The following is a 144,179-nucleotide window of genomic DNA, read 5'->3' on the forward strand; positions in this document are numbered from 1 at the left end:
GACTGTCAATATTAAGTCAGCTTAAACCCAACCCGTTCCCCAAGGACCGGGCAGAAAAGCATCCCTCAGCTTCTGCTGGACCGAGAAACACAAATACAGGGTAACTACTTCAGGGACACCCCCACCCCACTCTCACAGGGACAGGTGACATTGCCAACGCTGGATCATTTCCGTTTCCTCTGAGTGCTGCCGAGGGGAGTCAGCTGGGCTGCAGGAAGCCAGTGAGCTTACTTTTTACCCGGTTCCTCCCCACACTTTGCACAACTCACCCAGAAACCCGAAGAGGAGAAACATCTAAACATTGTCCTCGGGCCCCTTTGTTTGTTTGTAAGGCAATCTGACAATTTCTTGGCCTGTCATCTTTTCAGAGCAGGAATGCATCCTTTTGTGTCTGGAGGAAGCCGACTGTGGGCACAGATCCTCCCCCAAGATCTCCGGGCAGAGCTGTAGTGTGCTTTGAAATGTTTTGAACGGGGTTACATGTTAAGGAAGCAGTGTCAACACTTCTGCCCCTGCCTCCATCCTCTGCTGGCCCTGAAAAGAAAGGCAGAAGGACAGAGCAACCCCACAAATGACACCTAATGGGGAAGGGCCACCATGGATGGGAGGGAAGTGTCAGTCCAGCCTTGGTTTTCTGCCTGCCAGGGAGAAGATGAAGGCTGTGGTCTTCTGAGATGGACCTGCCGTAGGAGAGCCGCACCTGAGCTTTGTCCCCGGGCCAGGCACTTTGTCCCTTCATCCCTGGGATAAAGGACAAGTCACAAATATAGTGCCAGGCCTGGGAAAGAGAGGGCAGCCGTAGGCAGGGGAATGGGTCTGCGTTATGATTTGTTTTGTCGAACACAAGCAACGGTCTTTATCACACCAGCCAAGAAGTTGTGCAAGTCTCCCAATAACCCCACTCTGATTCCTCTTCCGTTCCCGGCTGCGAGGCACCGGCTGTGTCAGGGTTCGGTGTGAGGCGGCAGAGGGACGTGCCCTGGCCGGTGGAGCCCGGGTGTCCCTCTCCAGGCTGCGCCCAGAGGGAGCAGCTGCTGAACGAACCCATGCATGTGGCCAGGCGCTTCCTCTCCGGCACCGGGGGAAACGTGTGGCTCAGTACACGGACATCTTCCTGAGCTGCTCATTTTCCACAGAAACCCTTGACAAGGCACGTGAGGCAAAAGCGAGGGACGAAGCGTAAAACCAGCTCCTAAATAGCCTAAAATGTCAAGTGTCAAGCACAGGCAGCTTCCAGTGAGAAAGTTTAACGTTTATGACAAGCCTTAACCAAAAATCCTGACAGTTAATTTTGGAGTAATACAAGGGGGGGCTTTTTTCTCCCATTTCTGAAACGAAGGAGCTGTCACTTGGGGAGACTCAGATACACAGGGCTGGGAGGGAGCAGCCGGCGGCTGTCAGAGCCCAGCACAGTCTCTGCACGCTGGTTTAGCCGGGCTCCAACGTGCAGCCGCAGGTAGATGTCATCTCCTCCCCTCGCTTTCACGTGCATGACACTGCAGATACTACTCCTGCCACTACTCCATTTCACTGGTAACTTCAAAATGCAAATTAGTCCACGAGAATAATTTTCATGATGACCCAAACACAAAAGCAGTAATAGAGTGAGTTCCATTTCAGTATTTCCACAAGTTATGAGTACCACAACGTGATATTGCATCCCTAACTCGTTCATCTGCAATGATACTGCATTCCCTCAGTTTACAGTCAGTGTGGAAGGCACCCACCCCCCACCCCAAGAAGAGAAGGAAGACCAAATTCTTCCTGGTCTTAAGAGGTATCATGGAAGACACTCAACAGTACCTTCAACTGAGTGGGTAGTCAGACTGTTCATAACACATTAACCTCCCCCCAGAAGTAAAGGTCAAAATATCAAAGCTTACTCCAATCCTGGTTTTTGACTGAGGAAAATTTTTATCTTTTTCAGTGACACCTACACCAACAGATGTCTTTTCTACACGGGGAAATGCAGGCAATTTGTTCTCAAGCTGCAGGTGTTTTTATAGCCTACAGGTCCAAATATTAACTTAATCTTAACCTAACTTTATAAGTGAAGTTGAACAAGACATCGTTGTGTTTCCATAACAGAATACCATGTGTACATCCGTTTGAAAGGTTTATTTCTATCTTCATAAATACATAATTTTCTAGACACTGTGCAAGGCACCAAAAAATTAAGTAAAATCTTTTCTTTTAGAGTATTTTAATCTCTTTTGACTCAATGAAGTAAATAAGAATCTGAAACCACCTATTTGCCAATTACAAGCCAGCAGTTAAGGCAGGTACCATTGATACAGTGCATGAATTTTCTATTGCAGTTATTTAAACAAGCAGCGTTTTACTATAGAAGTGCATATACAAACCGAATTCCAAACACCAGCAACCCAAGATAGGCACCTAGTTATGAAATTTCCTCGTATGTGTAGTAGAATGCCAAAAGTACTGCCATAAAGTGCAAAGACTATGGACAATAACACTTTCTTTTGAGCATTTTGATACCAGTAACATAATACAACGGCTAAACATTTATAAATGTGGTTTCCATTACAAAAACATGTTCCACATAAAAGCTTCATAATACAATCCAGAAACAGAACTTGTGCGTGTACATATTTAAAAAGTTGAAGCTGTACTGGCATACTTAGGTACCGGGTATATATTTGCTGACCTCTGCGGACACGCACTAAGTTTATAACCAATTTACATGTACAGTCAAGATCATTCCGCTTTGAGCACCGTGATATCCACTGAGTTTTTCCATTTGAGTGACGATGTGCGACATCCGCCCTGGTAATCTGCAACCGAGCATTGCCTGTAAGATGATCTGGTCCACAGCTCTCACCCAGCTCCCCCCCTCCCTCCCCGCCCCCCAATAAACGGAACCTAAAATTAGTGTCTTCCCAACACAAGCACATGTCAGATGTGGACAAATACATTCATGGTCCCAAACTTAAAACAACTGGTAAGAATTTCACAGTGATCTGGTTAAGGAAGCACAAAGACAAATGATTACATTTAAGATGAAAACTGCCTTAAAACTCAAATGAAGCTAAACTGTTATATGATGAGAAGCTAAAGGAACAAAGTATTAACCAATTAGAAAAGTGGCTCTTTCCCAACTAATAACAAAAAACCTACAGCAATAAACTTAGGGTCCTACTGCTGCAGCAGCCTTTGAGGTAGGTGGCGATGGCTTAAACCGAGGTAGGTAAAGTCCAAACTTGTTTTCAATCCCTGCAAAAGTGGCAACTGCCAATTTATAACCGCCAACATGGTCAGGGTTAGGAGCAGGGAGCGTGATCCTAGATTTAGGAACTGGCTCTGATCCAGCTGGTTTTCTGCAAAATAATAAAAATAATACATTAATTTCCATAGAATAAAACCAGTATCATAAAAATCTCCTCCATAAAGCATGCTGAATGAGACATCTGAGAGTACCTCCCAGTAACTAACTAAATTAAATGCTACAATGTAATGAGAAATACCCTGTTTTAAAACCTTCCAGAACAGTTAGGAGCCTGCGTGTGGATTGAGTACGGTTAAATCCAGATAAAATTTGTAGTGCATGAATCAAAACTGCAGTGTGGGGGAGAAGAGGTTCGTAAGTCTCTGCTACAGTGCACAACCAACCCAGGAACCTAGCAGAGTTTAAGTAATTTTTGTCGTGGCTTTCAAGCTACTGTCCCCAAAGCTTCATAACTGGTCTGCAGCTAGCTGCTCCTGGGACCACGTTAAACAGCCATATGCACATCCATCTGTATTGTCAAGAGGCAGAGCTGAAGCTCCAACAAATAGTTTTTGGACTTGGTGACACATATAGACTTTTTTGGATGTCAAATGCCCTGCCTAATCAGGGGCACAGCTCCTCCACCAAACTAATGAGGACTAATGCAGAGCGTATCCTGACCTGGCAGGCGTCACATTTCCCCTGCAGTTATATCCCCACTCCATTATTTAGCCTCTCGCTGTCTCTGTTTACACTAACACAGGTCCCCAGCTTGAAACGGTGATATAAAATGGGGTAATGTCTTGCCGTGAAACAGCTACTGGAATATCATCCTAACCTCCACCAGTGTAGTGTGGCTTAAGTAGTATTCACAAAGCCTTTGCAACGCGCCCTGTGTAAGAGGAAGACCCTGACCCGGATGTACTGAGGAACACAAAGACCCACACAGTGCAGCTTCTGGGTCCCAGGTGGATTCAGACACCACATACTTACACTCCTCCGAAGTCCACGTAAAACCATCGCTGCAGTAGCTCGTAAGTCACCAGAGTTACACCAAACTGAGGAGAAGATCGAAATACACGAGCTTGAAAGAAAAGAGAAGAGTTCCTAAGTGACAAAAACCACTTTTAGAAATCACTTAGCAATCAAAGCTCTTCTACACACCTCCTGCTCCTTTCCACAGAGCCTTCGGACCTTCCTCTCGAAGGATCTTCGCAAAGCAGTCTACAACGCCACTGTAGGTGGTCTGTCCTGCCCGGGCTGCCACCTGTAGCCTTGTTTTGATCACATCTGCAGGGGTCACCAGAGAGGCTGCAGGCATACCTACAAGTAACACAAAAACCATCAGGTGGGTACCACCGACTGACTGTCACATAAGCTACACACCTCATTTACCACGGGGTAGCCGTGTCTTTTGTCCTTACATGAGAAGAATCCAGCTACATTTGATTTAAGCAGAAGCTGAAAAGAAGAACAAGCAACAAGAGGCAGCCGTTGTGGACGTGGCTTCACCCAGAGAGAGCTTCTCCTAGACGAATAACCATATCACATGCTTCCTGCTGAGCTGGGAGGCACGGGCTGGATTTTTCAGCGCTAACCAGAAACTTGCATATTTAATAAGCACAAAGTTTTTGGAGGTGAGGTCGATCTTTCCCTTTCCTTTTCACGCCTCTCTGTGGTTCCTGGCATTGTGGTCGCACACTGTGCTAGAATAGCCTGTACATGCACGCGCACACCCCCCTGACACAGAAATGTCCCCGAGAACCAGATAATGCTGTGCACGCTCAGCAAGGCATGAGAGCTGAGGTTTAAAAAAAGGGTCATTCTTCTCATTAGGAATGGCAGAGTGCTCAGCTGCAAAGCCACAGCTGACATCCTCAGCAGAACACTTGGAGGAAGATTTAAATTTACCCTGGCAGATAATCAACTGAAAGCAAAAAATACCAAATTACCAAGGGGTGGTATTTCTAAAATCATTCCTATCCAAACCGGGGCTGCCCATGTTTAGAATGGAAAAAAAAAAAAAAAAAAAAGCGCCAAAAAAAGCGCACTGAGACTGTACCCAGAAGACACTGTCTCTTATGGTTTTATTACTTTTCCATTCTGCATCTGTTCCAAACCGACTTGGTCAGATGTAGATGCATAAATCTCCTTTGCTTTTTTTTTTTTTAGGCTTAATAATTCTGTAACAACTTTTGTCCAAACCAGCGTGGTCTGGCTTCAAGCACCAGAGCACCCTTCCTGCAGACCGCTCTGAGAGATGTAAGGGTGTGCGTATCACCAAAATAAGAAGTCCCCGTCCTCTCCCACCCACCCCCCCGCCCACCCCCAAAATAACGCACAAGCTGAACTTGCACAGCAGTCAGTCTGGCAGGTAAATACTAAAACACGGTAAAGATTTCTGAACTCCAGAAATGCTGAAATTCCTCTTTGATTAGCCTTATCCACACCAGGATATCGGTTGAGTCTTCAATTTAAAGCCGGACTTTTGTCCTCCAAAAGCCAACCAGTGTTTTCAAGGAAAACCAAAAGACATACTTAGGAACAATTCTGCTTGCTACCCATTGCCTTCCATCTCCTTATTCCTCATTCTTTATTACTGAGGATATTTTGCAGTTAAAGATGTTTCTAATACTGTTTTTAGGAGCTACGTGTCCAGGACAAAAGACTTTACAGACAGATAAAAATTTACAGGTCGCTGCCATGAGGAGCTTACAATCAAAATGAGACAAATGGCACAGCGGGAGCTGACGATAAAAAAGAGGAGTGAGGGGAGGAGAAGGAAGTTCATGGAGGCAATAAGCAGATGGAGCAAATTAAGTAGAAATCCTGTAGCTGATATTAGATCATCTCCTCAGAAAATGCCATGGCCCAACAGGTTGAGACATCTGGTGAACAGTGAAAGCCAGAAGCAGATCAAGCTAGATGACACGCATGTTGCATGTGACCCTAGTAACAACAATGAAAAGGAACAAAATATACCCAGCACAAGCAAAGGACACAGGTGCGCATCTGAGCACGGCCAGCTGAACATCCCAGCACCGCCGGCTGTGGAAAGGTGGAGTTTCTCACACCCAGAAGGAGCTCACGCACATGTCTGAAGTCCGATGATCAGGTGAGATCCCTGGCCAGAGCAGAGACATCAGCCCAGAGATCAAGCCAGCATTTCAGAGGTGGGGGGGGCTTTGTTGACTTTCTCATGGCAAACCAGAGCAGACACGTATGCCCCCACAACGCTTTACTTGTACCCAATAAAAGAAATTCCTCGTTTTTGTAAACAGTATGATGAGTGTTTTATCTTTAACACTGTAATTTGCTCATGAGAGTTAACCTAGGATGGGATTCACAGGAAGCACTGGATAAAATTCACATTATAGCTAGTTTGGTAAGCCCTATCAGCAACAATAAAGACTGCTTCTGTGCCTGAACTTCAAAGGGACGGTTATCTTAGTCTGCAATCACCTGACAATGGCTAGAAAGAGAAAAATAGGAAAATCTAAGAAATGGCTTGGCTTAAAAATGCCAGCTTATATTTCAAGTCTGTAAATATGATCTAAAGTTCAAAAATTGTTTTGTTCCATTAAAATGGGTGAGAAATAAGCTGGCTGTAAGCTCCTGTTGGGGGGCTTGGAGGCTGGTTGGGGGAGGGGAGAGGACAAGGGGGTTTTAAGCACCAGTCATTTGAACACTGCTGGTTTTCCTAGTGCCAGGTCGATTTCTTTGGACTAGGAGCTACTGAATACAGAGCTATATGCTTCAACAAGACAAACTGACTGATCTTAGCTATATCCTAAGCCCAGGTACTGGCTATAAACGGTCCCTGCTCCTCAAGAGACACAGCCCCATGTGTAATCCTGACCGAGAAGAGTTTCCCCAGGGAGAAGAAAACTTAAAATCAAACAACAAAACATGGCTAAACCACCTATCTGTACTGGCTTCAAGCCACCACCATTTTTCTCATCTGTCAGGTCACAGCAGCCTGTCCGGGGCCATGCTGGAGGAAGAAGACAGCTGCAGCCTGGGGAGACCAAGTAGCCCCGTCAATAAACACAATGGAAATACCTGCTGATGTGAGCCCTCCTGCTTGCTACACACTCCACAAAAGGTCCTGTTGCACAAATTTTCAAGCCTGTTTGTTTCCTGAAGGGAAAAGCACGGACATAGCAGGAGGAGGACTCTCAAGCTGCCATCTCCAGGAGGCAGCTACCAAATGGTGGTCCCCTTTGGGTGTAGAAGCTGGGTGCCGTGCCAGGGACCAGCTATGCAGCAGACGCAAAGGCAAGCTGAGTCTACAAAGTGCGTCTCTGTCTTTTCCCTTAGGCTCCACCATACTCAAGTTAAACGCATCTGTGACAAGTTAAGCATGATTTGGCTCTCCTATCCACTATGTAGCAGACTACAACAAACACGTGCTCAAGAACACATTCAGCACCTCTGTCATACGTGGGTACGCTAGGAATCAGCAACCTGCAGCACAGCAGAAATGTTTTCAAGCTTTTCTGTTTTGTTTAATATATATACATATATAACAAAAGGTAAGGGTAAAACCCTCACGAAACCAAGTAATTGCATGGGATACTGTGGGTACCAAGTAACTGTCATCCTTTTGTCACATCTTATGTCATTTTGTTTGGAGAGCTGTACTGCTAGCATGGCTTTTAGACTCTGTCCTGGTTTCAGCTGGGATAGAGTCCTTTCTAGTAGGTGCTGTATTTTGGATTTAGTATGAGAATAATGTTGATAACACATACTGTTTTAGTTGATGCTAACTAATGTTTACATTAGTCAAGGATGTTTTCAGCTTCACACAGAAGCTGAGAGGGAGCATAGACAGGGCAAGCTGGCCAAAGGAATATTCCATACCATAGATATCACGCTCAGTATATAAATGGGGGTTGGCCAGGGGGCAGGGATGTGCGATTGCTGCTCAGGATGGGCTGGGCAACCAATCATCATGTGGTGAGAATGATTTGTGTGTGTTGCATCACTTTCTTTTGTATATCGTTATTATTATTTTCCTCCTCCATTACTGCTCTATTAAAGTGTCTTTATCGCAACACATGAGTGGGTTTTTTGGTCATCCCCCCCCCCCCCCCCCCTTTTTTTTTTCTTCCTCTTCTACCTACCCCACTTGGGGATGGCAGTGAGCAAGCGGCTGCGTGGTCCCAGTTGCTGGCTGGGGTTAAATCACGACAGACTCCGTGTAACAAAATTCAAGATTCCTTTAACTGTGAAGAATTTCACGAATGCCATGATTTTATTTATAAACCATTTCAACAAAACTTCACCAGTCAGTCAGACACAGCCAAAACCAGCACACTAACATCACAAGGAATGATGATATATGATAGCAAAACATCAGCACTTAAATCTTTCCCTTTCTTTTGCCTTTTGAACATTATGATTATACCAGGAACTTATAGTATCTTTATTTTTAACATCAACTCACTCTACAGCATAGTAGCTTTCTGTTATTTGGGCATAAGGTTGCAGAATACAGTGTAGTTGCATATAGTTTTTCTGAGCTTTTCAAAGTTCTCACTGCCATAACTATTGTGCTGCAGATGCAATATAGTGCCATGCAAAAAGAAATTTGGGACTTACCAGCTATTGATCCAGCCAAGAGCAGATTTCCAGGGCTAACCCTCCCATCTTCATTTGCAAATGAAGCTTTCAAATGAGCATAACAGGGGAAGTAAATGGCAGAGAAGGGGATGTCACGCAAAAAACACGCCTTAGCACCCTGTGTTGAAAAGGAGAACAAGTTTTGAGAATGAGCAAGTTTAACATGATGAACTACAAACAACAGAGAACAGAGCAACATTGTGGTTTTTTGTTTTGTTTCAAAGGACTTATAGAAAAAGCAATTTTTCCCCTCAAAATTTTGAGATCCATGTATTTCACCCTGCTGAGGAACGTCTATTTATTGTTTCTTGGTTCAGTAATTTCTGTCACTGTATTTATCTTGCCTACTTTTTCTCCCTCACCCACTGGTACTCTAGTTATTTGCTGGTAATAGAGAAAACGTTATGTGTTGGACTAAACTCTGATAACACTTTCGCAGAATTTTAAATAGTTGACATTATAGCTGTGCACATGTAGCGGGAGTTTAGGATGTGTCTGAAGAAGATTGAGCCACAGCACATCTGTCCCCTCTCATTCCCACTTACAATAAATACTCCAGGGAAAATACTGCCCAGGCCATACATCTCTGCAGACATTGCAATTGATAATGCAACATAAATCGAGGGAAAGAGGGAAAGAAAGAGAGTAGGGCCATAACACTGCAGAACAGTAACAGGATTATTTACTTGCAATTTTTGAAGTACAGGTGATCTGGGATATGGTTTATTTCAAATAAGTTTCAGCTCTTATTGTTAAATTTGCCTTGCTATCAATTTTGTAAGTGGTACAGACAGCCAACGAAGTTACCAGCAATATCGCCGGCTTCAAACCTAAGAAGGTGGCAAACAGGTAATGAAAGTTTTGGGGTAGCAGCAAGCAATCAACTGTTTTTCAAGCAAGGGGAAAAGCAAAAAAGCCACTAGGCAAGGTCAACCAAAGTAAAATACCAGATAACATCCATGTTCCAACAGCAAAAGGGACTTGCAGCCTTCCTTTCCTCAATATAGAGATCCAGAGGACACCAGAGCCTGAACACACCAAGACTGAGACCAGCAGGAAGGCACAAACAGGAGGTGGCTTTGGAAAATGAGTAAAATCTTTCAAGCTTGAGAAAGAAATGGTTCATGGGTGAGCCTAAACTTCTCTTTGAAGCAAGGGTGAAGTTGTGGTGAACCTGCTTGAGGTTCATCCACGAGCCCTCCCCGGGTGCCCTTGTTACTGTACTTGTGTACAGGTCTACCAGAGCATGGCTCAGTGCCAGACGTTTCACAGAGGACCTGCTAATATCCACAGAATTGAATTAAATCTAATGATATGCTTGGACATATCTGTAAGCTTAGCTTGTACTATAATAGCAGTTAAAATACAGTGCTTATCCAAGTTGGATGCTGGTTATAAAGCAAAGACACGAGAGCTGCAAGGTGTCAGAAAAACGGAAGAGTTGCCTTTCAGCGAGGCAAGGCAGGGGCGGGCGAGCAGGATGCGTGACGGGAAAACCAGGTCCCGCGAGCCAGTTCACAGGAGATGCTAACAAGTGCAGTTTGTAGTCAGAGAATGCCTCTGAGAAAACGAAGATTTCTCTAAAACCAGCCATTAGATCTTCTAGTCAGACCTTCTGTGTGTCACAGACTCAGTTACGCGGTGAGCACAATGCGCTCTGCTCCAACCCCAGCTGCTTTCCACCACACATTCTCTGCTTATTTCTTGACGTTTTCAGGCTGAAAACTGACCGCTTCCCCTGACAGTCCGTTTGGAGGTTAATGACTCCTGCTGTTAAGACCCTTTGCCATGTTGCTCAGCTGGATTTGTCTGATTTATGCTGCCAGTCGCTGGCTCTCGTTATGCCTTTCTAGATACATTAAGGAAAATGCCATAAAGGACCTCAAAGCGCTGCCGTTGCAGCCACTCCGCTGTTCCCCCATGCTGAATGGGGTTATCAGCCAGCAAACAAAGTGATGCTGGGCTGGATTCTCCTCTCAAAATCACCTGGAAAGCCCATACACTTTACTTTCAGGGCACGGAGGTGGTGAATCTTTTCTATTCACCGGAGACACGAGAATTCTGTCCTCTCCCGCACAACAGAAGCCCATTTTACAATTTACCTATAATCTTCACATAAAAAAAAAAAAAAAAAGAAGAGTAGGGCTTTACCAAGTTCTGTATGAAAACCCAATTTTTTAATGGTCTGATGTCTGCACCGTATTTACCTCAGAGAAAAATTACGAAACTCACTAACGAAACATTCACAGACCGACATGGTTTCTTCAAAGATTTATTTTTAGAGCATGCTTTTCCTCAGAGCAAATCTCCTGCTGCCTTTGCCCTCAGGGCACATTACTTTTATTTTCTTTGCCATGTTGTCATTAAACACTGCGCACATTTTTTCCTCCGCATTTTTTTCATACTCTGAAATATCTCGACATAGTTAAAATAACTTACGGAAATCAATAAACTCCAAATGCCAGCAACTCTTAACTCAGCCCGAGCTGCTAATGTTCCTCGTCCTTCATTAAAAGGCCCTTTTTCATGAGGCAGAAACGGCATATTGTTAATATCACTAATAATATACGCTCAGGTATGCAGAGAGGGAGAGATGTCCATCAACTTAGTTGGCTCAGTGTAAACAAAACCTGGATTAAAACTTGGATCCACTTTAATAATAACCCGGCTTGGCTCCGGTCCAGTATCGCAACAGTCTAAAGTTTCCCCCCATCGTTCCGTTTAAAGTCTGGGAAAGCATGTTTAAAAGCAGGCCTCATTTAACTTCAAGTTAATCATCCGCAACCAGCCTAGGCCAATTAGGAAGGCTTAGGGAGATTGGCCACAGTATCTTGAAAAGCAAAAGAAACATTTATTTTACTTCTCGCACCTTTTTGATGTGGACAACGTGCTGAAAGCCAAAAGGAGTTTTAATCAATCCCCAGCAAGCTGTAAGGATCATCCGCCCGAGTTTATTCTGGCAGCCAAGGTGCAGACCTGCCAGGCATGAAATTGTTGGGAGATCCTACACACCATGACATGCGCCTCCCTCACACAACAGCCAGTTGGCTCCCATCTTCAATCTCTTTAATAACCTTAAAGCTCTTAATCTCGGATAGTATCTGACTGAATAAACGAGTGGAGGGGAAAAAAAAACCCACCACCCTGATTGTCAAGGATTCTGATAAATAAGCGCAAGTCAGTGCTGGGGCAGGTTCTTTAGCATGCTAATTCCTGCTTATACCAGCTCTACCTGCAAATAAGGCTCTAAACAAACTATTTCTACTACAAGGGGAGGGTAATTATACTGACAAAGGCACCTCTGTGTCGGGTTGGGCAGAAGGAGCCGGCAGGTCTGGGAGACGCAGGCTTAACCTAGTCTCCTGCAGTGAATGCACATTGTCTAGTGCAGGGGGAAAAATGCCAGACTGGGGGGACCCAGCAGCATTCAAGACAACAGTGGTGCACCTTGTCTGAGAGGGTTATTTAATGCTTCTGGCACCTGTACTTACAGCCACCCCCTCTTTTTCTCCTTTATAGGTTTAGAATTTATTTGGCATGTATAATTGTTATTTTGATCCTATAGCTACAAACAATAGGCAGCATGTCATTTCTTGATCATTTTGCATTCTTCTTGGGTTTTACTACAGACTTAACCCTTTGGAATCGGAGCCCTAGCAGCACCTAACAGGTTTTGTAGCAGTCCGTCAAATATTGCTGGCATTTGCTTTCAAGGGCTGCAATTTCCTCTACTGTAAAACAACATTGCCTTAAAAGCTGCTATAGGTTTTTATTCACATATATCGATACCAACCCATTAAATGAAACCGATTTAGCACATCAAGTTAGAGGAATAATACGCTGATTTCAAATGCAGTGCCAGCAATTCAGATTCAGTTTACAGACAAAAATTATAGCCCTTGTTAGGAGGAAGGGCTTTGGTTTTTTGCTTATTTTCAACGAAAATATCTGAAGAGCAGGCTCTCACATAGGAGAACATGGTCATAAACAGGCATGGTGCATGCAAACTAATGTAACTCAAAACTTTTACTGCTCTCTTTTCTATGTTTATCATCCTGCTGTAAACCCACAACTTCAGGAGGTGAAATACCTCAGCTGTTATCAAAGCTACCAGGCGGGAGCTTAATACACATCCTGTCAACTGAGATTACACTTTCCAGGTCAACACATCAGAAGCCCGTTTCTGAAGTTTCCAAAAAAATACCCCTGAAGAAGAGACTTCTGGAAGCTTTTCTGACTAGTTTTGGAAACGCAAACTGTGTTGGCGGTATCAGCCAAAGCATAAATCTGAGCTAAATACCTTCTAGTAATTGTAATCATAAACATTACCACAACCAACGTATCCTATCCTTGAAGAATCATTTACTACCATATTATTTACCGTCCTCTTGGGATCACAGAATAACTTCGCTGTGCAGAATTATGGAGTGGCACTGTCTGTTATGCTGTAAAGCACTATTCAGAATGATAATTTATAAAAGAGTAATATTTTATTAAACATTTCATGGCAGATATTATATGGATATGAGCTTCTATGATGTACAAAATAGGTAGGTGTACTTACAATGTGTATTTACATGAACACTTTAAAGATGTCTTTTGAAACCAATAGAATATAAATTCAACTGACTTTAACGGGACTTTATGCATATTACTGTGTAAGACAGGCAGAAGACAGAAAATGTATTAGCTAATCTTGTACGATCACTACAATATTCTACCATGACCAGAAATTAAATAAAATCTATTAAAAATACTGAAAAGCAGAAATGTCTCCTTTCCCATTTCTGCCCACACAAATGACATTTCGCATTACCGGTTAAAGGGTATTTTCCCTGACTGGGATATGTTGTCTCTATATTTTTAAGAATAGCTGTCATCTACAGAACATCCGTAGCTACAGAAGAATTTACTAGTTGTAAGCTTCCATGGCCTGGTGCTTTCACAGCAACAATTACTGGCAGAAAGAGGACAAACAGAGGAAGCAAATTCCTTCTGCAAAAGTGCTGCTACGTGTCTCCCCAAAGGAGCAGTTGGGTTTTGAGAAGCACAATGTTTTAAAATACTTATTTACACATGTAGTTCAGAATTTTAGACACAGGCAGAAAAAAATATTTGCTTTCCAACTTTAAAGAACTACGGGGGTTCAACCCAGCAGTTAGCCTAACAAGCTGTGCGTCAAATCGTTCTATTGCTGGAATTAACATGCATTTTATTTCTAAGCTGCATATCAATAAAGAATTGCTAGTATCTGAACACGTAGTAAAGGTACAGCGAGTCTGGGAGGAAGCTTTGACTTCAAATCGTTGTACTTATCATGATGGACAATTAGTTGAAGTGAAAAAAAGCCCTCTGTTTTTCCAGACCTTTAGTGGGGAAGGAAAAGGAGAGGAGATCTAAATTATCTGACCTGGACCTCTCTGCACCATGATAGCAATTTTACCCCAAATAAAAACTTTAGAGTTACAAAGGTACACCAAGATAATACTGATCTTCAAGGGCAGTCTCCTCAAAGCACTCGGATGGTTCATTCCACTGTGCAGAAGGCTGAGCAACCATGTGAGAAGATCAGTGTGCATGAAGAGGGAACTCATGATTAAGCTTACATGCAGAAAGTAAAAAGGAAGCAGAGGTGAATATGGGCTACCCAGGAGAAATACAGAACCACTGTTGGGGATGCAGAAATGGAGTCAGAAAAGCCAAGGGCCAGCTGGCGTTGGACCTAGTAAGGGACGTGAAGGGGGAGTAAGAAAGGGCACATCAGCAGTGAAAGGACAACTAAACAAATTGTGAGGCTGTTGCTCAACAGGGGCAGGAAAACTAGTGATAAAGTACATGGAAAAGGCAGAGAAATTACTTTTGCCTTGCTTTTTACTAGTAAAATCTGCACTCAGGCCTCTCAGCTCCATAAGCCTACCAGAAAAGTCTGCAGGAGCACATTATTTCCTACAGACAGAGCACTTAAGCCATCTGCACATACACAATGCACAAGACCAGAAGATACCTCCACTGGTGCCAAGACAGCTGGCTGATGTAGCTGTGAGGCTGTTATTACCTTCAAAAGGTCAAGTCAGTCAAGGGGGTCCTGATGACTGGAAAAAGACAATCATCACGCCCATCTTGAAGAAGAGCAAGAAGGAAGATCTGGGAAACTACAAACTGTTTGGGCATACCTCTGTCCCTGGGAGGTTTACGGAACAAATGCTCCTGAAAGCTATTTCCAACCATATGAAGGGCAAGAGAGAGACTGGGAACAACCGATAAGGATTTACCAAATCATGGCTGACCAACCTGTTTCCCAGATCTGTGGATGAGGGGACAGCAATGGATGTGGTACACGTTGACTATGAGCAAGCCTTTTGAGATGGGCTACCATAGTATCTTCATAGCTAAATTGGAGGAACATGAGCTGCACTCTCAGCAGATTAGTGGATGATACTGAACTGCAGGAGTAGCTAGTGTGTTACAGGGCAAGGCTGCTACTCAGGGACATCTTCACAAGATGGAGAAATAGGCTGGCAAGAACATAACGAAGTTCAAATCAGCAAATGCAAAATCCTGCATCTGGACTGGAACAGCCCTATGCAGCAATACAAGCTGAAGGGCCGGAAAGCAGCTTTGGAGAAAAAGTCTGGACAGTACTGGTGGTCAAGTTAAGCGTGGGTCAGCAACGCCTCTTTGCAGAGAAGACAGACAGCCACACCTTGGGCTGTAGCAGCAAGGGTGCAAGTGAAGTGCACCTCTGGAATTCCCCTCCATTCAGAACTGGTAAGACCACCTCTGGAGTCCTGTGTCCAATTTTGGGCTCTCCAGTACAAGACTGATGTTTCCACACTGGAGTGAGTTCAGTGCAAGGCCATCAAGCCAGCTGGGTAGCCCATAGTATATGAGGAGAGGCCAAAGGAATGCAGCGTGCTTAACTCTTAGAAAAGCAAGTTAGAGGGAGACCTTACTGCTCTCTTCAACTACTTAGAGGGAGGGTACAGAGAAGACAACTCTTCTTGAAGGTGCACAGTGGAACTATTAGAGGCAAGGGACAGAAGCTGGAACATGGCCAATTCCACTTAGGCATTAGGAAAAGGGTGATGGGGTTTTGGATTTATTTTTTGATTTGTTTGTTATAAACCATGAAGGTGGTCAAATACTGGGTTGGGTTGCCGAGATGACCTCCAGACTGGCTTTCAACACAAATTATTCTGATTCTAATATTGAGTCTCCAAATAGAGCCGAGCACAGAGCAGAGATCTCAGCTGAGTACTACTGTGAATTGTTTTGTGTCCCTAGCATAGTAAAGCACCACATTAACATGCCAATGAATGACCCAAAAGAACATCAATCTCACTAATATAGAGGGGCAACAAAACTAGCAACTCAGCTTCTCTGTGATCCTCAAATGGCTATTCATTTGGACTAGAATGTTGGGATAATTATGATCATAATCAATACAAGATTCACTCAGCTGGAAGCAAAAAGGGTTTACATAGCATTTCCTTTGTTAATTTGTTGACACGAGACATAAGATTTATTTGTCTGTGCCTTGATTTTCTCTGTTAATGCAAGACAGGAACACTGAAATTACCCATATCAGGGGTGTGTCGGCATTTTATTTTAAAATCAACATAAAGTGCTTCATAGGTAGAAATTAATACAAAATATAAGAATTCAAACAACAAGCAGTAGATCTTGTTAAAACATGCAAGAATTTGCCTCATGAAACTAAGACTGACATACATAATTCTTCGCATCTTCTGGCTGCAGTTAAAATTAATGGAAGTACATTCTTCCTTGCTGACTACTATATGGGACTCTTTACAGATTTTCACCTGAATTTCAGCATAAAAGATTCACAGGAACTAAGCAGAGCATGCCGGCTTGATCTATGGTGGTAAGAACAGCTTTCAAGATGATTATTTCCGAACTGGGAAAAGAGAATTTTCACTGCAGTCCTTGAAAAGCGGTCAATGAACCAGCACCAAAGCAGAGCAAGACAAACAGAAAAGCCAGCATGCAGCAGACTGGACGACCAGTCCTGATTTAAGAGGTTTGTAACTTACCAACACAGAAGTAAACTCACATTGACAAGCAATGGAAACACCTCAGCTCTACTATGAGCTTGCAGACTGACTGGCAACGTTCTTATTCATCACAAAAAACTAACTGCTTTAAAATATCTGTGCTTCTATTTTGAAAAATTATCATTATGGTTATATTAGTTTCAAGTGAACATCACGTCTTCTGGGCTTCATGTTCCTGTTACATATGTGATATCCCTCCATTTATTCTATCCTTCTTGTTATTCTGCCTCTATAAAAAGCCTATTTTCTCCACTACCGGCAGTACAGACAAATCACTGATCTTTGCTCTTGGTGGATTTCACCAGCCAACCGTTAGATTCTTCCCATCTCAAAGCAAGACCTTCAAGGAAATTCTGTAGGCAACAGAGGATCCTGTCCCTCTGTACAGCTTCTCGTACTATCCTGACCTACTTGGCCTCATGTAGGCAGTGGCCTTCTTCACCTTTTCCACGGACACAGCACTACAGGCACTAGATATCCATTAATACAGACATCAGAAGTGAATTATTTGGGTGGTTAGTGGTGGAAACTGCTGTAGAAAACTGCAGTCAACCCTTCTTAGAGCAGTTTTACAATAATTTATAACAAGTCAAGTGGAAAAGGAGAAAAGGAGGAACATTTGGGTCTTGAACTAAAACTGATGGAGTGGTTAATTTTTGCTAGTTTTGCTTTCTTTTCGCCACAAAAGAAAAAAAATTCAGGCCATACCAAACGGAAAAAAAATGAAAACAAAAAATTTTGTTATCAACTATGAAATAAAATATTACATTTAAATTTTGGATTGTTAAAGAGTTTTTTTAAAGAAAAAAATAAGGGGAAAAAAAAAAAAAAGACATCCATTTATTTCAAATGAAAATTCCTGAAATGAAAATTCTAGAATTTTGCTTTCAACACTTGCAAAAGAAAGTTAATCAGTTGGTCCTAAATCATGGCTAAGGTGTCTAAGTGTTCAAACAGTTGGAATACTTACATGAAGGTCCACTAAGCCTATAAACAAATTCCAAGATTCACAAATAAAACTGTTTTCTAAAACAAGTATCTATTTTTGTTCTGCAGCAGTACGTATGGAGTCTTACTTAGATCTACTAAAATAAGTACATTCAGGGCTTGAGATAAGTCTTGTGTCTTGAGACACAAAAGACAAAGGTAAAGCAAAGACTTAAGATGCACATCAAAGAGTTGTTCATGTTAGACTGAATAGCATGAAAAGTACTGAGATAGACACAAAATCCTCATTCCTGTTTTACAGTTTCAAAGCTAATTTGACTCATTAAGAGTACAAGCATTCCAAATGGACCAAGATATTTCAGTTCTCATTAGTAAAACATTAATTATTATTTGATGTTCACTTGGTCGTTATACTCAACTAAATTAATTTACTAGAAGCACCACCAGAGAAGGTAGCACCTACCAAATCTAGTCTCGTCTGAAATTCATTTTAGACCACTGATGTCTCTGGGCAGCATTTTCTGGGGCTGGTGGCTTTGATGCAATGAGTTATTATTAATCCCTGCCTGGCCTCACCAGCACGGCCAGCTTCAGCACAAGCATTCGTAAGAGGACCGCTTTTGCCTCTAACTCTGCTGTTCCACAAGCACCTCAAGGCATTATAAAACTCCTCTGATACAGACTGAGGGGTTCCCCATGGCACGAAGCCATTCCTCCCTTCACCTGAGTACAACCATCCTGAGGAGCTACGAAGTGAGCTGGTCTGAGTTCGAAATAAACTAAGCTGTAAAGGAGGAGGAGGCTTTAGCTTTAAGGCGTTTCCTGTTCCAGATCATTATATGGCTGCACCAACACTCTCGCTGGCATACGGGAAAGGGGGAAGACAGGATTGCCATTTCTTTTTTGGCTACAGTGCCAAAGTGTTGGGTGGAGAACCACAGGAACCTGCCCAATGACAGAGCTAGCCGTGAGTAAGGGTGCGCTTGGAGACAAGCCTTCTGACGTAGCCTGTGCTCTGTTGGGTGGATGACTGTGATCGCCAGCTTAAAATTCTCTAGTTTTGTCAAATCAGTCAAGTTTTTGTAGGCAATGAATCCAAATTAGACATTCAAAAGGACATGAACGCAAGGAGCAGGCTGGAGGGCTGGAGACAGACAGAAACAGAGACAACAGAAGAGTAAGAACAAAACAAAATCCTTCTGTGGCTTTTTTTTTGTGGAGGTAAATGGACTTAAATGAATGAACCAACAAAACCGTGTAGCTCGTGATTAAATAACTGCCTGTTTCAATGCAACATAGTGCTGTAACCAGCCCCTGTTCAGGTGTATTCCTTACAAATATTTACAAAGTATCTAGAAAAGATAAATAATTCATAATACGACCCGAGACATTAATGCCAATTAACAAAGGAAAAATGTAGCGAACTCTGCTCAGCCACCAAGACGAAGTATTGAGGAAAAAAGAAAATCTAAAAAATGCTAACTTTAGTAAACTCTTTCTCATTTCATGTTTTATTTTTACTAGTCCAAGTAAAAGTCAGTAGCTGCCCTCCATTCCTGCACAGCCTCAGGGATGCAGACTGTTTACCATGTCCATGTTTTCAGTTGTAAATGTTGACCTGATCAACACCATAATGCTATTTACTAGGAGTTTACATAACAGCATCAGCTTCAGTAAAACACCTAAAAAATTAGCAAGTCAATTTAAAGGGAAAACCAACTCCCCATTAAATCCTATTCAGACCTGCAACTTCTCTCCAGGCCAAAACATACATACATCTACTCGCAGGCAGGCTTCCTCTTTGTAATGTTAACAGAACAATTTAAAAGGACTGGGTGCTTAAAAATGGGGATGGAATTTAAATATTGTGGAGGAGGGGGATGGGGATCATTCCGTGGTTTTTGAAGCATCTTCAATTTATAGTTGCACTGCTGTAAATAAGAAACAGAGGAATACTGCCTGCTGGACTAGAAATACTGGGACAAATGGTTAGTGTGAAAGTTTTCTCCCGAGAAGTAGGCTGCAGAATCTGAAGAAACACCACATGGTACTCTGCAGTATATGGCACTCTTTGCAGCTTTTGTTTCAATATTGTGGGCAATGGCTATCTCAAAGTGCCCCAAGACCTTTCGTACTCCTCCACATCTAGTCCCCTTCATCTAAAAGCAGAAGGCAGTATGTTAATCCCTTAAATTATTTGCAGCATACATCCTATTAGATTCAACAGAAGATATTTCTAATCCTGCTGCAGTCTAACATTAAACCTAACTTTATTTCTATATATTTACATATCTATGTGAGGACAGTAATGTAGAAAGCAGAATTGTAGAATCTGTAGTATACAACCATAAAAGCAGCTTTTCCTGGTATTGTTTGTGGCAATGTTCTTCTAAACTAGCAAGGGGAAGGTCGCTTTAGTAGTTTATTTTTATGCTGGGCTCCCACTGTCTGTATTTCTTCACTATTATTGTGCTGCAATTAATTCCCATCACCAGATTAACAATGACATCTGGGAAAGTTGCTGAATCAAACACAGCAGAGCAAAAGCACAGCTCCAAAACTTTAAGCTCTGTATCATGAAGTAGATGAAAATAAGTTTATTTTTACACCAGGCAGAACATCAAGAATCACAAACTAATCCTCAATGAACAATACTTATACCTGCTGAAGTGAAAAAAGAAATCTTAGTAAGATCCACGTGCCTAAAAACACAAGACAGTTTCTTTCCTTAATTAGAAATGAAAAATGAACATATAGTATCACATAATAATGATTTTTTTTTTTAAAGTAGAACTATGTCCACATATGAAAGTCTGGGAGAACAACGAAAAAAACGTACCTTGTAGAGACCAAAGAAGCCTAAGTCCCGTAATACAGTGAGGGCACTAACTCGTGGACCAGTAGTAATTTCTCCAGCCACCTGTAATCGAATCTTGACAATTTCCAGTGGATTGGTAAAGATCACTTGAGAACCTCCAGCCTGAAATCAAAAGTGGAAGGCAGTACATTAACCTGTTACATTATTTGCAGTGTACATTCCTGTTACATTCAAGAGAAGACATTTTTAATCCTGCTGCTGTTGGTTAAGCTATTAGCAGAAAAGAGTTTTAGTATTAGTTAATAAACTGCAGCTCACAAGGTAAGAAACCTGCCCCCCCCCCCCCCCCCGCCGATGAGTGGTTGGGAAAACCAGTGAGGCAGCAGGTCAGCCACTGCAGGACACTGCAGTACATCAGACAGACACTAGCTCAATTCTTGCTGCACAAATACATTCACCAACACCAATTTATACAATGCTGATGAGCCAATAACATCGTAAAGCAAGTAATGAAGTGAAAGGAAGAATTAGTAACTAAGTAAAGAAACTGAGATGTGCATGCCAGTACTTAGAAAGTGAAAACATACTATTGAAGAGTAAAAGTCTGGCAGAAGCGTTTTCAATGTTGGCATGAGTTCATAAAACAAAGAACACATGGATTCCAAAGACCAGAACTGCAGATATCTTTTGTGTTTTTAAAACCCTACTGAACTACCAGTTTCAGTGCCATGAAATGGATCGGGCCTAGTCAGCATGGGTTTATGGAAGGCAGGTTCTGCCAGACGAACCTGATCTCCTTCTATGACAAGATTACCAGAATATTGGATGAGGGAAAGGCTGTTGATATTGTATACCTGGACTTTCAAAAAGCATTTGATACTGTTCCCCATAAAATTGTCGTGGAAAAACTGGCTTCGCACGGCCTGAATGAGCATACGACCTGCTGGATCAAGCACTGGCTGACTGGAAGGTCCCAAAGAGTGGTGCTCAATGGATTTAAATCCAGCTGGCGGCCGGTCACAAGTGGTGTGCCTCAGGGCTCAAGTGTTGGGACCATTTCTGTTCAACATCTTTACTGATGATCTTGATAAGGACATAGGGTGTATCATCAGCAAGTTTGCAGATGACACCAAGTTAAGCAGGAGTGTTGATTCCCAGGAGGATAGGGAAGCTCTACAGAGGGACTTGGATAGATTGGATCACTGGGCCAACATCAATGGTATGAGTTTCAACAAGGGCAAGTGCCAGGTCCTGCGCTTGGGCCACAATAACCCCATGCAGCGCTACAGGCTTGGGGAGGTGTGGCTGGAAAGCTGCCTGGCAGAAAGAGACCTGGGGGTTCTAATTGACAAGCGGCTGAATATGAGCCGGCAGTGTGCCCAGGTGGCCAAGAAAGCCAACGGCATCCTGGCTTCTATTAGAAATAGCGTGGCCAGCAGAAGTAGGGAGGTGATTGTGCCCCTGTACTCAGCACTGGTGAGGCCACACCTTGAGTATTATGTCCAGTTTTGGGCACCTCAATACAAGAGAGATATTGAGGTGCTGGAGCGAGTGCAGAGGAGGGCAACGAAACTGGTGAAGAGCCTAGCAGACAAATGATATGAAGAGCAGTTGAAGGAGCTGGGACTGTTTAGTTTGAGGAGGAGGAGGAGGCTGAGAGGGGACCTCATCACTCTCTACAACTACTTGAAAGGACACTATAGAGAGGTTGGTGCTGGTCTCTTCTCACAGGTAATTAATGACAGAACAAGAGGGAACGGCTTCAAGCTCCAACAGGGTAGACTTAGACTGAACATTAGGAAAGAATTTTTCACAGAAAGGGTGGTCGGGCATTGGAATAGACTGCTCAGGGAGGTGGTTGAGTCACCATTCCTGGATGTGTTTAAGAGACGTTTAGATGTGGTGTTGGGGGATATGGTGTAGGGGAGAACTTTGTAGAGTAGGGTAGATGGTTGGACTCGATGATCCCAAGGGTCTCTTCCAACCTAGACAATTCTATGATTCTATGAAATGCTGTTTGATGCCAGAGTCTGAGCTCCACATCATTATTTGTGCACCAGGTAATAAAGAAGGTCTATAGACTGAAGGATTCCATTAATCAAGAGCTGCTAAATGTTTTCAATGTGCCAGTCTCCATTTGGTGGGAAGATATCACTCAACCAATTATGAAAATTAGACTTAAAACACAATGGTGGCAAGCGGTTTAGACTCCCTGCTAGTTCTAGTAAAGTTCATCTCATTCACAATACGTACTGTAGGGCATAACCTTTCTGCTACACTGACAGATCCTGAGTTAAAAATATGAAACAAGAAAAAAAGGTAACATGACTGTTACCTAAGTGTATTCAAAAAATACTCATTCAAACTCCATCTGGCCCAAATTCAACAGAGTGTCGTTCTAACTTCTGCTAATTTCTTAATGATGTGGCCCAACAGCTATGCCCTTCTCTAGGTTCTGAAATCACACAAACTATGCAAAGGGCAACCCTCATCCTTCCCACAACAGAAGGAGAACTACTTTTTTCTAGAAGGTAACGAGTAAAATGAAATAAGCTTCATTTAAAAGCACTTGCATCTAGCCATGTCTAGTATGTAAACACTATGCGCACATCTTTTTTAAGTTATCCAAATGTTAAAAGAATTAATCATGGCTCAGATTAACTATCATTCAAAATAAAAAATATGCACAGTAATATGGTTTAAATAATGTGCTGAAGAAACGGCAAATCGCACGAACAACTATTCTTGTCTACCACTTAGACTGAGCATACATAGTGTGGTTACAAATTAAAGTCTTTACATAACCCCCCAAATATCCCAAATGTTTCCTATTTTGACCAGAAAAAGCATGCTCTTGTGTAACTCAACTGGTTTTGACTTCCAAATTGGCATAATTTAATTTAACTGCTTCTACCAAACCAGAATCCTGGTACATATAAAACTGCTATTCTTGTTGCCATCAGAAATTAGACTGATAAATTATTTGGCACATATGCTGACTTCAGTTTTGCACTTAAACTGAAACATATTCAGTAAGCAAGCATTCAAAACAAAAAATTGAGACACTTTCTTTTACTTGTCTACTCATCTTGCAAAGTCTGAAAATAAAAGAAAAATCCTGGAAAGGTCCTTATGGTGAGTTACAAGTTCCTCTATAATAAACATTTTGGTTTAAGTATTACAAATATTAAGTGTTCCCACGTGACATCACACATATTTTCTTCTTAAAAGCATAAAATCCCAATTGCAGGTGATAACGTTCATTTGCAAGTTTGCTATACCACAGCCCTCCTCTAGAACACACTACTTAAAAACTCATACCAAGTGATCTGTTAGTGCAAACAAAGTACTTTCTCTCAGTATGATATTCCTGCAGTTCATTGTGCCATGACTCCATGGGAAGCGTTCTTTTAATTTTCACTACAGGAAAACCCTATCAAAATTTAACAGATGACAACAAAATTAAGTTTAATTTAGGATTATTAATGCACTAAAACACTGAGTAATTTAAAAATCTAGAAGAATGTTTATAAGTGAATGCCATATTTAGAGAACGGAAATAGAAACATACATTTGCTTTCAAAGGAGAATAAAGGCAAATAATTTCTGAATTCACACAAGTGGAAGTACTTCAGGTTCTAGCACATATAAATGTTTATGTTTGTGTGTCCAACCTGGCTGTGTTGACACTTGCAGCATTGCATGTTTGTGGCTCTGGGTAAATCCCATAAGACTACCTCTGCTATTTGAAAAATGGGGACTCAATTATTTACCCACCTCATACAATCAAGCTTGCTGCATTCAAATTTTTAAAACACTGGGACCTGCGTGCACGAGGCATTACTAAAAAGACTATCTGTTTGGTTGCCCGGAAAGGAGGTCTGAAGAACGACACTGGAAATTTCCGATGAAGTCTATCCACAAAACTGTCTCGGTACTACCCCAGAACTCCCTGAACCACCTTTGTCATCCTCTGAACTTGATCAAAGATATAATCCAAAAATCAAATGGTGAATAACTGAAAGCGATGAGCCCTACAATACCTGACAGAGGGTCTCGGTAGGAGGGTTTCTGCCACCTGCCTGCTTTGTGATGGAGAGCAAGGCTGGTTTATCAGCCCGTGCAAAGGCAGTTCTAGTGGTAACGAGTACAGTCACCTGGCGGGGAGCTTTTATCACCCTGTTATTTAACCATCTATGCTGGTAACTGCAGCTCCTTACTCTCAAGATGAGGGGGAAGCAAGCTGGAGATGGCTACTATACTCTCTAATGAAATGATTTCTTGCTTGCCTAGTACTGGTAACTCCTATTGTGTTATTCATCGTCATAGTATGCAAGCGTCTCATAAATATTAATGGCTATTTCCTCCCAGTGCTCCTGTGAGGAAAGTACAATGGCTCTAGTTTTACAAGAAGGGGATTTGAGGTAAAGAGGTTAATTGTATGCCCAGTGTGTGTGTCCCCCTAGCTCAAACACACTCAACTTCTAAGAGTCTCCAGACATCCCGATCTCCAAATCAGTAGCTTGAATCAATAGCATGGCTTCTGTCTTCTTTCTGAGTTTCGGCATTGTGAATGCAATAAAAGAAATCTCCTTAATCTATTTTTTTTCCAGTCTCTTCACGGTGCTGGTATAAACTGTTAGGGAAGAAACTGACAAAACATCATCGGTGCATCGTTACCACACTGCTCGTTCATTCTGTTCGGCCAAAAGTTGAAGAACGTTACCTTCTTGTTTGCTAACTTTTGCAGTTGAAAGTGTATCTCATTTTAAAATTTTAAAATATGCTCCCAAAGGTCAGAACTTGGAAACTACTTTTTTGGCCAGAATAAGCACGATTTAAGATCAGGTTGCTCAAGCTTAATGACTTCTCCACTAAGTGTCACAAAAATCATTCTGGGATAAACTATCAACTGTAGTTCTCAATAACACCATTTTTCTATACTGAAGTTACACACTTGAATACTCTCAACTCTGATTTGCTTATCACTTCTTTCAATCAGTTTTTAAAGAAACAAATCATCTGGCTGTAAAAGCAAACCTATTACTTTTCAGTTATAATCATGAGATTAAAATAAAAACTGTAATTGTGACTTATTTATAGGAGTAGATACCTAGAGGTACTGCATAGATAATTATCTGTAAGGGCCCACAAAGGGCCTAGATGATTCTGAAAGAATTTAACATTTGACCTAATCACAAGTACTTATGGTCTTGTTTGATGTAAAGCAAGAAAATGAAAGGGAATACCTCTGTCATCCAAGAACTCCTCATATACACATAGCTAGAAATCTGCATACCTATAAAATGTTCGAAGTACTTTAAGAAGCGGACAGCTGGCTACGCATCCACACACATGTGAATTTTTAAGAACAAGCTGGGTTTTTTTAATTTTTGTAGTTCTTCAACTCTGCATTTGGTATGATATCACCCAACACCTCTCGATGGCAGTATAGTCTTGTACAGTAGTACAATACTGTCTATCACGTCTCCTACTTTGCTACTTTACTGAACAGAAGGGAGAAGTAGAAACAGTTAAGGTATCTTTTTTATTTTTGTCCATGGGGAAATAAAATCCACTCTGTAGTGAAAAAATAAAACAGTTTAATAACAAGTGCTTAACAACACTCCAGTTTAAGAAGTTAGAATGTTTTCTACTTCTTCACATGTTCACATCACCTTGCAATAAACTTATTGGAAAATAAACAGATTTTCATCCCCCTCATTACACTAAGACAAGAAATTCCTGTTCTTTTTAATGTAACTGTATTTTGTGTCTTTATGAGATTAGATAAGAAATGAGCACACCAGACCCAACTCTCCTAGGGCTTTCACATCTCCACTTGAAAGCTTCTGCGAAGGTTCTAGAGAGAATACAGCTTGCAACTCAGGAAGAAAATTCTGTGTTTTCCATCCCAGAAGAAAGTACTAGATTCTTTTCCTTTCATTGCTACTGACCATCAACTGTTCTTGTGCCTCTAATTAACCATATTACCTACTTCAAATTATAGCCTTTTTCCTGTTCTCAGCTAAGAGCATTTAGGGTCAGCCTAGATGTTTCTCCTGCATCCCATCTAACTTGTCACATATCACCTTTTAAGGTTTCACGGATAAAGAAAGGATTACGACTACTATTAGAGTGTTAATATTTCCCAACAACATCACCCAGGGATAGCAATTATGGCAATTAATGGCAACCACTAAAATACATAAGCAACATATTCTATAAATTATCCAAAATCGACTTCTGTAAAAGAAATAGTCTACAATGTCTTGGCTACTCATTCAATTTACAAAAAGACAAGCAGGTGCAAGTTCCAAAATTTTTAGTCACCTGTTTATCACATTCAGTCATACTGAATATCGTACACTGTCCCAGGCCCTTACTCTTTGCCAGTCGCCAGATGCAGCTTGTTTTCCTGTGCATTTGCTAGCACCCATTAATCCTAATTAAAGTCAAGGTTCCTAAAGTGCTGAGCATTGTACAGACATAAAATAAAGATTGTTCCCTGTCATAAAAAAAAAAAGCTAAATTAAAAACGCACTCAAGGGATGCAAGAATGGAAGAATTACCATCCTCATTTTATAATAAAGGGCAACTAAGGCATAGAACTATTCAGTGATTTACCACAAAATCACATACTAACTCTACAATAGAACAAGGCTTAGAAGCCAGATTTACGGAGTGCCACGGCAGTGCTTCAAACTACCTCTAAAAGTCTTGATGTCTGTACGGCAAAAGATCCCAGGAGCATCAGATGAATTATGCTGAGCTGCTGCAGAGGTGATTTCACTACGGACTTGCCTGTTACCAGAAGAGCTACTGAGTAACAGACATCTGTCCAAAGGGACTGTTTTTCTTAGAGATTTCAAAGGTGACAACCTTAATTACGTGGTGCTGTATGTCAAGGGCAAAGGATACTGGGTTCTCAAAAGCTTGGTTCTATGTTACCTTTCTTCCGATAAAGCCAGGCTTCAAAAATCCAGACAAGCTATCTCATGCTATTTTGTGTCCTCTCATCTGTGGTCCCATCTATACAGGATCCTGATAATGCTCTTTAGCAATAGGAATTCATATAGTAAATAGCTTTTCTTCAGACCATGAGGCGATTTCCTGAGCCCTCAATCATCTGCTTTTCGCTACCCCGACGAGGCTAGCGCAGAAACAGCTTTCATGCTGCTCAGGCACAACTGTGTTTTTCTCCAGCTAATCTTTCTTGTCTTCCGCGGACAGCCTTCTCTTGGTCTGGCAAAGGTTTTACTTTGGGCAGCTCAAACAGTGAACGCTGCTAGAACTGCAGAGTCTTGTTAACATCCCAGTGTACATAAAACGTAAAGCAAGCTCCTTCAAACGCTCACGTAAAAATGCTCATAAATGGAATCGCAATTAGTCTGAAGAGAAGTGCATTCCTGCTACTGCTTCAGACAGATTTCCAAGACTCGGATACAAGTTGTGATGATCGCCCTACAATAGTACATTAATGACCTGGCTAAAGGGAAACAAACAGGAGTGTGGTTTGTTTATAAGCACTGACCAAGTCCGCACTGGGAAAAAAAATAAAATTGTGCATTTGATATTTTCCACGTTATAGGTAATTCAGTTCTCAGAAGCCTAGCCAAAAAATCAAAGTGGAGCCTACTTGATTGGCATTATAAAAGCAATTAAGTTACAGACCTGTCAAATATGTTAACATTTGGCTCTGTCTGCTCTACTTGTCTATTTTGACTAGTTGTAGAATCATTTAATGATTTACAGACCTTTCAAGTCTTAAGGCATGGTAGCTGTATTAAAACTACGACCCATTATTTCTTGGTCACGTCATAAATTAGTGTGACATCATAAATATCTTCCTTTTTCTCATAGAAAGCTAGATTTTAATTCCTGATTTTGAGTTTGAGGCTTTGCTTTTCAGGTTTTATTTTGAACCTGCACTGGTAAACACTAAAATATTTTACCACCAGTAAAAGACGGAATAATAGGAGAAAGGGAGGTGTATTAAAAAACAATTGTCTAAACAAATACATGTTTTAAACTGTAATATATATTCATATAAAATTCTGCAGTCATTATTTCTAATATAATAAGAAAAAAGAATACATTTCAAATGGAAAGAATATTAAGTAAGTTTTTTAATAAAAAATGGGCTTTTTAAGAGTTCAGAATTGTTTGGTTATGCAATCAGAAAAACATCAACCAAAATCTATGCAACCATCTTTGGTTTACAGTTTGAAAAATTTCCTCTCTCTTTTTTTTTTTTTTTAATGGGAGAAGGGAAATGAAAAGGAAGAGGAGAGGGGAAGCAAAAGGAGAAAGCAGCTCTAATTTGTTATAGGAAAATACCTTTGCAAAAAAAATAAAATTAACTAATCCAAAAGGAAAATTCAAAATAGAGTGAAATCACGTTTTGCTTAACTGCTTACTGCTTTCAGGAATGGCCAGTTTAAACAGGTATGACTGCGTGAAAATTTCAGCAAACTATTTTTTAAAACATCCAAACCTGCAAGGAAGCGCGGGATGAGGTCAAAGAAAAGCAGGAATTCTACACCAGGAACTTCCCCACCCTTTGGTACAACCTCTTGTGAGGGCTATCATGTTACTGTATGTTGCTTTCCCAAACTTCTCTATAAGGCTTAAATCTAAGATGAGCTGAAAATTAATCAGAGAGAATTAAAACAGCTGTGTTGAAATACCACGGGTTTGCAATTGTGAAGTTAAATTTAAGTCCAGATCTAGCTGGGAGTTTTTATACCAGAAGTTTACAATTAGTTTAAATTATTTTCAGTATGCTGAAAATAATTACAATTACAGCGGTTCAGAGGAGAAAACTATGCTTTAAAAATACCTAATTAATTATAATACATTCTGTCACATTATATTAATTATATTAAATAGACTTTAAAATCTAATTAATTTAACAACATAAAATTTATGAAAAAAGAAAATAGCTTTAAATTTAATAAAGACCAAAAAAAAAAAACGTATTAGGAGCTTCTGAACTTTTACTTAAACAAGAAATGTGAATGTTGTGCTTTTACACATGCAGGTAGAACTCCCCTTGAAAGTAATGGAAGTTAGATTCCCTGACTATAGGAAGAATAGACCTCTCAGAATAAAACTGTTAAGAGTTCAAGAGATGTATGCCATTTGATTTCAAAGCTAATATGAGCAATCATCAAGATGACCATCGTTACTTAACTATCTCAATAAACTATACCAAAACTTTTCTGTGTTGTTGCAGTTGTTCTTTTTGTTTTCAGATACGCATGCAGAGATTTTTTTTCCCCCTGGCATACATACTGCTTAGTTTCATTTTACCCATAGCTCAGTCTTCCTTGCCAAATAAAATAGAATTTTATCAGATTTATTAGATATAGGCTTCTGAATAATGAAAGCAAGAATGACACCTTCAGTCTCCTTTAGCCTACAACTTAGAAATGTCTGAATTTTTACAAGTAAGAGATCTAAGTGTGGGAATTGCAGTCCATACACCCTCCACCTCCACTGCAATGCCACAGTGAAAATGTAGCTCAGATGTGCACTTACCTTTATTACTCTCTGAAACGTAAAATAAATGTTGTAAGTAGCTTAATAAAACTATTTGCACTGGATTGGTTATTTGGCACAATTCATCTGGAAGTTCACATCACATTCCTTTATAAAAGTTAATTCTGGACAGGATTTTGCACTTTCTAGATAAACTCCATCTTAACCATATCTAATTTTTATGTTCCATAGCAGAGTTGAGGTTGTCCAAGCAGGTCCAATATGTTTTAACTTTATTACAATTACTATAAAGTCTCTAGAAATATGCCTAAAATTGTCTTGACAACTTAAATAAAAGCAGATCTGTACGGGGTCTGTAATTGTACTGTGCTACATGATTTAAACTGGCTAATAGTGAGCACACACCGAGCAGCTGGGAAGGAAAAGACTGTGTGTGCTTGGAAAGAGGTGGGAGAGCAGAAGGAAAGGTTAATAAAGCCAAATGTTTTTCTCTTTTCTTGCTGAAAATTAAGCTTCCGATTTACCTATATAACTGTATTACTAAATGCAGCCAAGGCAACATATATTGTATAGCTATTTCTTTTTAGTCATGCTATAATACTACTTCTGTTTTTCTTGACATTTTGTACGTGTTTCACAATCACTCTTTTTTTTGCATCTTTGCGTCTCTTTCCCAGTTACTTCCAGACACACAATGTAAATTTTTCAGTTAAATGTGGAACTGCTTTATTTAGGGGACTAGTCAAAATGACTGTCTCAGCAAAAAGCTTAGTGTCAAAGGCAATACCTCAAGATCCTCAAAATAATATTTACGCCACTTCTACAAACAGAGCTTTCAACTGGTTAATATAACTCAAAAAATAAGAATAATGACCAGTGCTATATCAAAAAAATCAGGTTACCTTTACCATAAGCTTTTAAGAGAATTAGGTTTAAAAGAAGCAAGCAGATAAACTCGGTATGACTAGTGATTATTTTTTATTTAAAATATGAAATAAATTGGAATACCATGAAAAAAAGCTTACAAAACCTTCAAGATTATTGCTACTGTAAAAAAAAGATTCCAAGTCGTACTTACAGCTTACCCAAGATCATCCTTTTATTAAATAATCCCTGAAGGTAACTTACAGCATTAGCAGAAATCAAACCTAGCATATTTGTGCAGTTTTTCATTCAAGGAGGTAAAGTCCGATTGGTGGTTGAGATGCTCAGCAGATCCTAGCTCTGTAGTATCATTGCACTATGTCTTAGAACTGGAGGTTTTTACTAGTCTAATAATGATAAGGGCTATATAGGATTCGCATGAGTGATGAGAGTCCTAAATGCACAGCAGAGACTAGAGTTCCAGGTGGCTGTTAGGCATTGTGCAAATCTGGAAGTTACATATATTTTTATAGGTAACAAATACCACAGTCGCTAGGAAAATTTCTTCCAAACAAAGGAGATGGAAATTTTGACTTAGTAATTTACATAACAACCCTCCTTAAGACTCTGTATAAAAATATAAAGATTATACTTCTAATTATATTCTTGGGGGTCTAAAAAAAAATAATCTCAACCAACCTATCACTTTCATCTTCACATAATAAAAAGCTATGAAACAGGCTGTTAACTGAACTAAGTGCCACGAGGTCATGAAGTAAAAGATCTTTCTATTTTTTCTTCTTTTCTTTTCTTTTTTCTTTTCAGGAGAGAAAACAGTTTACAAAACAGAAAACGACTTGTTCAATGAAACAATCAGCTTTAGTTACAAGTGCAAAAGTCAGCCATGTGTACTAATTCTCAGTAATTATGATGCAAAGCGAACTCCTTGGGGACTTAAAAGTCAACGCCTGGCAATGGTTGGGCAAACAGCCGAGTGGAGCTGCTCAGGTGATACTGACCCCTTCAAAGCCCTTTGTGTTACTGAACTAAACCAAACCATCCAAGTGTCCTCTCGGTCCTCCCGTTCTTAGGTATTAATGCTATGCTGTACTCCCAGGGCTGGTATTTAAAACACTAAAGTCTAGCACACATCCCAGCACACAGCCCTCGCTGTGACTACAATGACTAGACTCCAAGGAAACAGAAGCACGGAAGAAGGAAAATTTAACATCTGTGTTTGTAACACAATCACAGCTGAGAATTAGATGTGGAGAGTGGAAAGGTGATAGGGCAGCTGTGTTTTATAAAATTCATCTTAGTTGACTGCCCCTTTTTAGACGCTAACACATCATGCACTCCTGTCTTCCTGCCTGCCACATAAGCGATGACTACATTGTGGAATGAGGCGAAAATCCAGGACTGAAAATTTTCAAAAGCATTCAAGTGTCCTAACTGCTTCCACAGTGAAATCGCAGGTTTCACGTTGGCTTAAACAGGGACAATAAATTAGGCAGATACAACGCTGAAAGCTACAGGAAAAATCCTGTCTTTGGCATCTCATATTTTACGCATATATTTACACCATGAGAGAAAAAATCACCCCAAAAAACTAGGCACCACTTGTAATGAGAGTCTCTGTTGCTAATCTGAATTGGGTTTAAAATTACAAAAAACCCCAAAGACCACCTGCAGAAAAGACAAGTTGCAACCTATCTACCTGGCACTAGACTATGCCCTTAAGTGGAGCACTCCAGTTAAAAGAAAACTCAGGGCATTCTGCCACCACACGTCTACTGCTACAACTTTATGCAGCATCTCATTGTTAATATTTATTTCAAATACCAAATAGACAAGCCAACATTTACAGCACATTTAAAATATGTCTCAAGCCACCTCTCTCTTATAGTAGATCCCTAGTTTACCATGAACTACTGGCAAAAAGCTCGCTGCAGCATTCTCATGAATGACAGGTCTCTGTAAAGAGTGCTTTTTGTACTGCGTTAAAAAATTCACATCAGTCTGTAAAAATAAAAACTCTAGATCAAATGACATTTTAAATGAAAAGTTTACTGAATTCTCTATGGCTGCTATGTTCATAAGATGTTTTATTAGTGTAAGGGGCAAATACTTTTTACTCTGCAAGCACTTTATTGCATTTTTCCTTCATTTACAGCATGCTTTTTATTTAGGGCTTTAGAGACCCACATTCTTCTCTTCCCCCCCCCCCCCCCGCTTCTTTTTTTCCTCCCCTGAATGCTCCTAAAGTTACAGAACAAGGGGATCCTACCTGGCAGTCTACAACAGGTCAGTGATCAAACAGAAGGAGCAGTGAGACAGCAGCCAAATCCTGCCCCATCTCCTGAGAATTACAGAAAGCCAGGGCTTCTCAGCCTGCAACGCAACCGAGCCTCTGCACCCTGAGGCTCAGATAATCGTAGTACACTCTCTGCAAGCACATACAGCACAAATCTCTGCACCTACTGAGGTTAAGACACAAGCATTTGCTTTTAAGTTGCTGCTCGCTGTAGTTTTCGACACAGGTAGAAGCTGCCTGAAAATCTGACCTCATCTGTCTTATGACAGCAGAAACAAAGATAGATTGAAAATACACCAACATTGCTCTGCCCCAGTGATCAAAGCCAGTTTAAATAAACAGTGTTCTTTATCTGTAAAGTGCACTGGTCTTTGAACAACTATTCATTTTACCTAAAGTATTTACATTTGCTTGAACAAAATCAATACACCAGATAAAGTAAGCTGTAATATGAACAGAGAGAGCTAGACGAAACTGTGAAGTATTACCATTTACCCAGTAATAGGCCAGTTGTTCATTAAGATACTACTTTGTGCAAGCAAAACACTGTTAAAAATTTAGTGGGCTTTAAATACAGCCTACATTCAGAAATGCATTATGTACTGAGTTAACATTACACAGCCTACGTCTGCTATGAACTCAAAGAAGCATGAGTAGTTTTTGCCATTTCAAAAAGCCAGTATCACTGCAAAAAGTGAAAATTAGTGGGCGCAATAACACATCAGGAAAGAAGTGACGTGGCAGAGTGGGTGCCACAAAGTAGTAACTAATTATTAACTTCTGGAAAGGTTAGCATGAATCCTCTTTAGGCCATAAGCTACAGCCAACACGAATAAAGGCACATTCTTTATTAAGGAAACAAACTCTAAGCTGTGAGAATTATACAGCGCAGTTAAAAGGCACGATGCACAGAAACATTTACCCTTTCATCAAGAACGGCTGGCCTATCTAGGAAAGAACTGAGGTGCTCTAGTAGAGTCTGCTCTTGAACCGGATCTGTGGTTAAACAGAAGCCTTAGTCCACATAGTTAATCTCACACGCTGCACTTTCACGTATCTCATACGAAGGAAATTAAAGATACTTACACAGCCACCAGCAAGAATTTCAGCAGCCAGTGGGACGGAGCCATCTTTAGTCATAAACTTATCTCTCACAAAATCATTAACCTTAAAAAACAAACATTTATGAAAGCTGATACATTAAAAGGTTGGAGAAAAACACTTATCAGCTGCAAATTCTGTGCAACTGAAAATGCAAATACATCCGTGAAGCTACCAAACTAACAGATATCAAACAAATCTTAGATTTTATATGAAATACTGTAAAGCTATGTTTTTCTTTCTAGCAAAGATTTGCAGTTTAATTCAAATATTTATTATTGAAAAAAGATAACAACCACTAATAAAATAAGAAAATCATTATCTGAACATTAACGATGAGATCTTTTAAGATTTTAGAAACGGTAACTATATTTGCAAATGTAGATATAATTTCAAACTCATATCCATATCAGAATGCTCAAGAATAAATTTTAACACAATAGCAATTCAATCAATAGCATTAAGTATCTTTCTTTTCTTAAAATGCATACTACTAGCTTTGGTGAATACTATCTTATCAGTGAATAACCAATACCTTATGATTGGGTTATAATAAGAAATACTTCAGTGCCTTAAAACCATTCAAGAAATAACAAAATTACAGAAGTAAAACATTTAGGAAAAAAAATGCATGCAAACAAGTTCCTTTTTACCAACACTTCACTACATGCTCATATTATCTCCTGTTGTGCTAGAATTAAACACGCAGGAACCACGTGGAGTTACAAAAACAAAAGCCCTCCGAGTCCAATAAATAATTATTCATTTTTGCTAAGAAGTGAAACCAAAGCTCTGTGCTACTTACAAACAAACAGATGAGCTGAACAAGTTAAATAAGCTTGTTATATTTTGGAGTGAGTCCAAAAATCAGTTTTCCATAAGATTCTTAAGATTTACACATATATATATGCATGTGACTTGTATGCCACTCGTAATGTTCACAAGTGAAATATAAACAGTTGCTTTGTGCTTTTGTAATTAAGTTTGTTTCATGCAAAAATGATGGACTACAGTCTACCATGTTGCTAACACATTAAGGATAAAAATCGCTAATTGTAATTAGATGGACTTTACAATATGGAGAAATGTGAAAACTATCCATTTGCAGACTTACAGTAAGTTTTATGGCCTTCTCTGGTGCTACTCCTAATAGCTGCGGTAACAGACCTGTAACATGGAAATAGAGAATTCAATGCATCAAGTAACTTGGTATTAACTAAACAAATCAACAAATATATGTAGAGATCACCACCTAGAAACGGGCAATTTTTACAGCAATTTTCTGTTATTACACTTAATGAGAGTACTTAAACATTCCATTTTGAGAACAAACTTTGTGCTACCACTTCAAGTCAGAGTAACTGCCTCTACATATTTGTTACTTTAGCTTTTTTAAATCTCTGATATTAGCTCACTTTGCACTTAAACACTAATACAGATTTGCCAACTATGTTTCAGCATTCTGTCCTACACTAACATTTATTTTCTTCATCTTCAGACAAAAAATAACACTTCCCAATTAATTTTGTGAGCCATATGATGTGTGCATTTGAAAAATCACAAGCACAGTACCTTTTTCTGGCAAAACCAATGGCATTAGATGGCAGGACCCAAGGGGATAGGAATCAAAATAATGCAAAACATTCGAACATGTATGGCTGCAATCTTGAGCACTTTGGCCAGCTAACTCACCTTTGGGTACTTTCTACAAAGTCTGACGTTTGCACCTTTCCATGGTTTTATTTTTGGGGAAAGAGACAACAACTAAGGTTCCACCTCTAAGAGCTAACTTGCGAAAAAGCATTTCCCAACAGTTAAACGTCTGAATAACAAATAGAAAAATGTACGTGCACTGGATTAGTGTATTCTTCCAGTCTGCTACCATCCATCAGCTTTACTGCTTACTACTGATGCTCTCAATAAGTAAAACACATCAGGGAATAGCACCATTTGGCTTGTGGTAGCTGAAGGGCCAGCTGTATTTATATACTAATGCCTTTAAAATTTTGCACTTGTATTAGCATTTTTGTTTTTTAAGTGTCAAAAATAGTAATTAATTGTGTATACTCACTTAACATCTACCCAAGACAACTATGTTGAATTACAATCATATGGCTGAATAATCAAAACAAAGAATACAGTAATGCTAAATTCATATTCAGTTGCTCAAAAAATGGTATTCTGCAGAATAATGGTTGGACTCGATGATCTTAAAGATCCCTTCCAACCTAGATTATTCTATGAATATGTTAAATTTCCAAATTTGAATTTTTGAATGAGGTTTAGTTGCACAGCTGACTTGAATCCAAATTTCACTGAAAAACCATTAAGACAGTCAGAATTATGTAATTAAATATTACATTTTCTGTAGCACTATGAATAAAACACTAGTATATAGAGTGAAGAAGATTTTTACAGCTTTAGCCTTATACAGACCAAACTATCTTTGTAAGTGCTTTATTAATTTTAATGTACATCCTTCTATAGGATATGTGTGATTTTGTATAGACATTATGGCTAATGAATTTATATCTTCAGAGATTAAAAAGATGTTCCATTTACTTTACAAACACAGTACCTGATCCCAAGTCTAATCCAGTAGAACTAGAGCAAGTCTGTGAACAGATACATAATTCCCATAGAATCCGGAGATCATTAATTTTAACATCATATATACGTATATTATTACACCTAAGCTATATGTAGCATGACTTTCAAGTTACACCATATCAAATAAATTACAGAAAAAGATATTCTAAAATATTAAGATATAACATTCTAAAAATACTCCAATTTAACATCTGTACGAACCTCCAGTTTTGGAAGCTACATAAGCGGGACAAATCAAATTCACTTTCACTAGACTGATCTGAAGATGGCCATTTTTTATTTTTTGAGCTCCTAAGACTTTGCATTTGTAAAAGGAACTTGTAAAATCCCAGGAAAAACATGTTTATCTTGGCACGAGTTATTTTTTTTCCCATCTAGTCCATTCCTTTTGGACTCAAATCTGAATAGGACTGTTATGATGCAAAACTTTCCATAAAACTTCAATGTAGAAGAGAAAGATTAAGTAGAATAGGTAGAAGTTACCAGAAAAAAAACCAAACACTAAAAAACCCCAAAAAACAATTGAACAAATGAAAACCAAGAGCATTTTTCTCTTTCTCTCTCTACTTCACATATGATTTTATAGTATGAAAGTGCTTTGTAAGTTTAATTACAGATAACACTCTGTACGTCTACTACAAGATAGTATACAGTATTCTAAAAAAGGTTGCATTAATTTCAATACAACATTTTATACCTTTGACAGATACCAGCTAGGTCTACTGTCTCCAGCAGCTTAGGAAGGTAGAGGGACTCTTCGTCAGCACTCATACCTATATAATAAAGCTATCTGTAAGTGGTACCTGTGCACTCTATACATGATGACTATGAAAAATAAATTATCTTTACCTTATGCTTTTGTTCAGAGGCCTGAAACATTGTTGAAAGATTTCTGAACGTGATAAAGATGGTAAGTTTTGGAAGAAAGAAAGCACATCAAGGAATACATATGAAAACGTCATTTTTTTGTTGGGGTTATCCTGACACACTGGGAATTTTCCGGTGTTGCTATGCATTGCCAGATCAGCCATATGACACATGCACAGATGCAGGTCAGGCTTATAAATGTCTGTCTTAAACATGTATGCCTCTCATAACATCAGAGAATAACATTTTGCACATAGGCACCCTGCTAGTATAGTATACAGCAAACTTTATTCAACCCAATTTTATATATTCAAGGCTCTTTAGTAGCAATTACTTCATATTTGACACACTATCATAGTAGGACTCTATGAGAAGGTGAAAGTAAATGCAAGAGAGAGCACCGAGAGCTGCATTCAGAGTTTCCAACATCATACAAGGTACTTTCTGAAAGCAGTCTAAATACATTGTGAATATATACACAATAGCTCATCCAGTTGAGCTGCAGTGACGGCACGGAGTAAAAAAATCTTATTTGGCCAAAGTATTTTTTCAGACATCTAACAGTGAAACTTGGGTTTCACACTGTGTAATGAACATGCTTTAGAAAAACCCACTGACTGAAGGAGTTGTTGCTCAGTCTAGGCAAAATATTTGAAACCATTTGGACATCTGATAGAAAGGCAGTAACAGAATACTGCCAAATTTTTCTACTGCACGATTCACACAGTAAATTGGACAATTAATCACCAGCTGCCATTCAAGCATAGCTCCCTCAGACTGGAAATGGGGCATTTCTTGAAGATTTTATGCTTTGACAGAACTCTGGGGTAGGAATAGACTTTTACTTCCATTCTACAAAAATGGTACTTCATTGCATGCTTCTGGAGGAAAGCTTCTTTCATGGACTTGTTGTAATCATTAGCATGGGAGTCCACCACTAATAATGAATTTGGATTATTGAAATCCAAGATTAGAAGACATCTGGAGTCACTGCAACGCTAGAAGCACCATTGGACGAAATAAAACTAACAAGTTCCTTAACAGTCAATGATAACAGGTAACACTCTTCCACAGCATTTTCTGTCTTTTTCATCCCCTCAGAGAAGTGGCATTAACAGCATGGCTACTGAACATTTTCATGAGCCACATTTTATCTCTGGTACTTAAATTTCCCATAGGATTTCTATCAAGTATAGGTGAAATAATCTCTATTGCATTCACTGCTTAAGACTGTGAAGCATTCTGTGACTCATTAGGTGGACTTCCAATTAAAATGATATCAAGAAATGTAGGTGACCTCGTTGGAAGAGGTGTTGACAAATCACAGCTTCCAAAATTTTCTTGTATTTGCATATTTATAAATACCTGTAAGTTTCTAAATATGTAGTTGAGGTATAATTGTAGACACAACAGTAAATTATAGGTATACGAGATGAGTATTCTTTTCAGCCATGCTGAGAAAGAGACAGATAAAAAATTTATCTCAGATCTACAGTCTTAAAAAAAAAAAATGAATCTAACAACACAGCACTCAAATAATGCATACTATAAAGATTCTACAGAGGTTTATGTCATGTTTGTTTTGTTTTTTTTTAAAAATCAAAGTATCTTCTCAGTGGAAACACTGATTATCCTTAGAACCAAAATCACATTAAACAAAATTTAGTGCTCTCTTTATATCCACAAGATGGTGTAATTTATCCTTATCTGAGATAGTGGTTTGGAACATGGTGGGTTTGCCCTTTTCAAGTTTGGAATAAAATAATGATACAAAAAAGAAAATTCAGTTCAGTTCACCAGTTGGAAATATGTGCTTTGCATTAAAAATATCATCAGAAATGCCTGAGTTCAGAGTAGGGTTTATAATTCCTGCTTGCTTTCTTGCAACGTGGCGTGACAAAGAGACCACTGCTCCAAATGTTTCTACTATTGTTTTTTAAAAAGGTTTTGCATCACTATTCAGCTAAGCAGGAGAACTCTACCAATTACTACTCCCTCCCCCAGTGGGAAAAAAAAACACGTTTACTTAACCCACCACAGTATAAGAAAGAATACCAGTTACGAATGAGCAGCAAAAAGTAATATACTCTGTAGTCTGTCTTACCTAGTGTAGTATTTAAGACTAGAATGAGTGAATTCTTGCTACAACTTTACTACATTAAATTGGGTGAATGTACTAATCGATAAAATGTTCCTTCCAAATTTCCTTGTCCTCTCAAACTTACCCAGAAACCTTGATGCTGCACTCAGTTGCTCAACTTTCTCCTTAGAAATCAAGCAACAATCCAAATTTACAGAACTGCACAGAGGAAGCTCCACATTTTTAAGGAGTTTTCCCTATTTGACTCTTTAAAAAGAGAAGTTAAATCAGGGTGCTCTTTAAGTAAAGAATCTGTAGAAACGCAGGTCTCAATTTGCCTCTGAAATTATGGTGTTCTTTGCCATCACACAATTTCTACTATATAATCCAGAAATGAGATTATTGCCCTGGGTTTAGAAGTTCAGCTCCACCAAACTGTCTGAGATTTCACTATTCGGTACACCTTGGAAGACTGAAAAGCAGTAAAGGGGATAGGGAATGGAAAGACAAGCTAAACTGATGAAGGTTCCTTAAGTTCCTCAAATTTAGCAATGAAAAAAATCACTCCAAAACCACAGCAAGCAAATGGAGTTAAGAATACGCATTTATGACATTTCTGAGGTTTGTTTTTCCAGGTGAAAAGATCATGCTTCAGAGTTTCAATGTGACAGAAGCAGATAATAGTGGAATTCTGCATAGTTATTCTTTCAGGATCCTGGAAGAAGCAGACAGACATTTGCAGGGAATACATTTTGTTCTTTAGCCAGTAACTGGGACTTTTTATGATTCTGATTGCAATAAAACCTTACAAAATAGAAACCATGTCAATACTCTTTATTAAATTACTAGGCCTACTCAAAAAAATTGCCTCAAATTCAGTCAATAATAACAGAGCCTTCCTATCTCCAATTGTGCTGAAATAACTAAAAAGTCTGTATTTTGTGGAGGAGCTACTTAGCCAACCTCCAGTAATTTAGGTCATGTTAAAGAGTGCACAAGTATCACACCACTTACTTTTAATGTTGTTTCACATGTTGTCTTATAAACTGTTTTTTTCAAGCACGTATAGCTTTGCCAAATCATAACAATATTTTACTGAAATCCTCCGTTTTTCATTCCCGACTCAACTGCTTTTAGCAATTAATTTCTGTCATTACAATATTCTTTATCAATATTTTCAAAAATTATAAAAAAAGTTTCTAAGCATGCTGGCTAAAACGGAATTAAGTAACGCAAGTTTCAAATCTTCCCCAATGAATATGGCAGAGGAGCATAAGAGATCTCAATAACTGGGATACCAGAAATATCATTTGCTTTATCTCGGCGACACAGAAGAACTGCAGTCTCATGAAGTAGTTCACGATTCTTTATGACTACTTCTGCATTACCTGAACTTACAGCATTGATGCCGTAACTGGGACAAGGGAATAATAAAAAAAAAGCCCCCGTCTAACTGCAGGCACTTACCTGTGATACCCAAAGTGAGATTGATTTACATTCTGAACAGAGTAAATGAGCTTTTGGAGCTTTCTCCATTGACTACAAAGGGAGCGTGGAACAGCTAACTTTGTAACTTGGGTGTATTGGTTATGTATATAAAACTAAGTGGGTTGAAACCCAGCTAATCTCTCTGGCTGAGTCAACAGTGACAAACTAAGAACAGGTATACATAAAACTTGATAAAGATGACTATTCCCAGTGATTAGTGAAGCACATGCAACTGGTTCAGAGAGACCTTTTTGTCACAAAAGATATCACAAGAAAGATATCTGGTTAATAACAAGGTACTATATTTTCTCTATGTTTTTATGTTTTTAAACAGAAAGAAAACAGATAAGAAAAACAATGAAACAAAAAACCAAAAATGGATGATCTAACTTCTTACCAAACAAGACAAAATATTCTTGGTACTAGGGACTGCTGAGAAAATGAAAACTTGACCAAGACCATTTTTGCTGTAGGAAATTGCTATTGTTGCCCTATTGCAGATGAGGAAGGAAAGGACAGAGAAGTCCTACAGAAACGGTCTCATCACAATGAGGTTTTAATTATCAATAAGTTTACAAACCCTTCACCTATAACAGAACAGAAGCAAAAGCACAACCCAGGCAAAACTGAAGTCTTAACAAAATAGGCTTAAAAACCCAGAGTTCCACCAAACTCTTATTAGCATCATCATTAGTATACGTTACCTTTTAAACTTACCTCTATAAAGCCCAAAGAAACCTTCATAACGTAGCACTTTCTTGAAGCAATCGAAGCTGTTTTTATACATAAGTTCTCCCACAAAAGAGCCTGTAGAGCGCTGGTTTTGCATTCGAGTTTTTACCAAATCAATTGGGTAGACTGCAGTAGCTCCAACAGCTGCAAATAAAAATCAAACTATAAGAAAACATGATTTTGCATTTGCAGTGTTTGACTGCAACTGTTGTCTTCCACATTTACATCTCAAATACCAGTCATATCTTTGTTTCTCCATGAGATATTCTGGATACATTGAACTACCTCTCTCAGGTTTGACGAAAAGCACTTCCTGGCTCTACCTCATTATTAATCTGATTCTTCTGAAACTGGTTTGGTGACAAATCAGATAGCAACACCACCTGCAAACTCCAATGGCTCGTAAATTCCAAAACTCTTGTAGACCAGATGACCGCTTCCTCTTCAATCTTAGAGTCATACCATCCCTTAGACATGGCTCCAAGGGAAAGACTGAGAAGCCTTCTACACTTAAATGAAAGGCAGAAGGGGAAGAAGGGCAGAATAAAAGAAGAAAAAAACCCAAACAGTGAAGATGAATATTCTTTTGCTCAGCCATGACTAACCTCCAGCAACTGAACCAAGGGCAAACCTGTATGCCGATTCTGCAATCTGGATGAGAATAGGTCGAGACACATCGCCTGGAGCTTTCTGTCAAGGCAAGATTTAAAACAACAGGAAAGACAAGAAAAATAATCAGAACATTGTATTTCACAAGAGAACATCTCGTGATATCAGTATAAAGATACCTGGAGAAAATCCCACAATACACTGAGGATTTTGTTTTAAATTATTATTTCTTTTCCACCGATTTCTAAGTGCCTCCTCAGACTGGCATAGCAAAGAAAAGAAATACTGAAACTACAACAAAATTATACAACTCCAGAATCACTGCTCCAAATGTGCATACGAGAGCACACATATTGCATCATAAGTCATTAATTTTCCACAGCTAAAAGCAACTCCAGTTTGGAATTTCTTTCTACTGTCGCCAAGACCAAGTATACCTACTACTTCTCAAGCTATCAAAACAAGTATGCAAGCATTGTTCATACATATTAACTAAAGGAAAATAAGGTTTCATAAAGCACCCCCACAATTTCATTTTGCTCCGTCTATGAGTGCTAGATTCAACATAATGAAAAATAAATTTCAGAAGTGCTCCAGATTTAAAATTGTTATTTAATGAAAGAAAAGAATTAGGAAAACAGAAGTTTGGGAGGGGTGTTAAGTCTTCCATACTCACTAACACTTGTTGTAATACTTTTTTTTTAAAGATACTACAAGTAAAAGGACAAAATAAAAATATGGATATATTTTTTCCTGAAAATGTTTTTAGGTTTTAGCTAATACTCCAATGGAGCTGGAGTTGGCCAGAAAATAAATTGAAGGTATCAATATAGCTGAAAATCTTTTCAGTCTCAGCATCATGCAGCTGACATTAAAAAGGAACTGGATAGAAAAAAGAAAACATAGGACACATATGCAGAAGAAATGTTAAGATTTAAGAGGCTCATAGGTCCTAGCCTCTTAAAATGGCATAAATCATACAAGCAAAGCCAGTGGCCCCAAAGATACGACTTTCACCACTGCATTTTCGGCTACATTTTACTGCCACCTATTGTAACTTAAGTTACTCGATATTCAGTTCAATCCAAATGCTTTTAACTCCTTTAGGAGTATTCTAGGAATAGATGGTGAGCTTTTGGGAGCCAACTTGTTTGAATTCATCCCAGCATAGTCAACATTTAGTCACTGCTCAAACAAACAGAAAACCACCACCCCAGATACTGTCTTGGAGTGGTGGTGGGGGTGTTCACATGTAGGGGAGGGAGGAGAAGAAGAAAGAGAAGCAAAAGAGACGCATGTGTACACACATACACACAGGCCTGGCTTACGGCCTGGTAGTCCTAAAAATGTAGCCTGCATCAACTCATTGTGGTCAAACTGGCGTCTCCGCACAGACTCAGAGCAGGAAAAAAAAACCCAACAAAAAACCCCTTAGTCTCACAAGACACAAAGTTAAGACTGCCTTAAAATAGAGACAGAGAGAAACAGAAACAGAGGGTTAGTTTTAAATCTATCTGTACAGAAACTTGTGTCAATGAAAATATAAGATATGCTAAAATAATATCAAAACTAAAAGATCAACAGGTTTGACATTTAAAGAACACCCTATTTCTTTTTGCCTCAAATACAACAAAAGTTCCTTTGCTGTTCTACCATCGAAAGTCAATATCCTTTAGTTTTTGGAAATGCAAAGAATACTAATGCTTTTACTGAAACTGTGATGGTAGACTAAACAGAATCTCTCCTATTTTCATATTCAGCAGAGCATAAGGCAAAGCAGAGAATACTCTGAAGCCAGGAACACGCATGTGTGTTCCGAACATTTAATAGGCTAGATGCTGAATTGACCGTCCATATTGGAAGCAGGAAGTCTTCTTTCCTCATTAAAAAGAACAGAGAGCAACAGAATCACAAAACATAAACACTTTAATTAGGTATACACCTAATATTTACTGAAGGGCTGGGTGACACTCACATACGTTTTATCTTTCCAAAGTAAATTAGGTTTAACCTGTCAAAATGCAGCCCAAGAGAAAGGGGAACAGAGAAGAGATGGAGCGGACACGACACAGGTTAAAAATAAATTCTAAGGAGAAGGTATTCCTCACAGATATTACAGAACACAAGAGAAAAGCAACTTAGATGACAACACAGAAGGAGGCTGGCTATCTATTTACCTGGCACTGGAAACAGATAATAGCATCATATTGACTTCTGTTCTTACCTGCCTCTGAGCCTCAGCCAGGTTGTAGGGCAATGTCCCCTCTTCCAGAGGAGCAATTCTTTCAATATCAGCTAATGTCATGCGCCTGAGGAAATTAATTCAGCTTAGTATTTGGTTTGAGATGGGTTTTCAGATCACAAGAAGTTACCTGCACATGACCACCACACTATACTCTCCTGTTCCCCAACACCACCTCCCACTCCTTCAGAGAAGGAAAGAGGAGGAAAGGAAAGAGAGGAGGATAGATAATTCTCCACTTACCCCCGTGGCTCATATAGATCTGCTAACTGAAACAAGATGTCAACTTCCATGGGTGTAACCTGACCAAATTTCTGAGCTGCCAGAACAAACTCCTCTGCAACAGAATAAGAAAATAAAAAATACAGAAAAGAAAAACTAATCAAACCAGAATAAGCAATACAGAGCACCCCAGAGTTGCTTTATATTTTAGTATTAAGTAGAAGATGCTGGTGGGGGCAGGAAAAGGGGAATAAAAGTGACCCACCACAGAAATGTTCCCGCCATTACATAAATGTATGTTTTAAATGGTATATCCTTCATGCAAATAAGTACAACTCTCTGGTCTTAAAGCTTAGTACTATCAGCAGGATTTAGGATATTTGACATACGGTATCAATCAGTTGTGGGTCAGAGGGAAAAAAAATAAAATAAAAGGCAGCAGAAAAAAAACCCAGGAGTCGAGATGTGGAGCTTTTCATGCATAGTCCCAGTAGGCCACATTAATGAAACTTTGGCGTTGCACAGGGAATTCTCTATAAAAGTGGTTAGATATAGCAGATAACATCTTGTTCCAAGCTTGTAGATCAGCTTACTGTGCCGCCAATACAAGTTTATGGAATTCTTCAAGTACCCTTGAAGGTCACTTTAATAGGCTGCCAATTTGGCAGGAGTCCTAGGAAGTTTTTTAAACTTTTAAATATCTTTACATACTTTCCTTACCCTGCCCCCACTGCCAGTTTACTAGGACCTTTTTCTGATTGAAACAAAATGAAAAACCTGGAGGGTGGACTCCAACAGAAGCGTACAAAACTCAGTGGCGTACCAAGGAATGCTAACGAGGCAGGCTTTCTCCCCCTCCCATTGATTTAAAAGCATACAGATGAGGTCTTCCCCTCCACCCACCCCAGCCAAATGCCCAAGGAAACTTCCAGACTGCAAACATTTCTACCAACCCTTAGTGACTTCCACATCTTTTCTATTTCCAGCCAGAGTACTGTAGATCTTTCTAATGAGCTCCATGTTGTTAAGGAGAGAATTAAATCCATTAAAATAGGAAAAGCTGACCTGATGGGAAGTGGTACCTCCAGCAGCCTAGAGTAGAGACAGTAAAAGAAGAAAAGAGAAAGGAGACTGTTACAAGACTAAGAAAAATCTGGAAATAAAGGTTTTCAAACAATGTTATTTTACAAGAGCGACAGTAGCACAGGGTTGCTTTTTCAAAAAAACCTCTGCAAAATAAAGAAAACTATGAAAGATTCTTATGTTACTGAAACTAATCATGACCAGAATGTAAAACTCTCCCCACCCTACAAACCTAAACAAATACATATGCAGGATTATAACAACATAACCAGTAGTAATTTACAAAGTTCAAGTTTCAGTACTGCTTCAGTTGGAAATGTTTCATAAGTTGGCTTATTTCTAGTAATGAGGAAATCTACTTCTACACATAAAGTATATTACTATACAGAAAATTTCAACAAAATCAAAACATATTCTGAAAAAGGTCAACTGAAACATTTAAATTCACAGGCATTTCAAGTAATGGAAAACCAGCAGTAAGCTCTCAGGCTTGTATCAGGCAGTCAAACAAAATGGGAACAACAAGGTTCGAACAGTTATTCATTCTCAAATAAGAACTGAGCCTAAACCTTTATTTTAAAGTGGTATTGGGTCTGCACACAGGAAAATTATTGGATCAATTCCCTATTTAAAGTATAAGATCGGTGATCAAGCAAATTTCTGAAGACAATGCATAAGCTTGCCAAAATTTAATTGACCTTGAAGAAGAATCAAAAATCTTATGTTTTATAAGAGAGTATATGGCCCAGGAAAGCTGAAAACAAGACTGGGGAGAGAGAATCAAGAAAGAAAGTATCAGATCTCATTGTCAGTCCCTAAGTCTTCTGGCTATGCTTTTTGCTGTATTCTTCTTCCAATATTCATAGAATAGAATGATTTAGGTTGGAAGGAACCTTAAAGTTCCAACCCCTCTGCCACGGCCAGGAACACCTTCCACTAGAAGGAAGAACTGTCCAGAGTTTGCAATTCTCATCACTGCACACACGTCCCTGGGATTCTCCCTTGCAAGTCAAAGCAAAAGAGATTTCTTTAAACCTGGATATGGCCAGACTTTGGATTACTTGGAAAGTGCTGCTATGAGTTCGCAAGATTAGAAACTGTGGTCAAAACCAAATGTACCTTTTTTTCCCTTTAGTGACATTGCAGAATTGTAATATTTAATTTGGTTTATACACCGCAAGCTGAAAAAAGTGTACGCTCAAGTGTAACAACTGTCACTTAATATACAGTGAATGTCTTTGGATGATGTTCATACACTGTCCCAGGTGCTTGGAAATTACACTCTGGAGCTTAGAACTGACATTAGAATCACAGAATGGTTAGAGTTGGAAGGGACCTAAAGATCATCTATTTCCAATCCCCTTGCCATGGGAGGGGACACCTTCCACTAGACCAGGTTGCTCAATATCCCATCCAACCTGGCCTTGAACACCTCCAGGGTGTTCACACTTCCCTGGGCAACTTATGCCAGTGTCTCAACACCCTCAGAGTAGAGAATTTCTTCCTAATATCTACATCTACTCTTTCAGTTTAAAACTGTTAATCCTCATCCTATCGCTATACTTCCTTTTAAAGAGTCCTTCCCCATCTTTCCTGTAGGCCCTCTTTAGGTACTGGAAGGTCTTCCTGAAGCCTTCTCTTCTCCAGGCTGAACCACCCCAACTCTCTCAGCCTGTCCTCATAGGAGGTGCTCCAGCCCTCTGCTCATCTTCATGGCCCTCCTCTGCATGCTCCAGCAGGTCCATGTCCTTCTTATGTTGTGGGCCCCAGAGCTGGACATGGTACTCCAGGTAGGGTCTCACCAGAGTGGAGTAGAGGGGCAGAATCGTCTCCCTTGACCAGCTGGCCATGCTTCTTTTGATGCAGCCCAGCTTATGGTTGGCCTGGGCTTCAAGCACACATTGCTGGCTTATGTTGAGCTTCTCATTAACCAACAGCCCCAAGTCCTTTTCCTCAGGGCTGTTCTCAATCCATTCTCCACCCAGCCCGTATTTGTGCTTTGGATTGCCCTGACCCATGTGCAGGACCTTGCTCTTTGCCTTGTGCGAGGCCAAGTCCTTACTTACAAATCAAGTCCTTTGGGGATGACTTCCTAAGTGGGATGCGAGGGCATTCTGACATATTTGACACAGCCTATACTATGATGGAATGACTGGAAATAGCCAGGCAAACTTTACCTCTGTAAGCCATTACTAAGGCCCATCTACCTGTTTTGTCTTTTGTCTTTGGAGACCAGGAACATTGAGGATACATACTCTGCAATAAGGGTTAACTTTCACATGTGTAGAAAATAACTGCTAAACTTAAAAACATGCATCCATAAGCTGGACTACGTGCCACATATAGTGGTCAAGGTACACAAAAAAAGAATCCCACGTCTGTATCCCAGGTCTTTCCTGGTTGGGATGCCAGAACTACTCACAGCTACTAGACATTCTTCTACAAATGGTGTCAGCATGTGTGGCCGGATAGTGACCATAATGTCCCTGAAGTCCATAGCTGTGACTCTTCCAGCCTGAGCATTGTCTCTCTGCACAAAAGCTTGTTTCGCATGTTCTAATTGTATCTCCTGAAAACATATGGGAAAAAAAAAAAAAGTTAGGTTCAAAATCATCACCTTAATAGTTAGATTTCATATAATGCAATCCTACAAGATATCTCATACTTAACAAAACACAATTACACATCATCTAATTTTAATTCAATATTGTATGTGTAACAAGGCCTTTTTTTACTGGTGGCATATATGGTGTCTATCATTAAGCTCCATATTTAGGACAACCATCATGATTTCTCTGCTGTCTGGACATTAGGTCGTGCAATTCATTTAACTGAGAAATGGAGGACTTGTATCAACACACCAGGGCAGGTAATCTCCCACTCATGAACATAAAAGTGTCCCATGATGTGCATTATCCAGTTTATTGCATGTGTCACAGCAGGTCCAAATATTTTCTGTAAAAGCGTTTGCTACTCCTTGAACGAGGACAATGCAATCATCACAGATTTCCACGTAGATACCCATTAATCTTGAAAGCATTCCCCCCAAAATCATCCTTATTTAAAACATAAAGTTATTTGTCTACAAAAGACACCAGCGGTTTAATTTAGAATTCCTTGTATCACGACCGATTAAAGATCAGTTCTCAATATTTCAGCAGTAGTAACAGGCAGAGATCAACCACAAGCATTATCAGATGCTACCACCTGATAATCTCATTTTGTGATTCTCTCCCCTGAGAGAAGAGGGGAGAAAAAAGTCATTTAATCTCTCAAAACCGTATCTTTTCCTACTGTAACCTTCACCCCTTCTTCATAAATTGCTGTTAAGACTACTTTCTTATTTTTTTTATTTTTCTTTTAAAAGGAACAAACCCGCACAGAAAGTAACTTGATAATACATATGAACTTTTTGTTCAGTTCAACAGGTTTGCCAAAACCACAAATACATTTTGGTGCTGTAGTTAGACTTCCCAATCTATATTTCTTTGCTGAATGGAGGAAAACAAATCATTGCCATGTCCTCCCTTTAAACTTCAAGGCTTATAAAAACAACTTCACTGGAAATGAAGTGCTTAGTCAGAATATGTATTCATAATCAGGTAAGTGAATATTCATAATCAGAAAAGTGAATCAGAGCAAAAGTATGTCACAGCAATACTAAGCAAGTCTTGCAGTGGACCAGGACACTATTTATTATTTCCATATACTTGCAAATATATGCCTTAAAAGTCATATTAAGCCAAGACTCAGGCTAGTCAAAAATCACCAGCACGATGTGTTCATGGAGAATACGATCTCCTGTAAGTTGATATTTATCTCACAGCAGCATTCAACGGAATACAGTGAAGGGCGAAAGGCAAATTCAGCTGGCGTAGGATCAGACCTGCTGGAGGCCTGTAGCTGCCATCCCTCCTCCCGCTCGTTCAGCTCACACCGTGGCCACCAATGCACGCTGCCATTCAAACCATTCTTGTTTTTTTCATTTCAGCCTCCTGACCTCTCCAGTTTTAGTCCTAATTTCTAATTAAAACACCTAACCTGAAAGGTATGATGAAAACCTCCTAATATATTAGGCAGAAGATGGAAAAAAGGGAGGAGGGGGAAGGACTGATCAGTGTTTCAATATTGCACTTCACTTACAGAATTATTCAGAAATTTCTGCTTTTAATGAGAAAGGCTTGTGGGGGTTACAATTTGAAGTGTTACAATTTCAGTGCTGTCACGTTTCCTTTACATTACAGCCCCCTACGTGGAGGTGTTACAATTCAGCAATAATATTCAGCCTGGCTGGATGCAGCCATGTAAGCTTTTGCTTCACTCCAATTGTGACTATAATTTCAACAGACATTTGGAAGCAAGCAATTCTGGGAGGTTTACGGTGGGAGGAGCAGAAGAACACGAATAAACCTCATCAGTTGAGGCAGGCAGCTACTCAGGAGGCAGAGAGCTCTGAAGAGGAGTTAGATATAATAACTCCTGTATTCCTAAATAGTCACCCAGGCAGGTGGAAACATATGAATAAATGAACAAAAATGTTTGTCATTAAGTGGCAGCATCACCAAAGAAAAAATAAATTTAATTTAGCAGAAGGATTACACGGGAAACTGTGAACGTGGCTTTCTTCTCCTCTCATTCAATTTGTTTTAACCACTGAAACTGCTGGCAGTGTTGTGCTCGCAGAATCCAGCACCAAATTACAGTAAAAAACCTGGACACCACTCGCAGAAGTCCAATCTGTTACCATCTGTGTACACCCATCAGTGAGTGTGGAGGCATGTATACCATTGGTGGGACCTTGGCTGACAGTGATGTCTCAGCCACGGAAGCAAAGCAGGGCTCACGTTCCAGAGAGACAGGTTGAGTGCACGTTTCTTGTCATCACCCCGCTAATTGCAAAAAGGCTGTTAGTACTACAGTTGAGTACAAGCCAAAACACCCCATCCTCTCCTTGCTAATGTGATTCCTTTCAATCTTCTTGGTACATGTGGAACCCACTAGAGAGAAGAATTATCCCACTTGGTTAAAGACGTGGCCAAGGACTCAGTGTTGCCATTTGCCCATACTCTCGTCAGCTAGGGAAGAGCCGCTTAGCTGTAGACAGACAGCAAGACAAAACTCTGAATAGGATAATGTCAGTCTTCCAGAGCTCCCTATTCACACCTCCTCTTTAGTTCAGAAATGAAATGGTTTAAGCATACTGCAAATAGGTAGAAAAGACTCATCCCACCTTCTCGGAAAGGAGGGTCTTTTTAGGCTACGGTTATTTCGAGCTGTGCTACGCATTTTCCAGCTGCACCAAGCAGATAAAAGCACAGGGACCTTCAGCCACATGACATTCCCAAACCATGACCAAGGCAGTGACACAGCACACAAGAACATGCAAACCATTACATGGTAATATATTTAGTCTCAAAAATAAATTTCACCTGTCAAAAAAACCCCAGACAGATGTCACTTTTCTAATCACTGTACATTGCATAACAACGTAATAAACTCCTTCAAGCATTTAACTCAAAAGAAAGGCTATCTGTTCCCTCAGTCTCCAAGCCTGAAAGTTGAGACATCTCACAGCCTCACATTTCAAAATGAGGCTCAGTAGCTACTAGCAATTTATTAGGGAAATCTTTACGAGATGTTCATAACATCGCCTATGCTGTGTATATGCAGCTGATATAAAATAGACCACCTTAAAACTAAACAGAAAAACAATAAAGCAAAGTTGTAGCATTTAGAGATGCTATCCGACTTGCAATAATTTTTATTGTTCCACCTATTTCAGTCCAATATTGTTTACCTAGACAGATTAAGGTTTAAAGAAATGCAGTCCTCACTGCTTTGCAATACAAATTACACATCCTAAAGAACCTTCTCTGACTAGACTTTCTATAAACTTAGATATACTTAGAAAACAAGCTTCTCCCTTGATGCTGGAAGTCCAGAATTCCCCCAGGTAGCATAAGACTTTGTGAAGAATTAATTTGCACATCACGGCAGGCATGCTGGCAGCAGAATTTTCATGAACTTATTTCCTATCTAGAGATTTTACCCCAGCTTTCACTTACAGCTCATTAGAAGTGTCTTTACTTTCCACTTAGATAGAAATTTATGTTTGGGTTCCATCCCAATGGATCTGCAAGTCATCAGATACAGCACCGTCCTTTCCACTGGAGTAGATCCTGGGGTTCAATTATAAAGAGTACTGCTTCATCAACTAATATGCTGGACACAAATAAATTCCCAGACAATGTGGAAATGGATTTACCAGGCCCACATATAAGCATCTGTTAAAACTCATCCTGCAGAATAGATTTTACATGCTGAGAAAGAGGCCAATGTTGCTCTGTGTGAAGCAGACTTGCCACCTAAGTGATGATAGAACATGACCATATCCAACAGATATAGATGTGACAGATCTATAGTGGTGATATATGAGCTAATTTTAAGCTAGCAAAATACGAAGCAGGGTAAAACAACAAACCCTGAGCTCTGGGTTGATGCAAATAGATTGTTAACCGTATTAGAGCCAGTTTGGAGGCTATACTTTTGGCCACCTCCATTACTGTAGACAAAAAAAAAGTGCTGGCAGGATATAAATATTCAGAATCCCATATAAATTCTTCTTATTTAAAGACAGAAGAGATCCATCTTGTCCATGGGTGAAATATACTAAGGTTATTTTCCACGTACCTTCAGCTTTACCAGAAGCGATGATTAGCCCAAATGCTGTGACAGATAATGAATATGTAACAACTTTATGTGGCATAATAGGGCCCAACGTGAATGAATTTGAATCTAGCTGGATTATTTCATTTAAAGTTGCAAATTGCATTGTACTTACAAAGCAGTACCTGAAGCTCCTTACAGAACCGTCTGGTCCGTGTTAAGTGCAATGTAAAGAGCATTCACACATCAGGAATGCAGAAAGGTAATTTGGTATCCACTGTGGTCTCCTGCTGTCTAAGGTCCAAGGTCTAGACATCAGACCAAGGAGACTGAGTCATGCACAGGCAGACTGTCAGAAGGAAAGGCTGAGTACCAAAGGTTACAGACCTTAAAGGAAGATTTCGGTGTCTGTGAACACTGAGTCTCCAATTTGTGCTGAGAGTCATTTCTGTGCCCAAACTTCAGTATCTATAACACAATGCTGCAAGGCATGAATCAGCAAGGAAACTTAAGTGTTTCAAGGATGTACAGTTCTAGAAAGTGGGTAAATAGATATACCCAGTTACTGTGACTGACTGAGCATCCTAACAGACTGTACTGACAGCAGACAACTTCAGCAGAGTCTTAGAACAATTAATTTATTTGAAAGTCCTTGCTGCCCGCACCAATGCTGAGAGCACCTTTATTAGCAGCCTTAGAACTTTCCCTGTATGCATCTCACCTCCCTAGAGGACACCCAGAATCGTCATCCTTGTTCTCCACGTTTACACTCTTGCTCCCTCTCTCTTTCCTATATATGGATCATCACCAAAAGGGCTGTCTGGTTCGTGAGGACCACTGACGTGTTCCAACACAGCCCTTCACTCTGCACTGCAGCTAGCCAAGATTCACTTTTGCAGCAGAGCCAGTTTAAAAAAAAAAAAACACACAACAAATGAGGCAGGGGCATGACACACCAAACCCAAATACAGTTCTCCCCAGAATATGATCACATCCAATTGAAGTGCTTTTAGACAAGGAAAGAGGAACACCCCTCCACAGGATGAGAAAGCCTAGTAGTTAGAATTCACCTCCAAAGTTAGAAAACGCGTGCCTCAGCTCTTCCTTTTCCTAATTCAAAGAAAAAATATGAAAGAACCCAAAGACGCAACTAAAGAACTCAAATCTACGGAATATCCAGCCATGAGGTTAGGGGCTCTTTTAGGCCTGTGGCTCTAACCTACCTCACTGATTCCCCCCACCCCTCCTTTTTTTTGGCAATAAAGTGTCCTTTTTTCATTCTGGGTTTTAATTCAGGTTTTCCTCAGATCTCTAAACAAACAGATGCATGAGGCAAACAGGACTGGTAATCCGTTAAGACTGTGATTTTAATCCACCACAATCAGGATACATGAACACCAGAACATGTGGCCAGAGACATTTTTTTCTAATCAAGTAAAACATTTGCTCTTTTATCCAAAAGAGGTTCTAGTTCACTATTCTGCCACAAAACTGGTCTATGTCTTAGCTATTTAGGAGTTACAATAGTCAATACAAAACCTAAGGGAATACGACTTAATCATGTGATACCTGACGTCCTCTTCATACAAAGTTAATTAGGCTCTATTCTACAAAGTCAATTTGAAACATTTGTCTCAATAGCATTATCTTAATTATTCCTCATCAAAATGATACCACCTCCTACTGTGAACTAACATACTTGTGTAAACAAGAAAAAAAGAAACCTTGCAGTCTTGAAGCAGGTTCCCATTTTAAAACTCTCTAGTGTAAATACAGGCATTAAGTATTCATAAGGAATACAAATACGAAACTCACGTGTTTTGCCACTTCAAGGATCACTTTTCCTACTGTAGACTATTTTTAACAGATACAGATAATCTGTTTATTTTTTTATTAGCACAATATTTTGTTTTCTGTAACAAAATACCCTAAAGTGTGAATAGCCAAGAATTCCTTGCAAAAGAAAGATTTCATTTTATTCTCTATATACCACGTTTCCCTGAAATACTCTTAATTCAAAAAAGGTCAAAAGTAAAGAAGCATGTGGAAAGGGCTTGCAGGAAAACAACACCTTTACTGGATATCAGCACTGAATTAAATACAAATTTGGTAAACATGCTATTTACTACTTCTTAATACCAGTCTGGCAACTGGGTCCAAAATGTTTACTACTGTTATTTAGCATTCTTTGACTCATGTGATTTAAATATCCAGCAGATTTTCAGACTTTGAGGTCAAGGTTTTTGATTTCACGTCTCTGTCTACACAACAGTGTTGAAAAGATCACCTTCTACACACAGGCATCAAAAACGAGAAAAAAAAAAAAAAAAAAAAAAAGAAAAACCCAGCTAGCCTGAATCAGCAATTTTACCACAAGCATATCCTATTTATCAACACACTATTAAAGTCCAGCACTCTGACTGTAAAGGCCTACACTCAATCTATCTTGCAACTTCCCTACCAGCGTGGTATTTGGCAAGTTTGCAAATACTTTGATTCTTGCATCCTTCTTATTACTCTTGTCAAACTGTATTGTATTAGACCCACCAGTAAAAACTGTGTGAACTCCGCATATGTTAGATGTCTTTTTCTATCCTTTCCAAAATGCAGCTGTACGAACTCTGAATTCCAGTTAAACGGAATGTGCTGATGAATTGTGGTCTGGCCAAAAACTTGCTTAGCATCCTCTGGGAAGAAAAGAAAAATGTTCATTTAATAATAAAATAAAATAACAATAGATACAAGCATATATTCATACAAGTAAAACGGATATTATATTTTCTAACAGGAAAGCAATACTGTTCATACAAATTAGTAATATATTGTAAAGCAAACCTGATTTTTTTGTTTACCAAAATCATAACTAATGAAAAGTTGTGAACACCCTCACAAATACAATCTCTGAATAATCTCTTTATTTGTGAGGTTTCATACTCACAGCATTTGATTAGAAGAGACTCAGCTAGATATTTCAAGTTTCAAAGTCAAGCAAGAAAAGATTAAAATTAAAAGACAATTTATAAAAAGATGACTAAAGCTAACCAATTTTCAGCATAATCTTTTCAAGCTGCTAACAATGAAAGTTTTGTGTCACTAAAACTCAGGCTTTTGTAATATTCCCAGAGTTCTCCACATTCCAACAAATCAACTACAGAAATACCAGTATTTCAAGATCCACTTTTCTGTAGGTACCTTACAGGGGCAGTGATACGCAGAGCAGAGTATGGGGGGACATAGCTGGCAGAAACACAAACTTAGCACCACTTCCAGCACTGAGCAGACTTCAACCCTAGACCTCTGCTATAAGGAGGGGGGCAGCATGACAAGTTTGTTGGATCACACCTAAATGCAAGCTTTCATAGTCTAATTCAGTTTAGCAGTTGTAACTGGGCAATGGTTTATTACAGGCTTGGTAGACTTTTTGGTAATACATGGCATTTTTGGTGAAGAAACAACTGTCTGAAACAGACAAAGTTGTACAATCAGCCATAAGGACCACACATTGCTAGAACTGGACTGTACATATTTTAATTAATGGCAACAACAACAAGGTCTGAGGAAGTAGTCGTCTCACACGACAGCGCCCACTTCAATGTGACAGTCTGTCTCAGCCAAAAATATAGGGCAAAGATATCTTCCAAAGACAAGCTCAAGGCCAGAGGTTCCCAACTGCTGTATACCTTCCTAATTGCCATCTGACTCCTCCAGCAACGCCAGCCAAGTTCTTGTCTCCTACTAGTTCCTGCAGGCACAGAGAGCTGGTTCCCAGGAGACACTCCCTTCCCACAGGTCTCCTACTCCCTTCACGCTTTGTGGAAGAAAGACCAGGAGCCCAAACCCTGAGCTCCTGTCTGTCTCCACAAGCAGCAGAGCTGGAAGCCAGTTCCCAAGCATGGCTGGTACCTGGGGTTGAGGAAATCAGCACAGCTTTGTGCCTGCTTGTGTGCAGAACAAGCTGGGAGCCACCTCACTGGAGCCAGCCTCTGCCTACCAGCTCACCCCAGCACCTCAAGCAAAGGTGGGAGCCGACTCCTTGGGGCCGTGAGGTCCTGTCTGCTGCGCAAGTTGAATTCTGGCTTCTGGTTCAGCCCATGCCAATCAGGCACAGTGGCTCTGCTGACCTGGGGAAAGCCAGCCAGGGTGGAATTCCCACTTTTAGGCAAGGGAGTAGGAAAAACTGAGAGCCGGATGGCATGGCCAAGAGCCAGGAAGATGTCAGGAAGTGCCCAATGAGTGAAGGATAAAGACAGGAAAAAATGGTCCCAAGCAGGTGAATGGGGCACGTGTCCTGCTGCACAGACCCAAAAGTGCTGCAACTGGTGTTACCCACAAGGACAGCATGTTCTAAAGCAAGGGGGCTTCAATGAGAAAGCAGAAATGATACTTCAGACTCCTTCCCATTTCTCAACACAGTCAGTAGTTCATCTTTAAAAACAACACACACCCCCCGCCACTGATTCCAGGGAATCAGTGGTGAAAGAGCAAGTTGGATTTAAGTTACAAACAGAAAGACTGACCCCAGTTAACCTCAAATTCTTAATATTCAGAACTTCAAGTCCTAATGTCCTATGAGAATTTTCTCCAAGCAACGTCAGTGCCCCTGGGATAGCATTGTTCATTCGTGTCTTCAAGCCCTATCACAGCCAGCTTGGATTTTGTCCGCCAGCATTCTCCAGGAGCAAAATTCTGCTCTCACGGCAACAGGAGGGAAAGCTAATTGGTTCAGGGTGAGGTCCTATCCCTCAATCAAACGTATTTTATTTAGGATGCTTCCTACTGACACAGCCTGAGGCACTTTGCCACATGTCATTGGAGATCACCTTTATAAAGTTCCTGCTTTCTGCCAGACTTCCTTCAAAGAAGGGAACCAGCATGAAGAAGACAGACTGTCTTGCCCACAAATAAGAGGAAATGAAGGCTGTCTCTTCCTGGTAGCAACCACTCTGCTTTTCCAAAGGAACAAAGTTATTCCCAGAACCGCTCCTGTCTCTTGCACAGAAATCAGATGCTCATCTGCTTCCTCTTTCCCTCTCCTCCCACCTCCTGAATTTCCCCAGAGCAAGACACCAATATTGTTTGGATAAGATTAGGAACATGTCATCGTTTACCAAAAGCTATGTTTGGTTGGACTCCACATTTCTCTTTGCAGAGAAAAATGGTGCTTTCTTACTTGACGCAAGGTAAGGGATAGGAAAAGCTTAGCTAGTATAAAAGCAGTCTCAAATCCCTTTTTATAGGGTCGGGTTCCTCACAATCTTTACTTCAACTTAGCATATGAAAGTTACAGAGTGTCCTCTGATTATGCCACTGTAATTTTACCTTAATTCATTATCATACATTAGCTATCTTGAAGGAACAATGCATCTTGCTCCCCCAACACTGTACCTTGTAAACCCTCCTTAACTGGGGCCCAAAAGAAAAATTCCAGCTCAAGAAAACAGAACATCAAGAAGTGAAAAGATTAGTAATTTCAGACTAAATACAATGTTTCATTATTGGCATTATAAATGGCAAAGGAACCCATAGCAATGGAACTCAAAACCTCATCAAGCCAGCTAGGAATATAGTAAGGTCTATATCCAGGGCATTTGCATTCCCTTGTCTATGTTAGAGATGAAAGCCTGCAGGCATGCCTCAGAAGTTCATATAAGTACAAATATACCTCCGAACAGTCCAAGCAGGAGATGTACACTTAATTTTTGCTATGACTTGGAAAACAAAGACTACCGTATTAGCGTTGATATTCAGTACAATAGTACGAGAACTGCCTACACTACTTGAGCTTTTCAAAATCATACTGTATATTGATGTCAATATGACTTGGCAACTAATATCAGATGCTTTTCTGACAGAGTGCATGTTGGATTATACAGTGCAGGCACCTGACTGGAAGATTGCCTAGCTTCTACTGATTCTTTGATGGCATGAGACGTGGTATCCTGTTTGCCACTGCCTTTTTACATATACCCTGTACTTCCTTTCCGCAACTATTTATGGTTCACAAACTCCTATATATGCTCAGTGGACAGTATTTCTCCTCTTTCCTCACTTCATCACCCATTCATCCACAACAATGTCACTGATTCAAGTCTCATCTGTAGTCAGATTGTCTATTCAGACATTAAAGAGTGTTCAAACTCCATGAACAAATATTAAGTGTTTAGTCTACGATTTAACCACCAAAATGTATCCAGTTATGTACTAGAACTCCTTCCAAGTTATTGCTCAGTTCTAACAGTATCATCTCCTAATCATCTAAGTCCAGTATTAAAATAAAAAATGGACAATTTTGAAATGTAGTTTTGCCTTAAAGCTGCAGCTGAAGTTCCACGGCTACCCACAAGCCACTGAACTAAATACAGTAAAATACAAAGAAGCAGCAATGTCCTTCAGTAGCCAGGAGTTATTTTGTTTGTTTAGACCATTTTTAAAGGAACCTGTTTCACAGAGTTACAGTATAATTTGTGATGGAAAGGACATCTAGATGTCATCTGGATGAACCTCCTGCCAAAGAAGTTCCAACCAGGTCAGGTTGCTCAGGGCCATGGCCAGCTGAGGTTTGAGTATCTCCAACGATGGAGATTCCACAACCTCTCTGGGCAACTGTGGTTTGATCCTAAACCAATATTTAATCAAAATATGTGATAAATGGAAGCTTTTAAATCCATATTCAAACACTGTTTAATTGTTATAGTTTTAGTTTTAAAAATGCCAAATGTTAATGTTCCAGTGTCTGGAGCCAGAGGAGCACAAGATCTAAAGCTAGCAAAAGATACAACTATTTCTGTGTTTGCATTGTTTGAACCAGAGCTGTTGGAAAGCAAAATGAACAACAGGGTGAAGATGATTTTAAATATTCATTTTTACAAATCCACGCTGTCATTTGTGTCAATCTCAAAATTTTATGTCAATTTTAAAATAGATTGCAGAGTTTTAAAACAATTAATTGTTTTGTCCCTGCGCTGCCTCTAATTAAAAAATAGGTACCTTGTAATTGGTTTCTAGTCACTGTACAAAAAAGTTGTTTTATTTTCCTACCAGGTGAATTGCCTGCTGGTTTACAGTGGGGGGTTTTTGGTCCTTTGAGTCCTGGGGACTTTCTTCTCTCCAGTGTACTGATGTCTACGCTTACATGCTTACTGTACAAACAAGTATACTGCATTCACATTTCCATATTGTCATTAAGACTTATGGTAGAAATAAAGCATACTTTGGAATACTACAAGCACTCGACACAACAAAGACCACCAATATTCCCCGTGTGAAAATTATCTATTCAGAAATTTGAAGTTTTAAAAGGAAAAAAAAAAATTATTCTCCCACTATGTGTTACATTTAAGAAAAGTCACTTGACAGAACAAGCTACTGAAATCTTTACAGGATACACTCCATAAATATTTGATATTTAAAATCTGAAATTCTTTCAAACTATTTATTTGCGCAAGTACATAAATTTTTCATGCAGTGTCATAATTAAGTCCAATAAAGTTAATACTATCTCAATGTATAGCTAGAACAAATTTCATGATCATCTACAAAAATCGCACTGCCCTTACAAAATAGCTGCAACATTTTTGCAGAGAAGCTGTCATCATGGGCTCTATTTCATATAAATTATATGTTCTATACATTTTATACATGTTATAGCTTTACACAATTAAGCGATTTGTGCACGGTATAGGAAACCTGTACCAAAACCCTGGGCCTTGAGAAAAAATGAGATTACCCTGACGATACTGGTAACAGCAACTTCCGTAAAGAACACAGGCTATCTTCTGCAAAGAGGAAAATAAAAGACAAATTTGAAAAGACATGAATTATTGCAATTTAACAAGAGTTCCATGCACCAATAACCTTTTCAAACCCTTTTGGCAGTAACTGATTCTATATTCATCGCACTTAAGGCCCTGAGAGGAACATAAGAGCATTACAGCTACAACTTGGACTGAACAAAGCAAAATTAATGCAAAGAGTGTGGAATAGATATTTTAGTATAAAGAGATAAGGTTTTTTAAACCTGAATATGCAAATCCCCCTCATTCTGCTCAGACAAAAGGTGATACCTTTATAAAATCATGTTTTGTTAATGGTTAAGCACTTCTGTTCATGCATTTGGAAACAGTTTCCTTTAAATGGCTGTAATAAAAAGTGCATTTTTTTTTCAATGGCATTTAAAAGAAATCCTACACAGAAGAAAAGGCAAAGAAGGAAGTCCAGCTGGTCAAATTCAACTGCTGATGAGAGTAGCTGTGTCACCCTCATGACCAGGAACCCCAGCACCTTGCCAACTGCCACACAAGACCTGACCTAAAGCTCAGTGGAGACAAGAACAGAATGATTTCCACAGACTTTGGTCCTTATCGACCATTTGAAGCAACTCACATTTTCCTCAAGCTTCACGACCCTGACTGCACCACCAGGTTGCACAATCTCTTCCCCGTAACCCAGCCACAAACACGAGGGATCAGGGTGCAGGCAAAGAGCTGCAGAAGAAACAGCCGGGAGAAGCTTCATGTCAGGTCCTTGATCCTCCTTGCCTGAACCATGCTGTAGGGACGCCTGCACCTCAGTGACCACAACCGCCTGACTTGACTTGCCAGCCTTTTCCTGGACAGGCCACATCCCTGTGGGCTTGTCTGGCTGACCCTGGTCACCGTCACCAGACATGCTCTTCTGTCCTTGCTCAGGTAGTGTGGGACCTCACCCCTCGTCAGTGGGATCTGTGCCCATGCCCCAGCCTCTTGGCACCCTTGTTCAGCTGCAGGCTCACCTGCCTGGCCGAGTAACCAGTCATTGCTGCTCCTGGCCACAGAAAAAGTACAATAAATTTGTGCAAAAGCACATGTGTACAGAGACATGTGCATATACACATGTCAAAGCCACTCAAGTAATAATATTTCATATTAACTTGTTCTACTGGAATTGCTGGGGTTTATCCAAGGTTTGGGTTGGCTATTTTTGTTTGGGGGTTTTGTTTTGGTTGTTTTCTAATTTACTGTTGTGAACTTCAAATACACAGCTAGTTAGAGTTTATTTCCATGCTTCTACTGTCTGGCACTTAAGTCTTCTATAACGATGACTTTTTATTTTGGAAAACCTATGTTGACATGAGATCTGCTCAGCTAAGATATAGAATGATGGGCAGTCCAAGTACTTGGCTGGGTTGTTCATTTATCTCTATTCACCCAGAAGTGGTACAACACTCTGGAAGTACAAGTGCTACAAGCGCTTTCTTCATCTCCCTGCTGCTTTGTCAAGGAAATGGGTTGAAATAGTTTTATAGTGGCCATGCTGTAAATTAAAAAACACTTTGGAATAGCTTGATTACTACGGATTGCAAAGGAAAGGTACTCATCCCTCCAACTTCCCTCAACAAAGCAGTAATGGCAGGAAGGGCTGTACCAGTCACCTTTTTCCACAGGTTAGAAGCCCTGAAATAATACACTAATGCTGTATTTTCACTGCCTATTAATTCCTTGCAAAACATGGACCACAACCTATCCTGCAATTCTGAATTTAAAAAAAAAAAAAAGCAAACCAAAAAACAACCTGGGCTCTTTCCTTCTTAAAATATTACCAGTAAAGTATCTGGTAGAACACTCAAACTGAAGCCAGCAGAGTAGAAACAGAGCACATAATTTGAAGATAATGGGATAGTATTACACATCTCAAGAAGGGGTGTGGGGGGGTGTGATTTGAAAAAAGATAGCAGCTCAGGTCAGTGCAATTTATCTGCACTCTGTCATGTGGTACCGCTACTGTTTTAAAACAGATTCATTCAAAAGAGTGCAAAAGCCTCCATTAGTACACCTGATCCGTTTAGACTAAGATCAGTTTCACCTGCACCTGAAAAATGCAGCTGCACACATACACTTGCATAGGAACACCTAAAAAAACCCCAGAATTAACTTCTTTTGATAATTTTGAGTGTGCGCATGCATGTGTAAGTGGTAAGTTATTTTTTTATAGGACTAGTTACTCCAAATTCAGAGAAAATCCCCAAAGACAAAATTAAACTCAAATAATAAAAATGTTAACACATTTAACTATGTTGCGGTAGTCCAGCTGTGGATTAGTGCTGAATTGTAAAGGACAAGCGGGGGTTTCTGCTGCTTAACATAAGCCAGCATTGCTTCTGTGTAACCAAAGCGGTCATATCAAATTCAATGCCCCCGTTTCCATGTGGGTAAGTGAAATCATCATCTGGACTCATTTCTGTTATCCCTATCATGGAGATTTTAGAAACACAGGACTTTCAGACTGACTCAACACCTTTTTTTACACTGGCAGAGGCTGATTTCGCTGTAGCTGTCCATGACTACAAATTTACTTCAGAATTCACATGATAGTTTCCTACAGCAGTTTAATATACCAACCAAAGTGATAAAAGCAAATTCCGGGCTTGATGAAATTATACTAAACTTTACACTTTACTCTCCAGTACAGACTTGAGAGCTCTATTTCTTTAACAGCTATTTTGCTTAGATAGATGGTATTAAAAAAAAAAAAAATCACTTTCTTGCAAAGCATTAACATACATTTTCCCCCACTTAAATACTTCAATTTCAAATGCACCACAAAATGTACTCCCACAACAGTACTGTATTAGTATAAAACTATTTTAGTTCAATTAAAATGTCTAACTATCTACCCCCAAACCTACCTAAACTGTAATTTTCACTTTGAGCATTTCCAACATGTTCTCAGTTTTGTTTTCTTTTATCAGCTTATCAAATCAGGTCCTGCATTTCAAATGTTGGAAAAAATAGTCATTAACTGCTAGGTAACAGCAGATTTTCCAATTTAGAAAACTAAATTACACACACTGCAAAAGTATGTGTATTTTGCTATCCGAAATTTCACATTAAAATTTGTAATAACAAAACATTTCCCTAGCTTTTAGGGCCTGCTGAAGTTTTTACCTCCTAATCTGTAATTCCAGGACAATTTGAAAAGGGGATGGGGAAAAAATGAAAATAAAAATCAAGCTTAATGTGGTACACTGCTGCTGCCACAGTTTAAATATATTCTGATGTGGAAGCTTATGGTTCCTCCCCAGATGCTGCCTAGTATTCATGTTGGGCTTTTTTTTTTTCCAACAGGATATATACAGCTTTATGAATGGTGGCTAACCCTCAGCTTACTGTTAACCAAAGAGTGACCTCATATAGTTGAAATTTACTCTCAAATTAGCTCTTTCACACCTTTTCCCCACCTATTTTTTCTTTTTAAGTAGCACGAAGTAGCATCAGAAAGCACAATGTTTTAACCATCTGAGCATGTAGTATTCTTGAATTATCCTACCAACTGGTAGTGCTCTCCGTTACCTCTGTCTTTTAAAATTGGAGCGATTATAGTAAATCGTGCAAGTCTACAGTTAGCATTTCATAAAAAGTGGATTTTTGACCCATTGAACCGGAACAGCTTCTGAGCAGTTCTTCTAATCTCTGAAAAGACTCCATACCATACCATACCATGCATGCCAATCTGGTATTGGTGTGCATCTGCATTCAGATGTTCAGAAAACACTGCTCACAAGTCATTAAAAAAGTTCCAAAAATCAGGGTGGTACTTTTTGTAGTACAAACCGATCATTTAAAGAAGTGCAATAAAGCTCCACATATATCAAAAAATGGATGCCTTCACAATGTTTTTCTCACCTCCAGGTAACATACGAACATCTGGAGCACACCAATGGAGAGCAAAAGCTTATGATATTTGTTGGGCTGCCCTCATAAAATGAATTGGTTGACCCAGCAGCTCTCCAGGCAGAAAAGAGACTGTACTGCAACAGCCCCAGCGGCGTGCCAGCACCCTTAGAAGCAGTCACAGCAGGGCGGAGAAGCAGGAGGCTGGACTCTCTCCCTACAAGTGGCTGCTCCCATTCAGATGTGAACCACATCCCTATTGTGGCTGGAAGAAGCGACAAAGGCTGTATAGCACCTGTTGTACACAGAGGTGAGATTAAGACCAGTATTGCTAAACATATGTTTTTCAGCCATCGTAAGTAGACTTTAAAGATGACAACAAAGCCTGCAGCAAACCATAAAGTCCTATATGAATCCTAACAAAACCCTAACAAAAAGCTCAGCATGCATTCCCTTTTAGGAGAGAGGCACTGGCTACTGAACAAAATTCATCTGGTTATAACTTCATTGCCCTATCCAAACTTTTCAACAAGGACAGAGGAGTCTTACAGGTTAATTTTACCTTAATGAAAAAATCACAGAGATCATGTTTGTGCCTTCATGATATTTCCCAATCAAAAGATCCATGAGAGGCTTCAAGTTTCAGCCCTCTGCTGAAAATATTCTCACTTTTTTATCTTCTTACCTTCTCCTTGTTCTGGTTGGTTGTGCTCTTGTCACTTCTAAAAACTATGAATTCACTTCCTCCTGATATATCCATACCCTGTCCTATTCAGCTTGGCCCTGATTTTTGACTGATATACCTAAGCAGTTCTGGTACCTCCACAAACCATTGCAAATACCCCAAAACCACAGGCTCTTTCCAAGAGTACCATCACCAGTACCGTCAGCACTTAAAACTCTGGATCTTCTGTCCTCCTTCAATATAAGGGCAAATAACATGAATTTATACATGGAATATTACATAATTGGCTTACAGAAAAGGTTTTCAACATTTTTCCAAGATGCAATCCCTTAAAAATATTTCTACTTGAGCTGTGGATATCCATAATTTCAGTTTACTGGCAACAGCCTTAGATTTCTTTATTACCTTTCCTGGCCTCCTTAGAAATGAGCAACAAACTGCCAGAGCCCAAAGACCACAGGCTTGGAAAGCACTAGGCCCCTTGAGGGCTTAAAAACTAAATGTACCCCTTTTGCACTGAATAATAATAATAAAAAAACCCAAATCACTTCCACCAAGCTAAACAGCATGACCTGGCTAAAATAAAATACCATTTCTATTTTCTCCATATAAGATAGTTGGGGGTTGATGCATATGACATACATGGAGAGGCTGATGGCATGTGGTCTTCTCAGCCTGGAGAAAAGGTGTGCTAAAGGAAGACTTCATTGCTGTCTACAATTGCCCAATGGGAGGGTGAAGGGAAGACAGAGATGCACAGTGGAAGGACAAGAGGCAATGGATGCAAGCTGGAACACGGGCAATCCCAACTAGGTATCAGGAAAATATTTTTCACTGTAACAGTGGTTAAACACTGGAAGATGCTTGCTCATAGAGGCTGCAAAGCCTCCATCCATGGAGATATTTAAAACCTTGATTGGATGTTGCCCCCTGGTCCAATCAAGGAGTAACCTGGTCTTGATGGCCTTGCAAGAGTTTGAGCCAGATGGCTGCCACAGTCCCTTCCAACTTAAACTGATCATTATTTGGGTTTTGGTAATGAACAAGAGATACATTCAGCCTTCAGCCTGATGTTTGTCAGTAGGTAACTTTGATTTAAAAGAAAAAAAAAAAAGCCAACACAAAATCAACAATACAAAACAAACCAAAACACCAAATTTCAGTTCTGGATGATTTAGAAAATTCAACTGTATTTTCTAGACTAAATGAAACACAACTGTGCAAAAGGATGGAGCTTCTCCCAATATTTAAAACGACAGATTCATTTTGTGACTAATCAGGCTTTGTTTTACTTCAGATGCCTTCATGAAAGTCTGCCTGGTTACATAACATTTTAGTTAAAAGAAAAAACAAAACAAGAAAAACTTGCCAAGTTGACATATGTCTAGAAATGAAATTCTCCAAAACTAGTATCAAGAAGATTTCAAAAATTGTTTTGAAGAAAATAAACATACTAACTAGTCTACCTTACATCCTCCTTTAATTAAACTAGCCACTATTTGTGCAAAATCCAGTACAAACAACAAAAAAAATATCAGAGACTAAACAAATTTTGCATTTGTAATGTTGTCGTTGGGATCATCATATCTAGGCAACTGTCATTTATAAACCAACAAATGTTTCACTGTGTAGGTGTAAGCTAACACATCACTAGCTACAAATGGTTTCTAACCAATTTGAGCCAGCAATGGAAATTTCACTGAGAAATACTGAATATTGCAATTTTTCAAGTGATCAAAGCTTATAGCCTCAGGAATTTATTTTGGTACTTCAGATTTAGCTTTTCCTTGCTTTACATGGTACCAGGCTGGGCATCACAAAGCTAGGTGTTGTGCAAGAAAAAGATTTACAGATCCCATAAGAAGAGCCAAGTTGTACCAACCAATTACAGGGCAAAGCATAAAATAAATAATCCTCTGTAACAAAAGCAAGAGCTAGCTCACACAGTTTGAACCTAATCCATTGGTCAGGAAAGCAACTGTGAGACTCCTGCAATAATTTTTTGCATATTGAAAATGTATTAGAGCATTATCATAGAGGAAAAACTCTAAAGCTCATCACAGTAGCTGCATGGCTATTTAAACCTCTGTTAAGAGCTTTTAGAAAGTCTACAAACAAGTATTCAGGCAATTCAAGTATCGGATAAGCAAACAGGAGTGCTTAGTAAGATGTATCCTTAATGTGCTTATCCAAGAACTGTACTGATATAATTAATAACAGAAGCAGAGATCCACAATAGCTACTGCCTACATGTAAATAAAGTCCTGTTTTGAGACAAAAGCAGAATACATTGCTCGATTCTGCAGCTGTTATGCTAAACAAGCAACAATTTTGGGTTTGGGTTCCCCATTCCCTTCGTGTTATTGCTGTGTTTGGGGGTTGTGTTTTGCTTTGCTTTTTCTTTTTTTTTTTTTTTAAATTAAAGGTCTGACTTGTTTTACAGCATACTCGTGTTTCTCAAAGCAGCAAAGCACAGCATCCATTTTCAAACAACTTCAGGTTGAATTCGAGGACCTTTAAAAAAAAAAAAAAACACCAAACCCAAACAACCCCCCCCAAACACTATACCACAGCTACATTTCATTAAGTACAAGAGCAACAATTTCTCTCTGGTGGGAAATTCTACTTTAAAACACATCAGAATGAAAATCTTTGAAGCCAGGTTCAACACTGGTTGGCAGCAGAGACTCGGGCAATCACATCCCGTTTTGTGCCTTTCCTTTCTCTGCGAGCAAAACCAACATGGACAACACTTATTTTGCCCTTCACTAGGGCTCTGAGAACTGGTATAAGAAAAGAAAAGTTCCAGTCCCTGAATATCACCACTGCATTATTCACAGCTCAGAACTGTTACCTCCCATCATTTCATTTATCCATCCAAAATTAGAGATGGAGGTTAAGACGACTTAGTTTTTAAACACTGATATTTTTACCCAACCATCTCGCCTTTTCTTAAACACCATCTAGTAAAGAATTTCAAAGGGCTCTGCTTCTTTAATGAGGCATTAAAATACAGTCATACGACAAAAAAGCAACTCTACTAAGTCTCTTAAACCCCTGGACTTACATTATCAGCTTTTATGTGCCTGTCAACACTCAACAGTAAGAAGCAATGGTTTGCTCTTTGCCTCAAATTTAAAAGCCAGCTAAACTTCCTCCCACTTTCCTGCTGAGAGCTTTAACTCCTTGCAAACTGTCAAAGCTTTGACACTTCAGCAGCAGATAAATCTACGACATGATGCAACAGCCAGGTGTAGTCTCAATCAGCCACCAGCCACTAATTTACTAGTGGCCATTTCACTCACCTCGAAAAGCAATAAACTAGAAATACTTCCCACCCTCCACCCCCTGCCACGTACCCACACTGCTTGTGGATCAGCCCTTTGAAGTAGATGCTAGCTCTGTCAGAGAACCAGGTACAGTTAACCTACAACTTCAAAGAAATGAAATATTTAAAATTGTAGAGATGTCAATAGATGGCTAAAACACAAAGGCATTTCCAACCCAGAAGCTAAAGTAAGAGTGCAGCATTTTTCAAGAAAACTAAGTGGAAAGTATTAAATACTGTAACTTCTTTACCCAGAACGTTTCTCTAAATACCCACAGCCTGGATGTGGCATTCAGTGTAAAAGCTCATTGACACAAAGCCCATTATTAATTTGCTTTATAAAGGTGCCAAGCTAAGTGCACTGGTGGAAGAATTAAGATTTGGATTATTTGCTTAGTAGAAAATGCAAAGTTCACAGCTGTGAAGTCCTATATTCCATTCGGTATAAGCTAAAAATATTTATACCATTATCTCACTATACAGAAAAACAATGACTGCACAGAAAAGCCATGCTGTTTCTTTACAACAATAAAATGAGATACAGACTTATAATGGGATCCTTGAGATACTACACTTAACAGCAGCATAGTGAAAAATGATCCTTTTCCTTTTCTTCTGTTCCTTTCACACTGTAATTCCACAGTATACAAAACCCCTATTTAAGTCTCCTAACCTTGATAAGGATTTGATCCCACTCTCATTCAAGTCAATGGAAAAAGATCTCATAATTAACCTCAAAGACGCATGACTGAGGCAGTGAGTGGCAAAGTTACAAGACAGTATTGTAGTAATTTATTCGTGAAAATATTAGGGTTATTTTCATAAGAGGGAAAAAAAGGGTTTTTTATGATGATAGAAAATAGACACTAGCTTTCTTTAAAGGTCAACCGTTTCTGCTGAAAATGCGCAACACTGATACAGCTCTCACATCCTCCTCACTCCAGGCATTTGCTGGGGTGGTAGCCACAAGTTACAAATGCATTTATGCTTTCAAAGGGGGAGAGGAAGGAATTAAAAAAAGCTATCTGAGGTTCTGCCAATGTTGGCATGTCTCCTCTTTCAAATACCTTAAACACAGCCTGGCATAGGAGTTTCTCTCATCACTAGGACTTCAATGGACTTCAAATGCCAAACAAATCCCTTGACTCACTGTGTCAAACCCCAAGGGAAGCAGTTGCCAGGCGGAAAAATACGAACAAGAATGCCAAGAGTTAAAAAGTTAAGTCGGACTGATTCAGCATTCAGATCAAACGACTACAGTTCTTCCTAGATTATTAACGAGCGCTCCAAGCAACCGGGGGCTCTGACGCAGACAAGAACCTGCACATCACAGGCATTCCAGGAACCCTGGTTTGTCTGTGCTGGAACAAAACCTCTGCAAAATATGCATGCCCTCCTGTTTTAAAAGCATGCTGTCTCTCGTTGCCTCTCTGTCCATACGCAAGCACAAGACTGTTAGGCTCAAAATACTTCCTTCATCAAGGTTATGATCAGCAGAACTTTTTCCTGAAACTCTTTCAAATCTTATAGCATCCATAGTAATTTTTAAAAAGCTGTTCTAACAAGTAGTATTGCACACAACAGGCACATCTTTCACAACCTCAACAGACAGCCAAAATAATGAAAAACCAAAACAGACACAAGAAGAGACAGCAAGCCTTTTCACCAGCCGCAACTTCAAATACAGATTTTTGGAGATGGTAGAAGGAATACAATGATGCTTCAAGCAATGGTAACTGGATCTTGTCAGTTCAAATGGAAAGGGAAGGGCTTTTTTAAATGAGCATAAAACGTGTGGGGAATACTAGCAAAAGACAAAGGACATTTGGAAATACATTTTGGAAAGACAGAGTCAATGTCATCCAACTTTCCTTTTACTTAAAACTGTTTAACAACCAATTAATAAAACTTGAGACATACAGCTAACTGCGTCTAAATGTAGCATATTAGAAATAGCAATTTTATCCAGTGTAGGTACGTAGGCCGAAAAAATCCCTCACACTTTCTGTAGTGCAAGCTCTATGTCTGAACTTATTCAAAACTGCTCATTTCTGAATCCTTCCAGACAGAATGACCCGTATAATTAGGCAGGTGGCAGATAGTCCTGCAGATATCAAAAGCTGTATCTGTGTTATCTAGAAATAAACAGTCCCCATAATCAAGTTTTAAACTGGCCTGAGTATTTCCCATGTTGTCAGTGCAAACACCACACCTCCAATCCACAGCTGAATTTTCAGGGGGGAGGGGGCTGGGGGGCGGGTAATAATGGATTTATTACTGTAAAATCTCACAGAATAAAGTTTTAAGCCTTAAAAGGAAGCCAGCTTGAAATATAGCCAATTTAAACAAAAAATAACTCAGGGTAATTTCAGACTCCACATTCACCCAAGTCTTCTGGCAACTTTCTTGCGGTTTTACAATAATTTCCTATAGTCACCTTTCACTGCTATTCGGAAGACCTGCACAAGCACGTTGGGGAAGAGAAAAAGAGAAGTGACCAGTTCTCCAGAGAAAACCATGAAGATGACCATGACCTTGACTTCATATTGTGCACATGTAAATGACTGAAAAACTCAGCCAGAAAGTTGCTTGGCACTATGTAGTTCCACTACCAGTCACTGTGTTTCCTACAGTAACAGAAGGTGAAATAGAGTTTGGCATAAGTAGGGATTTTTAAATTAAGAGTGTACATTTAAGAACAGTCTTACCAAAAGTAACTTCTCCTTTGCCAGTCTTGTCAAACAGCTGAAAGGCTACTATGAACAATGCATCTGGAGCACACAGGACTGATTCAAATGCCACAAACTCTTGAAAGGATATCAACCTAAGGGATGAAGCAAAAATCAAGAGCTATGAAACAACCTGCTTGCAGAAAACTGAAATACAATGAAACATAGATTATACAAAAGAAATAACATCACAAACAGAATGTGTACCAGGTGCTATCAACAGGGATTAAAATTTATCCTAAAATGCCCTATCACCAATGCTGTCAGGAGGCCTTTATGTTGCTCGATGGAAATGACTTTGTTGAACAAGGAACTATTCCTCTCAGCAAGTCACAACAGAACATAAAACAAGCAAAGCACTCAGCGTGGCTACTCACCTTAGCTTTAATGTCTAACTGAACTGCCCTCTGGGGGAGCCTACCTCCCTCCACTGGCAAGACAGAGAGCCAATAAAGATATGAGTAACTTCCCTCAAGACTCAGTACTTAAGGCTTTTGGAAAGCAACTCCATTCAAGACCTACATGCTGCCACTCACTTCAGAAGGAACCCATCAGAATGTGTTATCTGTTTGCTAGCAACTTATTAGTCATCCATCGCAACCCTCCAGTCCTGCGTGTTGAATCACAAATTTCAAGCAGCAGTTTGCACGTTCTTCCTCAGCCCAAGAGCAGTTTATTCAAATTCATCATTACAGCCAGGTTACCAATATGTGAGCACCATAGCAGAGCACAGACAAAAGCAGAGGTGCCCTTCCTTAAGCTAGTTAATAAGCAGAAATACATAATTAGACAACTTGGCATTGTTTCCAGCAGTAGATTTGATACAGCAAAGACCCTAAGCAGTTCTAATTTCTCTGGATCACACCCAAGAGTTCAAATGGAGAACGAGCTCCTATTCTTAGAGGCAAAGGCCTAAGAAATTCTTCTGATTTGCTACTTCTTTAATGTCTATGTTGCAGAGTTTAAAATCATCTTCAAACGTGTGGCTGCAGGGCCTGCTGGCAGCCTGGGAGGTTTAAGATTGCCCCCTCTCAAGGCTGCTTTATGTCAGTGTAGCAAGCGCGTAGCTTCAATGGGGAACAAAGATTTATTTCTGAGAAGCACAAAATTCAGTATAACAAATGTCAAGACACACATGCAAAGAATAATTGTTTGGGTTTGTTTATTTTTAATTAGAAACTAACTGTATCCTCAGAACTTTGACTCAAAATGACACTGCAGCCAGTTCAATGAAAAATTCCACTCCGAACAAAGTGTTTGAATAGGTTGGAAAAGACATTCAGTCCATCGAGTTACGACGACCCATGACTATACAGCAATTTCCAGTCACCCTGTCTTAAAGAAATTAATTTGAAGTCACACAGAAGCGTGCTTGCTGCGCATCAGCAGTGAAACATCTACAGGGTAACAGAAGTTGATTTCCATGAATAACGTGAAAACGTGAGAAGATGAACAAAAGAGGACATTTGAAAAAACATGGCACAGAGGTCAAAAAGCGGTTCTGCTTTACCTCCCTCAATATATGTGCACTAAATAAAAGTAAAGAAAAGCATACGTAGAGTTAGAAATAGTTTAACAAATAATTAGCTCTGGGAACTTGCCACCATAGGTTATTATGTACTGTGAGAAATAAAGAGAAAGAAACCTCCTCAGGTATTCTTAGTATTAAAATCACAATTGGTAATGCCGGTAAACATATAAGCATGCCTTAAGCTTTACTGGCAAAGAAGCCAACGACTTGCTACATATGCATACATTAGTACATGGGCAGGCCATCAAGTCATTTATTTCAAACTCCTTGGGAGCTCTCAGTGCTCCCCACTGTTAGACACGGAATACACAGATACTCATTCTTTAAATGGAAGAAAACTTCCATCTCTCCTAAGCCAAAAGAAATTTTAAAAAATGCATCATTTCCTTCAATTTTAAACCAATATATCACAACCTACTTAGTTTTGCATTTATGCATATTTATTGTTACTATGTGACTTACGGGTTATAAAAACTCATTACTATCCATTACGATTGGTTACATACCTGACAACTTCCACAACAGCAAACAGATACAAAGCACTGAATTCTTCTGTCCCAAAGATTATAAAGCCCAGACAAAGAAAGAACAAAACAGACAGCAGGCGACAAGACTGTAGAATAGGATTGTTTAGAATTAAAAATGTAAAATATCTGCCAACACCATTTTGATAAAGCCGCTTTTTCTGTGAAACAACAACCAGCACATGTCCTTACCAACAGATCCCAACACAGTGATGAGAGCACATAAAAGAAATACAGCACCTGTGCCAGGAGAATCCTAGCACCACGCTAAGAACATATTCTATGTCATTAGGCCTGGATTTGATTAAAACTCCATGTATTAACACTGCTACAAGATTTTATACTGGTAGAAGCATCCTTTGTCAGTACTTGCAAGTAATAAAGCCCCTTAATAAGTCAGAGATAGGTGCTTAAAATAACCCCATATCCATTTTAAAAAACAATTATTCATATTACTAGGAAGATTAAAAGTGTACAAATTGTGTGGTTCTAGCCAGAATGTTAAAGAAGAGACATTAATATCTGCTGTGCCAGCTGAATTCAAATTAACCCAATTTTTACATGTTAATTAAACCAGCTATTTTCTTCTTATTGTATTTTTGCTCCCTAAGTAGACTAGCCTGCTAGTGATTCCCAACAGATCTATTCTAACAACAATGACGTATTCATTTACTTCTATTATGACCATACAATACAGTAACTGAGCAGTAATTTTTCACAGTCAATTACATGTGTGATTCTTAATGCTTAAAGATGCTGAAATAATGTGTACTACATAGCCATATGCTCAATTCTCTGTACTGCACAAGGGTAGTTGCCTGGGTAACACATTTTCTCTCCAGTTTAGCATCACCCTTTTGGGTTTAGCATAACCCTTCACTGAATATCATTAGGTGTCATTAAACAGCACATATTAACATGGACTTCAATATACTACTTAAGAGTTAATTTATCTACCTAAACAAGTGCTCATTTATGTTACAAAGGCAGAGAAAAGCCTAGTGATTTTAACAGCGCAAAGAGAGGAAGCTGAAATGTTTACAGAATTTTACTTCAACCTTGAAGATATCATACCATCTGGCCAAAGTCTTCCTTCACCTTCACATCCTCATTATCAGTGCCAATATTGCACGACTTATTCAGAAAGACTGAAATCTTGATATTTTAAAAACATACACACAAAGGCTACAGTCCAAACACAACAACTGGGTATGGTGTAGCAAACCCTCTATTTCCTACTCTCTCCTTTCTTATGTGCTGCTTCTTTTGGTGCTCACATCCATGGTTATCTGGGCACCACACAGACATGATGCATTCCCACCAGAGAAAGTTCACATGTAGCCAAGCAAAGAAAAAAAGCCATTACCACTGTAATCATACATACAAATGCAATGATGAAGAGGTTTCTTCAGAAATCAATGCATATGTTTTTACTGTATCAGCAATTTAAACATGATAACATAATGGGACACAAATTGAAGCTACATCTATTATTTTACGCTGCAACCCAGGTAAACTAAGTATAGTGTAAATTGGTGCATTAGAGGATAAATTTATATCCAATAATAATGGAAATGCTGGCATTTCCAAGTGTTATTTTTGAATAGTTTGTCCTTTCTAAAAATAAAGCATACAGTATTTCTCAGTAAAGTGTTAGTTACTACAGTCCAAACAAAGATGTGCAGTAAATACTTATTTTGTTAGACAGATGTTTAAAAGGACAACAAAAGACTGAAAAACAATATGTTACAGTAGGCAGGAAAATGCCTGGCCTGTTGCTGACAGGCCTTGAGAAAGCCACAGTATTTTCAGGGAGTTTCTGATCCACCTGAAGCCAAATGAAGCATTTTTTGAACTAAAATTAGGAATGAGAAGCTTAAGGCCAGGAACCAGTCAAGGCTCTTAAGCCTGTTTCATACAGACTATAGCCACACCATATAACACTTTTTAAAAATCTGTGTTATTACCGACTGACTACTTTGAAAGGCTTCTCTGGCCACTGGCAAGAAAAGCATTTCCTTTTCTTAAAGTAAACCTTAAAAAGATGCCTCCGTAAGAGGGCAGAAGAAAAGCCTACCTCCAAATAATCCTATGCCCTGACTTAAGATGGAGGCAAAACTTGCTCCCATGGCAACAGATATTCATTCAATGACAGAGTCTGCCTTAAGAGGCCTCGTACCTTTGTCAAACCAACAGCAGCTCCTGTAGATACCCTTGAATCCTGAACATCTGGCAATGCAGGAATTGTGCTAGAGCTACACGAGAGATTTTGTCCACAGCAACCACAGTGAAATTATACGCAAGAGCTACTGTTCTTTACACTTTGCATTCAGGACTTCTTCAGCTCTGGGGTAAGCAACTCTGCCCATTCCTTTGCTCTGCTCATGAATCAGAAGCTCTTGTGCTGTCTCTGCCTTTCTCCCGTGTGACTTACCCATTTTAGTATTTCTCACTGATTACACGTGGTACCTACACCTAACTTCTCACCAAAATCAGAAGGAATTAAAAAGCATTTTAAAAAGTGCTAGGAACAACCCTGGTGATTCTGGGCTCAGACCTTTATAGTGAAGAGCGGTCACGCTCACCAGTCATGAAGAACAGATGCTTCTTCAGAGCAAGAGAGTGGATAAATGCTTCTAGAAATATCGTAGCAGTATTTTCAGAACCACACTACTTTAAGCCACTAACACTATAACAAAATTAACTTGTCATTGCTCTTGCAAGCTGCCTTCTATTTTATACTAGAAACAAAGCTAAATTATTGAACAGACTCTCATGACCTTAAACACGTGTAAGTCTCTAAACACTGACCAGCCAAAAATGAACACTAACAAAAGCAGTTTTGTACTTCCCTTTAAAACTAGGAGGTCTGGACTGCCAAGTTGGAAAAAATTCAATAGAAGAAAACCAGTAGGTCCTATTGATATCCCTAGCAGATTTCATTCCAGGAACCAAAAAGCAATTGACCCTTCAGACAATCACACTGAGAATTACTTTATACACCACTAGAACAAGGTACAAGTGCCTGAACACATGGCAAAAAATGCTACAATGCCAGGTTAGAGAGATAGATGCTAATCACGTTCTGAACTTTCTCCATTCTCTCACACATAGTGTAGCAGCTAAACAAGAAGACAGCCTGAATACCAGAAGAGACTCTCCAAAGAAATGTTAGGAACATGTAGTCCCCTGTCACTGCAGTCTGGATTGCAGAAACAGTCCTTAACCATGGCAGAAAGCAGCAATTAGAAGCCTCAATACTACACCGCAAAAATCCTACAAGATCGCGCCAAGTTATGAAATCCCAACTTGTCAACAAGTTCACATAGGCTACTGTTTTACATTTTGCTCTTCCTGACACCAGCTTCTGCTTGTGAGGGAGTTCCAAATCACAAGGTATGGATTATACTCTCAGTCTTCTTATTACAAAATGGATTTGAAGCCATGCAATTTGGAAAATGCCATTTTTGCAGGCACCAAACCAAGGGAAGAAATCTGAGAAATGTTTAACGTTTTCAGTCAAACACTATCTGAAGCCATCACTTTCTTGCTGCCATCATGCCAGTGTTACCAATATAGCCTTTTACACAGTCTTTTTACCAGGAGCAACAATCATCACATTAACTCATCTGCAAGGTTTAAGGTCCCTAGCCACCAGATGCATGAGGCTGGCTGAGCAGAAAAAAGAGCACACAAACTATAGCAAACCTTCTCAGCTATGCATGCATCTGTTCCCTAGGAAGCCTGCATTCTCTAGTCATGCTTTATTCATCTCACATTTTACTCTCTGTAACCACTGATATGAGTCATGCCTGAAGTTTTCTGGTTTCTAAAAATGCCACAACTACAGACTTTAAGTCCATAGCTAATTATTCTAAAGTTTCTCTAAAGATACTTTAAAGGCAGGGTTCAAAAAATGCATTCATATGGGTGAAGAGACAGCTTGCCTGGGCAAGTACCAAAAGCAAAAGCTAAGATTTCATTAAAGAAGGGGGGAGGAAGATGTAGGGGTAGCTAATCTTGCCTATTGGCAAAGTCAGCCTTTCAAATGCAAACCATGTGCACCAACTTCACTGCTGTCTTCCCAAGATTGCAAAGTGGCTCCCTAAATACCTTAGTTGCTCCTCCTCCCTCTTAAGGGAAAAAACAGTGGCAAAAAACTTTAACAGGGCTATGTCAAAACAAAGCAGAGGCACTTTTTTGCTATGATCTCTTCCTACACCATTTAAACTTATTTTGGATTGCTATTTGAATGTGTTTGTGACAGATTCATAAAGTAAACGGAGACAGAGAGACTCACGGAAGGAAAGAAAAGCAGGAGTTCGGGGAGCCAGCCAACAAACATGAAAGGTTCAATGAATTAAAAATACACAGTAGACACAAAATGGTTTGCTCAGCTAAATGGTACATGGAGCCCAAAACATTGTTTCTACTCTGTCCACTTAAAAGATACTGTATTCCTTTATGCACCTGCAGGCAAAAAAAAAGCAAAAAACAAACCAAAACAACCCCCCCACACCCCTTCAGGGACCAGGATGTTTTGAAGAATGGTTCTGTATTTTTTAAATGAACAACGGAAAACAAACAAAAAAACCCAAACAAAACCACAAAAAAAACCACTTACCCATCTTTTGTCTGATCCACCACACCTGCAAGGAGCTGTACAGTGCTTGCATTAGGCAAACCATCTCCAATTATCTTCAGGTACCGTGTGACAAAGTCATTAGGAGACATGAAGAATTCGCCATTCTTCTCCACACTTGCATACTGTTAAATGAATACAATATTTAGTGCCTAAAATACATCCTTCTCCAGGCATTTACTACCACTACGCATAGGTTCTAACCAGGAGCAGGCTTATGTTACAGCAGATGACAGTTCTGCTCTGAAGAACCTACAGCCTACACCCAAACAAGAAAGAGTAAGTGGGGAGTACTCAAGCAGCTGAAGGCTTGGCTTTTCAGCCAGAAAAATGGCAGATACATCATTTTTTTGTTTATCATGTCAATTTCTCCATGGTAGCCTAGAAATGCTCCAGTACCAAATGGGTTTTTTTGAAGTAGAACAAGAAGCACGTGCGCATTTGTAAACATGTACGTGGCATCTCAGGCCCACTGAAACCCTGAGAGAAACAGGATACTCCAGTATATCTTATTTATCTGAAATTACTTCTTTGTGTAGCCATTCTCCTTCAGGATGAGAAGCCTGATTTACACCTGCGAAATGACACTGCAGTGCTACTGGAGTAAATGATCCCACAAAAGTGTCCACCTGGGGGTGCTGTTTTGGAGGAACTCCACAGCATCACCTTCAGCCACAGCTGGTCCCTAAGTAAAGGAGAACCTACAGATACTCCTCCTTGGTTGAACTGCTGAAAGGAGGCCAGAGAATAGCATTTGCAGAAAAATATAAGAGAAAACAAGAAAACTTCAACAGTCCAGCACACTGCAGAAACAAGAAAAGAGGTCCGACACCTTACCAAATATGTTACTCCCTCTTTATACCATAGTTATTGGCATGTTACTCCAGAAAACAGCTGTTGACAGACCCAAGCATATTTGCTCCCAAGGTAAGCCTCCAGTAACATGTTACGTATCAAGGAAAAGGAATATGAAAATATTTTGAATATGAAAATATTTTGAAGATAATACATAAATAAATTAAATTGCCTTTGTTACTACCCTTGCCCTGATTCCTCAGTAATCCTTCAAAATTTAAAGCCCTATTTTCAGTAGAAGGGTAAATTTGAAATCAACCCTAAAAATGTTTTTAAGGAAAGAAAAAGGATAAAGACATAATTAAGAGGAAAAGGAATCCCAGGCAGCATTTGCAGAACCATGTACTAGCTTTAAGAGAAACAGGTCTGTCTTGGGATAACAAATGTGCACTGAGAATAGGAAAGCAACTTATTAAATTCTTTTTTCTTTTTGAAGGCAAGGTAGGATGATAAACCATTGTTGCAGCTCCCCACAGTGCATTATCCACACTAAAGTAATAAATAAATTAGATGCCTATTGCTATTTTGTAGCGTACTTCAAAGACACATGTTTTGTTTTACATTGCTACGTCTCCACGATGGGAAGGAAACTCCCAATCTTCATTTCACAGAGCCACACTGGTGCCTGCAGAGTACCGTTATACCTGCTGTAGGCATATAACTCTCAGAGGGATGCCAAAGTGTAACAGTAAGTAGATTATTTTCTTCTAGTGCTATATAAATACAGACTTCAAGTACAGCAGTATCTTCAAGAAACAAGGCTTCAGAGAAGCAAGCCCAAACAAAACGTAACTTGCTTTGGCATCTATATATTGGTGAGCATTTAAGGATTCCTGTTTCAATAGATGCTGTTCGTAATGCAAGCTTTCTAGCTGATACACTGCATGGAATTTTGAATTGTATACTTCTATAAGAACTAGCAGATCAATTGATTTCAATGTAATCATTTGCAGGGAGACAAAATCTTTCAGATTCCCAGCCTCAGAAACTTTTAACACAGCTGCTATTGAGAAACAAATCAAATAAGTCAGGCAGCCTATGCTTCTATATTTCATTTTTTTTCATCCAGGCTAACCCCCTGCTAGGGCACTCAATAACAGAAAACAGCACAAGGTTTCAGTGTCCCCCTGTTTCTTGTCATTGTGATTTACTCAAGTGTATTTGAAATCCAATCACGTACTCTATACTACATATAGAAAATGACCTTGGAAAATGTCAGCTTGATCACTTTGACTAAAATCTAATCTCTTAGGGGTTATGGTAGAAGACTTAGAAAAAGTAGAGTTACTCTTGGAAATTATCATAACAAAAAGAGAAAAACATCAATTCTATTGGTTTTGGAGAAGAGACATTTAAAAAAATGGTTCTTTACAATTGTATTTTTCCCCACTTTGGCAATTATACCCACAGAGAATTTGATATTATACAATAGTACTTAATGGCTTTTTGGTAACTTATTTACATACATTTTAGATAGTCAAGTATTAACCAGTTCAACCCCATTTTAAATAAGATTTGCAAACATTTTATTGGGGGTTTGATGTGCTAACTATGTTAGAAGTTGAGTGTAATCAACTGTATTTAAACTGATAGCTTCCTATTTATTTCTACACAGTGGGTACTACTCCTACCTCGCAATCATATTTTTTAATTCTTAATTGAAGTAGGAAGAATGGCTGTCAAATTATTTATAAGTGAAGGTCCCACAGTCTGCAGAAGCAACTGCACTGGCCTCATCACTTACAGTCATCTGAAACAGCTTAATTAACACTCTGCCCATTGCTTATCTGTAGAGCACAAAACAACATACCTTATTCACTCATCCTTTTTCCTTCTCAATACTAAGTAGCATGACAATTTCTGTATTACACTGAACAAAATGTTTAGCAGATATTTCATTACTCCACTTTACTGACACCCCTTCTTTTCAGTGGAAGGGGAAGCAGAGAAGGAAGAAAAAGGAGATGGAGGTGGTATTTAGTGAGCTCGACCATGACCCATTCAATCCACTAAAACTGAAAGATGAGGGAGCTAAAAATCTTCGGAAATGCAAGGGAAGTGAATACCCACAGGCAGGTAGGAAACAATTTTCACACTATTCTCAGCAAATCAACCAACCAAACGCCCTCCCCCACAACTGGGTGCCGCCTCATATTGCAGAGGGTACCAGGCTTCTCTCTACTGTGCTTATATCCTTCCTTAATGCTACCATCTTCTTGGGTCAGCAGTCAACTCCCTGACTGACTTTTCTGCTGCCTTGCTCCTGTTCTTCAAGCATTTACCTCTGAAAATCACACTATCCAATTCTTTTTCAAGAGCTTTTTCGCTCCCCTGACAGATCTAAGTTCCAGGACTTATTAAGTTAAATCCTGGCTTTCTCAACTGAAAATGTGATTTCAGAGCTATAAATACTGGCAGTATATGATAAAACTATAAATACTGGCAATATACATAGTGACACCTACACATATGGTTAATAATAGCTCACAAGGGACAATGGAAAACATGCAAAGAAGTGCACAGAGAGTGGGGCATGATGCTGGAGAGAGGGAAGGTGGAAGGAGGAACTTGGAAACGTATGAGCTCTCTTAGGCACTCAACACCTTCATAGAAATAATTCAGATACAACAGCTCCCTGCAGCGCTGTGGCACCTACCTCATATTCTCCAGACCCACCAATTTCTGAACTCTTTTTTCATACCAGACTACCAAACTAATACAGTCACTGTAGTAATAAATCTTAGGAAGGTTAGGAATAGTTATTTAAATTTAGGAAATGGGTCAAAGAAAGCCAATTTCCAGCAAAACACTAAAGCACACATCTCTCAAGTATACAAGCAAGGGCACGAGTCATTTCATTACTTGCATACTTCTACAGCAGGCCAACACAGAAGGAATTTTAGTTAAATAACAAATATGGCCACCATTTCACAAGGTGATCTTCCCAACACTTCTACAAATTAGAGAAGCAGAGGTAACACTGAAGCAAGGACAGGAGAAGAAAGTTTACCAAATGGTCTAACAGCAAGGTGTCTACACGAACATTTTACCATGTGTAGGAACAATATTGAAACTCCCACCACATTCTCCGAACAATGCGTTTTTTTCTAAGATAGTAATACTTCTTCTGAGTCAATACAATAATCACTCAGGAATGTATCTGACTTCTTGGTGAGCATTGTTCAATTCTGATAATGGTATTTAAGTCTAACATGGTAATAATACAGTGAATGATTAATGGTTGGAAAAACTATCAAGAGTTGTATGCTGCAATAAAGGAGAAAAAGATATGAAAAATTTAAGCAAAAAGAGTAAAATATTTACTTTATACATACCTTCAAAAATATTGTTTTCAACTCAGCTGGATCAGCTCTCTTGGTTAAAGCCACCTACAAGTAAATATAATTACATTAATATGCATAATTTATACAAAAGATGTCAGAGTGTCATTTAAAAGGAAGAATTCAAATAACAGAACAAGTGATGAAAATAAATGTTCACCTCAGAGAAGTCAGGTACTGCTTTAGCTGGCCAGGCTTATTTTACTCATTTCACATTTACGCTAAGTTATTCAACATTTTTGTTGTAACTGCTTCCCCTCTGCAACCCTGCAATTCTTAAACAGGCACACATTAACAAGACATAAAGACATTCAAGCATCAAATCTTTCCAACGTACCTCTCTGCTGGGATTTGGCATTACACCATCTTTATCATATAGATTTTTATACTTCCAGCATCTTTCATCTAAGGATTTCAGCGTACCATACGCAGCCCCCAGTTGACAGATGGCAAGAATGAAATACTCAGACTTACAAACTTGTCCAAGAAAGCAACTCCCTAAAAGACTGAATTCCAATGTAATTATTTGGTTTATTGGTACTTCTACCTCCTGCTCCCAACATTTTAAACTATTTAAACTTACACTGCAGACCTTTTTGATAAGGTGAATTCAGAAAGCACAGTATCTAGATTTTTCTGCGGATCAGACAACTAGCCAGTTCCAACTAAAATCTAAGTTACATTTATTACCACAAACCCAAAGTAATTAGAAATCTTTTTCCCAAAACACTGAATTAAAAAATATTCTGTATCCATTACGGAGTAAGACCATCAGTATTTTCCTTGTTGACATACCGTGACATCCATTTGCTGCTTTTGAAAGTAAGTGGACTTATCCCCTCAGTCTGTGCCTGCTATAGAGTTTCCCTTTCATTCTTTGGGGTACTTTGATAAAATCTTGCTTGCCAACATAATGACGATCAACTGGTAAGTCAATTCATCGCACCAATCTATTTCTAATTAAAAAAAAATACTTTGCAAGCAAACCTGGATTTTCAAAAAACTTGTGAAAACATCTCTGTAATGAGGGATAAACAGCCAAAGGGCAAGATGTAAAATCTTACCCTCACCTAAGAATTAAACATCAGAAATGTTATCAATAAAACATGACTGCCTACTTTCTTGACTCTCCAGAGCAATGGTAGACTGTAAAGGTGAATGTGAGTGCAACTGCATTTCTAGTAGCACACAAGACTATTGCAGAAAATTGTAGGAGTCTGTGTAAGTCTGTACAACAGCATTATATCCTCACACGTACATTTATTGAAGAATCTTTAGTAAGTTTTTCCTCACCATAAATGGGTCATTTATAAACTAAAAAAAAACCCAACAAACAAACAAAAAAACCCCAACCCACAACAAAAATACAGGAGTATTTTAAGAAAAGTGTATAAATAAGATTTTGTATAAAGTTTTAGAAGTTTTTTTTTAAAAGAGAAAAACCACACCTGAAGTTATGCTAGGACTCAACTGACAAAGTCCACAGCTGGAGTCACAATTCTGTGTTTGCACAGAAATCCGTGTGGAGGCAGATGCAAAAAAAAAATAAAATCAAAGTGTAATTGTGAGGCTGGGAATCTAAAAATGTGTCTCTTCTAACGTACAAGCTGTCCTAAATGTAATCACTGTGTACTAAGCAGAGATTTAATTTAACCCCATTTATAAAAATCTGGTACTCTAGAGCAATTTGCAACTTTGTGGAAAGAAAAAACTCCGACATTTCTATACTGCTGCAATCCAGAATCTTGGCACCATATAGGCAAAAAAAAAGACACTTCAAACACCTATAGCCATTAAAAATAAATAAGTATCACACTTAATCTACTTTACAGTCTAAATTTTATACTGTCCCGGAAATCTAAGCCTAAAGAAAGCAGGGATGAAAAGAACAAATGAAAAGGGTACATGTTGATAGATGAACTTACACTATTTTTCCTCTGGTTTCACTGACACTAACAAACTTGAGAAACTCAGGAGACAAAATGTGCTCACAGCCCAGCTGCCATTTTTCAACCCCCTTTTGATTATGAGGGGATTTTGGTGGGTTTTTTACAGCAAGTTTCTTTCAAACCATATACTGAAAGACAGGTGGAAACTGATCAGGTCAATGAATGCGCAGAGGCACTGCAGACCGGCAGCCCAAGCAGCGGCTGCGGACTGTGGCTTCCCTCCATTTCCCACAGTCTACTTCCACATTCTTCCATTTCCCAGGGAACAGGTGAGGAAAGGGATGGTTAGCACTGTGTTAATTGGTTTGTCCATGTGTCACCCACCAATCTCCATTTTGAAACGTCCATTGGGTCCCAATTAAGGAAAAGAGCCTCAATTACTCTATGTTACAGCTTCAGGAGGACTGATGCTAATGCAGCCATACCAGTGCTAAGAGAAGATGTAGTTAATTCAGCCTTTCATCCATCATCAGCTGTGGGTAAAGCTGAAGAAGCACACATGGACACAAAAACTGATGACAGGCATTACTAGCAGATTCCCCTTCCAGAAAAGGTCAAAATATCGTGTTCAATACCATTCTGAAAATTGTTCCCAGTTATGTTAGCAGTTGAAGGTGGGCTAAGTAACCTGATGCCAACAAGACTGCAAGCCAACAGGTATCTTGCCTGATGGATGAAAAGTGACCCACAGACACAAGCTGCTTCTCCTTCAGTCAACTCAGGCGAGATTTACTGACCTTCATATAACTGGACTTAGGTGATGTGTTTGTTACTGGAAAGGCTTCTCCATTTTACTTTATCTTCTCTCCATAAAGACAAAAACCAGCCTGAGATAAAACCAGCTATGAGCTGGTAGGCATGCCGTCTCTCTAGCTGTGTGAGGAGGCATCTGATAAAGCAGATCTGAGTGAAGTAACATTTATTATTGCTCTTTACAAAGAGATGCTTTGTAACAGACTAACACTTCAAAAAAACAGTAACTTTTATTAAGTAAGGTTCAGTGAAGAAAGCTCTCCAGCAAACAATATTTCTTTTAAAAAAAACAGGCAACAACAGGGAGTACAGAAACTGAAGTGCAGGATTATAACAAACTCAGGACATGTTACAGAAAGGACTGGGATAATGTACAGAAAATGTCAGCAGGGATTTTCATTCCTAAGGTAGATATTTGAAAGTTTTAGCCAACATACTATCTGTATATGTGCGTTATAATGTGTGTGAAGAACCAACCAGCACAGGCAACATAAAAATTGAATTTAAAAATGCTGAATCCCTCCCATTAGCAATGACATCCAGCAAAGAGAGACAGAGAGTGCAAAGAGAAAGGGAAATTTCTGTAACCGAGGGGCAGTAACGCACAGGTTGATTTGCACCCTGGACCTGTTCACATCCTTAGACTCCCTTGCACCTTGATCTTAATTTCAGCCCATTTTCTCCAGCGGAGCTCTTTTCTCCTTGCTGACTTACGCTCTATTTAGACTGACCTGTATTTTCAGTCTCACTTCCACCATCAACAACAAATGCAAACAGACTCTTCCCAGAAAAATATAACTGTACAACAACACAAAAAAACAGAATCCGCTGGGAATTAAATAAAATTGTATGACATTTCCAATCAACTCTATTAATGTATTTGTCGTACACAAGGCAGAAGGAACAGGTTGTCAGTTGGTATATGATATCAAAAGATACAAAAAGACTAATAAAGTAGTGAGTGTGCTCCACCCAGTAAAGAATAACAGCGACACGAGTGGGCAAGAGAGGAAAAGGGCAGCAGGAAAATCAGAATTAATGCCAATATAGCATTAACCTAATGGCAAATATAAAATGTCTGACCTTCTCACCTTTATAGCAAAGATCACCTGAGTAGCCACCATTTGGATAGAGTAGAAAGGTGATGGTGATACAGGAATACTTGGGAATTGCTACAATACTTCAGAAAATTTATTGGGACCAGCAAGTCCTAACCAAAGACAAAGAGATAAACATCTCTCAGTATTGTTTCTTCCTCACAGTTTAACTTGAATAGAGCTCAAGCGTGAAGGAGAAAATTGATGGAGGTAAAGATGTCCCCTCTATCACACTATCTTTAAAAACTCCTGACACTGAGCAGGTAAGATGCTGGAGAGCAGCTCTCCTCCAAGCAGAGAACTGGAGCTGTGGCAGGGCTCCCTTGCTCCCAGGCACTGGTGAGCTCAGTCTGTTTAATTCTAGAAAACACCACCTACAGGCACATACAGAGAGAAGATGTTTGATGAAAGGCCTGACAAGCAATCACAAGCTTTACTAGCTTAATGTTGAAATTAAGATTATTTTTTAAAAGTTCTTCCATTGTTAAACATGACTAAAGAACACAGTGTATTTGGCACCACCAAAAGACCTCAAATCAAGATTGAAACCTCATGTCTTCTAGAGGTATTCTTTAGTTTCATCACAAGTTATTGAGTCCACCTGTAAGACTCAAACACATGTGGCCCAGTTTATGTAAGAGGTCAGATTAGATCATCATAATGTTTCCCTCTGGCTAAAAGTATACATATACACTCAAAATGTGCAACTCCAAAGGAGATCAAACCAGGGTTTGACCTTACATTCTTGTTTAAATGAGTGACTGGAATATCGGAAACCAGTTAAAGCACAATTGCTGGCCAAGTTTGAATTCAGACCAGAAATCTATTAATACTGTGTAAGTATTACGCTAAAGCAACACTCCAGTTTGTATTTTAATACAACTAACTTGCTTACTTAGATGAGTACCACCCTTCTTCTGTCTTTACACTAATACTCCCGAAAACATACACAATCGTTATTCTAAGGCAGCAACTCCCCTTAGTCACTTGCCACCATCACATGCAGCATCATAAGTTACAACAATGTTCTGCATCAACATCTGCTCAGGGCACTGTCTCCTGTTTCAGTTGCCCCAACAACCATTTTTCATTAGCCCATCTTTCACCTCAGCAAAAGCACTGCTGCTCCTTCTGCGCACCACAGTCCAGTCCAAGTAAAAGAACTTGACTGTGATCTGCAATGGAAAGCAAACTATGCGGAACTCAGCATCACGGGGAAGTTAGCAAGCAAGATGTGGACCAGCTCACCAAGCAGGGAACCAGACACCTGGAAGGAGAGCTCGCACAGAATGCAGATCAAAAAGACCTTCTTGCCAGACCTCCCTAATGGGAAGCTGAGTACTTCTCCTGGGATGATATAATCAGATGGCATTTGGCATACCTACCCAAAGGCTTAGGGTAAGAAGCGCTGTAAGAAAAGCTGATAATTACTAAGCAGGTACACTCAGTCTGATCAGTCTGAGCAGTCAGCCTTGAGACAAAAACATTTATTTTCTAAAAACAGTTTTCATCCTCAGTCAAACATTACAATTATATTTTACAAAAGTGTAACCCTACACTAAGTAGCAGTTACTGTATTCCCCTGTCTAGTAACACCTAGCTAAGCTAAGAAAAAGAAATGTTATTAACACTAATCAACAAAGTCTTCTCAGATACTACAGACTAATTCAGTATGCAGAGCTACAGAATAAACACTACTGAAATTAGACAGTTGTGCTGAGTCTACCCCACACAATGATAAAGTGGAACAAAATTTGCTAGCTAACAGGGACAGCAAATCTCAAGCAAAACTATTCGCATCCATCTTCGCTCTGTCAATTTTAAATCTCTGGGCAATTGCCAGTCTGGCTTCTGCACCATGGTAAGAGGAAGCCTCACTTCCCCCAAGTGCATCAAAGCTAACAGACCTACTTTATTGGGCAATTACCTGCTAGCTTTGATCCTACTTTCAAAGTCCCAAAGCAAATGCAGCTGGCTTGTTCATAAGATGGTTCTCACAGAAGGAGATTCCCAATAAACCATAGTATTTTTGCCCACAAACTGATTGGGGACCAACACACTGTTATCAATTACATACATTCAGGAAAATGCTTGTCCAGTTTATCCAATGCTTCCAAGTAGGTACAGAAACCAAGGTGGGAGCAGTGTATGTCTTAAGGAAAACTGCTACAAGAATTTCCACGAATAGCTAATTAATGCTATGTAAAAAGACATTTAGACTGTGTACTTTACAATTTTTCTACTTAAAGACCTGGAAAACAGAAGGACCATAAAACTAGCCTGATACTAAGGTAAAAATAGCTATGTATTGTCATTGCTCAGAGAAGTTGTTTAACAAAAGGAAAAAGCATCATAGTGTGACCAATACTACCCAACCAAAACTTAAAGCATGTATCAGAAAATGCAGTTAGGAACAAATTGAACTACTTGTAGCCAGCTTCTGGACTGGGACAAGGATGCAATTGCTGCCATTCCTACAACAAAACATGATGCACTACACTACTGCGAGAAACTGAATCTGAAAACCAACTCTGTGAAAAACAGAAATTTCCCTTTCACTTTTCATGTTGCTATCAGAAAAAGCTCAGCTCTCCAATGACTTTATCTATCTATCTGTCATAAAGTGCTACAGTACTCTGACTGCATCATTCCATCTTCCTCCTCAAAGTAATATTCCTTATTGTCTCATACCTCCTCTACAACACGTTTTTACTCAGATGATCTTCAGGACTGTGATCCAAAGATATACAAGCAAGCTACTTTGCTACAGCCATTAGGTAATAAAAACATATCCTAATGTATCTCAGCAAATGAGAGCTCACCACTCACTTGAAGAAATGCAATAATTGTACATAAGATATATCAGGGGTTCTTAATAAAAAAGTTTATTTCCAAATTTTGCACAATGAGAGCAATCAGTCATTGGAATAATCTTCCCAGGGAGGTGGTGGATTTCCCATCATTGGACACTTTCAAGATTCACCTGGACAGGGTGCTTGGGCCATCTTGTCTAGATCATGCTTTTGCCAAGAAAGGTTGGACCAGTTGATCCTTGAGGTCCCTTCCAACCTGGTATTCTATGATTCTATGATTCAAAAGAGAGAATGGTCAAATGACATTTCCATTAACTCATGGGTATTTTTCAAAAATACTGCGCTCCTGCTCACCATAGATGGATGGGATGATAGATGCTAACACTGTTACTTTGCTTTCCCTTTTGTTTCCTTACGCCTTTCAGAAATGGAGGCATATCCAAAAAACATATTGGGTGGTTACCTCAGCCCTTTTGATGCTCCCAGGGCTTGTTCTTTTACAGCGGTGCTACCATAAAACCAGTGCAGTGACCATAAGCTCATGACATCAACTGCCTCGTGTTCATCTTCCAAAAGCAGTGATCCCAGTGCTAGCAATTCATCTTCTAGAGCTAAACTTTAGCTTTACATCTGGCAGGAAAATAGTCATCTCACCCAAAGAAGCAAAGGATAGGAAAATTCTGCAGTGTAACAGCAAGATGAAAAGTATTTCCTGGAGGAAGCAGAAGATTAGATACCTGTTATCACTCAAAAATTGTCAGGGAGAAGTGGCAAACTATTAGGGTAGCGTGAATTTTAACTGGCACCCAATGTTATTAGCATAAAATATGTATTTGGACCAGGATTAAGCAGTGGGGAAGTCAGAATTAAGACAGAAGGCTATTTAACACCATGGTTCGGACAAGATGGCACCTTCAGGAAGCACTGTCTCACAGTTATGCAGAGCACCAGTGAGATCTGGAAGAACCATCACTGAATGCATCATACAAGCTACTCATAAGCCTCTCCAAGGTCCCCACGCTCATTGTGGTCACAGTTCCCAACAGCTCACAGCTCAACAGAGACAATCATTCCTGGTTTCACCTGGCTCCTAGCTGCAGCCCCCAACACCCAAATGCTCCCTCTGCCACTGGCATGGCACAAACTAACTTTAACAGTCTAAATGAGCAGGTGCTTCTACCAAGACGAGTCACAATCAAAAGGTTCAAATTGACAGATATGATGCTGCACCACTAGGGAACGCTCCTGAAAGTCCTGCACTGTGCCTGATGCCATACAGTGCACACAGTGACCTAAAAAGAAGCATCCCATGCTGTAGCTGACACCTTCATAAATTACAGAACCAAGACAGCAAACAATGGCAGGAATAGACACCTTGAACAGCATTACAAAAGGTTTCTCTGTAATTTTCTCTCCCAGATGTCAACGCAATTGAAGTACTATGACACAAGGTCCCAGTGAGTGAGCAGGATCCTTTGCAGCAATAAACAAAAAACGGCTGCCCTTTGAAGAAAGCAAACCTGGAGCAGTGCCATACAGGGGTATCATAACAGAATGATCTGCTCTTAGATAACTACTAATTCTGTGATAAGAAAAAAAAAATTATATGGATGTGCAGTCAGTGCCTATAAACTTGCGGAAAGGTCTGTCTCAAGTTGTTGCTAGAGAAACTGTTGTTATTTGTGACTTCATGCTTGTGAATGAGCAAGTAAAAGAAATGTGCTGGAGAAAAGTTCCTATACATTACATGTCTTGACTAATAATTGCGTGACAGGGATTATGTAGGAATAACTGACAGGTAAATGTATTTTGTTTCGGTGTTGTGTTTTCTTCTTTGAACACAGAAGTTCACTTTTCAAGATCCTATTTATAATCAAATCCATCTATTCAACTCTATTCAAAATGCTACACCTCAGCAGCTCAGAGAACTGGGAAGGGTGTGGGAGTGAGTATGAATCCCTATGTGTGCGTGGACCCAATTCTACAACCTTAAAAAGAACAAAAGACAACTGCACAATGGAAACAGCATCACACATACAAAGCAAACTTATTAAAGGCTATAAATGATGAGACTCAAAGAAAATCTTAAAGTCCTGCAGTCAGGATCCCTTCCTCATAGCTAACAAAAATAACAGCATGTCATGGTTTAGGCCTCTGACTATGGAAAACCTGAACTTTCAAGTAACAAAATGTATCTCTCTCCCTTAAAGATTTTTACCTGTCATCTCAAAATACATATGCTAAAACATGAGTTTGCAAACACACTCTCTTTTGCCTGCAAGGAATGGTGTCACCATTTGTCCAACTTCCATCACATGGGTTTCAGTTTTAAATTATTAGATCATCCCCCTGAAGACAGGGCAACTACAAAGTAAAGGCAGTTCCTTTTACAAATGTTTCACAATTCTTACCTTCAGTATTAACAATAAACAAATGCTCGGTGCTTAAATATTAGCAGATTACACAGTTGCCACAGGCCACTGTGGGCATGTGACCTTCATTCTTGCTAAGGACCAGAAAGCTGAAGCTATCAAAGTGGGCACTTGGAAATAATTTGCAGCTTCATGTGCAAATATCAAATAGTCCAATGAAGACCTAAATACTTTATGTAAGGCAGTGACTGTTATACTAAAGGTTTATCTGCCAGTGGCTTACTGCAACTCAGTCAAAATTGTTAAAGAGTTCACAATAACTCTCTGTAATTTGCAGAAGTTGTAAGATACCTGACAACAATAATTAAAAACTTCTCATCCCCTTAAGAAACTGCAGAAACATTTCCAGCATTTTAATACATTTTAATTAGAAACTATTCTGATTTTAGCTTGAATAATTTTGGCTTCTTATCTGTGAGTCTATTTTATTACATATATTTGCATAAAGCAATAACTGTTCCATTAAAACACTAAATTTACTTCTGCTGCATATTTTTGAGATCATTTGGTTGCAGTGGAAATGATGATGATGTCCTCAAACCAGGACACAAACTAAGCATTGTTATTTAAAGATAGGAATTAAAAAAAAAATTCTAAAATTACTTTCAGGCAGGCATGTTCAGCAGAGAATAAAACAGAATTAAATCTTTTTTATTTGCCAAAAAAAAGGATTTCCATTTTCTCTGGGGGCACTGCAGTTAACCTAAAATCTAAAAATGCCAGATTAATCAAACACAGAGCGGAGTTTAAGATACTAGAGAAATTCTAGCACTATTTTTCAATGTCTCATGAATCATGAGTTCTTTCATTTCATTCCCCGGACACTTGGGTTGATGCCAGCACCCTGACATCACCCAACAAACTCAGAGCACTACGTCTGCCATCCCACAGTATGCTACTGGTATCAGCTGACAACGTAGTTCCCTTTTTTGTCATCAACTACCAAAAACAGAGTAAAATTCCCAAAACTTCTTTCTGACCAGTTGATCTGGCCCTTTGAAATGGAAACAATTAATGCTTTGCCTCATGAAAACCCTGGGTGATCAATCAGTGGTTACTCCTCACAGCTTTCACAACCCGTGCTAGCCCAGGAAGCCTTCAAACAGTAAACAGAAAAGCCAGGAGACCTCATACTAGTTTTCATTATATATCCCTTTGTTTAATCAAACTGTGGGTCACACACAACACAAAGTACCCCCAGGCTTTCAAAGCCACGAACGAACTGTAGACACATACTCTGTATAAAACTTTCTAAAAACACTGAAGGAAAATAGTGTATTTGACAGAGTCTTATTGTGCATACTTTGCTAAACTCCTTCGATCATTTTCAAAAGTTCAGTGCTCTCTTTCCCTCCTTCCCCCTCCACGCATTCACAAGAAAAAGGGAAAAAGCTGGTTTATTAACCTTAATTTGTCAGTGGCACACAGAATAAGAAACTATTAATTGCTATTTTAATTATACAGTATTCGGGTTGAATCATAGAATCATAGACTCATAGAATGGTTTAGGTTGGAAGGGACCTTGAAGATCATCAAGTTCCAACCCCCTGCCATAGGCAGGGGCACCTCCCACTAGACCAGGTTGCCCAAGGCCATGTCCAGCCTGGCCTTGAACACTTCCAGGGATGGGGCCTCAACAACCTCTCTGGGCAACCTGTTCCAGTGCCTTACCACCCTTAAAGTGAAAAACTTCTTCCTAATGTTCAATCTGAACCTGCCCTCTTCCAGTTTAAAGCCATTCCCCCTCGTCCTATCGAATGTTTACACACTTGAGAATTAAGTATTCTTGTTCGGGCTATTCTCATAACTGAGATACTGAATCTGCAGGTTACACATAATGGAACACCAAAAGCAAAGTGCATGAGGTTTACAGTCACTATCATTTTTTTTACTGTGAGAAGAAAAGAGAAGTCCAAAACTTTTGCAGTACAACGTTCACAATGCATAAAAGACTGAACCCACTGCTTCACACCAGTCAGTCTTAAAAGAAAAGACGTAGACCAAGTAGCTGATTTGGGCGTGTGAACAGAGCAAAAGCAATTGTAGAAAGTTTGTTGTTGCCGTGTTTTTTTCCTTTTGAACAGCATCAACATGGGACTAATTCATGATCTTTACAAAGTAGTTTCCAGTTAGACTGACACACAATGGCAAGCAGCGTTAGACAGGTGAAGTGACAGGAAGGAGGAAGGCTGACTTGATGTCAGTGACAAAAACTATTTTAATGGAAATGTGAAATTATTCAAAAATTTCTTCCCCTAAACACGTGAAGATTTCTCTAGTCAGATTCAGACTGCACAATGGGCTGAGAGCAGGAATCAGCCAGACACAGTATTTTTACATACCGCGTTTTTTCTAATGGCTTTTCATACTCGGTGTCTCACTTAAAGGTTTCTTCTGCCAAAGATCTGTTAAATCACTGATGTTCCATCAAACAGTAGTTGTCAAACATGATAAAGACCTACAATAATAAAATACGTGACCAAGAGGTTTTAGTAGCCAAGGATCCAGGGAAGAGTGGAAATAGGTCATATTTCCAAGGCACAGAAAGATGACAATAATAACTAATAGCCTGCTGTTTTTTCAGTAATACTAATTTTCAGACCTCTTTTCTTCTATCCTAAAATCAGACCTATGTATCAGGTCATGCGATGGATGGATGTGACAGGAAAGTCACGTAACAAAGGATAGATGATAATGCTCAACTGCTGCTACAGAACATACCTTTCAATTACGTCCTTTAAGCAGGGAGCCTCCCGCCCTGCTACTGATACAGGACAACAGCCTAGTCTCTCTCCCACACCGTAACATCACACTCCAGACCAGAGACTCAACTAAGAAGCTGTAGTGGGCACCTGGTGTAAAAGAACTGCAGAAACACCGCAAAGCAACACCACAAACATGCAAAAAATAGGAAAAAGCATTAAGGCAGGAGATCTCATTTCTCAGTGTAGGAAACCATGTGTGCACACGTCTGAACACAAACCTCCAAACCAGAGTTGCATGCACAGACATAGAATCATGATCATAGTGTCATGATCCTGCTGACGGCCTTTTATGTTTTAGAGATGTTACCTGCATTTTGATTAATACCTATCAGTCTTTGATGAAAGATGTAGTCAGATGCCGCTCAAGCTACTCCAACACTGAATAATTTGCTCTAATTTATTCCTGAAAAACTATTCTAATTTACTGCTTTGCTTAGATGAAGTGGGCACATTTGCTGACTTCCCAGAATTAAATACCCATTGACTGAGGCAAAAAACCAAACGCCCTAATAAGCGATGGTTCTATTTGCTGAGAGAGTTCAGGGAAGTTGGGATAAGAAACAGCAACTTAAATATGAAGAGAATTAGAATTTCTTCCTCCTACTGGCTGGATGATTGGCATTTGGCTCAGGATCATCCTTGTGAAAGCATCCTCCCCTGTTGACTAAGTGCACTTTTAGGCAGTATGCAAACACTATCAGGAAGAAGGTAGAAAAATGTGTGCCCTTCTATGACTTCATATTCTGAAATCTACAGGCATTTTTTCCAGTACACAATGTCAAAAAGAAAAACAAAGAACAGAGAGCGCTAGTTGTTGTTCTCTCCTCATGTCCTTGCAAAGTCAGCACTAAAAAAAGACTCCAACCTGCAAAGGAACCTTCTTTGAACCTTCCATTTTCTGATAAGTTTAAACTTATCGTCTTAGGTAGAAATGAAGCTCAGCTCCACAAAAGAACATTTTTAAATCTTCAGTGAATAAAGATCAGGTAGTATTCACCTACAGAAACTGAAATATGTGAAAAGATAAATAAAAAATCATGCATGAAGCTGGAAAAATCTGTGGTCAACGGCATTTTACACAACTATCTGAACTTCAGTAAAACAATTTCAATTATGAAGGAAGTACCAACAAAATTACAGTGTCACAAATGGAGAGGGAAAAAGAATAAACTCTACTGCAGAAGTAATGAATGGAATTCAAATACATCAAATCACTGTTCTCATCCTTTTTCTAAAGTTTTCGGTTTATGGAAAATTTGTTCAACTACACTAGAAATATTCTGACTTTGCTTCCCTCCCTGTGCAGTTCCACAACTGGTCTGAAATGTTATGTTTTAAATTTGTTCAACAGCTGGTTAGTTCAACAGACAAGGTTTTAATACTCCGGAACACTAATTACATAATGGTATCTGAAGGAGGAGGGAAAAAAACCCTCAGCTTCTACCTGTTTATAAGGTTGGCTAATAACTGTGGTCATCTAGCTACACGACACCTTCTTCTGTATTCTGCTTTTGGAATTAAGGTTGCTCTTTGCAATTCTTCAATTGCCCTTATCATCAAGGACATAAAAATCATAGTTGTAAAAAGCACAAGTATTACTCTTCTGATAGGTCCCCATAATTTCAAAAACAGCCTTTAAAAGTCTTGAAATTTTTATCCTGATGAGAATATTTTTAAAAACTAGACTTTAACAGTTTGAAGGCATATTATCATCACATGGGATTGATTTACGGTGGGACCTGAAGATTGGAAAAAAATTAAGGACTACATGCTAATACCCTCCAAGTAAAACTATTTTCTTATTATTTCTGTTTAGAATGGGAGACACAAGCAAGTTCCAGCTATATCATTTGTGGGCTAATCTCAATATAACCTAATGATAGCTCTACAGGTAACTACAGCTCTGAGATTATCATTGCTGGCTTACCAAAACTTAGACCTTAGCAGGTCAATTTAATTCTGTATTCTGGCAACTTTTAGAAAATAAGATGCTGTTCAAAAAGCATTTAATGTGCTCTATAAAGGTCACTTTCCAAAAGACTCTTCTTCAATTTACAACATGTCATTAACCGTTTGCCTCCCTGATCAGTCTGTTTTGCTGTCAGATGTTCCTGACGCAGATACTTGAGAGAGGTGCTGGAGCAGTACATTCTTTATCTGTTTTCTGTGAAGCACTGCACTTCACAAAAAAGGTGATCCTACATGCCTGAATAAAGACATGTCTGTGCATGTGATGTAATGTCTCCACATTACATCAAATTTAATTAATCTAGCAGTATACAATAAGATGCAGTGTTAGCATCTTTTTTTCACTACTTGCACCTATTTTTAATCAAAGAGAAATCATAATAATTCAAACAGCATTAATATGCCTTGGAAGTCTGCACCTGTCATAAGGACAGTTTGTGGAGCAAGAATTAAGAGTTTCAAGAGTCCTATTCATTGCAATCACAGCCACCAAAAATATTAACAGTAAGAGTACCAAAAATGTGGAAAGACTAAGGAGACGAGACAGGCTCATATGAAAATCTGTAACATCTACTGAAAACAAGAGGCTATTAGGATACTAGTTGACTGAGAGCTTGGGTGACAATCAAAATTCTCACCTTCTCAGCTTCCACAGCAAACACTGTGGTGCCCTACCTAAAATCAAATGAAGCTCTAACTGATGGCAAGTCCCAGATCCTCCGAAACGCCCGCATCTGAATTCAGTGAACTCAAGCGATGGTGCTTGAGAAGAAACACAAACTGTCAGGCATAAGAAAGGCTGCTCTGGGGACAAAAACACTCTATATCCCACAGACAAGAGATGTGGAGAGTAAAGAAAATGTGTCACTTAAGAATGGAAACATATTTTAGAATAACTAAAGCAATCACAAGTTGCAGTAGTACTATTTAATACAATAAACTCAGACTAAATAAGTTTTCCAAATATGATACCTGGGTTAAAAAAAAAAAAAACAAAAACAAAAAACAAACACAATGATAACTCCCATAAAAGGTCCCACGTGCCTGTTCGCAGAGGGATATAAACCTCCCTCCAGCTCTGGTCCAAAGCCTTTGGGATTGGGTCTCCTGCTGAAGGGATGAATAAAGCACCAACATTATTTATGTTAACATGGACTGGCTGGTAGGGAGCAAGACTGAGGTGATGTGGAGGTCATAGTCATAAAGGCAACAGTAACCTAAAACACAAATGCATGAAACCTCTTTGTAGCTAGGTTTTTCATTTTGACCTTTATACATTTTAATATGGATAATTAATAAAACGCCATAGTGCTTAACAATTCACATGCATATCAATAACTCAAAAACTACCAAGCTAAGAAAAAAATCATAGATTATTGCATCGTGTGCAAGGTTCCATTGTCTTCACCACTAAGGTCACTCCCCTTCACCCTCACACATTTCTAATGGGATAAAAAAGCCTCAGGGAGTTAGGATTTCACCAGCTGTCTGACTCCTACAGGCTAAGACCACAGTCGTTACCTATGTGTGGTGTTGAGCTAGAATTGATCAGCGCTGTTAGAAAAATGCGTGAGGACCAGCTAGGCTAATCAAGGCAAATACAACCATAAACTTATAAAACAAGAGACAGTTATTCCTTCTACAGCAAAGTCAGTTCACATTTGAACACATAAATAAGCCAATCAGAGACACATCTTTTAAAAAACAAAAACAACACAACACTAAACCATTTGCAGGGGCAGTCTGATTTTTTATTTCTGCTTCTGTGGAAAATTCACATCAAAGTTTTCCTTTTAAAAATGCTCCTATCAGTCTGTGCTACATAGAGAAAATAGGACAAAAGACTTGCAAAGAATTTAGTATCAATATTTAAGAGGAAAATGGGGAGAAAGTTTTCTTGGTGTTTCAGTTCCATTTTTTACTTTCCCTCTTCTGAACATTTAGACTATTGCCCACTGGCATTTAAATAACTACTGGGTACATTAGTTGACCAATTAGTTCTATGACAATCTCACAATTTGTCCTATGCAAAACTTACAGTTACATCCCTATGGCTAAGATCTTGCACCATGCCTCTGATGTTTAGAGAAAAAGCTCTAGCACCTCTATGGTTATCCCTTCATGAGCCAAGCAGGAAGGGCTGTGAACAAACGAACCACCTGATCCACAGAAAACAGCACAGACCTAATTTTGGTAAAAAACAATTCCTTCTAATTTCTCTGTTGAGTGGTAAAAAATGCAAAAATATAAATGCAAGGCAGTAAATAGTCCTATGGTCGTCATACAAGACAACCATTCACAAGCTTTCAGCTTAAGGTATTTCTGTGCTCAGCGCTACATCCACATAACTCTTTATGTTGCTTTACTGTGACCCATATTAGGGAACTGATCTGATTTAAAGCAAACAAAACCAATTTTTATATATATATTTTTATATATATATATAAAAAGCTGCGCCACTTTTTGCCAGTTAGTTACCCACTCTATTTCACCCTGGCACCATTACATTACCCAGGTCTTGCTATTGAATGTTTAGTATTATCCAAGTTGAATCACAGCTTCATGGCTACCACCAGCTTTTTAAAACGCAGTGACCTGGTGGTTCAGGAAAGAAAGAGTTACTTCTCCACACTAACCCAACCAACAGCACAGCTACATGAGTTCAGTCCTGGCATCAGAGCAGAGAGACAATCAGCCCAGTATTAAGAAGGCAAAACAGACAGAGAACCAGTCCCAGAGGCCTGGTCCAGCCTAGCCTAGGACTCCAAAAAAGAACCAGTAACCTCCTAAAACTATGGAAGTAGTGATGATACTAAAAAGATTTTAAAATTATTTTTAAAAGGTTTGGCTGTCTAGGCACAAGTCTGCCAATCTCAGTGTGCTCTTCACAAATAAACCGTGTGTTTGTGTACTTGCAAACTCCACTTTGCTCAGCCTCTGAGGGTCAGATCCATTAGCACGCTCCACTACCTCAGTCACAGCATGATGCAAAAACCAATCCATCTACAAGCAGAAAGGTACATGCAATTTAAGATTTTTAGGATTCCAGAAGTTCCACCAAGGTGCACATCCAGAACCGGTGCAGACGTTTCAGACACACTGACCAAGACCTCCCCGCTCCAGCCCAGCAACCATGCATGCAACTCATCTAATGCGTGATGGCAGAGCTGGATTAAGCATCAAACACAGCAACCCTCTGAAACCCTGGCAGGTGGAGGTATCATTCATGCAAAATGTACAGACCCCTCTGTAAAAATCCAAATCTCCCCCCTCCCAGCTGGGTTCCCTAATTGCTAGCAACTGCATCAGGTTCTGGCCCACTCCCCTGTCCCCCAGCATCCCTGCCTGAAATAGAAATGCAAGCCTTGCTGTTTGAAGATCCTCCTGGGAGATCCCCATCTTTTTACTTCCCATTGGCTGACTTAGACGCTCCCTAGTCAGCATGCTGGCTGTTGAGATACCTATTCCTCAGCTGGTTTTCCTAAATCTACTTGCAAAGTTGAGTGGATACAATTTTGGCATGGAGCTGTTGATCTAGAGAACGCCAAAATGTCTTCTTAGCCTAAATTCCAGGCTCTAGTTTTCATACGGACAAGAGTAAGCCAGTGAGTAAGGCAGATCTTCAAGGAGACCCCAAGAGTGAGCTTATTGGTGAGCACAGAAACAGTTCTTGCAGGCTGCCTAGGCATGCACGACATCAGAAGCATGTGAATCCAGCAGCCAAGGTTAAGCACCTCACAAGTATCCAACAAGAGGAATTTGATCAGGCTTGCTATAAGCTCTATGTGTTCTGTTTCTGCTCTAAAGTACATAGTTTGGTGTACATGTATGCACTTCTCCACTCTCTCTCAAATGTTTCTTTTTTTTTCCGTCTTTAGAGAAAAAGAAAAATGCCAACAACCCACTCCTTATGAGCAATTTCATCCTTTAACACGCTGGGTTTTGTGCAGGCCAAGTAACATTTTTGGTAAAGAATATAATTGCAATTGCACGTTTCTAAGGTATTGTAAATAGCATGAAATTATTTTAAAATGTTATGAAAAATGCATTTGCAGTGTTCCTTTAAGTGTTTTAACAAAGCTTCAGTTGAAATTGCTTTATTCCAAAGCAATCGAAGACAGTGTATAAGGACCTCTTTATCTCCCTGCAAATGACTGAGATACAGATACTTTCCAGAAAGAGAATGCACCAGAAAATACACAACCTTACATTTTACTAGCCATAGTTATCTAGCACCATAAAACATCAGCTGCTCTGTTTTTGAAGATTGGGTCGTAGCTGAAGCAAAACAGCATGATTAGCAGAGTCACAGTAGTGCCCAGAGGCCTTATCCAAGTTTAGGTTTGGCGCCATACAAACATACAGGCTCTATTCAGCACGGTCAAGCCATTCTATAGCAAAGCAGCAGCAACTCCACAGATCAAAAGCAAAAATGAAGCTAAAATTAAGCAGCCCATTCATGCCATCTTACAGGAAATACAGTATCACATACCTCCTTGTCATACTCCTTGGACAACATAGATAAATAAAATAGATATTGGCCTAAACAAGCTGGTCAGAAGACACATTGTTATCATTCAGGGCTGTAAGCTTCTCTACATTACAGGATCAGGAGGAGTGCCTTTAACGTATCATTTGAAGCACACTTGGAAGAGCTTCTCTAACCTCCTGGGACACAAAGCTGCATAGAAAGAGGAATTCATTTCCCGATGTGATAAGATCCAGATAACTTTAAATACTTTTCAGCGGATATCACAACAGACGAGACGCGCATAAGGACGTACATGTAACCGTTGGGTCCAGTAACAGTCTCCCAGAACTACACATGAAGGAAGGTCACCCTGCAATTCCTCTTACAGGGACACCATCACGAAAAAGAGCAACTTTCAAAAAGTGGTTAAAACCACTGTCAGTTGCAACATTCGATCCCATCAGTACCTCTTTAACATATTAAAGACATAAATCAACCTCTTTCACCACCTCCTCTTGCCCCTACCTTGCTCTGAAAAGGAAAGTGGGAAGGGGGGGGGGGCAGTAGCACAAAGCAACAGATAAACTCAATTAAGAAAAATTCCCCAGTGTAATAAAGCTTCTTTTAAGCGTTCACTGCAGAAGAGAGCTGTGTGGACTTTTTCCACAAGAGAGTCGCTCCATGAGTGCCTTCCCTGGGATTATTCATGCCAGTTGGCCCCGTAACTCACTGTGCGCTTTGTGGCATTAGGACTCAAGCAGTCCTCCTGTCATAAGCAAATACTTGTGCAGTAAAAGAAACCAAATGAAACTAAACACATAAACAATGGTGGGGAGGACAGGGAAGGGGAGTAAATGATTTGCTTTCTCCTCTGTTTCATTTGCAGTCATCATGCATGCTACTTTGTACTTAGAAAAGGTCTGAAGTTATCAGCTCTCATACAAATGCAGTGTCCCTTTATCGGGCAAATTCTCATCTCTTAAGAAGTTAAGATGCAGTAATAAGTCACAAGCACCACAAATACACATTTTTTCTGAAGGGGAAAGTGGAAAGAAGAGTCTCATGACACATAAGGTGTTCAAGAATTTACACACTTAGAGGGAGTTCCAAAATGTAACTACACATCAGCAAGCACCGCTGGACCTGTACAAACCAGCAATAGGACCTTCCACTTAGATCTTACATGGTGCTATCACATCCAAAAAAATTACCATGGTGCCATTAAGTGTCACGACACTTAAGACTACAGTACACAAACTCAGAGATGCTTCAGGGAAACAGATTCCTCTCTCCTTACTCACCAACCACTTTCCCCCCACAATTTTGATCTCACTGGGTGTCTGGAGCGTGTCCGTAAGGGACTCCACTCCTTTCACGGACACAGTAACCCATCACGATGCTAGGATCCCTCATCTGTTCCTTTCCGAGGGCCCATCAAATCCACATGCAATGCAATGCAATTCTTCTCTTCCATTTTGCTGGAGGAAGGGAAGAATGGCATCATCGAGGGCAAGAACAGTGAATTCAGCCTGTTCCCAGGCACATCCCACCCTACTGCTAGCACAGGGGAGAGAAGCATAGGAGAAGGACTGAACAAAGAGGCACAATGGAGCTATATGATGCACAATGGGACAGGCTGGGTGTGCATGACAGCAAATTAATCGACGTAGCATGGTTGCACCAGCATCTAATAGTTTTTGCATTGTTTGGAATCACATTCATGTAGAATTGCATTGCCGTGGTGTTTGTATTTCAACCATTGCTTATCCAGACCTCATTAATTCACATCACCCAGTGCAGGCATTAGATCATTTCTGCACACAAAAAGGCCTGTAGAGCCAGGGCCAACAGCACCAATCCTTCACAGAACTCCAATTAATTCAGTCAAGGTGATGCATCTTACAGGACCGGGGTGTTCAGTAGAAGTGTCTGACCATATTAACACCAAGACATACAAGGAGCCTGTGACGGGGGCTAACTTTTTGACATGACAAGGTTTACGATTTTAAAGGTAAATATGGCAGTAACTGGAAAGAACATGTAACTCCAATGATACAGCTTCCATAGTAGACACTTCCAGAAAAACACAAGCAGAAAGAGAATAAAAAATTGTTAAATATACCAAAACTGCATAACAAATTTTCTTTACCTTACATTAGCAATATCCCAAATATTCTCATGTAAGTAAAGTCAGCAACAAATCTCTTTGTGTTACCTTATTGATATATTTCTGACAGTCAGGCACTTGTTTTTCAAAAGACTTAATGCATGCACTTAAAATTAGGCATGCAGTAGTCCTCACCACATACTGATGTAAGGTTCATGCCTTCACTTGAACAGTCATTTTACTACAAGCTTTTTTAGCATGTGATATTTGTGTTCACTTTGTTCGTAAGACAACAATTTTTAAATAACTTATACATTCCAGGTAATGGAGGCAACCAGTACGTGCCCAATGGATAAAAGTTCACACATGCATCAAGAAACAATTACATTAGAAAAAGAGAGATACACCACAGTATTTAAAAATCATCTCCTGTATCACTACTGTGGAGTTCCATACAAGTATCAAAATTCATTCACATGTTATCCATAGCAGAGATGAAGTTTAATAGGGTACAAGTGCTTCCATGCTAAGCCCACAGTTTTTACACAGTTTCTAAGCTTTAATTTACCTACTGAAATTATTCAACTTTGAAATTTTCTTTAATGCAATTTTTACCTGCTTTGAGTGTAGCTTAGTGGTTATGAAATACAAAGTTTAAAAATATTGTATCTACTAGCTCCCACTATAAATATCAGTTTCTGACCTTACGTTGAACAGACAAAGTAGCACAATGGTAAAGGCAAAATCAGCTATGGAAAAAGGTCTCATTGAGAAGTACCTTAGACCTTCCCACTGAAAATAAGTTTACATTTTACCAAGCAGTAGGACTTTAAAAATGTAGCAAGTCACACGTTGCACATGCAATACAATACAATACGATACCATAGCTATGCCCAGAACAGTGTAGCAGTATCTGGACCACGGGTAGCTTACATTCACTTAATGGGCACAGTTAATTTTGCTGTAAAATACAGACCAGGTAAATGGCAAGGAGCATTAGCTAGACTACGTAACTTCTCTTTAAAAGTATCTGGCTAAAGGGCAAAAAAACCATTGCATTGTTAAACACTCAAAATGAAGAAATAAAGCATGACACACTATATAAAACTCCATTATTGCTCTGTACATGCGTTACCATAAAGACTTTCCACATAGCCTGTTTTCTTTGGAATTCCGAAAAAGAAGCCAGTACCTATGATGGTAATTTACTTACCAACAGGGTGAAAATCTACTGGAACATCTCACCTGCAGTTTTTACTGCCAATTTGTGCAAATATAATTTACAGTGCAGTTTTCACAAAGCACTTTCAGAAAACGTTTTCAAAGATTCAGAAAAGACACTGATGTACAATATACGCTGTTTAAAACATTGTATAAATTGCAAGACAGTGAGTAACATACAATGAAGAAAATTAAATGGCACTGTAATGGACATTAAAGATTTCATGCATAAAAGCTTTGCCCATTTCTTGATACCTGAGTGCTTAACTATGCAGCCTTAACAGTATCCTGTTAGGGTTTTCCTTTTGACAGACTGAATTTCTAGAGTCTGCTTAAAATGACAACGTTTGAAATCTTGCAAGCGAAGAACAATTACATTCAATCCCAAAGACTCATATGCCTAAAAAGGTGTAATTAAAAAATTAAATGAAGCGGTCATGCAGGATACTGGCACGGAAAAGGTACTGAAGGGATTTTAGAAAAATCATTCAACTCACCAGTCCATTGTTTGGCTGAGGTGAAAAAGGCAAACATTACTGAGATGCATCAGTGAGGAAGTTAGAACACAAATCAAGGCCCATGCCTGCAAGCACATGTGAATAACTTCAGGCCTAGAAGCTCTTTAGGTGGCAAAGTCATTCATATGTGTGCTTGCAGAACCTGAGCTCAGACGTTACCGTTAAGAGTACAAAACACTACTTACATTTTGCCACTGACATCAATAAAAATAGAAATTCACCTGTGTTTAACAGCAACTATTTCACCTCAGGAAGATAAAAGCCCTTCAAGTCTCACAAGGTAACTTAATAATTAACCCATTTTGGCTGCTCCCAGCTCTTATTTTTTTTAAACATAAGTCTCAAAACACATTCAAGCCTGCAGAAGAAGCTACGTGAGGGCTGTAAACCCTGCAATACAAAGTGCTGTATCTCTGTCTTGCAATGCACCAAGGATGCTTATGACACTAGTGACAAGCCATTATTCTTCTTATCAGGTATCTCTCTGCCAAGCTTGACGTAATCGGAAACATACTACATTCAATTCAGTTTCTCCTTAAGTGTTGAGTTTTTTCAACATATGCTTGTGAAGATTTTGGTGTTTTGAACTGTGTAATAAGCCAAGCCAAAAGAAAAAGGACCCCATGCAAACATGTAGCATGGAGTACACATGTATACCGGATTATACAAAAACTAAGTAAGTATGCAACATTTTTCAGGTGTATGTGAGTAGCACAGACTCAAAGGCATTGTGGATTAAGAACTGCTGCTTGGAGAGGAAAAGTAAGTAGATGGTTCATAAATTCAATGATTGGAAGAGTTTTAAGTCTTTTAACACCAAGAGTTTGGTAAGATGTAACTGATGTGCTGCGTGTACGAACCTGTGGGCAATCAAAAAGGAAAGCTAGGCAGCACAGCCAAGATTTATAAATAATAAACATAAGATTTGGGGATGACTGTTTCATATACCCCAGCAGAGAAATCTTATGTTGCCCAATCCATTAAACCAGTATGCATTTCAGATAACTAAGTTCTCAGTGAGGAAGGTGTTGACAGGAGCAGCTCTGTCATGGACTAACTGAAATAAAGGAGCATATAACTCCGGCCAAAGCGAGCCTATGTGTTGCTTTGCATTGTTTGGGAAAGTTTTCTTTTCTCAATACAAGTTTCATCACAGACTTCAAAAAAAGCAGGTCGTGGCCCATTTTTTTTTTTTAAAGTCTCAGTATTCAAAAAAGAAACTTAATGAAAGCCTACTAGAAAGTTTTGAAATACCAACACTACACATAAACTCATCTGCCATTAGAAGTGGAATAACTATTTTTATATGGCCTTGATCCAGCTAATGACTAATTATTTTTTTTTCTGGGATGGAAGTGTGTTATTAAACAACTGATAGAGATATTTCAATTCATTTATCCTTCTGAAACAGCAGAAAAGCCTAACTAACAGGTTATCAATCTGACAGGAGGGCAGAGACACGTGAAACCGGTTGGAAATTATAATCAAAAGTGAGAAGGGGAGGTAAAAACAAGTATATAGAGAAAATGGGAAGAAAAGCAAAAAAGGGACTATCATGCCAAGGCCTGCAAGTGCGGCAGGGCCAACATCAGTGCCCGCTCTGGGCATGGCCGGCGAGCCCGATAAGATACCTGACCTGCTAGCTGCTGTCCCAGGGACCCGCCGCATTCTCTCCTCCAAAATTAACTGTATATATAACATGGACGTATGTATGGTTTTACGCATCTATATATACTATGAGTGTGTGTGGCGGGGTGCTTACTGAGGCACGGCTGGGCCTAACAGCGTCCGGCGGAGCGGCGGCCGGGCCGGGGCGGTGCGCGGCTGGCGGCGGCGGGCCGGCCGCACTGCTGAGGGCCGCACCGAGCCCCGGCGGCGCCGGTACGGCGGGACCCAGCCGCCTCCCACCTCCCCGGCCACGCCGTGTCACGCAGATGGTGCATTACAAGCAGAGAGCAGGCCCGGCTCCCCGGGGCTGGCAGGTGGGGATCCCCGCCGCGTCGCCTCCGTACCCGCCGTCACGGGTGGGGGGGGCGCCCCCCGCCGCGGGCGCTCGGCGGCCCCCGCAAGCCACCCACCCCTCTTCCTCCCCCGGGACCGGCGGCAAGGGGCCGCGGAGCCGCGATGAGGAGGATGGAGGAGGAGGATGGAGGATGGAGGAGGAGGAGGCGCCACCCGCCGAGTTTCGCCAAGGACAGGCCCGAGGTCAAACCCGGCAGCCGCCCGCCTCCCGCCGCGGCCCCTTCCCCGCCGCCAACGGCCGCGCTTGGCGCGCGCCGCGAGCCCGCCGCCCGCCCCGCCGCCCGCGCCGCCTCCCCGCCCGCCGCCGGCGGTGACTTACCTTGGCAGCCATGCTGTGCCCGGCGCGGCCACCCCCTTCCCGTCCCTTCCCTTCCTCCCCTCCCCTCCCTTCCGACCGCGGCAGGCAGCTTCCCCGCCTGCGCACCAGCCCGCCAGCGCCGGCCGTCACCGCTCTCCCAGGCACGGACGGGGCGTTCGGCGCCGCCAGCCCATTGGCTGCACCCCGCGCGGCCCGGCTGCGGCCCGCGTGATCGCCCGGCACGGCCCGGCCCCGCGGGGGCTGCGGGGGTCCCGGCTGAGGCAGGCCAGGCGGCGGGAGATGCGGCCTCCGGCAGCGGCGGGCCGCGGGCCTTTCGGGGCGGGCACCGCCTCAGCCCTGCGAGGGGTCCGGTTTACCTCAGGTTTTCTCCTCGGTTTACGGCTGACGGCCTAGCGAGCCTGCCGGTGGCCTCAGAGGGACGCCGGACTCCCAAGGGCCCTGCAGCTCCGCAGGACCACGCCACCGATGAGTAGTGAGTGACTCGTGGTGTTGGCCAGGGGAAATGCCGCCAGCGTGTTCGGACAACGCCGGGGCAAGCAACGGGAGGATGCCAAACGCCTTCGCGGCTGCCATGGTGGTGTCGCGCCTCTCGGCAAACCCTGCGCTCCTGTTTTCACCCCCGCGGGTCAGACTGCTGTTTGAGGGATGTTTTCATCCCGTGGCTGTATCCCAAGGCTTCATTCCGGGATGCCCCGAAGACAAGCCGTGCTTTCAACCAAATTTTGTTTAATGCCATTTTAGCTCCCTAAGTCAGCGTGAACGTGACACGTAAGCAGCCCCGCTAGAATCCATGGCTGTACCCAGGATGACCACAAGTATGGCACACTCGGCCTCACAGACAGTTTGCAGACTGTCTACAGACAGCCTGTCTGGGCATGTTTGGCAGCAAACCCATTTGGCATGCAGGCCCCTGGCTGTGACCAGGGCAATCGCCAGCCCTGCCGATGCCCGCTCAGGCTGGCCTCGGGGCTTCTGGCTCCTGGGGGGATTTGAGGCTGGCCTGAGGTTGGTAGTGCAGACAAGGAACTTGTCACATGAATGTAGCTAATGGTTGCTTATAAGAGTAGCTCGGGGGTGAGGTTTTGCGTTTATAATTGGGTATCAGGTTAGTGGTAAATTTGAGGTGGATCTTCCAGCACTTTCTCTAAAGTAAGTCTCATACTAAAAAAAAAGGCAGATTATCTCAAGGCCAGATTTATTACAATATAAACCAGAACAATGAACTAATTAATTGTCTTTAATTGTCTTAGAGGGAGACAGTAGAGAAAGTAAAAGGATTCATAAATGCATCTGCCCTCTCCAACTGTATATCTTTGCAGGATGGCTCTTTTTATGTTTGTTTTCAGTCAGATGAATTAATGACTTTCTGGTTTTCAGCAAATTATACACAATCTCCTCTGTGTCCCTCAGAAGTTTCTTCCGTCACCTGTGAGGCCTGGCAGCATATCTGCCTCCTTTGCTTCTCAGCAGTCTTCTAGTCTCTGCGTCTTGTAAAACCCTCCCACTTGCTGGATTTTTTTCCTTTTCTACCTGACCCACATCCGTGTGCCCGCGACATGTGCTCGGCTGATTTGTGAGACAGCACAGCCTTTCTTTTCTTACTGCATCTCCCTGACCTAGAAAACAGCAGTTAGAGCCAAGCAGGCTTGAAGCCTTCATCCAGCTACATCTTATCAAATGAACACACAAAAAAACAGATTCTGTAGTGCCTATCTGCAAACTAGATAAGTAAATACTGTCACCTTGTCATAAATGAATAGATAATAGCAGTCCATTTATAAACAACAAAAAACAATCTCAGATTATTTTAATAATACCACTAAGAAGAGAAAAATCACAGCAAGAAAATAGCATAACAATTGTCTTAGAATACAAATACAACATTCTGTGAATATACAGAAGCCAGGATATTTAGATGTGAGGCTGAAAGGCTGTCCTATCGAGCTTTATTTTTGTGTAAACAGGCTTCAATGGGATTTTTTTTCCATATTAATACTGCTAAGAAAATTACTACAGTTCTCACGTTATACTTCCACATGGTCTTGAGCCAATTGCCAAGGAAAAACACAAGCAAAAAACCCACCTATGTTTCAAGTAGAATGGTGGTGAAATTCAGAGAGGTAAATAAAAAAGGGCGGCCCTAGAAAGCCTCATTCAACTGCTCCCTAAGTGTGACAGCACCTGAGCTCTTCTACCACTTCATTCGCCAGCCATCAAGAGCTCCAGGTGCCTCAAGTCCTGAGTGCACCTTCGGCAGTGCCTTGGTCCCGACCAGGCTGGAAGGTCTTTGCCGAGCTTACATGAAATCCTGAGTGCAATCAGCATAAAGGGTTTGGCCTGGCAGGTCTGTGGCCATGTCCAACGCGCACGTACAGGCCCAAGCCTGTAGAAAAGGCAGTGAAGGCTAATGTTCGCTTTTAAAATATCATGTGATATGACTGTAGTAGATTACGGCATGCTTGTTGGCTGCATAAGTAACTTGTTTTCAAAGTCCACTGTTGACTGAGGTTAAATTCAGGCCCCTATGTCATACTCCTTTCAGTATGTTTTAACCACAAAGCCATAGACTGCTCTGGGGGATAGAAGAGGAACATTTTACATTCTTTCTAGAGAAGCTGTGTCACCGTGTGGAGGAGAATCCAAGATTAGCTGGACTGGAGAGAAGCATGACTCTTGTGTATGATAAAATGCAGCGGGATGAGGGTAAAACTGTGAGTCAGTTTTCATTACAAAACATACAAGCATTTCTTGGAGAAGTTAGGAGGCTGCGTCTCCTCAACCAGTGTCTTACATGTAACACCCACAAGACAGAGCAGACAATCATTTCAGGGTTACCCTCTGCAATGAGAAACAACCTAGAATTATGCTCCTTCTTGTGCCCTCTTCTGATACAGGGCATCTTGAGTTTGTTTTTACATATGGGGACGGGTTTCGCAGGAAGAGCTGTGGCTTGTTTCCAAAATAAGCCACAACCTAGTGTCTGGACATTGTCCTTGAGGTGAAAAATTAGGCTTTGATTGTTTTCATGTAGAACAGAGAATGAGCGCTGATTCACTGCTTGGTGTTTAACTATTAGGGTATCATATAGCAGGGCAACCATATCTCAATAGGCCCATAGACCTTTGCTGAGCTTCTTAAAGATTACCCTGGGGAGACCAACAGCCTGGGGCTCATAGGATTTTTTAGTCTTGATAAAGGACTGATAAAGGATCAACATTTTCGTGTTGACTAGTGTAAGGCAGAGCTCGGTGGGCTAGCTATTTTGCTCTTATTCTGACATTCATTCCTCTTTCTATGATGTCTCTTGCAATGTTCTGGATTTTGCACTGGCAGCCAGATGCCTAAAATGTAGGCATTGCAGTATGTAGCTTAGAGGCAAGAAAATATCTTCTTGGATCTGGAAAGATCTGAGTGCATCTGGAGAGATCTGGAAAGGACTGGATCTGGAAGGACCAGACCTGAAAAGATCTGGGTGCACTGTGTACCTTGGTGAAAGGCTGAGGTAAAACAAAAGCTGACCCAAGGCCCTCAAGACCTGTGATACTATCCGAATTATTGAGCTGTTTTCCTCAGTATACCTTCTGTCTGCCCCATAACATAGTAATTGTCTTCCAGGCGCTTCTTTTGTGTTAGATCATACATACAGCAGCAAGCAGAGCATGCTGTATGTTAACTTACCACAAAACTTGCACAAGTATGTCTTCATATAAGTATAGCTTATAGTAGAAATAAGCAAGTGGCCTCATTCTTAGTGGGAAAGAGATGAATATTCAAAAGAAGTAAGCACAAGGTTTTCCTGAGCAGATTTTGTTTAAATAGTTCTTAAAACTCTACTGACTCCTCTCACTCAGTGAAGCCTCAAGGAAAGGCATGAAGCAGTTTCCCCTTCCTTAGGTCAAGGGTTTGATTGTGTTTTTTTTTTTTTATTGTTTCTGTGGGTTTGTGTCTTGTGTTTTTTTTTTTTTAATAAAAAGGATGTCTGGCTGATGTGAGTTAGCACATCAGTTTTAGTGAATCTTAGCCAAGAATTTGTGCTCACACAGTAGGCCTAACCCTGAGAATTTCACTAATAAAATAAAGCATGACTCAGTCTGAATGAATCATTCACAATTCTTCTTTCTCTGAAGAATATTTGCAGCAGATCATGATTTCCTCAAACGTATTTGCTGTTTTTCTGGTTATTTTATAACGTCTGACAATTGTCAATGTTTCCTTTTTTGCTGTTATTTTTTTAACATATCACACATATTTGTAATGTAAACCCTGTTGTTTATCTGTGGTTGCTGAGGAGGTCAGCCAAACATGATTTTGTTTCCTGTTCCTTAGAACATAAGCTTTTCAAATACTTTCACGTGCATGTCTAAAATTCATCATCTATCGGTGTTTCTGCCAGTGAAAAACCAAACGGATCATTTAAATAGTTCAAGGAAAAGCGAGCATAAAAGCAGCATGTAGAAGCATGAATTCATTTAAAAGTCCATACAAATGGCAGAATATTTTCATGGCTTTTCCATCTCCAAATATGACACTATCCCCCACTGTGTGTATTGTGTCTACCAGGAGATAGTGGAATTCACAAAGTTGGAAGGAGACAGCTATGATTCTGTCTTACGGCTCATGATGGCATTTACGCAGACATTACTGTTAAAATGGAACAGTTGAAAATGCCTTACCAGGGCTGTGTTTTAGAAATGCATCTGAAATAACTCAGGAAACACTGGTGCTGATTATGAATAGAGGGTTAATTCTTCTGTTGGTGTAAATCAGCATAGCCGGTAGACTTGTGCTGATTTACATTGGTAAAGCCCAGAAAATAGAGGGAATATATGACAAACAAAAGATGCTATATTTATTTCATAAGTGAAAAATACTTCGTAACTCAGGCACACCATTGGCATGAATAAGTTATGAAAAATCTTCACAGCCAAAAGAACATAATCATCCTTCATGTATAACAGATTTGTTTATTCTGTAAAGATTCATTTCAGTTGATTAATTATCAGTATCTGCTGATGGTGGAGGTAACAAGCCATCTCTGATGAGAGAATCATTTTAGGACATGCTCAGAATATTTTATCACCTAGCACAAGTTGTGTATGCTTAGAATATTTATCATACTGTGTACTAATAGTATCACATTTTTAAAGCTAAGTACTGAATGTAAATTATATTACATATATAGGAGTTATCTATATTTTTCTTGTTTGTCTTTTTTTTTTAATAAGGGGAATATAAAAAAATAAATTAAAACACTGTAACAGTTGTGTTTGCATGTCAAGTGCTGAACTGTGCTGCTGGATTAAATCATTGTTATTCTGAACCAGTAAAAAATTTGCATAAGTGCAAATGCCAGTTCCTAACAATACCATCAGAATTGTTTCTGCTTACACCAGATCCAGTCTATACCAGCCACATTGCACGCTCACTGGCCATTAATCACAGATGGAAGTTAACAAGATGGAGGATTATCAAGAGGTAAATTACCTTCTTTTTCTTGCAATTTTATTTATTAAGGAAACAAAATTGCAACACCAAGTTAAAATGCCAGAAGAGGGATTACTTCTCAATTCTGAAGCATCGATGAAGAGGAAAAAATTATAATAAATCTGTCAATCACTGCAAAATAAAGAGCAAAAGTAGATCAGATTTTCAACACAGTATATTAATTTGCTTTTTATAAAGTTACCCTAATCACCAAAATATATAGAATGTAAAGCATTATCCATAACAAGATAGACTGAAATCTGTTAATAAATCCATTTGCCAAAATGTTTATCATATTTGAATAGGCACACTACTTTAGCCAGACTTTACTCACAGAAGAGACTACGCATCATTTAATAGAACATGTACGTCTGTAAAGTGCATGTATGAATGTCTGCAGACACTGTGTGTAAGAGGACAGCTGGATTTTAATTAGCCAAGACTGCAGAAAGTAATAGAACCTCTGCAAAGTTTTGTACAAAGCACTGAGTTTCTCTTAGCTTCAAGAAACTTATGCCTTTGAAAATATAAACATTTGGTCATTTTGAAACTCAGTGTTTTCATTCATTCTCCAGCCAAAACCCATCATTTTTTATTTTACATGGAGATACAACATTTATTAATTATTAGTACACATTTCCAGAGGACCCACTATGAGCTAGTCTTTTTCCATAGCTGAAGAAAGATGGTCTAGCTCAAAGTCCATTGAAGCCAGCTGGAACTTTTCCATTAGTTTCAGCGCTTTGATTCGAAGAATACCACCCACCAAGGTATTTACAGCCTTCCGTTATCAGCATATGCCAGCTTTTGATATTTATTTTGTTAAAACTAGATGGATAAAGACAAAGGTTCAAAAGGTTTTGAATGAATGACAAGACTGGAAGCACTGATAGCAAGTGTGTTTACTCAGGGAAGATGATAAGTTCTTATTATTTGGAGCACTTGTTTTTAATTTCATTACCAAAACCAGCACATCACATTGCTTTTGTATGTATCTGGTCAAAAGTCAGCTGTTAGCCAGTTTCAACCAAGCCTGGGAGGTAAGTAGCGGTCTCAGAGGTGTTACAATCCTCCAGATTTTGTAAAAAACAGAAACCTGATAAAGAATGAAGACCCCAAAGAATCCACATCCAAAGAGAGTCCAAGAAAGCCTGACCACAGGGGAAGACGTCAGCTCAGCTACTGATCTCTGAACTCCAGAAGAATCCACAGGAAATCAGACTTTCTGGGTTGCTTTGCTCACATAGCTGCTTCTTTGTTAGATTGTTTCTCTCTTCTTTTCTCTTTTTGTTTTCTTTGTTGTTGTTTTCAGTTTGGTTGGAACTAGCCTTGGAGAGGTGGGAAGAAACCATCTGGATCTACGGGTTCATGCTTCAGAAGCAGGCATGGTATTTCAGGATGAGTTGCATGGTTGGCAGTGACTCAGTAAAAATGTGTTGTGCAGCTCTTGGGTTCAGTGTCTCAGAGCTTTTCCAGCCAGATGTCCGCAGTCTGCATATCAAAAAGAGATTTTAGGGGCTTTCGGCTAAGTTCCTGAAAGTTGAACTGCAACAGATGTTTTGCTTGTTTAGTCCGCTATTTCTGCGGGTAACAAGATTTAAACAATAAATACAGAAAATCCCCTGCTATGCTTACTGAAATCAATAGGAAAATTCCCATCTGAGAATATGATTTATGCTCTATTGGATTTTGTGGGTGGATAGTGATGTATGAGGCAGAAAAGAATCCAGCTCTCTTCTCCCTTTCCACTGCTCCTGCTACAGTAACAGGGCTAATCAGATGTGAGTCAGCAAAGTGTCCTGTTCCAGAGAGAGAGTGGAAAACTTGCAAGAAGGAAAAAAATGTTCATCTCTGCTGTGGTGAAGAGAACCACTTTGTCATGTACTACTTTGCTTGTTTATATTAATATAGAGTGACTTAAAGTGCATATCATTGACATGTTCATTGCCTGGTGAGGGAATCCATTAATGTAGTCTCCTGTAGGACCATCAGAGAAGTAGTCCTAAAATGCACTCCAGTCTTGTGTACTTTCCTCTTCTGGTGTTTCCCTGTCAGCAAAGAGCATGTACAAACATCATGAGGCTTATTACTAGATTCAGCCGGATAATGCAAATAGGTAGAGTATATTGATTGTGAGAATATAGAATATAGAATCATAGAATCATAGAATGGTTTAGGTTGGAAAGGACCTTGAAGATCATCGAGTTCCAACCCCCCTGCCAGAGGCAGGAACACCTCCCACTAGACCAGGTTGCCCAAGGCCACGTCCAGCCTGGCCTTGAACACTTCCAGGGATGGGGCCTCAACAACCTCTCTGGGCAACCTGTTCCAGTGCCTTACCACCCTCAAAGTGAAAAATGTCTTCCTAACGTTCAATCTGAACCTGCCCTCTTCCAGTTTAAAGCTATTCCCCCTCGTCCTATCAGTACATGCCCTAGTAAAAAGTCCTTCCCCAGCTCTCCTGTAGGATCCCTTTAGGTACTGGAAGGCCGCAATAAGATCTCCCTGGAGCCTTCTCTTCTCCAGGCTGAACAGCCTCCACTCTTTCAGCCTCTCCTCATAGGAGAGGTGCTCCAGCCCTCGGATCATCCTCATGGCTCTCCTCTGGACACGCTCCAGCAGGTCCATGTCCTTCTTATGTTGGGGACTCCATAGCTGGATGCAGTACTCCAGGTGGGGTCTCATGAGAGTGGAGTAGAGGGGCAGAATCACCTCCTTTGACCTGCTGGCCACACTTCTTTTGATGCAGCTCAGGATACAGTTGGCCTTCTGGGCTGCGATTGCACACTGCTGGCTCATGTTGAGCTTTTCGTCAATCAGCACCCCCAGGTCCTTCTCCTCAGTGCTGTTCTCCAGCCATTCTCCGCCGAGCCTGTATTTGTGCTTGGGATTGCCCCGACCCAGATGTGGGACCTTGCACTCGGCCTTGTTGAACTGCATGAGGTTGGCTTGGGCCCACCTCTCCAGCCTGTCCAGGTCCCTCTGGATGGCATCTCTCCACTCCAGCGTGTCTACCTCGCCAAAGAGCTTCGTATCATCGGCAAACTTGCTGAGGGTGCACTCGACCCCACTGTCCATGTCGCTGACAAAGATGTTGAACAATACAGGCCCCAGTACCGACCCCTGAGGAACGCCACTTGTCACTGCTGTCCACTTGGACATCGAGCTGTTGACCGCAACTCTTTGAGTGCGACCGTCCAGCCAGTTCTTTATCCACCAAGTGGTCCATTTGTCGAATCCAATGTGCAACTTTTTCTCCTGGGATTTGGAAGTAATACCTTTCTTGAATCCTCAGCCACAGCTCAGGTGCTCAGATGATAACCAGTACTGAAGAGCTGCAGGTTGGTTGTTCTTTCATAAGGGACTGGCATATTCTTTGAACATGGATCCACTCATTTTCACTTTGCCTCTTTGAGACTGGGCTTGATGAGGTCCACAAAGAAGCTGAACCTGAAGAACATTTGGAACTTCAGAAGAGTATTGCTGTCTCCTTAATGGTATGGCTTGTTGGGGAAACTGTATCTTTAAGAGACTCCTGAAGGAGCCTGCTGGTATTGTTGTATCATTCAAAAACTCCTATAGAATAGCACTTAGCAGCTGGAACTCTTATAGTGAATAAGACACGTCTGTCAGACTTCTTGACTCTGGGCGGTTACAAAATGCAATGCTTACCTCCCACTCTGTCAGGCTTGTATTGGTTCGCAAAGAGTTCCTAGGTATGTAGTGGAGATTCTGGTCTCGGTTTATTTGCCCTTAAAAACTAAGCAAACTAACAGCCTTCTCTCTATTCCTTTGTTGTACTTGATATCAAGTAGAAGAATATCCTACAAAGGTTGGGCATGAGCAGAAAAAAACCCAGCTCCAGAACACGCTCTTCTTTTCATTCTGAAAGGCCTGAGTTTGCTGACCTGCAGTGCCTGTTGTAGAGCCTGATGCTCAGTGCTTTTTGGACAAGAACTGAGGAGCTAAGTTCTGATCAGTTTTTATGGGATTGCTTATCTCACTTTGCATTGGCACATTTTAAGTGAAGCTTAATGAATCAGATCTTTTGAGAGTCTTATTAGTCCAATTCAGAGCGTTATATCTGGAAGAAAGAAAATATTCCACGAGTGATGATGTAGAAACAAGCTGAGCCTGAGCATCTAAGATACCAATCTATATTTCAGGGAGGAACTTTAGACACTTAGGTCAAGTATCACGATAGCTGAGCTTTCAGTTTCTCGTCAGGCAAATCTTCTATATTCTTGCTGCTAAAATGAAAGATACTCACTTCGGTGCCACCAAATTTGAAATGCTCATGTAAATCATTAACGTGAACCATTTATTCTGATCACAGCTACATGGTCTAAAGTTGATATTTGGAATCTGTTAATCATTACTCATCAGCTACTTGCTGCATATCAGAAGGTGATTCCAAACACTCCTTTTCAGAGGTCAGTACCTCTGGCTATATTTGCATAACTAACCTGCATCCAACTTCTGTTAGAGGGTCTGAAATGCCTAATCAGGTCTTTTTCATAACCTGTGTAGTGCTACTTAAACAGATAGCCTGTATTCTCAGGGTCAGACCCATGAAAGGATGGTGAAATGGTTGGGAATGTGATCCCAAAGCTGTGTTTTTTCTTGGAATAGAATCTGGTGACACCAGAGGCACACAGAAGCTTCCCTGTACAGCTCTGCAGGCGCTCGGATGATGTCTCCACTCAGGTCCTCACCCTGCCTGTTCCTGTTAGAGCTGAGCAGCTTAGTTCATAGCTCAGCCAAGGTTTTAAGGGCCAGGAACTGGCATTGCCTTAAAGGGCTTGATCTAGCAGGGACTTCAGATACGAAACAGATTTTCACACAGTGTGGCTCTCAGTGGATACATTACAGCCAGTGAAAGCTTCAGAAAAGCTGCAGAAGGAAATGGCAGTGCTCCCCAGTTGCTTGGTGGCTGCTGATTTTAATCATTCCTATCACATTTTGCTCTGGTGCAGAAAGTCTTGGGCTTTTCGCAGCAGCTGCTCCTCATGAAACTCCTTATTTGACCAATTGCCTTTCTTTCCTTGGTCTTTATTTCATTCTTTCTGCCACTAAGCAGCCTTCCCCACCTTGACTCATTTCTTCTCATCCCTCTTCAGTTGATCTGGTTTGCTTCTTAGCCCAGTGCTTGAAGCCCTTTGCCATTCCCTTTACATTTTTTTCAATGGCTCCTCTTCCTCAGTCCCAGTTTTCTCACCTCAAACCCTGCTGCTGTTTCCCAACACATCAGTTCTGACTTGTTTATCTTGTGCCCTAATTGAGCCATTTTATCCTCTTTTGCGCACTGGAAGCAGAAAAGAAAATCCCTAATTTTAGTTCGTATCTAAAGTGCTGCATTAGCCAACAATAACAAAGAGTACTCAGTCATTCCATGCAAATGCGGAGAGCCTACATCCTTCAGCTGCTGGCTCGATGTAGAACAAATATTTCAAGAATTTATGTACCAACCCTGAGCAAACCATTACTGAGAATCCGCAGATTTCAAATTTTCCAAAGTTTTCATCTTGTCCAAATTAAATCATTTTACTGGCATGAGGTAATAAAAAAGCACATCCCTAATACAAGCATTAGCAGCCTATTAGTTTTTGTCCATCTGTGCCAAATTATGGTGGATGCAACAGCTAACTTTCTGAAAACTTTTCTAGCATTGAAAAAGCATTCTTTTCATCTTGTTCTTCAAAATGACTGCATCGGTTTTGCTAAACCGTTCAAAAGCTACTGGGCTAGCCAGCTACCATGGAATATTCTGGCCTGGAGTGATGGGTTAATATGTAAGCAATTGAAAATAACATCTTATAATGGAAAATGCTGGAAAATTGTATGATGAATAAATTATTTGTATAGTCCCATTTTTTTTATTGCATTAGTTTCTTTTTTGTGACATAGAATGTAAGTAGCTACAATTAGAAGCAGTAGAATAGCAGAAAAATGTGTGATTCCTTGTTGTATCAAAATACTAGATGAGAGATTCCGCTTCAGGAAAAGGACAGGTTACAAAAAAATAGCTCAGAGAAAAACCAATAATTTTGGACAGAATTAAAATGCTTTGTATGTTCAGTCTTCTAGAAAGGTAAAGGACTGCACAGAATGGGCTGTATAGACAGTCTTGACATCATAGAATCATAGAATGGTTTAGGTTGGAAAGGACCTTGAAGACCATCGAGTTCCAACCCCCCTGCCAGAGGCAGGAACACCTCCCACTAGACCAGGTCACCCAAGGCCACGTCCAGCCTAGCCTTGAACACTTCCAGGGATGGGGCCTCAACAACTTCTCTGGGCAACCTGTTCCAGTGCCTTACCACCCTCAAAGTAAAAAATGTCTTCCTAATGTTCAATCTGAACCTGCCCTCTTCCAGTTTAAAGCCATTCCCCCTTGTCCTATCAGTACATGCCCTAGTAAAAAGTCCTTCCCCAGCTCTCCTGTAGGCCCCCTTTAAGTACTGGAAGGCCGCAATAAGATCTCCCCGGAGCCTTCTCCAGGCTGAACAACCCCCAATCTTTCAGCCTCTCCTCATAGGAGAGGTGCTCCAGCCCTCGGATCATCCTCATGGCTCTCCTCTGGACACGCTCCAGCAGGTCCATGTCCTTCTTATGTTGGGGACTCCATAGCTGGATGCAGTACTCCAGGTGGGGTCTCACGAGAGTGGAGTAGAGGGGCAGAATCACCTCCTTTGATCTGCTGGCCACACTTCTGATGCAGCCCAGAAAACATCCCTTGAAACAGTCATTGATCAGTCATTGTAAAGCCTCAGTTTGTCCTGAGAGAATATTAGAAAATTAGAACAGATTAAGAATATTTACTTTGGCAAGACAGAAACAAAGTTTCTGAAGCAAAATGTTTTTAACACAGTTGTAGAAGTAATTGTGTAACAGTAGAAAGCATTCCAACTGCAAATGGGATCTCTGCAAATCACTGATTTCTTTGTTGCCTTTTGTTTCAGCTGGTATCCAATTTTATTACTGCAACTATTCTTTAATTTAGAACCAGTTGTGCACATAGGGTGCAAACGGACTACAAATTTTTGTTTCCAAGTACAAAAGAAATATAAATTCTACACTACTGGGCAAATAAAAATATTTTCTTGAGAACTTTTGATGTAGAAGTTCTGATCCCAGATTTAAAAGCAAAATCTTGTAGATTACAGATATTATTTCAACACTCATGGTTTAGCAGTGTTCTGTAGAGATACACTGTTTCTTAATGGTTTTCTCAGGGAATTAATTCCTCATGATGAGCAGTACCTTAAGGTATAATTGGTTTCATGGGTGAGACTGGTGCTACTCCTGAATTTAGAAGTTAGGGTTAATAAGGATCACAGGCCCCACCTTTAGGTTTGCACAGTCCTTCTGCTGAATAAATCAAGGAAAATAGATTGCATTGAAAGTATGCACCACTCATTTTTAGTGGGAACTGAAGTTTCAACGTCCTGCAGTGTATTCTTACTGCTCTGCAGAGTGCAAATCACATATAAGTGACTGTTTTCATCTGATACCTGGAGGAAATTCTGAGCTTGGGCTGCAGCAGTCATGCTGGATTAGCTGGAAGATGTGGGGAAAAGATTTTTAATAGGTGCACAGAAAAAAACCCAACTGGTTGAAGGCTACTCCTGTTGAAGAACATATTTAGCCAAGAATAACCCAAAGGCTGAAGTGAAAGGTTTAATTGGTTAATTATAGAATAATTAATTATAAATTGTATAATGTTCACTACTCCTCAAGAAACAAAACAAAACAGTGCCCTAATTTTAACCTGAAGTCCTTGTCATTAACTATAAATGCTAGTTCTCATTAACGTAAAGCAAACACAAGCAGTATTCTTCCATTACAGAGATATATTGGTAGTTCTGAGAAATTTGCTTTATCTTCGGTGTATGCCATTTTGTAAAAGACCACTTTTTAAGCTGAAGGACATTCCTGAAAACTTGTCTTTTTCTTCTGAATGTTTTTCTGCGCCGCTGTGACATTTTTAAGCTGCAGATCTCCGGTGTTGTTTCCCCAGGGAAGCTATTTCCTCGACCCGAGTGAGTGAACTGTGCAAAACAGGCCACAGAGCAGGAAAAGGAGAATGAGCATCCGAAGGAAAACAACCACAACTATGAACAAGAATTGCAATGAATGAACCGGGGGAGTCTGAGGTTTTGTGACTCTCTCAAACTAGCCTTTAGAAAGCAAAAGTAGATTCAGGTCACAAACATGTTTACTTGCTGGGACACTTTTGTGATGTGTATTTTCCTTAAGGCCCCAAGCAGGCAATTTCTGCCAAGGGGTGTATGACAGCATAAGCAATGCCTCAGAATTCAGATTACAATTAAGGACACCCACCGTAAGATTTTGTTAAGGAAACTAATCACATTCTCTGGAGCAGATCTATTGCCCTTGATTCACGTGAGTTAAAATCCTTCTGAAGTCAACAGATTATTTGCTGGAGTGGAGAAGACTTTAAAGAAAAATGAGTCATTGATCCAAACTCTGTATATGGTCTACAGCTTTAGGTAAAGCTGATTATTTCCCCGCACTGTATGTTCTGGCATTTATAGTAGTTGACCACTGGCTATGAGAATGCAGTCACAGGAGCATCCTCTTCTTCACTCACACGTGTCTCTCCTTCTTCACTCATGTCATACCATAGTCATAACTGATTCAGGGACCAACTTACAGAAGAGTGTCTTTTCGACTGAATAACCACGAGCTTCAGCATCTCTCTGACGATTTGTTCTGAGCTTTGCAGAGACAGTTCCACATCCATACATAGGATAACGTCTGCTTATCTCACAACAAGTTGTAAATCCTAGAGAGTGGAGATAAGAATCATAGAAGAGCATTTAAACCACTTTTTCATCCCAAGAATAGGACCATCCTAGGCAGTTTCTTAGTGGTTTGTGTCGTCCAGCTGGAATGGACTCAGGTGATAGAGATTTCAACATTTTCCTTGGAAACAGGTAAGTAATTCTGCTATTAGGAGAACTTTCATTATATTACACCTAAGTTTTATTTTGGTTATGTCTGCATTTCTTTTGCCTATTTCCAGCTATGTCTAGCTGAAACTTGGCATCCATAGGGATTCCTTTTTGAGGCAGAATGATGAGAGGGGAGAGGATATGTGTATGAAGGGAAGGGTGAGGAAATCCCTTCCGAAGTCTATGAACTTGACTCCTTTGGGTCTACGGGAAATAGGAGTGATGGTGAGCAGGAGGGATGTATTTTAAATGCTGGTCTGTCTACTTCCTCTCTCCATACAGGCTGGTGTATAACACTTTGTGAGATTAAAAGAAATTGTTGCGAATTGTTCCTTTTAGCCCATTCCATCTCCCCTACATTCCTCAGACTGCTTTCAGCATCCTACTATAAACATCTAAGTCCACCAGGAAGAAAACAGAAAGCAGGAGCAAGCAACACGGTAGATTATTAAGAATAAAAGCAGATAATACTCCTTAGAATATAACTGGGATGACAGCAGAAATAGTGACATTTCTGATACAGTTGCATTTGTGGATGTCTAACTGCAGATATCATATTTGATTTCCATCATGTTAATATCAAAACACTGATCAAGAGAAAGCAAGCAAAAGTCAAGGTGTTAGAGGACAGAAAAGAGAAAAATCTGAGGGGACGCTGAAAACAACTGAAGGCATTTGCTTCACAAAGGAGATGGTGGCTATGTTGTAAGAAAAGGATTGTTCCAGGAAAAAAAGGAGCTTGGTAGTCTCTGTTGTTTCAAAAATGCAAGAGCAGACTGACTTTCAAAGAAATTGAAAGGCAGGAAATCTAAAACGGCAAAAAGAGTTGCCCTTTTCCACTGCACATAATTACATTTTAGAACACACCACTGCGAAATGCTACTGCATTAAGGTACTGAGTAAAAGTCCAAAAAGATTATTATTTTTTGTTATGAATACTAAGGATCCCATCCTGTTACATTTACTAGAATAAAACTGTGTTGAGCCCACAATTTGTGTCTGAATTTTAGAAAATGCAGCTGGAGCCAAGAGAAGATAACTTCTCTTCAGTTATTTTTTCTCTTTGGGCTTTTTTATTTTTATTCTTTTTTACTTAAAATTGTGTTCCATGGGTAATTTTTATTATGGTTTGAGAGATTGACTACTTTTGAGTAATAAGAATGCTGTATTGCCTGAGATGGAAAGACTCTATTGCTGTGCATACATCCTGAAATAAGTTCTCTTTTTATATTGCTTCATCATTTTTTCCCCTCTTTTGGACGCTTTGTTCATCAGATAGTTACCTCTTTAGGTTTGGGTTTGATTACAAATATTTGCATTACTTCAAAAGAGCTTTTAACTTTACAGTCTCTTTGGTTCCACTTTTTCCTAAAGCCCATGGGTTTCTAGCATTTGAATACCCCAGTCCAGGTCTTCAGTTACTCTTTGTTATTGGTGTTATCATTTATTCATTTAATAATAGTAGCAGTGACTCCAGCAGAGATCGGGCTTTCACTGTGTTAGGTGATCCAACCAATTAGTTGGATTTTTTTAAAAAATATTTATTTATTTATTTATTTAGAAGGCAAAACCATAAATTTAGCTTTTAAATTATGAATTTAATTTATAAATTATAAATTTTGCCTTCTCTAAAAATACTACAGATCTGCTTGTCGTTTCCTTTGTCTTTGAAAAACACTCTCAAATAACTTCTGTGGAGCGTTTGGCCCTTTGGTCCCAGGTTTTGTTCCATCCAGGTTGGGTTTGAGCCATGCTGAGGAGACAGGGGTGTTGTACCACCAGCATGGGCACTGGAAAATACGATTGTATTGCTTCTGGCACCTGAGTTGGCCTGTTCAAAACAAGCAGGGATCTCTCTGCCTGGTAGTACATTACGCTGTGTAAAAATAACTTTTATACTGGTATAAAAGGGATTTCATTCTATGGAATTATCAATAGGTAGTTATTAGCTGTGTTCAGTAATGAGGAACTGTTGTGATATGCCCATTTTAGGCACACAGGGTTTGGCTCATTGCCTCCCCGGCCTCAAGAAGCCTCAGCTTCTGCTTCGCTCTGTTTACAAGGTGCACTTAGTTTTCAAAGGTGCTCAGCTCCGTGAAATGTCAGGCTGGTTTCACAGCATGGTCCAGCTAGCCTTTCACACGTAAGGTCTTGAAGGCAGTGGCAAAACGGTCTCCAGCAGGGCCAGAAGAACCCACATACGTAGTCCACTGCGGTCTGCGGAGGTCATTCAGGATCAGATCTCTATATAGGAGTGACAGAGCTTTTTATAAACTTCAGAAGAAAGAATTAAGGTTTCCACAAAAGCCCAGAAGCCACTTTCACTGTAAACTAACAAAAAGTATATTATATAGCTGACATTTTAATGGGCTTACTATTTTGGACACGAGGATGAAAATGATGCAGTTCTTCCATTTTCCCTTTTTCTAGCCTTGCATTGGTTACAGTGTGGTAACCAGTAGACCAGAGCCTTTTCTGTGTAAAGTGGTGAACATTCAAAGACCTACCACATGAAGTCCCAGTCCTGCAATCAGACACGCAGGGAGAGCTTCCCATGTGTCCAGAGGCCCACTACAGCCAACAGAAACATCAAAGATGACTTTTGAAGGTATAAGCTCAGAAACTGAGACAGATTTACTTTGATATTTTCCCTTCCATCAAAATGCAGGCATATTTTATATTTCTTTTTGTGTTCATCTCTTCAATTGTTAGTATTGTTAGTTATCTAAAATGTACAAGATCTTCTAAAATATATCAGAAGAGAAGTGATATAAAAATGTGTTTTAATTCCTAATATAGAGGATTATAATTATGTGATTCTATGATTTTTTCTCCTTCCCTGATGTTTTCCAGAATGTGCTGTAAAAATAAAAACTTACCACTGTCTCCTGGCATGTGGTAACATGGTACTGGCTTTCTTTATTTTTCTTTTCCGGCCAATTCAAAGTCACTATTTTGAAAAATCAAAGTCTTTTTATTTATCTTCCTCTGGATCACTTTGTCCAGAGTAAGTGTCCAACATCAACAAAGAAGAGACGTAGTAACTTAGCGTGTCCCTTTGTTCCCTCTGTGAAAAACGGCAGCGCTATACGTCTTTGCTCCCACTGGCTGCGTGACTGTCGGACATCAGCATACCAGCGTTTTTGGAGTCGCTTTCTCAAGTGCGGTTCGTATTTATACAGACTAATTTATGTGTAACAGAGGACTCTTATAGTAAAGGAAGTAGAGCTCCTGAATAAACCAGAGTCTCCTCTCCTATGGAAAGCTGGAAGTAGGAGTTAGAGGAGGCCTTTTAGAAAACAACATAAAACTAAATCTAACTGCTTGTTTTTACTGGTATCGTCCTGCTGGTAAGGTGTGGAAAATCATGTCGTTTCAGAACTAGGTCACTTCAGGCACTTAAATAATGTACATATGTTATGATAAGTAGCTTCACAAAAGGAAGGAAAAATAATGCTGTGACCAGTCAGTGAAAAATGAGATGGTGTAAATGTCATACCCTGCACTACACATTACAGTAAGCTGTTACACACCCTGTGACCCCTTGTAAGATGAAACCACCTTCTTCTTCTTCTCGGGAGCCTGAGTGGTCCGGTCTTAATGGCTGTTCCCGTTACTGGGATACCCTAAGCACAGAGATTTGGGTGGGACAGTGCAACGCCGTACACATGCCCATTCTCAAAAATAGATGCCTGCCCCAAAGAACTTCCAGTTTCAAGAGGTCTTAATTTGCTGTCGTGGAGAGGGCTTGAAATTCAAACACTTGATTAAGTCATTAGCAATTATACATTAAGAGGTTTTGTAGTAATTGTAACATACAAATAAGCCTTTAGGCTTTAAGCATATGTTGGGTTTATTATACTGTAACTAATTTACCATTGTGTTTCCTTATGACAGATTGTTTTCTTCCCTGAGGGACACAGCCATCGCTACTATTTCCATTACACTAATATTCTAAGGGCCAATTATTGATATTGACATCACAACCTTTTTGAAAAAAGTGCCATTCATGAGTCCATGCTATTAATTTTCCAAGAATGAGTTAAACTTTTTTTACCATTAACATGTCAATTACTTGGGTCTCCATTGATTACCCAGTTCCTGTGGATACTGCTGTCTGTCATCGCCGCTGAACACTGATTGCTATTCAAGAGCCTGTCATACCGTAGAATATTTTTGTAAAACCAAACTGGTTCGCTTCAGACACACAAGACCTAGGAATTCAAATGGCCAACCCCAGGCTCCGAGAACTAAACAAACCACACAGCTGAGCTCAGATATGGAAAACCCTGCAAACCAAACAACCGACTCGGTATACACAGCAAGACAAAAAGTCTCCCAGACGCAGAGCCAGGACAACCAGCTGAGAGCAGCTATTGCTAAATGGGAGAGTGTGAGGCAGGAGCTGCTTAAGCTAGCGGAAAGTAGGCAAAACTATTTAAGATAAAACGTGGCTTAGCACAGCAGTGACGTAGCTGGAATGACTCGCTCTGCGAAATATTGCACATTGCCAAGACAGTGTTTCTTTTTGCCCTCAGCGCTCGTGGAGCAGGACCTCTGCAGAGGACGTGCAGAGAGGTTGGCGTGAGGACAGCAAGAAGTCTCAGGTGGAGGTGTTCCCCCAGGAACACGCCAGCACGGTCAGGAAGAGCCCCTCTTCTCTTGGTTGTAGCATCAGCAGCTCACAGCAACGATTAAGTTTAGCAGCTTCCTCGAGTGCCTGGCCTGAAGCTGAGCTCCAGCATCATCTCACAGTGTTTTCTGGTATAGGTGGTCACCTGGGGCTAGAAAACCTGGGGAGCAAATGAAGAGTAAGATGGCTAGTGTGTGCTTAAGACTGCAGAGGAGGCCAAAGGAGGAGGGCAGAGAGCTGGATTAAGTGCTGCCTGTTACCTTGAAAAGCCTCGGAAGGGAATGGTTGCAAGGATTAAAAATTAATGTGATTATTTTAACAAATGACGTTTTTGAGAAGAATAACAGGAGTTATGTTCCAAGCAGAAATGTCTATGAGACTGTGAACCAATTTGCAAAGTAAAAGGGTTCCCAAAGATCCCTTGTTAAGAGTCATTTTAAACTAGTATGAACAAGACGCACGTAAACAGGGGAGAAATAATCTATAAAATAATGAAAATAGTTTCTTACCTAGTAAAACAACTGCCTTGAAAACAAACAAACAAAAAAACTATCTCAGATTGAACAGAAATATTCCAGTTTTGAGATCTTGTTTGTGCCAGGGGTCAATATCTCTTTACGTGAGTAACATTTAGATTCCCATTCTTTGTGCACATTCTGCAGAGCATTGAGTCAGTGAGAGACATTTTGCAAAATACAGTAAGTTCCTAAAAACTACAGTGTGCATCATCTCTTGTGACCAGCCCATAACTTTGCACAAATAACTGTCACTTTAACACAACAAATATACGACTCTGTCAGATGTTGAAAGACTCTTGAGAAGCCAGTCTCTTTTGAGATGTGGTACTTGTTTGCTCTACTTTTTCGACGAATTTGATTTAACAGCTTAAGGAAGAAGGCAATACTCATGTCCAGATTTCTTTAGAATTTCAGAGAAGGACCGGAATATTAAGGTAGCTGAGTCATGGACATTCCAGCACTTCTTATTGTGTAGCCTGAATTCCTAACACTTCCTGAGGCTGTTCTCCACTTTTAAATAATTTTTAACGAAACATGAACTTTAACTGGGTGGAATTCAACCAAAACTAATCTGAAATAGGTTTCCATTAGTGCGTGTTTTTTAATGTACTTACTTCAAGCCCCTTTCTCAGGTGAATAACTGAGGTCCAGAGATACCACAAGTAACATTAGGCCTGGGAATATCTGAATATCACAGCCTTGTTAATTGAAAGTCACTAATATTATCACTTACAAGCCCAGAATAAGAAGAAAATGGGCGCCCAGTTCCTATACTCAAACCATTGGGCCTTTCGTTAGGCATTTATTTTCCATATGCGCTGCTAAAGGATGGTTGTGTGCTTCAGAATGGATGTCTTCATGTCTTTTGCAGTACCTTACACTTCTTAAGCATTTTAAGAAAAAATAAAAATTCAGGCCCATATGTTCCTTAGCTGCCTCTGAGGTTAAGCTGTAGTTGAGCAGGAATTGGCAGGATTGCAGCCTCGGTCACAGGTACTTAAAACCTCCCTAAGTTCCATTTTAATCACATAAGCCCTTTTCTAGATCTAGGCTTAATGTCCAAATCCCTCTTGGAAATTTTATCCTAAGAGAATGTCCTGAGGTCATGCAGAAAACCTATGAGAGAAGGAACTGAAACTAGGTAATGTCCTCGGATAATGCTTTTGCCTCTCTGAATAACCTCCCCCCAAAGTTGCTTTGTGTTGTAATATGCTAATGGTGATCTTTGGTGCTCTAAAATATATCAGAAAATCATTCGGAAACTACCTATTTTCAGAGCGGTTCAAAAAGGGGTAAATATTTACATCCAAAGGCTTTTATTTCTGTAGGGAAGGCAGGAAAATGCACAATTCCACATAATTTGGGGCACATTTTCTTTGCATGAAAATCACGGTTGGGAGGTCAGATGGTATCAGGAGCGGCGGATTTAGGATGTCTCAGCATGAGATATTTGCTGTGGCTGTCACAGAGCACAGTGGCAACTGTGAATGAAAGGGAAGGTGAGAGGACTATCTGGAGCTGGACAGCAATATTAAAAAGGATGATGACTTCCATGGTGCATGTAGCAAAGGGAGCATAGAGCAACATTGTTCCCGTTGCCCTGAATAGGGGGCATGGCTGGACACAGAGAATGAGCAAAGTCACTTGCCGTAATTACGAAATATATTAGATGTGGTTTATGTCTCCTTTCACCTAAATTAGTGTAGCATTCTTAATACTATGTGGTAAGAATACATAAATTACATAGTCCTTCACTATGGACAATATAGAGATGGCCCTTTGTTGTTTTATGGGTAAGCAAGCTGAAAAGAAAACCCTGGGACTTTGCTGATGTAAATTGTTCCTGCCTTAGTGAGGTCAGTGAATGGTGACAATCACAACGCTTGAAGATTTTCCTTTTCTATCTAAATAATCTGTGTTTATGACAACAGACGGCACCATAAATCTGACAGTAGCTCTCCCATTAGATATCGCACTTAACACCAAGAGATTAGAATCAGTTCATTTCACTGCTGTATCTGCATGAAGTTGGTTAGTCTTCTAGTTAAATGTGAAATTGTTTCTAAAACTTAAAATTTTATGTTGTACGCTCAATTAATGTGGAAAATGCCATTACTGTATTTAGGTTTTGCCAAACCTTCATTAGATTCAGATAAAAGCTGATGCCAAGTAATAGCGTTATATAAGGGGGGGGGGGGGGGGGGGAAGGGGAGGGAGGGAAGGGAGTTGTAATAGTTTGGTTTAAACAAAAAAGGGAATGAATTGATTTTCATATTCTTTATTAAATAAAGCTTCTTAAAATTACTTTTAAATGTAGCCTGGGGATTTTATACCTTTAATCTTTGTTACTCACATCCTTTTCTTTCCAGTCCTGTGTATGAAGCCATAAACACTCTTTTATTAGAGAGGGGGAAAAAAGTAAAAAAAGGTGCAGTTAAAGAAGCCTTTGCATGCTTGTTTGCTCTCAGATCTCTGAAAAGTAGCTTTTAAAATAAAGCAGAAAAGATGGCTGTCTGACATGCAGGGAAGATTTATCATTTTTCAAATACATTTTAATGAACGTGAAGGGTTTTAAACTCTCTCTCTCTCTGACTGTACAGCTTGCTATTCCCTTTGAACGTAGTTTAATTTCTATAAGCATGCAGAAGCTGCTGAGACTCTGAGACTGCTAAAACAATTACAAACATACCCTGACTTGTGATACTATAGGGGGAAAAAAAATCTAATTTTATAAAAAAATGTGTTCCAGTATCTAAATTTTGTCTTTATTAGTTGCTTATTGGATGAGATCACAGGTCAATAGGCTCAGGGAGCAAAGTAAAGGCTCACCGCTCCACGCTTCACCTGATATACTGTTTGAAACTTCAAAAAGTCACATGCTGAACACATCAAAGATTTTTTTTTTCTAATACAGTAAAGGTATATAATAGAGCTTTTGTGTTTTCTCCCAAAAGTTAATAAGCATCCTGAACTTTTAACATAAACAAAATCCTGACATTAATTCAGTTGGGCAAATTGACCAAATCCAATGTTGTGACGTGAAACAATCTCTTGTTCTCATCAGATGGAAATGAATATCCCGGTGTTTTAGGTTCAGGGGTCTGAAAATGTCAGAGCAGTTTATGCACATGAAAAGGTATCGGGAGGAAATAATCATCAATAAAGAAAACCAGTGGATTGATTTCTTAATACACTCGGGTTTATCATTTCACCTTGCTTCCAGATTCACAGCAGTTCCTGCGCTGAGCAGGCCGACATCCCAAAACAGTGCACGCTTCTGCCTGCAAAGTCACACAGGGCAGTTAGGAACGGTGGAGAGTATCTTATTGCACTGCCTCGGGTTCGGTGGTGGCAGTTTATTATCCAGCTGACACGACATGTCATCATGACACGACGTGTACATGGCTTGATTGAGCAAATGTGAAGAGACTTCCCCGAGAGACCGAGGAAGTGCCACAGCTCCGCAGCCGCCACTCCTCCACTCCTCCTCCCGGCAACTGCAGCTGTGGGTAGTTGAAAGCTTGAAGGCTGGTGAAAGACAGGGTTCATGTGGACAGCTCGTGGTGAAAAAGGGACAGTGTGAAATTAGTCGAACTAGTGATATAAGACGGCAGAAGTGCCTCCGCTTCAGCCTCGGCTACCCTTTTAGTCGGAGGGGGAAAAGTTAACAGATGCTTCACGCCAAAGTTCGCAGGTGCTCTGAGCCTGACTTACCCGTACTACTGTGGCAATGCCAGAGGGCCTCAAAATTATTTGCTCGCTATACAGTGCGTCAGTGCAAAAAAAAAGAACCGTGAAAAAAACCCCTCAGTACTGGACTTAGCACCCAAAAACTGTAACTGTAGGACCGAGTCAGGTGTCTAAGACCACAGATTCTAAGACAGAGTAATAACAAAACGGATGTGAGATAACCTGATGTCTTGCTCCCTTCTGGACGAGAGTAACTATAGGAGCAACCAGAGAAAGGAAATCTACCATTCAACCTAAGTAATAATAACCCTTTCACATTTTGGGTCGAGGACTGTACAAGCTATTGGCAAGAATAATTGAAAAATTGGTCAAAGTAAGGAAGTAAATAAAAAACCTAAACTAAAATAAAAAAGCAGGGAATGAATGAGTCATCCACTGGCTGAAGTTCCATAAGTATTTCTCCGGGTCTCTGTCTTCTTCCTGCAAGGTGATGCAAAGGATACTCTTTAAAATGAAATCCCTCTTTCTCCTGACCCTGGCTGCTGCTTTCTTGTCCCCCATGAGTTTACAAGAGCGCTTATGAAACAACGAACTGGGTGGTGGGTGGTGTGGTTGGAGGCAGCCATCTCTTCTGAATAGTTGGGTTTAACCTAAGTAATTGCAGGAGTTGGAGAGAGGATTTGCATCTCCAAGCAGACAAAAAGGTAGAAGTTCTCCTTTTGCCTGAAAGTGCTAGGGAAACCAGGAGCCTGTTACTAAAGTTACCGTGACCCCCAAAATTTCATGAGATTAAAAACACAAAGAAAGAAGGATTGGACATTTACTTAAACAGTATATTTCTGTAAAACGTTAATAGCATGAAAATATTTTTTAATCAGGTAGAGAGAACTTCAGAATTGCTGACCATTTACGCACCATCACATGAGCCATCCTTAACAAGCAAAAATGAGAGGTAAACTACCTTAGGGACAAACTATCCTGTAAATACTTACTGCATCTCCCTTTGAAGCGGCTGGTACTGGTCATCACTGCAGAGCAAACCAGTTGATGCCATACGGCCATTCTGCAATTTCCAGCTACAAAGCCCATCTGCCATAGATGTTGGGATCGCAAATGTTATACGGCGTGTGCCCACATGCTAGAAATTTTCCAAGTGTGTATCCAAATGTTCACACCTCCGGTGCCCTCAGAATTGAGTATGTCTACAAGTGAGCGTCTAGGGGAAAGTTAAGTGCAAAACTGGGAAGAAAAGTGGTGATCACACTGTCAAAAGGGAGGTTGCGTACCTCCTTTTTCTCCCTGTAAATGGAAATGTGGTCCCCCCCCAAATGCCTTGTCAACTTACCTCCCACTTCCAGCCCAAAGGCTCGGTTGTGCTTCTCATCTTCATCAGTGTTGAGCTTTAACGAAGCAGGTTTCTCTTGCAGCATGTAGAAATGTATTTTTATGACCCCAGGAAGAACTCTGTGACACACACAGATGTTTGGGGAGAATTTGACTGACATTCCTGGCAGATTTTACAGAAATTTGGGGTTCCTGGCCCTGCTGCCACAAATATTCACTCCTTCCTGATGGCCTCCATATGTAGATTTCCCTCTGAATTATTTTGTTAAAAAAAATCCCAGCTATCAAAAGAAGGAGGGGGGGGGAGGGGAGAAAAAGCAAAGAAAAAAGCAAATGCAGTGTAGAGATAAAAGCAAATGAAGCACACGCTTGAGCAATGAAATGGTTAATTAGGAAAGTTACAAAAAAAAAGATCTCTGAAGTTATAGTGAGCTCAAGAATGACTTCTTTCTGAAGGATGAAATTAAGTTGTGTTAGACCATCACTTTGATTTTACCGATCTAACTAAGGAAGAGGTATTATTATTTTCATAGTAGGGGTTGATCTACTGAATTACACATTGCTGATCTGTCACTCAAAGTGACAACACAGACAAGGGATCTTCTTTGATCTTGGGACAGTTGAGGTTTCAGACGGGAGTCCACAGGGAAGACAAAGTTAATTTTTCAGACCCTGAACCCCAGAACATCCACGGCAAAGGGAAAAGGATATTACAGAGCGTATTTGTAAGTCATCAGTGGAGGCCACTGATTTGCCTCCTAATAGCTATTATGATAAGAATCTGGTAAAGCTTAGAAGCCAATTACCAATGGCATTACTACCATTACATTGCAGTTTAACTTAATTTACCAACAGTTTAAAAATAAAACAGTTCTTCACATAGGTTAGGCTGCCCAGATCTTCAGCTCTTTTATACCAAGATCTGTCCTTTAAGTTCACTGTAGTTATTCTGATTTACAACACTTGAGGATGCAGCCCTCTAACAGATCACTGTACAACATTGTAGATGATGCTTGAAAATATAGGGGCTTATTCAAAATTAGAAGTAAACAAATTTTCCACAAATATTTGGGTGATAAAGAGTAAATGAGATTGTTTGGAAATGAGGCAGCAGATTTACCAAGGCAGTCCATTTAAAACAGTTGGTCAATTTAGCCTTGGCTCCTGATTCAAAGCATCGGGAGTCACTATGTAGTTTTCTGTTCTGCTGGCATTTGCAGGCAAATATTTACATGAGAGCCTCTTGAAGTGTGAATGTATTACTGACAGCATATAAAATAAAATAGAAACTTCCTGAACTCTTGACAGTTGTTTTTTTTCAGCTGTTTGCAGAATATTTTTAACCTCTGGCATCTGAACTGTCAATTTGATTTTCATAATGTAAATAGCAAACAATGGAAGAAGCGCACAGCCCGGGTTTTCCACACAGGATGTGTAAACCTGTTTATTCCCTGACCGCTGACATTTCTGTTTACCTACCAGCACAAATTAGTAATTGTAAGCATGTACAATCACTCGCATTTACATGTAAGCTTTTATAATTACAATATCCAAACAGGTTTTTCCTTAGCCCGATGCTTACTCACGGAGACTTTCAGCCACGGTTCAGCTCCCAGAGGTGAGCAGCTGGGGCTAAGTCAACACAAAATCAGTGTTTCTATTCACCTCACCTAAATGGTAGGACATCAGTGCTGGGAGAAAAGGGACGTCTCCAAACTGAAGAGGAGCAGCTATGGCTCGGGCAGGGGAGGTGTGGAAGAGGAAGGGGCAGCGGAGGTGCATGGGGCTGTCACATCAGTCCAGGATCTCAGTAGCATCCCTGCCCCATCCACCTTTTCTCCGTGATGTGTGCTGATGGTCGCTGAGAAGCAAAGGAGGTTCTGCTGAGAGGCCGCTTTTCAGAAACAAGGAGGAGAGGAAATCTATGCAGAAAATCCATGCAAGAAAACCTGTGAAAAACATTAAAATGGGATAAAAAAGCCAAATAGCGGAATGATGATGCATATTTCTGTGCCCTTATTATTTCCTGTCTCTCTTCTACCAAAAGACTAGAAGGATATAATATTTTGTACTGGTGTTACCAGCCTGTGTTTGAGTAAATGAACAAACACATTCTCTTAATTCCAGTATGCACATCACTAAGCCATTGCTGCACAAATTCAGTGTGAGAAAGCAAAAACGCTGCAAGAGGACAGAAGTAGCCTTTTCATGCAAACCGTGCCCTGGCTACCCCAAAGGGTGGAGAACTTTCAGAAGGACAGACGCTGAGTTCCCTAAGCTCCCACTCATTTTCTGTTATATTGTTATATTGGGTTTTTTATAATTCTTTGCTTGAAATAAGCATCAGGCGGAGCTCTGCGCTTTGCAGTCCTGACCTCACACCTGATCGGCACCAACATCTCCCACCCAGTCCTCTGGTCCCTCAATGGATGTAATCCTCTGCTCTATTTTCTCCTGGTCTCTTGTGTTGTCAATAGCTGAACCCAAACCCTTTACCCGGTTTTTCAGTCATCCCATTAAAAGTCATTTAAATATACTGTAGATGCAGAAATTTCTGTTCTTGGGGAGGTTTACAAACATCCCTCTCCCGCTGCTCTGAGCCAACCAGAGGGTATGAGCACCCCACATCAGTAGGACTATGGGCCACAGACCTTTTCCACTTCATATTTCTGCAAAATAAAGAGCCCCTTCACACACGCTGGAGAAAACTCTTAATAACTGGATGCAAAACGCGTTTTGTTTTTCTCTCAAAGGAGTTCAGTCTCAAATGTACTAAGACAACATTCACAGTTCTGAGTTTTAAGAGGGATAAAAGGCAGTATTTACAACTTTTGCCATGGAGCCAGTACAAGACATGAAAAAAATAAACAGCCTCTGGTGGGTGATGATGCCTGGATGGATCCAGCAACTGCCTGTGGATGGGGTCAGGCAACCAAAGGGCTTCTTTACCACTGCCCTGCTTTGCTGGAAGCCAAAAGCCACCGACCAAGCGGGAGGCCGTGGCCCGAGGTTAGCAAGGGCACCCAGGCAGAGCGCGAGGACAAGGTACAGTGTCCCTGGGAGGGGGTCCTGGCTGCACACCTCCGGCGGTGTCCCCTGCCAGCTCATCCGCAGAGTGGCCTTGGCAGCGGGCTCACGGGGGGGTTATTTAGGTGCATTTCTCTCTGGGGTAAAGATGTTGCTGTGACAAAAAACAAACTTTGCTTTGGTAATGGTGCGAGGAGGAAACAGGAAGAAGCAGACCGAACAGTAAATGGTGCTTTAGCAGAGGGAAGAAATAGAGTGCAGAACGCTCCACCTTGCACGGCAAATGTCCCTCAGCAGCCCAAAAAGCATATTCTTTCCCCTTTTCTCTTTATTGTTCTCTAGTCTGAGCGAAAAAGGTATTTGTGCCTGTTATGTTATATGATAGTGCGCAACTCGCCAATAAAGCTGAGTCTGGTTTGAAAATACTGTTGATGAGGTTTTCAAAAGCATTCAGTTTTGGCCAATGCTGTTCCCTCTGATGTCAATGAGATTTGTCTTTGTAACGAGGAGGACTCCCCTTTACCCCTGTAGGAGAACTGTAAAACCAGGAGTGAACACGTCGGCAAATCCCAGCTGCTGGTTCTCCATGCCCGTCAGTCCTTTATTTAGCAGTAGAGAGACATAAATACCCCTGCTGAAACTTCCTAATAATTTTTCCCTGTTCATCTGGCTGATTTTTGTGGGAAGACTACCCAGATTTGTGTTGGTGAGTGAGGGAGACTTCTGTGTTCTTTGCATTCGAGCCAAGAGGCAAGGCTTAAAGTACATGAAACGTTGCATTAAATAAGAAAAAACACTGTGATAAACAACATCTAAAACTCCTTACATCTTGATTCATCTCCATAATGAAGGGTGATGTTTGACCTCCATGGTTACAACCCAACGTCTTTCATAACAAAAGCAGCTGATTCTGCACTGCTCCTAGATAGGTATAGGCCTGCTATAACCTGGTTTAACCCACTATGGCCAAGAGTGAATGATTCAGTGAGTTAAATCCTCAAACAAAAGGAGATTTTTATTTGCTGTGAGGTTTAGAGTCATCTTTAATAAATGAAACACAAAGACCTGTGTTATCATTTGACTCCAGAGGTTGATGCTTTTTAAAGTAGTTAAAAATCCATGATAAAATTAAAAGAACTAGCAACATTATTAGTCCCTTTTTTTTTTTTTTATGTGGAGATTTCTGTGCCAACATGTTGAAATTCTAAGCTACTACACATAAGGCATGCTTTTATTTCTCCTACTGTGCAATTTTACATTTCTGAACATTTTTATGTTTGAGCTTAAGTTTAGTACTTTTTACAGCTCTTCTTTTTGTAATAGATTACACCAAGCTTGAGTTAAATTTATTTTGGTCTTTATGTGCATTTTGGATATGTGCTGGAATACCTTGCAGGTATTTGAGAAAAGAGGCACTTAGCAACCTTGTTTCATTGGTGTGACCCAGCATTCCCACGGGCTTGCTTCACCTGCTGTGCCTTCTCAGGATTGGCAATGAGATCTGATGAGCTGCTTCCTTCGATCCAACGCTGCAGTGAAGTGTGTGAGATCTTTCCGAGTGCTTTTTGTTGACTGATATATTCAGTTAGAAGGTGCAATGGCACCTTTTCCAGGGAGAAGTCCCAGCCTTATGGTTCTACCATTGCTCTTCCGTCTCCCCCTGAGCGCTCCTAAACTTCAGAGTGCACTACAAGCACATGGGTTTGGTTCAATACTTGTTTTGAGTTTGTAGCTCATTGACAAATAAGATTTTCTATCAATGCTAACAGCACAAAGAGATCTTGTACAGAGACTGATTTCTCTTTGCTTCCTTTCAGAACCTGCAGGCAATCATCATTAGATGAGCTCGGTCGGACAGAAATCCTGATTTCATGTGCTGGAAGTGCTCAGCAGTACAAGCCTGCTAGCACTGTGGTGGCCTGCTGCTTGGGGAACGCCAGAAGGAGAAACGCCAAGAAAGAGACAAAACAATAATATTGCACAACACAGAACTGGCAGTGAGGTTGAGAAGAACAGATGAAAGAAAGGGAGCAGAAAAGGTCCCATGTTGTGGTAGGCAGTACCCTGCTCAGGGGCGCAGGGAGCTGTGGAACGAGAAGATCCTAACACTGTCAGGGATCGTGAAGGGAAGAGGTACAAGGACAGTGACAGAACCGAGTGACCTCTTTGTATGCACCAAAAGGTTACCATGGCTGGTACAGGCAGGGAATTGGCAGGACGGGGGGAGGCTGCACTTTTCTGGGACTTGAAGGCAGGTCAAAAATAATCACGCTAGGCTTGTACAGCTGTTCAGCCTGTGGGTGCAATGATGGGGCACTTTTTTACAGGAATGTTCCTTCTAACGGGTGCAGGTACGTGGCCCCAGACATGACCTGGTGTGCATTCCCAAGTCAAGCACCATTACCCTGGTGAAGGTCTCCCCTTCAATGGATAACCTCTGCACTTGTGTGCATGGAGCCATCAACTTCTGAGGCCCCCTTGGGAGGCTGCTTAGCGAGCCCAGAAATTTTGAGTGGGGTTTGAGCCACTGCTATTCACTTATTCTAGGAGAAGCCTGGAGACTTTTGAATACCACGTGTTGCTTCCTACAATGGCTGGCAGTGGGGTACAACTGAATAAATGAATAGAATTATATTTGATGAAATATGATATGACTTCTCATCGCTGAATTGATCTACTGTCCTTCTGAGTGGTTCTCTACGCATTTTTATCATCCCTGCACAGTGTTTGGGTATTACAGTGACAGACACTTTCGAAACATTTCTAGCTAGATCACAGCTGGAAGTCATGGCACCATGGTTCTGCTTAATGAAGTGCCTATTCTTATTCATGAGAGCCTATTGTTGAGATTAGGAGATTTTAGAAAACTTTGCTGTCACAATATCTACTGACCAGAAATTTCCCTCTGAAAAATCTCATGACCCTCAGTCATCACCTTAAAGGCATCCTACTTACTTTGGAAAATCTCATTATCTTCTGTTTATATGTCCAGTTGGTGGGAACTAGGAAGTGGCAATAGGACTTCAAAAAGTCCTTTCTCAAAGATACCTTCTAAGACTGGAGAATCGAAGCTGTTCTGGAAGTGAATCTGCTGTAGGATACTGCAGCTGGGTTCCTATTCCAGTAGCAGGCTGAAGACAAATGGCACCAAGATCCTTTGGGTGTCACCCCCAGCAACTTGCTTAGGGAGCAACATCTGCATCCACTTTGAAATAAAGTTTTTCTGTTGCACTTCTGGCTAATAACAACAGGAATTAACGCTGCGTGCTTTCATCTTGAACAATCCTGGAAGGGCTTGTTCAAACATCAGTGGAATATAACCACGCATACCATTTAAATATAGCAGAGAGTTTTTCTCCAGCAGCACTATATGAGAGTCCTTAGCAGAGGAAAAGAAGAGAGGAAAAGAGAAATGACTTCCCATTTTGGAAGCAAAGGGTGAATCATTTGAGGTAGGAAGGGTATCATTAACTAGTTTGGGATATGTCCAGAGCTACGTGTATGCAGTAAGTCACTGCACAGAGGTAAACAGTGGCAAACTACAAGCAGAAGGAAAAAAGAGGAAGAAAAAAAGAAACTGCTGGCTAAAATATGGGCTCAAATTATTGTTTTCAAAATAATAAACCAGAGATCAACTTGGTACACAGGAGCAGGAAGGATTTGGCACAGAGAAGAGAACAAATACTGACTTGTGGACATAAAGCCAACTCCCAGCTTGCCTTCTGAGAAAAATCTTATGTAAGCTGAGCTCAGCACCTACAGGACTTCCAGCTATTCCAGGGAAAACCAATCTCTCCCTGCACGTACAAACCCTTTCTTTACTCAACATGCAAAAATGCAGCCGTCGTGCTGTTGTCAGGAAAATGTGCTGCTGCTACTGTAGTAGCTAGCAAAACCTTTATCCCCTATGCTACACATCAGCAGCATATACGCTGTCTTTGCATTATCATATATTTGAGTCAAATTCATTAAATAGTATAGTCATTTAGACTGCGTGTCAGCTATGCCTGTTTAACGAATCCCACAGTCAGACAGTTGTGCGCATGGGCGATGGCAGAATGCCACTGCATTCCCACAAAGGGAAAAGCAGCTATTTTTAAAACGCGTGAGATTAAAAACTCTGCATTGTAATTTTTGGTACCATTTTATTTATAAACTTTTTAAGTACAATGAGTTCAACTGCAAGAAATATATTTCTTTCAACATATTGAAAGAAAACTGATGAATATATTTAGAACCCTTCTAAAATAGCTATTCATGTATGTATACACAGACATACCCCTACATCTGTAATGTAAATGTATAAACAAAAGCATAGCTATTTCTCAGATTAAAGGCATCTGTGTCAAAGACGCTGGCTTCCTTCAAATTTCTTAGTCACTTGAATTTTTTTTCATGGCAAAATATTTTTCAGGTAGCTAGAGTCTAATAAAGGTGTTTTCTAAACAAAAGGAATAGCTTTGCAAAGCCCATAAGGCCACAGCAAACAGGCAACTCACGCAGGTATTATGAATAGCTGAAGAGGACTCTGATACCTCTGACATTACAGAAACTCAGTTCACAATTTGGAAATCCCTTCACTGAGTTAGAGAGGTGAGGGGTTTTTTTAAGGCCATCATTTCTCTTGCAGAGTCAATACGGCTGCGGTGAAGAACGTAACTCAAATACGTTCCTGAAATGTCCAGGAATGCAAATACAGGAGGGTGGATGAGTGGCTGCAGTGTTACCCAGGGCAGTGCTGAACCAGCACTAACCTGTGCCACCAGTGTACCAGCATGTGCTATTTGCAACTGAGTGGGGAGGCAGTTTAAGCCTTCTGTAGTGAGCCCAGAGTGGGGCAGCATCAGACGTTGAAGAGTATCCATTAATAAGGAGCTCAGATAATTATGTTCTACAGAAGATAACAAGCAAGAGAAATCTTAATACGCATTAAGAAATGGTCTCTGGCTGCCTATGAGTAGAAATACTGAGGGTTTTCATCTTGGTGTGCCTACAAGCTACAGCTGGCAGCGCAACCGATATGAGTTTTCATTTGCATGTGCATCATTAAATATAGGCTTAAGCAATGCCACAGTGTCATTTCCAAGGTAGGGCACCCACTGAAGACAAACGCTCTCTTTGTCCTACTACTGCCATCTAGGGCAGGATTCAGGTGCCTAAACCTAGTGCCAGGGAGATGCCTTAAGGTAGTCAAGACATCTGCCTAGGACTAGGAAAACCGTGTAGCAAATCTGCAGCAGGTTCCTACTAGTAATGTTTGTTTCTATTCAGCCAGAGAGGCTCTTTGCAACAGGGGGAAGGAGGAACTTGGGCAGAAGCCTAATTTTGGAGAGACCTTACAGCTGGTTTGCTCTTACACCATGCGGTACCACTATCTGACTCCCTTCTGCTCTGCAGGACTCTTCAGCCAGTCCATGCTGGTGTGCTCCTCAGCACTCCCCATCCCCTCTGTGGTCCACAGTCCAAGGCCTTGATCGCTTCTTTCTGGTGGAGCCAAGGGGCCTGGCCAGAGCCCAGCAGAGTCCAGTCTTGCCTGAGAATGTCATCAGCTATTTGTGGAGAGGAGGGAGGACATTTCTGGGATTTACGGTGTGAGGTGAGCCCTTCTTCAGATGAGGCTTACGTCATTTTGCAGCAGGTAACTATCAGTGAGAGCCAAAAATAAATAGCTTTTTTCAGACATAAAAACTGTTGGTGCACTGGGAATCCAGTGTGGGATTGAAGCCCTGTGGTGGAGAAAGCCATCTTCCTGGTGGAGGCAGGGGCGGTGGGATGTATGCATGGTCAATCCAGCAGACAGGCAGGCTGGGTTCCCTGCCTGTACCACAGAAACTGAAGAAATATGCTGTGTCTGGGAGCAAAGACTTAGTGTAAGGGCATGGAGGTGTAGGCTCAGATGTGCTATCTCAGGAGGTGCGTGCTGGCGGGTGGAGGTGGCTCCAGGCAGGGAGGCGCGCAGCCGCCGGATCACGGAGCACCTGGAGGCACCGCAGGCTCCACGTTGCATGCAGGGATGCAAAGGAGCATTGCTCGTTGTGGATAATCTCTACCTCCCGTCCCTCTGTCTGTGTGGGGCTGCTCTTATGATCTCTGTTAGGGCCGAGGCAGTATGTAGCCAGTGAACATGTCCTTAACTGGGCTCTGGGGGGTCAGAACAGCAGGGCTGCAGACACAACTCTCCTTTCCCCGTAATCAGTGCTGCAACCAGCTTTCAGCTGCAGGGAGGTCAGAGACTAGGCTCCCGTGTAAGCTTAGTCTAACGAGGTGCTGATTAGCCCATGCTAGCTGGGAATGCCTGCAAGTTTGGATGGAAGTGGTGAATTCCCTGATAATGACCTTACAAAGTAAAGTGCAGCAGCTGTTCCCAGAGCAATAAGAACAGAGGTGCTAGCAGGTATCTGTCAAGGAAAAATTCAGAATTGTAATTAGTGAGTAGAGAGAATGCTCATCAGAGAAATAACTTGGAGATGCAGGTGTAATATGGACTTAACGTAACATTACTGCAGAAGCAATTTTTTTTTAAAATGCAAAATTTATCATTTGTAGAATACCAGAGCACTCTTACAAATTACTGGAATAAAATTACTCTTTTGGAATAGTAATGGATATGTATTTCATAGAATCATAGAATGGTTTAGGTTGGAAGGGACCTTGAAGATCACCAAGTTCCAACCCCCCTGCCATGGGCAGGGACACTTCCCGCTAGACCAGGTTGCCCAAGGCCACGTCCAGCCTGGCCTTGAACACCTCCAGGGATGGGGCCTCAACAACCTCTCTGGAAGTACAGGAGTATATTTCATTTTGAAATAGCAACCCCCAAGTCCACTGTCTACAACAGTGCTGTTATCTATGTGGGGTGCACTTGATGACACAAAAGACCTTTTCTCTTTATGGGAAATACTGGGAATAATACTCTGTTATATATTCTACCAGAGCCGTGCCTAACTGAGATATCCATTGGTGGCAGTCATATTGACCTGCAGAAACAGCTTCCCCAGGCACGTGTGCTCCCATGTGCCTCCCAGCAGCAGCTGTAAAATGGGGCACTGAAATGCCATCACATTATACAGTGTGAAGTTCAGTGAGCGTTCCCGATGAGCGCGAGGTGAGTCAGTATGCCTGTGAAATACGGTTATCTCCAATACCGCCTGATCTCTAACACAGAAGCCCCTCTTTCCCTAAAAACTGCAACTGGAGAAATTCGCGGATGGTTAACAAAAGGATTGCTGTGGACTAAAAATAGAAAAATATCCCATGGGGCTGATGTTCCGTGCAACCTCCCAGTTTCAACAGCTGGTGATGCTGGAGGGAAATATGGGAATCGCTGTATCAGAAGGTACCAGTGTTGACGGGAACTGTACCTTTGGGAAGATGTCCTTTGGGGAGAGGTCAGCATGCATTAGCTTCATCAGATAAGAGTCTCCTTGCTGAATGAAGCCTTTGACAGCCTGCTTGGCCCAGAGTAATAGTGAAGAAACTCCAGAAAAGATTTTTCACTAAAAGCAAAATCTCATCTCATTCAAAGCCAGGGATCCACAGGAAGAAAGATGTGACCCAGAAGATGGTATAAACCGCCACTGTGCAAGATCATAGCAGTGTTCTGAATTATTTAACGCCGAAGCTGCCACCAGGTTTAAGCATTGTATGAGAGTGCGGTAAATAATGGATCCAGTCTCAAAGACATTACTGTTGTTTGTATTGTGCCTTAATGCGTGCCCAGTGGTTACCAGACAAATAAAAGTGATACGGTTTCAGCCTGAAGGAGTTTTTTTATTAGACATAGCGCACGGCATTAAATCACGAGTCAGTAGGGGGCTGGGAGAGATAAGGGTTTCACCAGACTCTGTGAGTAGCGGTGGCTTTATTATAGTACAATCAGCTGTGCGCTTCAAAATAATAATCTGGGAAATTTGTCAGGCTTTAGGACGTCTGTCCTCATAACTTCCATTTCAGAGAACGCCTTCTGAAGAGATGGGAACTCAGGAAATTATTTTTCTCAACAGGAGGAAAAAGTAAAATTAGCAATTGCTGACCTGACAGCCAATAAAATAGCCATAAGCTACAAAGCTGACAGGTCAAACCGCCGTGGTGCGGTGAACGGAGAATTTTAAAAGGAAGGAGAGGAGCTAACACTTGGGGAAAAAAGATCCAAAATGTAAGGAATTTATTTTCTTTTATTCCCATTAAGTAAAATGCCATTGAAACAATTTTCCGATACATAAAACAGTCTCCAATACATTTTCCTAAAACCCACTTTCCTTAATGTTCTTTACTGCCTAAAATCTCATAGAGTTCTTTACAGGTGTAAGGGTATGTTATTGTCTAGGTTTGGAGAAGAAAACGTATTTTATTTTAAAAGAAAAGCAAAATTTCATAAATGGATTTAAGCTTCTGGACATTAAAGAGTATCAGAAGAGATGGGGCTTTTGTGAGAAAAAAATCTGCAAGTAAAACCAAAACAGAGGAAGGTTTTCTAAGAAAGCGATTTGCTAAAAATATGTCAAGCAAGTATTTTTAAAAACATACTTAGATGCTTTTTATTTCTTCTCAGAATTTGATTCTAGTAGCATGCTTTTTCCTGAGAAGGCTTAACAGTCACACACTGGCTTCATCTATGCGTATTGTCAGCTATATCAAAATACAAATATATTAAAATGGCTCTAAGGTTAAGAATATGTACCAGTAACCTAAGGGTAAGTTAAAAAATTGCCACTATGTCAACATTATCTGAACCCCAAGTGTTGTGCACACAGAAATTTACTAAATAAAATCACACTTAAAAATAAATTTGAAGAACTCAAGGTTAAAAAAATAAATGCTTGGGTAAATGTCTAAAGAACCTGAGCTGTCCTTACGGACACCCTGTGCAATTAGCATACTATTTAAAACATTTTCATAGGGATCGCTCCTGCTTCAAAGACTTTGATTTTTAAAGATACCATCCTTCAAAAAACGGACTCACCTTCCCGATGCCTTTACTCTCACATAAGCTTTATTTTCCCTTCCTGTTTGGAAATACAGATTTGTAAACAAATAACAAATCCCATCTTTATTCCCCAAATATAATCACTACATGAAGTTGGTTTGTAAAGCCCTTCACTACAAAAATGATGATTAACTTTTACTACAAAAGAACCTCTTTGAAATCTAATAATGTCTTAATAGTTTTGCAGGGAAGTAACAGAAGCTCAATTGTTTTAAGAGAAAAACCCACCCACAAGGTCTTATTTTTAGCGAACCTATTTTTAGCGTTCTAAAATTAGTGTTAGAATAACAAAGTAGTAAACCAAGGTCCTAGACTACTTCATTATCTTAGTTATTAGTCTGACAGCCTAAATGACTCGATTAAACATCAATGACAAAAGAGCTGAAGAGTTTAAAGGTCAATAAATACGGTGATAGGAATCCTTCTGTGTAGTCTTTTGCTATAGACTTCTGGGGCTTAAATGTTGACAAGCTAATTACTCTTCTTCCCTAATTAAGCGAGCCTTTCTTGATCAGCTGGTCAGCAAACAGCTGATCACAATTGCTCATTTTGAAGTTCATAGAGGTCTAACCCAACCTAAATTAAACTAGTAAACAGCAGAAATGAAAGCCAGATCCCAACTAGTTGACATTCTTAATTGAACTCTTGTTGAAGAAAATTCTGTTCCCAAGTTGTAAAAGCAATTATGTCATTGAGCCAAATTCTAGTTCACATTCACATGGGAATG

At 40.2% G+C, this 144,179-nt stretch overlaps 1 protein-coding gene across 1 annotated transcript; it reads right to left on the reverse strand.

Annotated features, from left to right (window-relative positions):
• Nucleotides 1–2,901: 2,901 nt before the first annotated feature.
• Nucleotides 2,902–86,183, reverse strand: SLC25A13 (solute carrier family 25 member 13; the record flags this gene model as incomplete). The annotated part of the gene is made up of 18 exons (XM_082479780.1): nucleotides 2,902–3,338; nucleotides 4,220–4,310; nucleotides 4,391–4,549; nucleotides 8,831–8,969; nucleotides 20,714–20,854; nucleotides 34,461–34,541; nucleotides 35,590–35,642; nucleotides 42,238–42,396; nucleotides 42,858–42,942; nucleotides 45,086–45,170; nucleotides 45,347–45,440; nucleotides 46,279–46,417; nucleotides 48,831–48,977; nucleotides 55,622–55,761; nucleotides 71,444–71,559; nucleotides 78,144–78,286; nucleotides 82,352–82,405; nucleotides 86,151–86,183. The coding sequence occupies 18 exons, from the start codon at nucleotides 86,181–86,183 to the stop codon at nucleotides 3,149–3,151; spliced, it is 2,049 nt and encodes a 682-aa protein (XP_082335906.1). The 3' UTR covers nucleotides 2,902–3,148.
• Nucleotides 86,184–144,179: the final 57,996 nt, after the last annotated feature.

The sequence above is a fragment of the Vanellus vanellus genome (genome assembly GCF_965231255.1).
Source record: "Vanellus vanellus genome assembly, chromosome: 2".
In the NCBI taxonomy this organism is placed as follows: domain Eukaryota; kingdom Metazoa; phylum Chordata; class Aves; order Charadriiformes; family Charadriidae; genus Vanellus; species Vanellus vanellus.